The sequence below is a fragment of the Onychostoma macrolepis genome, chromosome 19, assembly GCF_012432095.1.
Source record: "Onychostoma macrolepis isolate SWU-2019 chromosome 19, ASM1243209v1, whole genome shotgun sequence".
Taxonomy (NCBI): Eukaryota; Metazoa; Chordata; class Actinopteri; order Cypriniformes; family Cyprinidae; genus Onychostoma; species Onychostoma macrolepis.
The window spans coordinates 2524575-2668753 of NC_081173.1; the positions used below are offsets into that span (position 1 = coordinate 2524575).

Genomic DNA, 144179 nt, shown 5'->3' on the forward strand with positions numbered 1-144179 from the left:
GTGTTGCGTTTATAATTTTGCTCAGTGTATATATACTGTATATATATATGTGTATGTGTCATGGTGCACACACACGAGGGAAGCGAGGAGACGAGAATGAACTCAAAATACAGTCTTTAATCCAAAACACAACATAGGCAAGACAAGGCAGGGCAGGCACACAGGAACACCGGGAGTAACGAGCAGACCAGATGAAAACTAACTGAACAGGCAGGAACTAATATACACAGGATAATTAAACACACACAGCTGATATTAACTAATCAAACTTAACAAGGACAGGAAAATAATCATATAAGGACACAAGACAGGTCTGACATAACTCCCCCCCCTCCCGGAAGGCGCATCCCATGCTGTAACAGTACCACCGGGGAGTGGGGGTGGGCGCTCTGGAGCAGATGGAACAGACAGTTCGGACCAGGGAGCTCAGGAGGCCATGGCGGTGCAGGGAGCGCAGGAGGCCATGGCGGTTCAGGGAGCGCAGGAGGCCATGGCAGGTGGTGTTCGTGGCCAAGGCCTCGCTCCCCTCCGCCCAGCCACTACAGCCGGATCTCTACTACCCCCCCCCAAAAAAATTCCTTGGGGGAACTTACGGGCTCCGGGGCTCTCCGTGGGCTCAACATAGGAACAGGAAGCCCTCTCAGGGCTAAACACACAGGAACAGGACAATCCACAGGAGCCCACTTTGGGCTAGGCTCAGAATCTGAGACCCTTTACTGGGCATGAGGGAAGCACAACAGCCCTCCTTGGCCTGGACGTGGAGTCAGGGGCCCTCACAGGGTAAACTCAGGAACCGCTTCCATCTCAGCAGCAGGAGAAGCAGGCGGCTAGGGAATGACCTCCGCGGCCATAACTAGAGGAGCCGCCTGCCATTGACGAGTCTCCATGGACATGACAAGGTAGGTTAAAACTGTTCCTGTGGACACAACAAGACTTTAAAATTACTTGACTCTGGTCAGGGGCTGGAGCCTGCACTGGACACTGGGAACGGCACTCCTGGCCGTGACTACGGAACTGGATGCTCTGGACGACCGGCGGGCTTGAGGGAGCCACAGCCGGCGGATGTGAATGAGCGGCGGCCCTGCGAACTTGACTATGGAGCGGCTGGCGGGCTTGGGATAACCACAGCCGGCAGGCTGGACAGATGATCGGCTGACAGACTTGACTGATGAACAACCGGCGAACTTGGCTGATGAGCGGCCGGCGGACTCACGGCAATCCCGCCGAACTCCCACATATTATCCACAGGGCTAAAGCGGAAGGATAAGCGGTGACTTCCATGCCGCTGGGAAACACAAACAGGAACAAAACTAAAACCTTTCAAAAACGGAAAACAAAACCGTGAAAAAGGGGCGCCGCTTACTTTCTGTTTTAGGTTTGGTCTTCTGTCACGGTGCGCACACACACGAGGGAAGCGAGGAGACGAGGATGAACTCAAAATATAGTCTTTAATCCAAAACACAACATAGGCAAAACAAGGCAGGGCAGACACACAAGAACACCGGGAGTAACGAGTAGACCAGACGAAAACTAACTGGACAGGCAGGAACTAATAATAACAGGATAATTAAACACACACAGCTGAACGAAATCATATTAACTAATCAAACTAAACAAGGACATGAAATAACTATATAAGGAGACAAGAGGGCAGGAAACACACAAGACAGGACGGACAATATATATACTGGGAACTCTCTCTCTCTCTCTCTCTATATATATATATATGTGTGTGTGTGTGTGAAATTTCATCTTAATATGATTGTAAGGCCATCCAGTGCGACTTTTTGAGTATGTGTACTTTCAGCTCTTCCCTCTTTTTTTATTTTATTTAATTTTTTTGTGAAAGCATTTTTAGGCAGATTTCATGCACAAATTATGCACACTTAGTGAATGAGACCCATTTTCTTTGCAGTGTAAAGTTGCATTGTAAAGGTAAGGAGAGCCTCATCACAATTCAGTATGCAAATGTTTCTAGGCAGAATGACCAATCAGAATTGAGTAAAGCAAGGATCACCATGACATCAATTCTACTGGTTGCATTTTTAATGTTGAACATTTGATCAGTGTATCTGGTGGTTTTAATCTTAAAAGACTGTTTACAAATACAGATTAGAAAGCTCACAAGTCGGAAATGATCTATAAAGAAGAATATGTACGTTAACAGGTTTAGGCTGAATTTATTACAGTTTGATACTTACCGCTGGGAGTTTAGAGCAAATCGAATAATTTACATTTACATTTAGTCATTTAGCAGACGCTGTTAACCAAAACGACTTACAAATGAGGACAATGGAAGCAATCAAAATCAACAAAAGAGCAAACAAGAAACAAGAATGTTAGAGGAATATCAACACAGTGCTGCCCCTCAAACACTAAAAAATACTGGAAAGATGTTGAAATATTTATCAGTATAAAAACTATTGGTTTATTTAATCCTTATTATGTTAATCATGTAAGTGTGACATCTCAAAGATGATTCACTGATTTGTGAAAGAATGAAAGTATGGAGGGTTGACTGTGTATGTATGTGTGTGTGTAAAGGTCAGCAGTCAGTGTTGTTCTCAAACTCCCTTAGAGCGTCGATTGCCCCTCCCCCACCAGCAGCGTCCACACAGAGACACACAAAAGAGAACAGAGAGAGAGAGAGTGAGTACGTGAGGTATGTGAGAGCCATTCAGAGAAAGTGTGAAACCTTTGAGAATTTATTTGAGGTCATGAAAACAAACAGAGAGCAGAGAGCTTGTTGTTTTTTTTCAGAAATCCATAGAGGAACAGATAACGTCCCAGCAGAAAATCAAGTTTACGGATATTTCCTTCAACCCTAAAACACAACACAATGCAACATGTAAATGTGTATTTCAAAACACATGTAAAACACGTGAAAAATCAAAACAGAAAATTCCTTCATATTAACACAGTACGTTGGTATGTGTTCTTACAGACCTTTCCTTGAATGAAGCCATATTTGATTAGATTCAAATTTCCCACCAAACATAAACTGCACAGATGAAATGCAGATTCACATGTGGCATTTGCTAACGTGCTGTATCTTTCCTAAACTTGAGACGTTCACCTGGTAGTTGATAATCAGACTAAAAATCCCATAGATTTACAATGAAAGAGGGACCAGAACCATTTATGAAGACCAGAATACCAGAGACCTGTGGGCAACTCATAATGCCCTATAAGAGCCACAGATCAATGCCCTGACAATCACCTCATCACACCTGCCATAATGGCAAGAATTCTTCATATTTTCTTCATAAATATTTGCTTCATGTTTTATTTTTTTATGCACAATTAACTACATTATTTATCAATTATCATATTTTAGTTATGAAACATTAGCCAAATCCAGCCAACTTTTTTTCTTTCTTTTTTTTTTTTTCCACTTTATCATCCGTCTTGTTTCAATGACATCTATGCTATTTTCAAACAAAATTCCCTCAACTCTATTATACATTACAAAATTATAAGTGGGAAAAAAAGAAGATAATTCACCCTCCAGGAATGTGGCCACACACTGCAGTTTTTAGTGCGGTGATTAAGCAGATATGAATCTGATATCATCTCATAATATGCGTGTTTATTAAGATAAACTTCCTATGTCTTTGCAATATCATATACGTTTGGATATACTCCCCCTTTTAAAAGAAAATCACAAATTATATTTCTTAACTTTAGCTGAAGTACTTCAGTGACTCCAGTAATCCAGCATGCTTATCCTCAAATAAGAGCTCAAATATTGCTTACCTCATTTTACTTGTTACAATGGTTTTAATTAAAGTTTAGTCAGGTTTACGCATATAGGAAAAAAGCAACATAATTCAAGATATATTATATGAAAATAAGTCTAATTCTAAATAAATTGGTCTTATTTACAGAAAGTGGATTTTGTGTAATAAAGATGAAATTATTTGCACAGTGTTTTCCTGATTAATTCAGTAATGCTCCATGTTCTTACACTTGTGTCAACAGCTGTCTCATTTGTGTCTCATAGTTTATAGGGAACATTTGAAGCAAATTTAGCTCCAAGAAAACTGAAAGAGCAACCTCTGAGCAAAAACAACTTAATTATATATGCTTTCTCATAGCGTAAGAACTTATGGGTCCATTCAAGCAGTTATTATTAGGCTTTAGCTCTTTTTATTTATAGTTGTATTGTGTGTAGTCACATTAGTGAACTGTTCCTTTCAGACTGTATTCTGTGCATTACATCGATTTAGATGAAGGTGTATTATATATTAGCGATGTGGTTTTATACAGTATGCATTTGTGGGGAGAATCCAGTTCATTCATGATTGGCTTCATATGTTCTATATATGATCCAACTTAATTGAAATTAAATTGAAACAATCACAAATCTGAGGTGTAACTTGGAAAACCTTTGTCCACAAGGTTGACAGGGCTTACACAATCTCGTCTTGCACTGTAACCTGCTTTTGGCATTGAGTTCACAGAATTTTGCAGTTTCACGAGACAAGATTTTTTCATCTCTCTGACTAGGTCACAATCTAATCCGTAATTTCACAAGTAGGACTGAGTAATACGCTCCTATATTCAGGTTAATGGTGTGAAACAATGACTGTAAGGAACATTTGTTTGAACAAACAGCCAATGAGTTAAAGAGTAGATAAAAACACAGAGTGTCCTAAAAACAAGCAGACAGGGCAAAGATCAGCCGCTCTCTGCTGCGTGTGTTTCCAGCAGACCTTCAAACATTCCCAGCCCAGACTGTGACCTTCCCTGCAGGGTCGCCATGGAGACACCGTTAAGAATCCACTCGTTCCTAAGCAGCAGTGGTCAGAGTGACTCAGCCAAAGAGAGAGAGAGAGAGAGAGGAGGAGGTGTGGGAAGACAGGAAAAACCACGCTTGCTTCAGCAGTTGAACATTGGACCTCATCGTGACATATTACATGGTACACGTTACGTCACTCCTTTCTTCATTTAATAGGATACTAAGTAAGGTCTCATCTTCAGTCCTCAAGCGTAAGAGCATTTTAATCCTTTGAACACTGCAAAAAATAATTTCAACATCCGGTGAAAATATCTAAACATCAAACCCCAAGACCCAGACCAGGATCAGCTTGGTCATGTTCTGTAAAGTGGTTAAAAGGACTCCGACTTGGACTGCAATTATGACTGAACTTTCACTGAACTTTTCATGACACGTCATGTTTAACATAAAATATATATAAAACAGTAACAACCTAAAATTGAGTAAAATATTAAATCACATTAATAAACATCTCCCACTAAATCTCGGACTTGAGAAGGTGGAATCGAACCCAGTACTACTAAAAAGCCGTTCAGAGCCACGATGGAGGTTGGTTACACCTAATTTTGATGGTCCCCTTTAGAAATTCAACTGGCTATAAGTAAATCTGTAACTATGTGCCAACTAACCTTGTTGAAAAATAAATAAATAAAACAGCATATGCTGGTTAGGTTTCTTTTGAGGCATAGCAGCTGGTTTGAGCTGGTTTAAGCTGGTCATGTGCTGGTCCTAAGCAACTAGCTCCTGCTGAGGATCAGCTCATAACCAACTTATAAAAAGCTCAGGACCAGCTCAAACCAGCTGCACCATGCTTCAAAACATCCAGCATATGCTGTTTTTTTTTTTTGTTTATTTTTTTTTTTTCAACAGGGAACTCTCATTATAGAATTAGTAGACTGTCAGGTTAGGTTTAAGGGTCATAGTGGGTTATTTGTGTCTACAACCCGAATTCCGGAAATGTTGGAACGTTTTTTAAATTTGAATAAAATTAAAACTAAAAGACTTTCAAATCACATGAGCCAATATTTTATTCAGAATAGAACATAGAGAACATAACAAATGTTTAAACAGACAAATTTTACACTTTTATCCACTAAATGAGCTCATTTCAAATTTGATGCCTGCTACAGGTCTCAAAAAAGTTGGCATGGGGGAAAAAAAGGGCTGAAAAAGCAAGAAATTTTGAAAATATTCGTCTGGGAGAACATCTAGCAAATAATTAAGTTAATTGACATCAGATCTGTAACATGATTAGCTATAAAAGGGATGTCTTAAAGAGGCAGAGTCTCTCAGAAGTAAAGATGGGCAGAGGCTCTCCAATCTGTGAAAGAGTTTGTAAAAAGATTGTGGAATACTTTAAAAACAATAGTCCTTCGCTCTGCTCACTTTGTCAGAAATTGTATATATCCTGTCAGTAAATTTTTAACTATTCTTTATTTAGCTCACTATGAGTACCCCAGCAGTCAAGGACAGCCGGAAAAGAGAGAGTGAACAATCGCCAATAAAGAAAAAATTAAAAGATTCCACCATCTCCAGAGAGGATCTCAACACTGCTATAGCTAACGGTATCAAGCTAGCGCTTAAAGAGAAACAAAGTACTTTCGATTCGGTAGTGGCTTCGACTGTAAGAGAAGCGAAATACTCTGTACTGACCCCAGCACTCCGTGATCTACATTTGGATATACAAACAACCAACAATTCTGTAAAAGAGGTAAAAGCAGAAGTTGAAAAGCTAGCCATCACGGTGAAACAGACATGTGACCGGGTTGATTCCGTTCAAGCAGCTGCACGTAAGGATAGGAGGACAGTCACAAACTTAAGAAATCAGCTGGAGCAACTCCCCGAAAAATTACGGACATTGAAGATAAGAGCAGGAGAAATAACGTACGACTGGTGGGGTTGCCGGAGGGGGCGGAAGGCTCCGATGCAGCTGGCTTCCTCAGAGCTAATTTTTCCAAGTGGATCCCTTGCCCGAAAGGCCGTGACATCGAGATTGACTGGGCCCATCGCATGCATGACAGAAGGAAAAACACAGATTGGTCGCGTACTCTCATCTTCCGTGCACTAAGGTGGTATGACAGATCGGCGATCCTGAAGGGTGCTCGGCAGGCATATCCGGTGAAATATATGCAGGACAATGTCACGCTACTATTTTTTCCCGACTTTAGTCCAGCCACAACTACCAAGAGAAAGAGCTTTAATCTAGTCTTGAAGAGAATGACAGCACTTGGTCTCCAGCCCTTCCTCACCTATCTGGCGGTAATTAAACAACGGCACAAAGGTGAGCAGATGATGTTCAACTCTCCTGAAAAGGCAAAGGATTTTGTTATTTCACTGTCACTGAAGACATATTCTGCAGCGCTAGCAGAGGGAAGGCGTCGGCTCCCGTCTCCATCCTCTCAGCTCAGCGAGGGAAAATTAACGAGGAGGTCTGTGGTGATCCTAACTGCCCTGAAGAGGACAATAACAAGGTGGCCGTGTACACTTGTTAATTTCTTTTTGGAATCGTGCCCCTGCCTTATACGTCCGTCCGCTGATTTTAAATAATAATGATTTATTTTCTTTATTTTTTCTTTATTATTATTCTACGGGCTGATGGAGAGCAGGTTCAATCACTACGCTTTTGGCTCAGTGGGCCTTTTGGGGACATGTCTTGCGTTGAAGTGGACTGGTCACACATCAACATTTGTTTCTGTTGTTTATGCAGACCTACACTCTCTGTAATGTGCTGTCTGCTTTGCTTTTTATACACAGTTGTTTGTCGTTCCTTGTTTTTGCTTTTTTTTCTATGCGCTTCAACAGACATCGATACTTTTATTTATTCTGCTTTTCTTTTAAATGGACTATCCCAGACAGCAACATAGTGTTGGCCCAAATCTGGCCCACATCTGGCCCGTGTGAAATCCATGCGGGCCAGATGTGGGCCGGATCTGGGCCGACACTGCATGCTGTCTGGGATGCATCTAGGTGGACTGATATCTAGGATACATACTAATGTTTACATGTCACTGTCAGTATGGCATTGCTTTTGTTCTGATAATCAGATAATTTTGTTTCTCCTATTAAGCGTACCCGGATATTAGAATATTTGCACCGTAAATCGATTTCCTGTGCCCTGATACAAGAGTCTCATTTAAAACAATTCGATGTGGCACGTTTTCAAAACAAGTATTACAAACTGGTAGCCTTCCCTCGTGCTTGTAATAAAACTAAGAGGGTGCTTATCTTAGTCGATAGGAAGTTACATTTAACTATTGAACATACCGGGTGTCACAGGGCTGACGAAACGTGAGACGTGCGGATCCATCTGCAGACTTTTATTGAGCAGAGACGTGGTCATAACAGGCAAGGTTAAACAATGGCAAACAGGTATAACATGGGCGAGACAAAGAGTAAACAAAGACAAGCGTGGGTCGACGATCGGCGAACAGTATCCAAAGGGGCGAGACAGGAAAGGTAATCCAAAACGTCAGCAATAGTCCAGGCAGGGGGAAACAATCCGAACAAAGGCAGGGCTAGGCGAGGCTAGGCGAGGCTAGGCGAGGCAAGGCAAGGCAAGGCAAGGCTAGGCGAGGCAAGGCGAGGCGAGGCAAGGCAAGACTAGGAAAACTAACGAGGCTCTGTAGGGCAGCGATAATGAATACAATACTCGGCAGTGACGGAAGGAAAGTCCAGGGTTTAAGTAGAGAGTGTGATTGTTTACAGCTTTGTGCGTGTGATCTGGTGTGAGCGTGTGATTGGTGAGATGGCTGATGGGAAACGTAGTCCATTGTGATGTGTGGTGTGAAAGTCAAGGTGGTGAGTGAGTGACCTCTGGTGGTGAATGAACGGAAGTGCAGACCAGATTCGTGACACCGGGAATGATGATGAAGGTAGATTTGTTTTTATATACTGTAAAATACATAATGACAGGTTAGCACTGGTCTCCATTTACTGCCTGAATGAGGCAGACAGTGCATTTTTCACAAATATTTCCAATATATTACTTGAGCAGATTGATTTTCCTTTAGTGATGGGTGGTGATTTTATTGCTGTTTTAAATCCTGCACTGGATAAATCTCACCCTGGTACTACAGCTAGATCTTTGGAGAATCCAGAATACTACATCTAAGGACTTCACTTTTTTTCTAAAAAGGGTGGAACGTCTGATGGGAATTTTGTAACAACACACCCTTATGGCACAAGTAAATATTTTATGTTGAAATCGGCCATTTGTCCAATGGTCTACATTGGGCAGAAATACATGCGGTGACTTATATGATAACAGGGACTCTGCTCACTTCAAGAACTAAGAACTAAGTTTTGTTTACCAGCATCATCATATTTTGTCTTTTTTCAGTTATGTTCTGCTCTCAAGGCCTATGGAGATCCCTGGGCATCCCCTATTTCCTCTCATCCTATATGGGATTGGATCGCACCACCCTCTGGTCGGCCATCTGCTTCTTTAATATATAGTAAACTTAATGATCACACTGCAAAGTCTCTTTCTGGAATCTGGAATCGTGAATTAACAGATTTTGATTTATCGGTCGACTGGAAGAGGGTGTGGTCTAATCTAATCTTCTAAAACTTCGAAACTTCTAAAAACTTGGCTCATCGTCTTGTCCATTTCAAAGTCATCCATTGAGCAATCATAACTCCTTACAAGAGGTTTAAAATGAAACTGCAATCGACCTATAACTGTCATATCTGTAACACTGTATCAGCAGGTACTTTTCTCCACATGTTTTGGGAATGTCCAATTGTTGTCAATCTATGGACTCATATGAATTCTGTTTTGTCCTTATTACTACAAATTTAAATTTAAATTGTTGATGGTGTGTCTGTTGTTCCCCCCTCCCTGTTGTTTGTTTGAGTGGATGTTGTTTTGTTGATTTGAAAAAGTAAAAAAAAGTTGATCACAAAAAAAACAAAAAAAAAACAACGTTCCTTAACGTCAAATTACTGTGATCTATCATCAACAATCATCTACTGTGCATAACATCGTCAAAAGATTCAGAGAAACTGGAGTAATCTCTGTGCGTAAGGGACAAGGCTGAAGACCTTTGTTGGATTCCCGTGGTCTTCGGGCCCTCAGACGACACTGCATCACTCATCGGCATGATTCTGTCATTGACATTACTAAATGGGCCCAGGAATACTTCCAGAAACCACTGTCGGTAAACACAATCCGCCATGCCATCTGCAGATGCCAACTAAAGCTCTATCATGCAAAAAGGAAGCCATAAGTGAACATGGTCCAGAAGTGCCGTCATGTCCTGTGGGCCAAAGCTCATTTAAAATGGACTGTTTCAAAGTGGAAAAGTGTTCTATGGTAAGCTGAGTCCAAATTTGACATTCTTGTTGGAAATCACGGACGCCGTGTCCTCCGGGCTAAAGAAGAGGGAGACCTTCCAGCGTGTTTTCAGTGTTCAGTTCAAAAGCCAGCATCTCTGATGGCATGGGGTTGCATAAGTGCATACGGTATGGGCAGCTTGCATGTTTTGGAAGGCACTATGATTGCAGAAAGGTATATAAATGTTTTAGAGCAACATATGCTCCCCTCCAGACGACGTCTATTTCAGGGAAGGCCTTGTGTATTTCAGCAGGACAATGCAAAAGCACATATTGCAGCTATAACAACAGCATGGCTTCGTAGTAGAAGAGTCTGGGTGCTGAATTGGCCTGCCTGCATCATTTGATGCATCATTAAACGAAAAATACGTCAAAGACGGCCACAAACTCTTCAGCAGCTGGAAACCTATTTCAGGCAAGAATGGGACCAAATTCCAGCACCAAAACTCCAGAAACTCATAACCTCAATGCCCAGACGTCTTCAAACTGTTTTGACAAGAAGAGGAGATGCTACACCATGGTAAACATGCCCCCGTCCCAACTATTTTGAGACCTGTAGCAGGCATCAAATTTGAAATGAGCCAATTTTGTGCATAAAATTGTAAAATTTCTTAGTTTAAACATGTGTTATGTTATCTATGTTCTATTGTGAAAAAAAATTTGGCTCATGGATTTGAAATTCTCTTAGTTTTCATTTAATTCAAATTTAAAAAACGTCCCAACATTTCCGGAATTCGGGATGTATGTCGACCCTTAAAACTCTGGAATGGATTCATGGGATGACAGCAAGATACTGACTCACTGTATTGTTCACCTCCAAGTTATGAAAAATGTCCTCGAATTGTGTACAAAGCCAACACATTATAAGCACATTATAATAAAAAGACATATCAAAACAGTAAAAACTTCTACTACTATTTGCATCCACTTGGAAAGTTTTTATATAATGGTCATGTCAGAGAAGGTGGAGCTTTCATAAACTTCAGAGCTGCCATCTTGCAGTTACAACAGGATGTGAACAGTTTTTATTGGTTGGAAAATCAAAATTTAAATGAGTCTGATAAGACGTATATGCACTACAAGGACACTTTTTATGGACTTAAGGGGTCTCAGTTGAGTGCAAGACCACAAGATAAAGACTCCAATTCTGGTACTATATTCATATTATTTGAATATGGTAATCATTGATATGAAACTCCAAGTAACCACGACTGAAAAAATCTGCTCACCTCAGCATGAATTTCTGTGCTGGTTTATGCTGATTAGTACTGGTCTAGCTGGTGGATCATAGCCATTTATTTCACCAGAAAAATAAATAAACAAATACGTTCTAATCTAATTCTAATCAACAGGCATAGTCTTTCTGGTGAAGATGGTTTACCAAAGAGACCTTGCTGGTTGAGTTGGTCAAGAAGTCCGGAGGGACATTGGCACACCAGTATCCCATCACAAAACACAACATATGCTGATCTTTTTAACAAGTACTTCAAGGATTTTCTTTCCCTCTGACTCATAGTCCATGTAACATTGGTTTATTCATTTAATAGTATCTGTGTGCCACAAACTTTACTCCAGTAAAAGTAACATAGAGCGTTAAGTAAGACAGGAGATGCATTCGAAACACAGGTGGAAACGACAATGTGTCTCCATTGACAACTCGTGATCTGATCATTGAAAATGCATCTTTCACCATTTCCTAACCAAATCCAGTGCGGTAATATTGCAGAGACGAGTCATTTGTCTGTCCACACCAAACGTGACACGTCTACAAAAAATCACAGCCAATCAGAAGAGTGCAGGGGCGGAGTCTCTCTCTGAGCATGCATTGCACTCACAATGAAATGTTAAAGTACATAATTCTAATTAATAATTGTAGACAGTCATTAATAATTTTAATTCATAAACATTAAACAATTTTACCATTATTGAAATTATTTTCACTCTTTTTGTATTTTTATATCAATATGGTACAACATTACCCTTTATTGATTTTCTTTTATTTAAATCAATGTGAAAAATTAGTTAGGTCACAAGTAATCAAAAAAAGTAATCTGATTACATTACCTAAAATGTGTAATGTAATGGATTACGTTACTTTTTGTCATGCAATTTAGAATCAGTAACAGATTACAATTCGTAAGCAATCTGCCCAACACTGGTCATTTTTTGTAAATGGAGTTTAGCCAAGCAGCAAATAGAGACATGGAATGATTCACGTAAGGTTTATTTGCTATGGTCAGGCCGCGGTATTAGTGCAAGCTGTGGTGTTTTACAGATGTGTTTGTGTTGAATGTGAGACAGCAGCAGTGCTCGGAGTCATCGAGGGCTCTTCTGAGAAAGGACATATCAGGTTGCCTGGCATGTAGCACCATACGGTGTTTGTGTGTGTGTGTGTGTGTGTTGGCTGGACGGAAGGACCTGATGCTATGGTTGAAGAGAGGGGGAGGCTGGAGGAAAAGAAGAGAAGAAAAGCAGTGGCCTAACGGCTTTCTCTCAGTACAGCTGAAGGAAACTGTGTAAAAGCGAGCTGATGGGGAGGAGCAAAAGCAAAACGCAGCAGGTGTGCAGAAACATACAAGTGTGTGCTGTTTGTTTGCGGTACAACCGGATAGAAAGTCCCAAGCCACAACTTGTTTCTTGGCCGTCTTGTGTGACTTTGGCTGGCTAACCGTGCCTGCTTTCACACTCGCTGTCAGTCGCTGTTCACCTCCACATCCCCCACTCCTCCTCACGTGTTGCTGTCTTTATCTGTCTATCTCGCCCAGCAGGAACATGGACGCTTGTTGCACGTGCTCGGTCACAGTCTGCACCCAGCGCACTTCTCTCTCTGAATATGCATGTGACCGACAGCAAAGTCATTCATTTACTTTATTGGGGGAATATATAGTGTTTCCCATGATGGATGTAGAAATAACATGAAATTAATACAAAACACAAAACCACAGCATTCACCATGTGCATCTTAGATAAGAACTTAAAGTCTTCTTATCTGTGCAACTGTTTTCTGGGAGCTAGTTTCACTTTTACACAAATGTATATTTGTGTTCAGGGTTCACTTGAGCATAAAAATGTAACATGTCGTGTAACTTCGGTTGAGCAATACAAAAGGGGACGTTTTTATAATAAGACCTGGGCCCTTAGTGCCTTCCCTCATGAGCATTTTTGTTCTTTTCCCATGATCATGATTTTCTTGTCATTTCAGCATAACACGTGTTGATCTCGACTTTCTCATGAGAAAATCTGTACTATGCTCACCATTTCTCTGGTCAGGAACAAACCATTTAATTGACATCTGTAACACTTCATTCTGTTGCAGTGCAGACGCGTCTTTGAGTTACATTGGCTGTCACTGAAACGTGCACCTTCAAGACCTTCAGAATTTTTTTTTTTTTTTTTTTTTGTCTTAACCATTAATTACCTCAACGAGCGACTGGACATGTTGTTGATTGCACAGTTTCTTTTTCCATATCATCACTCTGAGTAACCACACCCACAGTGAAATCTCATTGGTTCAAAATCCCACTCCTCATGACTGTACACAAGACATCAGCTATCTTCTGATTACTTGAATTGTGTCACGCTGTGCAGCCCTTTCACATTCAGAGATACATTATTTGGACTCTGTTTAGGACAATTTATACTGTTTGTTTAGGACATTGTATATGGCATCCTAAGTATCCACTGCGTTCTCAGCATTGTAAATGGATAGTATAGCGGTAATAATGTAAATGCATAGGCACTCTTCTTCTATTGCTATTTTTTACTTTAAGCTCATCTACTATCATGGCGACAGTTTAAAGAGAATCTTATGCAAGTTAAAGCACTTAAAATGGTAAATGTTGAATACTCCCTGTTTTAATAATATAGACAAAGATGTAAACAAAATGCATATTAACATGATTTTAGTGTGAAAAAAAACACTTTTTCTTTGTAAATTAGTTTTATAACTCTAAACCCTAAGAGTGCATTTACATGACAACGATGTACTAAAACAGACAACAATGTTGTCAAAACAATTCCCGTTCACACAGATCCACAAAAACGACTAAAAACACTAATTTGCTGCTTTACTCACAAACTACAATACCTGTTCATAAATAAGATGAGAACCAGAAACATTATGAATCTAAATGTACTCGAAATTAAATTAATTGAAAAGTGTGATATCCAAGTAGTAATAAAGATTTTTGCTGTCATAATGATAACAATAGCGCATACAAAAATATATAACCATAACAGCACAAAAAAATGATGAATGATAAAAACATTGACAGCCAATCGGAATCATTTCTGCTTTAAAGAGCTTGAGCATTTAAAGTGACAGATGACACAACTGCATTGTATACATAGAATACACTCATAGTTATCTTTATAATTATCGTTTTTGGTGTAAACAGGCCTTAATAGTGTTACTTCACTGGATGGCCAATTTCAAATGTATTTAGTGTATTTTCAATATACAAAATACTGTATTTGTATTTAAATCCATTTTCCCACACAGTATTTTGGATTTTTATTTTAAATACATTTTGATGTGTTTGTGCTCATCTCTGCCAACAGAACACATAATATGCATGCGCATGATGTCACAGTTTTTGCAAATTCATGATTTTGTTGTTTAAATGGAGACAATAACGGTACCATTATCAAAAACTTGCACTTTTGTTTTTTCAGGCCCCCAAAATTCCATTGTCATGTAAATGAATGGGCAAAACAAATAAAAAGTGTTCCTTTTTTAGTTGAAAATGGCGTTGAGTAAACAGTCCCTAAAACAGTCATGAATGACCAGCTCAACTTTTAGCACAAAAATGAATGTAAGTGTTTTTATAAAAGCACACTTCTGCTTTAAATTTACAATCATTAAAAAAGTCTCACCATAACATTTGCTTGTTTTGTTAATGAAAACAATTAAGGGACAAGTTGAAATTATTATTATTTTTTTTTATGATAATAAATATTATGCCACATCAATTTACTGTTTGCTACTAAAACCTCTAAATGAAAGTAATGTAGCGCTCTACAGCAAAATGTGTATTGTGTAATGTTTCATGAAAGGTTTTGCAACTGAACTCTCTCTGAGCAGAGTCCAGCTCTCTTTACAGAGCGCTGTGTCATAACTAGCCTCTGACCTACATGAACACTGAATGCCAGATGTAGATTCAGGACAAGAGCCGGTCTTGCCCAGCGCTTAGCACACACACACACACATGCACAAACACAGCATGAGCCAGGGTGGAGAGAAAGGAGGAAAAAAGAAAGAGCAAACAAATCATGGGGTGGGGAAACCACATTCCTTGAGTGCTATGAATAGCTAATGGGATCCTGGGGGGAGAAACGAGAACCTGCTCTGAGGCGAGGAGACACGTCTAGTGTACTTAGAAGAAATGCATGGAGGAGACCAGCATATCGGCAAAACTCAGAAAAGCAGCTTTAAAGATATGATTTCCTGTGAATCTGGGCCTTGAACTATTTCAGATTCTGTAAAGGACATTTTGATCTCTAGTTCTTTAGTAAAACATCTATGTTCTTCATGTGTTGTGTCTTCAAAGATGAGAAATAAGTTCCCTCAGTGTGTTTGTTTCTTGCACACCAATGTTTGAACTAATCCAGATATTTTGGACTGATTTCTTTTTGTCCTTAAATTCACATTTCATCTTGGTTTTAACAAGCAACCAGTAATTTTGTTTTTAAACCATTAGTTAATAAATGTTCTGCAGGTGTCAACATAGAGGTGTTGATATAATTTTACTGAAAACTGGCTCACTTACAGATTTTATCATATTTGAAATAATTTCACATTCATATAGATTATGGACCAAAGTGATGTGTGAGTTGTTTACTTCGTAATTAGTTCATCCATTTCCACTAGTTTGGTCCATTTAAGTTGAATTAAAGATGGGTTGAAAACACCATAAGTGGACATTATCACACTGACAATGCAATCAGCCCATTGTCTCCTTTCACATGACCTTTTGCCTGTATTTCACAATCAGACATCTCATGAGAACTCAGAAACCAGAACACATTTGAAGAAACTATAATAATGAACATTAACAAACCTACAACAAAAGTATAATATCAAGTATTTAATCTCAGCCAAAAACAAAAGGTCAAAAAAGTTATTTAATTTTAGTGGAAGATTGTGAAAACAAAAACTTATTTATTTTTGGAATAAAGTGCACAGATTAATTGTTTGCAAAAATAATATTAATGAAAAGTAACACAAAATAAAGAAAATAAATAGGGTCATTTTTGATCTCGTGTTAACTTTAAGGCTGCACAATTTATATTCTGAATGTATGTGCATCGCCCTATGCATGGGCAACCACAACATCTGTGAGCGTTTTCAAACCCAACTGAAATCAACCAAAGCCAACCAAACTTAGATCGCATGGGTTGCCGTTGTAGATGAGCGTTTGTTGTCATACAAATCACCCTGTAGAATGGGTGGTTATGTTATATTGAAGTGGTGTTTAGAGTGCTATTTTGTTATTGTGGTTGGAATTGCTCTCAGATGAGTATTTTGATGAGCTCAGTAAGCTCACATGGCCATGTTAAGTCTTAAGGTATTTGTTATTAAAGGGATAGTTCAAACAAAAATTAAAATTCTGTCATCATTTACTCATCACCATGTCATTCCACCCACAATATTTTTATTGGTACACAAAAGAAAAAAAAGAAATTCAACAAGTTTCCTAAAAAGCATGATGAATGATATTGTTCTCATTCACTGTAGTACTCAAATTTCAGTTGCACTTCTATGTATTAAACTTGTTGTATCGTGATTTGTTAGAAGACACAATGTTATTTTGTTTCGAGCCTGTCCTCCAACAAAAAACGACCCTATAGATCGTTTGTGCAAGCCCTTATTACGACCTATATTTACATTTTAAAATGAAGTGCCCTCTAGCACGCGTAAAAATAATGACAGTCTCGTGTTGCGTCTGTCGTCATGAAATGACGTATGACTGTCATTACCAATCAAAATGCGTGTTTATTTAAATGCAATATGTGGACTTTTTACACCGATCTCACAGTATTCGTACATATTTTACTAGGTGGCTAATTCGTACGAATGACCACACCTAACCCTACCCCTAAACCTACCCCTAAACCTACCCCTTACAGGAATCATGCAAAATCATGATTTTTAGTGCACATTTTATGAGCACGTGCGTTCTCTGGGATCGAACGCATGATCACGTAATTACATATCGTCGTATAACACAATGCTCTACCAACCGAGCTACATGAAACCCAAACTATGACGCAGATAAAAGAATACAAAACATTAATATGAAAATGTCCTGTTGCCGATAGGGGCGCAATTATAGCATACGCTCTGATGGGTCGTATTTCAGGGATTTGGACAAACGACCTATACGGGCGTATTGGTTGGAGGACAGGTTGTTTGTTTCACTGATGTCAAACCACATATTTTGTATTGCCAAATTTTAATATCTGTGGAAAGCGGAAGTATTGTAAGAATGTAACAGATTAAATTTGGGTCTGTTCCAGAAGACTTGTAATGTAATGCTCAAGCCATATGGACTACTTTTGTGGTTTTTATTATTCTTGAGATGTGTAAATAATGTTTTCGTATTAGGTTGAACTGTCCCAATTAACTGCATAAGTGTCATTATACAATAATACCACCTGAATTCCGGAAATGTTGGGACGTTTTTTTTTTTATTATTTGAATAAAATGAAAACTAAAAGAATTTTAAATCACATGAGCCAATATTTTATTCACAATAGAACATGGATAACATGACAAATGTTTAAACTGAGAAATGTTACACTTTTATCCACTAAATGAGCTCATTTCAAATTAGATGCCTGCTACAGGTTCTCAGAATATTTGGGAAGGGGGCATGTTTACGATGGTGTAGCATCTCCTCTTCTTTTCAAACCAGTTTGAAGATGTCTGGGCATCGAGATTATGAGTTTCTGGAGTTTTGGTTCCAGCTGCTGAAGAGTTTGTGGTCGTCTTTGACGTATTTTTCGTTTAATGATGCGCCAAATGTTCTCTATAGGTGAAAGATCTGGACTGCAGGCAGGCCAATTCAGCACCCGAACTCTTCTACTATGAAGCCATGCTGTTGTAATAGCTGCAGTACGTGGTTTTGCATTGTCCTGCTGAAATACACAAGGCCTTCCCTGAAATAGACATCGTCCGGAGGGGAGCATATGTTGCTCTAAAACCTTTATATACCTTTCAGCATTCATAGTGCCTTCCAAAACATGCAAGCTGTCCATACCATATGCACTTATACTATAATAATTAACTTATAATATATATATTATCACTCGTCTGACCATAGAACACTTTTCCACTTTGAAACAGTCCATTTTAAATGAGCCTTGGCCCACAGGACATGACGGTGCTTCTGGACCATGTTCACATATGGCTTCCTTTTTGCATGATAGAGCTTTAGTTGGCATCTGCAGATGGCACGGCGGATTTTGTTTACCGACAGTGGTTTCTGGAAGTATTCCTGGGCCCATTGAGTAATGTCAATGACAGAATCATGCCGATGAGTGATGCAGTGTCGTCTGAGGGCCCGAAGACCACAGGCATCCAATAAAGGTCTTCGGCCTTGTTCCTTATGCACAGATATTTCTCCAGTTTCTCTGAATCTTTTGATGATGTTATGTACTGTAGATGATGAGATTTGCAAAGCCTTTGCAATTTAATGTTGATGAATGTTGTTTTTAAAGTATTCCACAATCTTTTTACACACTCTTTCACAGATTGGAGAGCATCTGCCCATCTTTACTTCTGAAAGACTCTGCCTCTCTAAGACATCCCTTTTATAGCTAATAATGTTACAGACCTGATGTCAATTAACGTAATTAGTTGCTAGATGTTGTCCCAGCTGAATCTTTTCAACATTTCTTGCTTTTTCAGCCCTTTGTTGCCCCCGTTCCAACTTTTTTGAGACCTGTAGCAGGAATCAAATTTGAAATGAGCTCATTTAGTGGATAAAAGTGTAAATTTATCTGTTTAAACATTTATGTTCTCTGTGTTCTATTGTGAATAAAATGTTGGTTCATGTGATTTGAAAGTATTTTAGTTTTCATTTTATTCACATTTTTTTTTAAAAATGCATCCCAACATTTCCGGAATTCAGGTTGTATTATACAGTAATATAGTGCTGAAGTCATATGGACTACTTTTGTGTTTTTATTATTCTTTAGTCTGCTTATTAGTCCAAATGTAGGTGAGTAAATACCATTTTCATTATTGAGTGAAATGTCCCAAGGAACTACATAATCATCATTAAATAATGGATAGTCAGTAGTTTGGAGGCCGGTCTTGGGAAGGTACACTCATATGGGGTGGGGGGGGTGGGGTCAACGACTGCCAAATGGAACCAGTGAAGCAAAACATGACTTTAACACCACGAGACACAGGCATGCAGAAAGTCACCCCTCCCCCTTGCTTCTCATTCCCTTGTTTTGTGTCTCTTTCTTATTGTTCCCCTAATCGCAAAATAACCACATGCGCACACACATGTACTGTGGCAAGGAAACAGCAGAGTGTGAATCTACAGCCTATGCTGAGTCATACACACAACAGCTATAAACATTCACAAAAACACAAACACATGGACACACACGCTCAAGCAGTCTGGCACAAACATGGCCTGATCCTGGTTACCTGAAGCAACAGGTGAGAGGCTCCACCCCCTTAGCTGATAAACAGAGATCTTTGTACACAATGCAGCGTGCACTGGAGATAAAGTAGGCTGGTGTGTGTACATGTGTTAACTAGCCAAACAGGAGGAAGTTCAAATTGGCCAGCTCAACCTGCCATCCCATACTTTAGTCGAAACTCAATTAAATATGTAGATAAACAACTCACATGTTACCACAGAAGACTTCAGCATCAGGATGTCTTAGATTAGATACATACTTTACATTGTTGTACATGCTGGATAAATTGTTATTCAGGTAACTACTATAGCTAAAAACATGTTTACATAATCTAGCTTGCTCAGCAAGGACCTCTTCAAACTGTTAGTTTGACATTAGTTTATCTTAAAGAGAAAACTAACCATGGTAGAAGAAGGTTTGTGCTAATACCTGCTAGAGACCCAGCTTACATGAAATGTTCTTGGAACTTTGGCTAATGTTCTAGCAAGATTTTCTCAAAGTTATGAACAAACGTTCATCCAGTTACATTAATAGAATGTTTGTTCGAAATTATTTTTACAATGTTCTCAAAATGTTAGCACAAAAACTTTATTTGTACATTGTTAATGGAATGTTTGATTTCTGAAACATTTTATGTGGATGTTCATCTAACGTTTTTTAAATGTTACTACTTGTTTCTGAGAACATTCAAAAGTAGCATTCCAATTATGTTTGCAAAATTACAAAATGCAATATTCATTTAACGTTTGCATAACCAAAATGTGATTAAAAAATAATAAAATAGAAAAACTGAACATTTTTAACATTCAGAAAAAAAAAATTGTATAACTAAATGTTAACGTTTGTTAGCTGGTGAGCCCCTTAGCATTATTAATTGTGCTCTGACACATTTCATAACTCATTGATGTGTACAGTGTGGGAAAAAAAAAAATTTGATTCCCTGCTGATTTTGTTCGTTTGCCCACTGACAAAGAAATGAGCAGCCTATAATTTTAATGGTAGGTTTAATTGAACAGTGAGAGACAGAATAACAACAAAAAAATCCAGAAAAACGCATTTCAAAAAAGTTATAAATTGATTTGCATTTTAATAAGTCAAATAAGTATTTGACCCCTTCGCAAAACATGACTTAGTACTTGATGGCAAAACCCTTGTTGGCAATCACAGAAGTCAGACGTATCTTGTAGTTGGCCACCAGGTTTGCACACATCTGAGGAGGGATTTTGTCCCACTCCTCATTAAGGTTTCGAGGCTGACATTTGGCAACTCGAACCTTCAGTTCCCTCCACAGACGTTCTATAGGATCAAGGTCTGGAGACTGGCTGTAGGCCACTCCAGGACCTTTATGTGCTTCTTCTTGAGCCATTCCTTTGTTGCCATGGCCGTGTGTTTTGGGCCATTGTCATGCTGGAATACCCATCCACGACCCATTTTCAATGCCCTGGCTGGCTTCAATGCCCTGGCCCTGACAGTTCATGTCCCCGTCCATCGTCCCTTTGATGCGGTGGAGTTGTCCTGTCCCCTTAGCAGAAAAACACCCCCAAAGCATAATGTTTCCACCTTCATGTTTGACGGTGGGGATGGTGTTCTTGGGGTCATAGGCAGCATTCCTCCTCCTCCAAACACGGCAAGTTGAGTTGATGCCAAAAAACTTGATTTTGTTCTCATCTGACCACAACACTTTCACCCAGTTCTCCTCTGAATCATTGGTAAACTTCAGATGGGCCTGTACATGTGCTTTCTTGAGCATGGGGACCTTGCATGCGCTGCAGGATTTTAGTCCTTCATAGCGTACTGTGTTACCAATTGTTTTCTTGGTGACTATGGTCCCAGCTGCCTTGAGATCATTGACTAGATCCTCCCATGTAGTTCTGGGCTGATTCCTCACCGTTCTCATGATCATTGAAACTCCACGAGGTGAGATTTTGCATGGAGCCCCAGTCCGAGGGAGATTGACAGTTATTTTGTGTTTCTTCCATTTGCGAATAATCACACCAACTGTTGTCACCTTCTCACCAAGCTGCTTGGGGATGGTTTTGTAGTCCATTCCAGCCTTGTGTATGTATCCCTTTAAGAGAGTGCTCCTAATCTTAGCTCCTTACCTGTATAAAAGACACCTGGGAGTCAGAAATCTTGCTGAACGATAGGGGATGAAATACTTATTTGACTCATTAAAATGCAAATCAATTTATAACTTTTTTTAAATGTGTTTTTCTGGATTTTTTGTTGTTGTTACTCTGTCTCTCACTGTTCAAATAAATCTACCATTAAAATGATAGACTGCTCATTTCTTTGTCAGTGGGCAAACGTACAAAATCAGCAGGGGATCAAATAATTAGTTTTTACCCTCTGTACATGCTACAGTAGCATAGCTAGATATGCCTGTGTTGAAGAATATGTTTTGGGCCTTAGGGTACGTACACAAAATACATTTAATTCTATGTAAGGAAAATCTGCAAATACTTTTGTGTAACAAAGACATAGAGGAAAACACAAGATTTTGCAAAATTGGTGCTCTGTCAATCATCAAGCTGAAAAAAACATTCTGTGATCAATGAAAATTTCAAACAGGTGTGTATTGCTGTACTTTTGGAAATCCAGTTTGCCATTTTCACACTTGATTTAAAAATAATCTGGAGTCAAAGCAGACCAAACAACATTCCTGTCTATCAAATGCTAATTTTAAAACACAATCTGACATAAGCATCCTTTGATCAATGACATTTTCAGACAGCTGTGTACAGTTGTGTTTGAAAATCCAGTTTGCCGTATTCACACTTGATTACAAACTGAAGTCGTGTTAAAGCAGATTATACACATTCCTATCTACCAAGTGCTCATTTTGTTGCAACACAGTCTGACATAAGAATCTTTTGATAAATAACAATTTCATGCAGGTGTATAATTGTATTTTCACAAATCCAGTTTGCTCTATTCACACTTGATTTAAAGGCCCGTTCACACCAAGGATAATGACTACAAATATAACAATAAAGATTTAGTAAAAAAAAATAATTGTTCTATAGAATAGCCACACCACAGCTATAACAATAAAGGCACAGATAAACGATATTGTTGGAATCACATTCAGAATGACTTTTTTACAGCTGATGAATGGTAAAACAATTGACACCCAATCAGAATCGGATCCTGCTTTAACAAGCTCAAGAATTTAAAGTGGCAGATGAGCATGCGCTGAGACTAAACAAACAATATTGTTCACTGTTGAGGACGCTAATATCATTATCTTCATAGTTATTGTTCTTGGTGTGAACGGGCCTTAAGACAAACTGGTGTCAAAATGGATTTGCGCTGCAAATGCTCCACCAGCACATTCTCTAGGGTGTAATTGCCCTAATGTTTCTTCCTTTGAAATGCTACTGAAATGCTATCCTTTTTTTGCAACCCCCATTTTCAAAAACCGCAAAAGCCAAACCTCAGATCACCACATTCCATGAAAGAAAAACAAAAAAAACAACTGATTCATCTTTGTTTCCATAAGCGCTCTGCTCTCCACATCCATCTCAGTGGGTTTCAGTACTGACCTGTGAGTGTGTGTGCTAAACACCAATATAAACACACAACCAAACAGCTGTGAAAATATTCATGACAGTTTTTATGAAATGTCAGAGGGAGAGAGTGAGAGGGGGAAAATATAGGCACTGTTATGGAAATGCTCTGCACACACCACCTGCAAATTGCTATGGATAATTTGCAGTGTTGCCACACGCGTCAGAAGAGGCTGTCCGTCGCTGTGACCTTTCTACCAATGCTTTCATTCTCCCGCTCTGCCATGCTGAAGGTCAAACGGAGCACTAGTCTCAAATTGAACCTGTTGGTTGTAATTAACTTCACCAATGGCATTTTGTCAGTCTTGGCCTGTAATTGTTTAGGAATAACTTTATTAATCATGTTGAAGCTTGGTGACATGATGTGATTGAACTGAATGAAATGGCATGAGTTTGAGACTAAGAACGACAGATTATAGGTAGATTTGACCTGTACTTAAAGCTAAATAATGAGCAAGTCCATCATAAAGTCATCTTCCAAACCTCGTTTTTGTTTACCCTAAATCATTATGGTGAACCTATGATAATAAATTATATTTTAGAGCTATTAGGACAGATTTCACAGGAAACTGCATACATCATAAGGATGAATAAAGAGGATAAAAGAAGGCAAGACTATCACTATATAGTATAGTGAATGGTGTTGTAATAATGGGTAAGTGACAGTTCATGTATGAACATGAATATGAATATGAATGATAGGAATATGAATGAACATCAGCTTGGGTTTTCAGAAGTGTGTTTAGTTTGCATATTTGCATCACATTTGCTGTCGATTGACAAGGTTCACAAAACAGTGTTTATGTTGATAAATGCAATCTATAAACCATTTACTACTTTGGTCTATTTGGCTAGCCAACTAATATTAGTTTCCACTGTTTTATCTTACATAATATAAACAGCAATAATGTTATCACTGGCAAACTTTTGAAACGTGATTTTAAAACAATAGTTTTTAACAAGAAAGAAGAACAGAAGAAGAACAACACAATAAATGTTTTGGCAAGACTTTTTCTGCAAGGTTGTGAAAAAAATGAGCGCGTCAGATTTTGCAAGCGACAACGGTGTACCAGTTCTAATGCCATGTCAAAAGTTGGAGCAAAGAATGCTAACCGTTCTGTCTTTGGTTGGACAAGCACAGAACACTATTTGAGACCTGTGCTGGCAAAATGAGTCACAATGAGCAAATTTTCAAAAAATTGTATTTTTATTTTCACATTCTCCATTAAAAGACCTTCAAAATGATATATGATTTGTCGGAATTGGATGTAAAATGAACGATAATATTAGACGTTTAATTATGATTTGGAGTATTGGGATTGCTAGATAAGAGCTTAATAAACTCATTTTTGTGAAAACCTGAAATTCGAAAAAATCAAAATTTTTCACTTTTTTTGTCTGTAGCTCAAAATTAGCCTGTGTGTATTCTGACTCATTTTGCCAGCAAGGGTTACATATAGAGTCCCAGCCACAGAGGAGACAAGAGAGCAGTGAATTTATTGATTAATTTACTGTATATTATGCTGCTGCCACACAGATCTAATATAAACATGTGATTTCTTTCCCAGCTGTTTACTTTCCCAGACATAACTTTTTTAACTCATAGGTGTTTTTAACATAAATGTGCTTGTATTTGTCAGTTTAAGCTCAACAAGACGTGAAAGAGAACTTAGTTTAGTACTCACATGTCATGTGACAGCCGCTTTCTGTGCACATGCTTCAGATGTGTGCTCTCAGAAAACCCTATATCAGAAGTTTAAACTAATATGGTTTAAAGCGCATAATTTCAGCTTGATAGACATGATACAAAATCAAACAGATGTGTCTTAGCAAGCTGTAAAGGCACATCCCTATTCTGGAAAAGGGGGCGGGGAGCAGCAGCTCATTTGCATTTAAAGAGACATGCCTGTTCCTGCTTCCACTCAAAATAGGCATTTTCAAAATGATATAATACAGATATATGGGGTATATTGAACTGAAACTTTACGGACACATTCTGTGGACACCTGAGACTTAAATTACATCTAGTAAAAAGAGGCATAATAGGTCTCCTTTAAGGGTGAACTGTGTATACTTTTACCTTGTCAAATGCATGCAGAGTCAACAATAAGACAGATTCTGTAGGTATGTAATAATTCCATTAATATGGGGTGTGACTCCAACCATGTTAGAGATGAAGGGAGAGGTGTTTGGGAAACCTGTTTGTAAATAATCATTTTGCATTTCCATTTGGTGCTGCTAGTGGCACACAAATTGCTCACTTCAGCTGTGAATGCTATGCAGTTTACACATTTGCTTTTATTTCTCATAGGCTATTTTTCAGAGTATTTTGATGTGAATAAAATGGTGTGCTCTAAATGGGCCATTGTGGTCCTCTGCAATACTCTGAGGTAAAATATATCCAGATTTAGAAGAAAGACTAATTTTATCTTGTTATTGCATTAGTTAGGCCATTAGCTCTTGACACATTTTGACACCCCACAAGGAATTTCAAAAGAAATTGGTTTTAGCACTGAACACCTACATAAAGGGAGCAACTTTAGGATAAAATGTTCTCTGTTTGTCACAGGGAGACTTTATGATGAAGAAAATGTGAGTGGTGGCCCATGAAAAATTCACTGGCCCTGGGTGTTGTAGATGGTGGCCAAGACATTGCTATGCAGTTGCTAGGGTGGTTACTAGGCGATTAGTTCCTGGCGCAAATCAAAAGAGCCCATATTTGATATTCTGGTCCCTAGATATGGCTCCTTTAATGTAAGTTTAAAAGTATAAATCATATAGTTTATCAAAGGAAACGAAACGCACATATCTTCAACAAGACATGCAATTTAAGGTATCAGTCATAGTTGCACAGAATTTAATAATTTGACTCAACACAACCCCTCCCCCCCCAAAAAAACAAAAAACAACTGCAACAGTAATAGTGATGCTTGCCTTATTAAACGCAATTAATTACAAATGTTGTCCTGTAACAGGTCTTTTTGCAGGCTATGATGAAAGGTTTCTGTGCAAAGCTAAAGTCAGCTGAACACACTGTTCAAGGCTGGATCAGGCTTAATTTACACACTGACAAAGGACACAATAGAAGAACAGGAGAATGTAGAGAGAGAAAGAGAGAGATTATACACTTATGCTCGCCACATTCCTTTCTAGAAATGGAGAAATTAGTAAATAGAGGTATGTCACCCTGCTAGGAGTTTTCTGCATGACTCTACATTGTTTTTAGCTCATTTCGGTATGTGGAAGTGTTTGCGGTGAGTGAGTATTCATCACACTTACATTTTATCCAGCATTTGAGCTTCTTCAAATATGACACCTTATGTCTAGATTGTATGCTTTATAAACATTTTTCAATGAGATCTAAGTCATTCAAATTGTAATTAAAATCATGAGAAACAGTGTAATAGCATGTGTGAGGATTATGTACTGTAAGTTTGAGCAGTACAGCGGTGCTGGTGTCAGTCCATTTGCACATGCTTCACGCCAGCAGGAGGTTTCCTTTCTTCTCGCAGCCTGTCTCTCTCTTTAAAATGGTAAATATGCCATTTACATAAGAGACAAAAGGCTGTGCCCTGCTTTAGGTCCATTTTCTGTTGAGGTGCATTAGATAAGAACAGCACACAGATGAAAAATAAAAGAGGTCAAACTAAAAATACCTGTCTGAAATGAGTGCAATTTGATCCTTTCTCTCCAGTAAAGTTGAGTAGCCTTTAAAATCATAAATCTATATAATACATATGTCTTTATGACATCAAAATAAATAATGCTACAGCACAGAATGTTAGTGCTTTCGAATTCTAAAGGTAAATAGGCCACAGGTGAAAAGTGAGAGATAAATGAAAAAAAAAAAAAAAAAGTTTAATTTTAACACTAACAATATCAATCTCCTTTAAGACATCAACGACCTTTTTAAACAACAAGCAGCACTCATGAGTCGTGTTTTAGTTGGTGTGTGATTTCTGAGGTGTTTCTCTGCCAGTGCACATAAAAACCGAAGGCCATGTGAGTAATTGTTCAGTGACGTCTGTGATTAGAGGACGAGCCAATTACAGCAGAGGGGAGGCGGGGCATGCGTTGCTCCGCCCCCCTCTGTGCTCGTCTTTATGTATGAGTGTGTGTAATCCCAGCGCTGACCCAGAAAGCGCTCAGCAGTAGCAGCTCGTTCACTCTGACTACAGTCACTGGAGATACCTGCGCTGCTTTACAGAGACTGAGAACAAGCAAACAGCGTCTCTAGAACGACAAGACTCATTTGACGGTATGTGTGTTTTATATAGAGTTCACTGTGAAGACTGGGTCTTTTGTTCATTTATGTAATCTTTGAAATCAGGACGTATTGCCGATATTTAAATATCTGGACATATGGTTGGATAGGTTAAGTGTACTTCTTATTTCTGCTCTGGTTTTTAAATGTTCTTACACCTCAAAAATATGTTGCTCTAGTGTGGTATGACTTTTGTTCTTCTTAGAAAACAAAATAATGGTCAGAAAGACAATATATCACTAATAATACTACACTTGTACTTAAGCGTCAGTATTTAAGTGTTCTTTATGTTTGCATCTATATACGCTTTATATTTGCATTATTGCTATGCAGAGCTCGAACTGAACATTAACGCTTGTGAGTGTAGAAGACGCTTCAACTTTTCTCTAAATACACAGTAAATTCAGTAGTCTACGTGCTGATGTTTAACGAAAGTTTCTCTGTGGTCTGACAGAGATTGTGAAAGTCTGTAGCCTATATTTCATTTACAGAAAAATTTCATCTGTGTAGAAAGCAGAGGAGAAATTCTTTGTTTTATGTAGACAGAGACAGAGAGGTGAGGCTCCTGTAGACCCCAGACGACATTGTCCTTTCATCTCTTATTTCAATCTCAAATGATGACATGGACAAAGCCGTGCACTTCCAAAAATTCTCGAGTAATTCTTAAACATATGTTCTGGTTCACTCCTGAAGCTATTGATGTAAGAGATAAGAGACAACAACACTGGGCAGGACATTTACTGACAATGAATAGGACTGGTTCTGAAAACAAAAGAGGAAAGTAATCTGCATGTTCTAAACTGTATAGGAAGATGAATTCATTATATGTTGTATATTTGCTGCATCTAGAGATCATAACCAGTTGATATATGCCTACAGATTAATACTTGATTATAATTGCTTTGTACAATCTAGTTTAATATAATACACATTTTCAAAACTCCAAACATTGCCCTGTCATGTGAGGAGATCCAATCATTTGTGCATTTTGTCATCATCTCTGGCTCACATGTACCTGGCAGTGGGTTGGCTTTGTTTGCTGAACACTTTGTCCACCTCCCTGCCTATTATTGTTTTGATCCTCCTGGTGGCTCCTTGATGCTCCTTACTGCAGTATTTCTTCTGAAAAGGGCTTGAGTCATCATATATCTGCTTTGTTTAAGCTTGCAATCATAATGGGTTATACAGGTGTTGTTAACAATGCAAAATAAACAAATAAATATCTTATATAAAACATTCTAAAATATTGCTTGTGACTTGTAAGCTTAAAACACGAAAAAATAAAACAATTTGCCAATAGGTTAAGAAAAAATAATTTATTTTATAATATAATTTCAGAAAACAATTCTTATTATTTTGACGTAATTTTGCTTCTTAAGTAAATGTATCTCATTTTAAGGATGTGTAGAGGTTTTTACTAGAAAACAAGAAACGGATACTGATTCATTATTTTATTTATTTATTTTAATTATTGATTGATTGCAGTGAATGAACTGTAATCAGTAAAAGTCCATTTTAATTGATTAACAAGCATGTGAGACTGGTCTTTAAAGCCAGATGGATTTAGCCAGGAGTCCTATATTTGTATAATGTTCACTACTGATGGTTTTCAAAAAACTGAAAGTGTTTGTCAGCTGATACTGAGAACCTGCTTGAATATTTGTCCCTGACTGTTGCCATTCCTCTCATATCTCTGCAGTGGAGAAGGCATGGCTGAACACATGATGATGCCAATGACTCACGGCTCTGCTGGCGGAGGCCTGCATGGGTATCGCATGGGAATGAACGGCCCTTCTCCGCACGGACACCAGCCCGGACTGCGGACCCTTCCCAACGGGCAACTCATGCACTACAGCAGGGGGCCGCAGAGCTCCATGGAGGTGGCTATGAGGCAGAGGAACGTGATGAACAGCGTCATAAACGGTCAGGTCAATGGCCAGATGAGCGGCGGACACCCCCACCAAATGCAGCAACCCAATATGATGTATGGAGGTCCAAATCAGCAACCGCAGGGTCACCCTCAAACCCAGCACCATCATATGCACCCCCAGAGCCAGCACCCACAGCAGTATATGGGTGGAGGAGGCCTTACAGCATCTCAGCAGCTTATGGCGAGCATGCATCTTCAGAAACTCAATACCCAGTACCACGGGCATCCACACGGACCCATGAACGGCCATCACATGGGAAACGTCCAGCACAGAATGGGTCCTGCTCAGTTGGCAGGCATGCAGATGGGGATGGGTGGGCCAGCGTTGGGACACAACGTCATGGACATGGACTTGATTGATGAGGAGGTTCTGACGTCCTTGGTGCTGGAGTTCGGGCTTGACCGGGTTCAAGAGTTGCCTGAGCTTTTCCTCGGACAAAACGAGTTCGATTTCATCTCGGACTTTGTGTGCAAGCAGCAACCAAGCACTGTCAGCTGCTGAAGTTCTGCTTCTGGAATCAGAGAAAGACTTGGTCGCCAAGAAGAAGCTGGGGCAAGACAAGAAAAGCTAAAACAACCAGGTTCTCCGTATCTGTGAAGCTGTGCTATGCATGTTGTAGAGCACACTGTCTTTCAATGAGGGAAAAGACTTCTGGATGTTCTTCAGCACAATTGTGGCTTTGGCGAGCAGGCCTTGTCTTGTCCCATTGGTCATCCTGGATTGACGGTGACCTAGTGTCCCAGGCTTGAATGTAACTTCACATGGTGGAAAAAGAAGTCTGCTCGGAACTTTGCAGAAACTGCTTTGCCTCTTCAGGGGGCAAATAGAATCAATAGCATTTAGAAATGTATTTATGTATAACACCTACCAAAAAGCAGACTCGATTTTCTCAAACTAACCCCACGACTTGTGATAAAAGACCTCTGAATGAGTGTGTTATGTGGGAATTGAAGGCTGGTACTTCAAAACAGGTTGTCTTTCCAGTAGCTCTTAATGATGTTTGAAACGGTAAGGGGGTGGTGAGGTCGTAGCGGTTGGGTATGAAACATTCTTCATGCGCAGTGTTACACTGTACATTTGGTTATTTCCATTCTACTACTATTAAAAATTTGACTGCCTAGTGAAATTTGTCACTTTTAACACTCATTGTTTTGCTATGTCTGACTGAATATGACCCAAAATGAGTGTCTCACATTCACTATAGGATGTGTCTTGATACTTTCAGGAATATTTCTGTGTTAGAAAAACTTGCCTGGAAAATGGTGGAATGTTTTGTAGCCTCCCTTACCAAACGCTGAGCCTGTGCTCCCTGCTGACGAGTCTAAACTGCCTTATAGTTTTTTACATGGATACTTATTCACTGTAGACATTCTTGCCTTGTTCCATGGAATGAGGAAGAAACTGCTGTCTTTGTGTGATTCAAACAGGTGGTATTGAAACTCCAGCTGTTGTGTAGTGTTTGCTCATACGCTCCTTATTGTAGTGAAGAACGTGGACCACAGTCTCCATTAAGCCACGTGCTATGTAAAGGATTAAACCTTCCACTTGTTTCTAAATTAACCTGAATGTCAATAGTTGAACTACTGTTCGAAACAACCACTAACCATAACACCAATTTCCTGATGAGCCAACCTTACAAACTAACATAAAATGTTGCTTCCCTCTTCCCTCCCCAAACACTGCAGGTTTAAACCTGATTACATTTAAATTACACTTACAACCTTCTTGTTAATTGAGGTCAGCATGGTCAGTCATCTCAGATGGCCTGATAATTACAAAATGGACATGTTCATTTGCTTGCTATCGCTCAGGGTGTAATGAAGAGTTGGGAATGGCCGGCCTGCTGAGTTTGACAACTTCCTGTGTCGTTATATTGCCAGTTCTTGAGTTCTGTGTGGGGGTTGGGTTGGTATGGAAATAGCACAGCATACAGTACTAGTAGGTTAATCTGTTCCGCCAGAGCCGGGCTCAACTCCCTCGATGCTACCCTCCCCAGCTCGGGTAATTGCTGTACGTACGGCTTGGGATTGTGAACACTTGCCACCGAAAAAAAAAAAAAAGCACAAACAACTTGATGGGTCATATCCTGTGTTTTACAACTCCATCTTGGCTGATTGTTTAGGGCTTTGATTCGTAAGGAACGAGAAAATTCCAAGTTTGATTTTGTCAGTCGCATTTCTCGTATCAGTAGAGACTGGAACATCTTCCCCTATATCCTTATTGTGTAATTTGTGAAGCTTAGATGATTATAAACAAACCACATCTAGAAACAGAAAATCAAGTGATCTGTAGATTTGTAATTGATGATTGAATGATTTTTAACATTCCCAGTGATCCAATCATGTTCATTTTTGTTTCATTCTGTTAAAACTCTTAAACGAATGCTACTTGAGTTTGTCAATCTGTAAATCACCCCGCAGATGCGTCAGAATGTCCCTTGCAGGCGCGATTGTATGTTCTATTTCAAACTCTGTGCTGCCATGTACTGTCGCCATGCTCCCACAAATGCTTCTTTTTTTTTTTTTTAATGTTGTTGATTCTATCTTAAGAAAATGTATTTATTTTCATTGAAAATAAAATATTTATTTTAAGAAGTGGCTTCAGTGAGTGTAATTGATTGTCTAAGTTAATGTTGCTAGTGACAATCAAAGGACACAACAAATTCACACAATTTCTGAACTGACATTGATTTCTTTTTCTCTCAAATAAAAAAGAAATTAAAAAAAAGAAAGAAATTAAAAAAGTGATATCAAACTCATCTCTTACAATATGAAAATGTATTGCATTTAGTTTTATAAATACTGGCATAACTAAATAGCAGGTGCTGAATGCAACAGACTTGTGAGACAGTATGAGATGAGCTACATACTGGAAAAAAAAATGTAGATATTTAAGCACTCAACAGGGTTGTGCTTATTTAATTTAAGAAGTCAACTGCAACAATATTGTATAAGCAAAATTGTCTGGCAAAAATCACACTTGATAGTAAATATGATTCTTAATCCCAAACACTGTGACTGCAAATGTTGCTAATGTCAGTTGAATTAGTGTACAATTTCCATATGAAAAAAAAAAAAGTTTTAAAAAAAAATTTACTCTTGTCAGAACATAAATGTTTAGAAAACATTTATATCTGAAATCTAAAGACACCACATCTCTTTTGTTTGAAGCCTATGAGCTTTATAAAATGTTGTAGAGTGTGCATACACTAAAATCCACACCAACGTCCAGGTAAAAAACAAAACGGTTTTAGACTTTGGTCTAAGCAGACATACACTTGTGTCCGAGTACTGTAGGTATTTCGAAATTTAAGCAATTATTGCTGCTCACATTTCTTAAAGGGGTCATCGGATGCCCATTTTCCACAAGTTGATAAGATTATTTAGGGTCTTAATGAAAAGTTTATAACATACTTTGGTTTAAATTTCTCAATTGTAGTGAAAAACAACACCCTCTTTATCTTGTCAAAATCAGCTCTGTTTTCAGCAAGCCGTTTTCGTGCATGTTGCTTTAAATGCTAATGACTCGACTGCTATGTTCATTATTACATCCAACAACAGAACTCCTCAATCGTTTAGGAGACATTCTTGTCTTCTCCTAACAATGAAACAATGGCAGACTGATGACAGCTCACTCAGGGCGGGTCTAAGGCAAAATGCTAGTGTCAATCTAAAATCGTGGGAGGGGCCTGGGTCTATGTGACGTCACACAGACAGGCATCTGAGAATGGCTTGATATGAGAAAGGGGAAATGATTTAACGAGAGTAAAAAAAAAAAATCTTTATCATTATAGGGTGGTTGCGTACACACACTGCCAACACACATTTCAGTTCAAACAACATGTAAAGCGCTTGTCACATCCGATGACCCTTTTAAGTAAAGGAATTGGACATTGACTGTGCTCTATTATATGCTAATGATATTAATTAGGCGGTGTGTACATCCGTTCTCTGAATCATACATACACACATTTGAGAAATGATCGTAAGATCAAATGTAGGACAGTTACTGTGCAATTTTATAAATGAGGCCCCAGGTCTTAAGCCCTGCTCCTGGGAACCCACTGTCCTGCAAAGTTTATTTCCAGCCTGTTTCATTACAAATGTCCTGTGGATTTTTTGAGTGATCCTGAAGACCTTGATTAGCTGGTTTGTGTGTGTTTGAACAAGATAGCTAAACTCTGCAAGTTAGTGGGTCCCCAGAAGCAAGGTTGAAGACCTATGATTTAAAGGGATAATTCACAAAAACAAATGAAAATTTGTTGTTAGTTTACTCACACTCAGGCCATCCGAGATGTAGATGACTTCAGTAGAACATTAAAGATGATTTTTAACTTAACCCAAGGTTCTTGGTGATTTATAATATGCAAGTCAATGGGTGCCGTAAATTTGAGAGCCAAAGAAGAAAGTACAGGAAACACAACATTAATACCCAAGGCTCCTGATGATATATTTAGATCTTATAAAGTGATACAATCAGTCTATGCAATATGGTTTTCTGCACACTTAAGAGTCTAGAGCTCAAGCTTGCTGTCACGTAATGATATATGTGTGGTAGCAAAGTAGCGCGTTACTGACGCCGTTGTTGCTTACAATAGAGAGGAAGGACGTATGTGCAGAATGTGGCATCATCAGCCTCTGTGATGCCAGGTTATGCTTTAATTGCTGGTGGTGAACTGCTTCTGAAGGTGTTAGGTCTGCACACACATCCTTCCTCTTTGTTGTAAACAACAATGACATCAGTTCAGGCATGATTTTATCACCTCCCATAAAGGCCCGTTCACACCAAGAATGATAACTATAAATATCACGATATTAGCGTCCACACCAGTGAACGATATCGTCTGTTTATTCTGTTTATTAAGTGCATGCTCATCTGCCGCTTTAAATTCTCGAGCTTGTGACAGGAGGATTGATTATGATTGGCTGTCAATATTTTTATTGTTCATCAGCTGGAAAAAACCCCAAATCGTTCTGAAAGTGATTCCAACGATATAGTTTCTCTGTGCCTTTATCGTTACAGCTGTGGTGTGAACTCTGCTATTCTTTAATATTGAGAATGATTTTTACAACTATATCTTAATCATTATCTTTATAGTTATCGTTCCTGGCGTGAACGGGCCTTAAGTCACCATGTGACAGAAAGCTTGAGCTCCAGAGCCGTTCTCTGAGGCTCTGGATTACAGGTAATACTGTTGTAAATAACGCTCAATTTCTTGTACAATCCTGTCATTTCACTGCATAAGATCTCAGTATATCATTAGCATCCACAAGGATTGATTTTTTGTGCTTCCTGTACCTACTTGTTTGACTCTCAAAGTGACGTTAGCTGTGGACTTGGATATCATGAATAACCAAGGAAAATGGGTACTGCTACAAATTTTCCCTTTAACTTTCTACTGAAAAAAGAAAGTCACTTATATCTTGGATGGCCTGAGAGTGAGTAAATTAACAGCATTTTTTTTTTTTTTTTCACATGGTATGCTCAGTTGCAGAGTTTAGCTTTATTTACATAATTCCAGGTGTCTTATTTACAGGTGCCTCTTCAGATTTTAGAGCAGATCTGTTGTCTGAGAGTGGATGTTCCTATAGCCGACGATCTAATCCGTCTTACTCAGTGGGATCAGGTCTGAGCGTCTCATCTGACGGACAATTGCTCATAGTCTATTGCTTTGTTGTGTGTCGAACACGCCAGACTCCATTTACATAAAATCCATAAACAGAGATGGGCTGAAACCTGTTACCAGACAGTGGATTCGGACTTTCTGTACTGTACTATAATATTCACCAAGCCAATACTAGCCAATGCATTTCTACAAAACCCAGCTTTAATGTTCAAACAGTAACTATAACACCAAAATCCATATGTATAAAGTGGATATTAATCAGTGGTGTATATATATATATATATATATATATATATATATATATATATATCGCTGAATGATGGCAAATCCACACTGCATGCTAATCATATCACAGTCTCGAGTCACAGCCATGACATGTCACTGTCTAGCACCTCCTTCAAATCACACTGCAACTCATCTGAAACTCATCTAAGTTTATTAGCCTGAGGACTGTGAATTTAGATAGGACTGAGATGAATAATTCTGGATAGCTGTCTGATAACTCGTTAAAACTATTATTATTGGATTTTTATGGTATTTTGGTTAATACAGAATTTGTTTTATTTATTTGTTTATGAGTTTGAGTTCATTTCTGAGTTGTTCTCTTATTTGACCCAAAAATTTGAGTCTTTATAGCAACAAGGCATGTGTTTCTGAATAAGTTTGTTGTGTTTGGAACAATTTTAGAGACTGATAGTGTCTGATCCTCAGTTGTTTAATGCATGATGCCCAGTTTTTCCTCTGTAACTATCTACAAAGTTGGCAAGTATAACAAATTTTGGGTTTTGAAATATTCCTAAAATATTAAAATGTCCAGTCTTCTTGTCATGATTATGACATTATTTGAAGGTTTCAAAAACATTTCTTAAAATATTCTTACTTTATTTTCACCCAAAATATAATGTTATATGAATGTTTATTTGTAGTGTTATATGAGCATTAAAATGTTAACGTTCTTTTTTTTTCACCCAAAATATAACATTATTTGAATGTTTATTTGCAATAAGAATGTTAAAATGAAGGTTACAAAACGTTTCTTAAAATATTCTTACTTTCATCCAAAATACAACATTATTTGAAAGTTTATTTGTAATATTCTAAGAACGTTTGCCCTCAGCATTATGAGAGGAAAATCTCGAGGACGTTCTGAGATTGTTGTTCTAAAAAAAATTCTCTCAATGTTACAAGAATGTATTTCAAATATCAGTAATTTTATGAGAACATTACTTCAAGAATGTTTTGTTCTAACATTTATATAATGTTAGTGAAGGTTGTGACAACATCCCTGTTAGCTCGGATGAGTGTTTCAAAATCTGTCATGTTGTTTATTCCAGCCTTTAATTATACAGTACAAGCTTTTCAAAGTATGCCCTAAACCATATTACCGCTGATGCTGATACACATCGACATGCAGACATGTACAAACAGCTGTAATCTCTCAGTGTTACGATATGTTTGTCTGCAACGCACAGATCAAGTCAACATGAAGACAGTCGCTGTCCTGCTGGCACTGGCTGCTCATCTTCACATCTCCACCCTGTCTATCAGACACTGTTCCTCTTCTCCCGCTTGACTCATTCAGCCTGTGTCGCTCTGTCATATGTGTTTGCAGACAGGTGACTGTAGTGGCCTACACCAGTAACGCCTCAAGCATTATTCAGTCATCGCTCAGTTAAAACTGAAAACAGTATGACTGTGCTTCTGTATTTGGCCTGTTTCACACCACATGATTAACCAGCGAGTAAGTGGCACCACAAGAGGCTCATGTCATGCTTTCACGCTGACAGCATTTCTGCTGCGTACCAGAACTGCAGCTCTACACAGAAAGTAAAGTGGGTTATACATGAGTATCTGTTTTATTAATGGCCATATGCAGTTAAAACTGATATTGTGGAGCTGGCCATTAAGAGGTGTAACCCTTTTCTTAAAGAAAACAGTAAATGAAGAAATCAATAACCTTCTTTTGAAAGAAAAGCAGGTAAACAATTATCCCTGATGATATGCAAGTTGCTTCTTTTCTTTTAAATAAAAGATATAAACCTCTTTTTTTCCCAGAACGGTTCTTGTTCTTTCACACTTATTACACTCCTTCTTAACCCTAGCTTTGTTCCTATTTTAGAATACTATAACTCAATCGAGATATATAATGTCAATTCAGAACCCTATTCTGTCAAAACACTCAGTTGCCTCCAGAACCACGTAATACAATAATAAAAAAACAATATTCGCTTTCAAGATCAGTTATACACTTGAGAAAACTTGCAATTCACACCATACACTGTCTTTCAGTACTGTATGCACATTAATTACATATCTTACGATCAGTTCAAATATATGCAAGTCAGTCAAACAGTTAAAATGCAGGATCGATCGTTATCGTTGAGGCCCAGTTCGTTGGTGCACATTAATCAGATGATGAATTCAAAGTACTCGCTCACAGTCAAGGAGTATCCTTCCAACGATAATGAGGTAATGTTGAAATCACTCACGGCACAACCTCACTGCTTCTAGTCTCGGACAGTCCCTGGCACACGACGAGTCCAGTCCAGCGAAGTCCCTTGAAGAAACAGGATGCGTCCAGTCCCAAACGAATTCAGCACTCGTAACATGAACTTCTTCGATGCAGTCACTTTTCACGAAGGCGAATATCTATAGCTGCTAGGCCGAATGTCTCTAGCTGTCAGCACACACGGGGTGACTCCGACAATTGCGAATAAACAACAGGGAAAAGAAAAATACTTTAAACAAACAAACCAAAAATAAACAAGGGTTGTTCCCTTTCACTTTGGGCCTTATATTACTAAGAATATACACGGTCTCCAAACTAACAACGACTCAGATTTTCATGCACCCCGAATTCACATGCAGCCTCTGCTCGCCACGTGCGATGCTCCTCCTCCCTTTTTCCTCATTACGTTATTCACGTTATGACGCAACCTCAAGCTCAACAGTCACTGGCTTGTGATAGTACACCTGTATTGAACACTCTTTCTCATTGGATATAAGCAAGCATACAGTTGTTGCATCATATTTCAAAATAAATAAAAATTAAATTAAATTAATTTTAATACTTTGTATTATTTCTGACACAAAGCATATTAAACAAGGTATATTTTAGGAGTCCCTACAGAGGTATTTCTTAGTTAGAACTTGATCATTGTGAAATCTAATTCACAGAATAAAAGAGGTCACGTTTACATCCACGTGGTAATTATTCTAAAACAATGACACATAAACCGTAAATTAAAGCTTAAGGGGTTAGTTCAACCAAAAATGAAAATTAGCCTCTGTTTTACTCACCCTCGAGGCATTCTAGGTGTATATGACTTTCTTCTTTCAGATGAATCCAACCGGAGTTATATTAAAAATTGTCAAATAAAACGCGCACATCCATAATAAAACGTGCCTCACACGGCTCTGGGGGGTGAATAAAGGCCTCCTGTAGCGAATCTATTCCTTTTTATAAGAAAAATACCCATATTTCAAATGTCATAAATACTTTTCTCTTACATCCGCTATCTGTCTTAAGAGGAAGCCGTTCTGGTGGATGATGTTGGACGTATGCGCCTTTGAGCTATGCTAGTGTCGCAAGTTTGTTTACAGGAGCAAAGGAAGCAAAGCTTCCTTACTTTAGCAAAGGAAAACCAGTCTCCTCTTGGCTTATATTGAAATCCTCCGACATTTTTCTTTACAAATCTCCTTTAAAGGGCTAGTTCACCCAAAAATGAAAATTCTGTCATTAATTACTCGCCCTCATGTCGTTCCAAACCCGTAAGACCTTCGTTCATCTTCGGAACACACATTAAGATATTTCTGATGAAATCTGAGAGCTGTCAGACCCTGCATAGAAGGCAACACAACTGCAATGTTCCCAGTCCCAGAAATGTAATTAGCGCTGTTTACGTTCAGCATGCACACATTTTCTCCTGAACGTAAACAACGCTGACTACATTGATTACATTCTGGGGAAAGCACGTACATGCATCACGTTACTCTCTAAAATGACGGAAGAAGAGAACTCGTGGAGAAGGTTTGTTGACTAAATTGTGTTATTTTTGTTTTCTTTGTGCGCAAAAAGTATTCTTGTAGCTTCACAAAATTGAAGTTGAACCCCTGATGTCACATGGACTGTTTTACCGATGTCCTTTCTACGTTTCTGGGACTGGGGACATTGCGATTGCGTTGCTGTCTATGCAGGGTCAGAGAGCTCTCAGATTTCATCAAAAATATCTTAATTTGTGTTCCGAAGATTAACAAAGGTCTTACAGGTTTGGAACGACATGAGGGTGAGTAATTAATGACAGCGTTTTCATTTTGGGGTCAACTATCCCTTTAAATCATCTGCATTCTGTCAGATTTACTGAATAGAAACCGCTGAGGCAGAGTACTTGTATTGAATGGGAGAATGGGAGAAATTGAATGTGGCAGCTCTAGCCAATCAGCAATCTGCAAAGTCATCATCGCTTGGTATTTATGACAGTTCTTGCTGTTTGTTGACAACATCAATGCAGCTGCAATTGGGAGCTCCAGATACCTTAAAAATAGCCGTTAAATGGTTTGTGTCATGAAATGTGTGCTCAGTCTTGCTCTACACTGTGCATGCTCAATGGCAGGACCAACATAAAATATAGAGTTTTTAATGTAATTTGAGGGTTGATAACTAGGGATGTAGCGATGCACCCTGACCCGGCTGAAAATCGACACAAATATGTGACGATTCAAATCGGTTGAGATCAGGGAACTGGGACACAATTTCAGGCCGGGAAATCTCACACTCATCCAGGCCACACAGAAAAAAAGGGGCCAAAATTGTACCTTTTGGGGTACAACAGCTTGTCACTGGAGCAGTACTCCTAAATTATAGAAATTATTATTTTTATTTAGCAACGTTTTAAATTGATCAAAAGTGATGCTCAAGATATTTATAATGTTTCAAAAGACTTCTATTTCAGATAAATGCTGTTCTTCTGAACCTGCTATTCATCAAATAAACTTGAAAAAAATAAAATAAAATAAAACTACTGTTTTCAACATAATAATAATAATAATAATAAATGTTTTTTTGAGCAGCAAATCAACATATTTGAATGATTATGAAGGATCATGTGACACTGAAGACTGGAGTAATGATGCTGGAAATTCAGCTTTGATCACGGAAATAAATTACATTTTAAAATACATTCAAATGGAAATCAGTTATTTTAAATAATACAAATATTTCACAGTATTACTGTTTTTGCTGTATTTTGCATCAAATAAATGCAGGCTTGGTGAGCAGAAGAGACTTCTTTAAAAAACATTAAAAATCTTACTGATGAAAACCTTTTGACTGGTCGTGTATTAAAACACATTTCCTAAAGTGCCTAAATGTCAAAACTAGTACAATATATTTGTTGAAAAATTCTAATACTGAGCACACTATTCCATTATTAGGCTGTGACTATTTTTATTTTTGTGTTGCTGTCTGCTCTCCCTCCCTCCCTGTACAATAAATCAATAAATTCATGTGAATATCTGTCTCTGCTAAAAAAAATATTTTAAAAAATTATACAAATTTAACTTTACATTCGATATCGATGTAGCACAGTATTCTGACTGACGATAATAATGGGGTGCTACTGATAGCGTAACAGATAGGCTACCAGCAGTTTAATACTCAACTACATTAATAAAGACAAAACTATCTAGTCACCTTTATTTATATAGCGCTTTTAACAATACAGATTGTTTCAAAGCACTTAACAGTATCAAACTGGAGAATAGAGTGTCAGTAATGTACAAGATTAAACACTCAATTTTCAGTTAAAGGCATTTCATTATTGAATTCAGAGATGTCATTGTCTAGCTCGGTTTAGTTTAAATAGTATCTGTGCAATCAAATCGACGATAATAGCTAGAAATTAAGTCGCTAGAAATTATTTCATATTAATATGAAACAGTCGCATAGCTATGGGTGGGCCACTTTCATCTGTGGCCCACCCAATGAGAAGTTTGTAATTTTCCAAATGGATGTCATTTTTTAAACAATACCAATAAATGTCTTATTTCACTGTAACTTTATTTATGAACAATATTAAACGCTTGTTTTTATGGTCAATTACAGGTCGTTTCTTAGTTTTCCCTCTTCCTATACGTACTACCGGCACATCCGGGAACTTAATTGTCAATTTCGTCACCGCCCCTTTTTGGGGGAAAATAACTAGAACCATAGACTTCAATACAAAATAACGGCATAAAGCAACGTCCGTACACAGCCGGCAGGCGTGAATAACTTAAGAAATCACTCAGTTTAAACATGTCAAGTAATTATATGTCCACCCTGCCTGCCATAGAGCGTGAAAGATACATCCACAAACTTAATTTGGTCAATTTAAAAACTCAAATTGGTCAAATTGGTGTAACAACCCCACCCAGTGGCCAGAGGTGTGTTACCGGACATTTACTCGTCATTTACCTAATCTAATCACCAGGTAAGCCAGTGAATGTTTTACTTCATATTTGAAAGAAAACATCTTTAAATGTATATATTATGTCCTTATATTTAGAGTACTGAGTGCACTTTTCTGTCCAGCCATACAACTAGCCTGGCTTAGCTTTCGATAGCATCACCCGTAATTCATGATATTTCCATAAACAGCAAGATATGGATGATGATGATGGCAGGTAGCCTGGGCTAAATTTGGGTTTTTACAAACATTATTGGTGCACCCAACCACACAACAACTCTTTATAAGGTTAGTCCACTTCCTCGATCAGATGCTGTATGGCGGTTAGTGATGGGTCGTTCTTGAACGATTTGTTCATTTTGAACGAATCTTTAATGTGACTCGGGAAGAACGAGTCGTCTCAGGGAGTGATTCGTTCAGTCGCGCATGCGCAACATCCTATAGGTTCTGTACTGGAATTAGTTCACCTGTTTCGAGTCTTCGGGTTTGAGTCGTTCGTTCATCACGTGACAGCCTCATACACGAACCTATGCAGTCATAGCCGGAAAGAGAATTGATTAGTTCACCTCCCGAGTCCTCGGGTTGGAGTTGTTCGTTCTTTTGTCACGTGACGTGACAGCTTTGGGCAGAGAAATTAGTTAATTTACAACCTTCCTTACAAACGGGTGCATAGTCATTATTATTATTATTATTATTATTATTTACTCATACAGTTATGTGATGCATTTCTGCTCTCAAATTATTGCTTTTAATTTCTGTCACGATGGTTCTTTTCCATAATACTGAATGTAGTAATAAATATAATAAAGAGTTGGTTATGTTTGTTATGCGGATGCGTGGTTGTGGCGTAGATAAAGTAGATACAAAAGAACGATGAGAGAACAAATGGCTTCAACACACTTTTCCATTTAATAAACTTAATTACCAACAAACACAAAGGGAGAACTCAGGACTTATAAAGGGGAGAGAACCAAAGAGCAAAACAACATAATCAAACTCAGGTGGAAACAATCAAATGATAATTAACTAATGAGGGCAGGAACTAAACCAAACAAGGAAAACGGGGATCACAGACAGGCAGACATGTAACAGTATCTCCCCCTCCCGGTAGGCGCGTCCTGCGCCGTAACAGTTCCAACGGGGAGGGGGGGTGGGTGCCCTGGATGCCGGAGCAGGACGGAGATACACAGACATTTGAGGAGGCGTCCAGGGCGGTCTCCGTGGGGACTCCGGCGGCCATGGTGGGTCAGGGGACTCCGAGGGCCTCGGCGGGGTGGCCATAGTGGCCCTGGCCAAAGTCCGGAACATGGCCACTATGGCTAACAGGATGACAGGTATATGCCCCCCCCCAACATTTTTTTTGATGGAGTTAGTGGCTCTTCGTTTTAGCTCGGACATTTGGGGGCGCTCTTGAAGCACGGACTCTTGGATGCGCTCGGGAGGCGCGGAGCTAGAGGCGCCTTCTTGGCGCAGGCACAGGGGCGCTCTTGAGCGCGGACTCTTGAATGCGCTCGGGAGGCGCGGAGCTAGAGGCGCCTTCTTGGCGCAGGCACAGGGGCGCTCTTGAAGCGCGGACTCTTGAATGCGCTCGGGAGGCGCGGAGCTAGAGGCGCCTTCTTGGCGCAGGCACAGGGGGGCGCTCTTGAAGCGCGGACTCTTGAATGCGCTCGGGAGGCGCGGAGCTAGGGAGGCGCCTTCTTGGCGCAGGCACAGGGGGGGCGCTCTTGAAGCACGGACTCTTGGATGCGCTCGGGAGGCATGGAGCTGGATGGGACCAGCGGAGGCACAGGTGATCTGGACGGGACCAGCGGGTTTGCCATATTTCTAGGCGGGATAGCCGCACTCTCTGTTGGCGGGATGGCCGCACTCTCTGTCGGCGGGTTGGCCGCCTTCCGTGTTGGCGGGTTTGCTGTGGCCACGGACGGCGGCTGGAATCCGTGGATCGCGGCTGACGATTGGGTTCCGGCTCGGGCTCGACGCTTCCCAGACACCAAGAATGGCCTCTCTCCAACATAATCCCGCGGTGTCTGGGAGGTCCACGGACGGTGGTAAGTGGCCCCGAGCCGGAACATCTCTATGATGACAGAGTCCGCCAGCGTCATCTTCTCAGCGAGCTCACAGAACCGGCTCGCAAATTTAAAGAAGGGAGATCCAGGAGGGCTAGGGCGGCGACCACTTCCACAAATTCCATCTGGCTTTTTGGGTCGGTAATTTTGTTATGCGGATGCGTGGTTGTGGCGTAGATAAAGTAGATACAAAAGAACGATGAGAGAACAAATGGCTTCAACACACTTTTCCATTTAATAAACTTAATTACCAACAAACACAAAGGGAGAACTCAGGACTTATAAAGGGAGAGAACCAAAGAGCAAAACAACATAATCAAACTCAGGTGGAAACAATCAAATGATAATTAACTAATGAGGGCAGGAACTAAACCAAACAAGGAAAACGGGATCACAGACAGGCAGACATGTAACAGTATCTCCCCTCGGTAGGCGCGTCCTGCGCCGTAACAGTTCCAACGGGAGGGGTGGGTGCCCTGGATGCCGGAGCAGGACGGAGATACACAGACATTTGAGGAGGCGTCCAGGGCGGTCTCCGTGGGGACTCCGGCGGCCATGGTGGGTCAGGGGACTCCGAGGGCCTCGGCGGGGTGGCCATAGTGGCCCTGGCCAAAGTCCGGAACATGGCCACTATGGCTAACAGGATGACAGGTATATGCCCCCAACATTTTTTGATGGAGTTAGTGGCTCTTCGTTTTAGCTCGGACATTTGGGGGCGCTCTTGAGCGCGGACTCTTGAATGCGCTCGGGAGGCGCGGAGCTAGAGGCGCCTTCTTGGCGCAGGCACAGGGGGGCGCTCTTGAAGCGCGGACTCTTGAATGCGCTCGGGCGGCGCAAAGCTAGGGAGGCGCCTTCTTGGCGCAGGCACAGGGGCGCTCTTGAGCGCGGACTCTTGAATGCGCTCGGGAGGCGCGGAGCTAGGAGGCGCCTTCTTGGCGCAGGCACAGGGGCGCTCTTGAAGCGCGGACTCTTGAATGCGCTCGGGAGGCGCGGAGCTAGAGGCGCCTTCTTGGCGCAGGCACAGGGGCGCTCTTGAAGCACGGACTCTTGGATGCGCTGAGGCATGGAGCTGGATGGGACCAGCGGAGGCACAGGTGATCTGGACGGGACCAGCGGGTTTGCCATATTTCTAGGCGGGATAGCCGCACTCTCTGTTGGCGGGATGGCCGCACTCTCTGTCGGCGGGTTGGCCGCCTTCCGTGTTGGCGGGTTTGCTGTGGCCACGGACGGCGGCTGGAATCCGTGGATCGCGGCTGACGATTGGGTTCCGGCTCGGGCTCGGACGCTTCCCAGACACCGAAGAATGGCCTCTCTCCAACATAATCCCGCGGTGTCTGGGAGGTCCACGGGACGGTGGTAAGTGGCCCCGAGCCGGAACATCTCTATGATGACAGAGTCCGCCAGCGTCATCTTCTCAGCGAGCTCACAGAACCGGCTCGCAAATTTAAAGAAGGGGAGATCCAGGAGGGCTAGGGCGGCGACCACTTCCACAAATTCCATCTGGCTTTTTGGGTCGGTAATTCTGTTACGCGGATGCGTGGTTGTGGCGTAGATAAAGTAGATACAAAAGAACGATGAGAGAACAAATGGCTTCAACACACTTTTCCATTTAATAAACTTAATTACCGACAAACACAAAGGGAGAACTCAGGACTTATAAAGGGGAGAGAACCAAAGAGCAAAACAACATAATCAAACTCAGGTGGAGACAATCAAACGATAATTAACTAATGAGGGCAGGAACTAAACCAAACAAGGAAAACGGGGATCACAGACAGGCAGACATGTAATAATGTTTTCATTTAATTTTTTTTTTTTTTTTTTTTGGAGTCTAATCTTCATAAAATACAATACCTTGTTGTATTTATGTCTTTTGAGTTAACCCTTTAGATTAGACTATAGTGTTATTGACTATACTTTTGTAATATATGACACTTTAGACATTAACACTGTGTACACACTCTTGAATAGTTTTTTTTTTATTGTTTATTTTTGTGCCAGAAAAAGCTTTAGCAAAGAGGATAACTATTCCAAAATGAATTAAAACAATTTAAATAAAAAATACAAGAAAATTAAGATATACTAAAGCCACAGAGCCAGATCATAACCTTAATATTTTAAACTAACATTAATCATTCATATTCAAAATGTTATTTGCTTTCACTTTATGTCATTGTGTCCTTTTTGACCAATCTTCTTATACAAATATTAGACCAATATGTCAGGTCTGCCTAGGAAAATCAATTATACCAGCAAAGTCAAAACTGGAGTAAAAATGAACAAACTATAAGTGCTTTGTAATTTTAGGCTTGGATTTTTTTATTATATAGTTATATTATATGTTTATTGATAGACAAAGACAGTGAAAGGACAAATCAATCAATATTTTATTTATAACAGGGTTTTATTTATTTATAAAATAACACAGATCCTCAAGAAACAGTAACAAAAACATAGTGACAGAAATGAACAGACCATTTTTATTTCTAGGAAAATGCTTATTACACATATTTTGATAATTTTATGATAATTCTTAAATATGATCCAACATACAAAAAATACAGTTTTACTTTATAGTATTTTACTGATCCGGCAAGTGGTCACGTGACAAAAGAACGAACGACTCAAACCCGATGACTCGGGAGGTGAACTAATCAATTCTCTTTCCGGCTCTGACTGCATTGGTTTAGCTTATGGGGCTGTCACGTGATGAACGAACGACTCAAACCCGAAAACTTGTCAGATAAGAGGTGAGGTGAGCTAATCAAGACCCAGGTAAACGATGAATGAATCTTTTCTATTTCTTATAGCATTATAGTTTGTGTTGTTTGTAGTGTGATCAACGTTTGCATAAGTAATAGATGTGTTAGGGAAGTAGCACGTAACATTTTAATTATATTTTGCCAAAATGAACGAAATGAACGAAATGACTAGAAAAAACATTCGTTCATTTTGCTGAACGAGACTCAAAGGTCCGAGTCAGTAAAATGATCCGAACTTCCCATCACTAATGGCGGTTTGTTTTCCCGTAAAAGTGGGCGTGAACCTGTTCAGAGACATTCTATGACGTTGCGCCGGTTGTGAGTATAGGTGCATCATACTCTTGTCAAAATGATCTCAGAAGTCTCAGTTTGTTTATAGACCTTTTTCTGAACGCGGAAGTCTCCCCCGATTAGAACGGTGCTTTACATTTCCGGTTTCTAGTCACATTTACATATTTTCAGAGTCGATAATATAATGTGAAACCTATGAAAGTCATTTAAAAAAATAATGTGGCGCCATTGTTTCATCACTTTACAGTGTCGCAATGACCGTCTTTTTGCAGTAAAGGACCAGTCATTGTTCAATGAGTGGGAAGATGACATGAAGCGACGCGAGGTTAAGCTGCATTGAAAACAGATGAGTGCACATACAGCTCCCGATCGGGGTGAAGTTCATGGGATTTTGTACACAGAATGATAAGAGCAAACATTATTTTAACATATATTATTATTTCACACTCAGTATTTTAACTTAAGCGCTGCAAGCCATATATACAGTGCCTGACAAGACAGATTTTCTGATACGCAAAACAAGTACTTTAAAGGAATTCCTTAGCTTACTGCCGTCACTGTGGCAGCCAACAACAGCACAGCAACCCTCTGCACATTTTTATATGTAGTTATATTGAAAAAGTTTCAATTCAGTCTATCTTTTTTTTTACCCCGTTTTAACTGATTTCTATGGAGACTGGAACACGAGAGCACCCAAACGGAAGTTAGAATCCATCATGGCGCCGCTCATCGGTTATTCAGGAAAAAGGTCTATATGAAGAGATTTATTTTATTTGCCTTATTTATTTGATTTATTTTAGAATTTCAGTTTAGTTTTGTTATTTGGCATTTTTCAATTGCACAAAGAAATGTGCAGCATTTTGTCCAAGCAAAATTTGTCTTAACTCTAATTTTGTTAAAAAAATTTTTTTTTTTTAAATAGTGAAAAAATTGGATAGTAAAATCAGTATTGTGAATCATATTGCATTGTGAGTTGAGTGAATTGTTACATCCTTATTTATAACTATTTAAAATTCGCTACTGAAATGTGAGTTTGGCAAGTAGTTTTTAAGATAGATATGGAAATTTACTTCATGAACACTTTGGAATACAGACCTAAGGTTGAACTCGTTTTAAAGAAGGCAAAGACCAGATAATTGAAGCTAAAACATTTGTTTTAATGAAATGTATAAAAGTTTAAATTTTCTGTAAAAAAAAAAAAAAAAAAGTACTGTAATTAAAATGTTTTATATACAAATATTTTACAAAATATTGGCATCTAAAATTACTATAAAATCAAAGCCATATGTCTAACTATGTTATGTTATAAATTTGAAGATATATATATATAAATATATATATATATATATATATATTTTTTTTTTTTTTTTTTTTTTTTAGTAGATAGATTTTAGCTATTAGATTTTGTTTAGGCGCTATCCCAAAAATAGCCACTGGTTGACACCGAAATTCCATTGGACTTTTTAAAATGCATTTTCCTGTCACAAATTTATACATTTCTTATTTCTTCTTACTTCTATCGCAAAATATCATCAACTTGAACCTTGAGACCTTTCCAGTGGTATGGGTTTTGTCAAGATTAGAACAAGTTTTGATTGTAAAATATTGTAGTAAATGTTGTAATATGACATATGACACTGCCCACTAAGGGGTGGAGCCCACTAAAATGATAAAGTAGCATTTCCATGGTAATACAATGTCTGATTTCAAAAAGGTTTAAGTTTTGGTAACACTTTATTTTAGGGTCTATTAATTAGTTGCTTATTAGCATGCATATTACTAGAATATTAGCCATTTATTAGTAGTAATTAAACACATATTAATGCCTTATTCTACATCCCTAATCCTACCCAATACCTAAACTTAACAACTACCTTACTAACTATTAATAAGCAGAAAATTAGGAATTTATTGAGTGAAAAGACGTAGTTAATAGTGAATTAGTGTTCCCTATTCTAAAGTGTTACCAAGTTTTTAAATAATATCGAAGTCAGGATGTTTGCTAAAATATTTGATAGGAAAAAAAGGCAATTAATAAAGATCACCAAGAGGTTAAATGCTTAGAAGCTCAAGATATTTTCATATTTTTACAGCTCTATACAGTAGCTTTATATTTTAGTTTTACATTTGCACTCTTGATAACCTTTCTAACTCAAACTTTCTAACTTTATTTTATGATTTTAAATAATGACTGAAATAGCTGTCAGGAACATAGTGATTTAACAAAATGGTTTGTTTGTCTGGCATTGCGCATCAAGTCCAAATGATTTTTCAATCCATGGATGAATAGTTTGCTCCAGCATTTTATGTGGCTTTATAAAAATCTTACATTGCATGAGATTTACATCTTCATATTTTGTATTGACTTTGGTAAGCATAGGCTCCTCGTTGAAGCTGCAGAAGACTCCTGCTAGATAGCAAGATGCTCGAGTGGGTTCTGTGAATACTGTAACCTGTTAATATGGGCGCTAAAATAAATGCATTGTGAAACAGGCCTTAGTCAGTTACCCAAAACTGTCTTGGAAGAATCAGTACAATGGCAGCTTGACAAAATATTAATTGCCATGTTAACGGTTTCCACGGCAACATTATTCCATCCAACCGAGAAACAGGCAGCAGTTGAGCAGCTGTTGAGGTAGCAGTGTCTCATCTTCTGTCAAACTACACAAACCATCTTCTTAATGGGCATGATTAAAACCAAAATTGCAAAAGATAGTTGTCTTGTTTTCAGAAGATATGTCTTGAAATACTTTTTTTTTCTTACTTTTTTGAAAAAAAAAAAAAAAAAAAAGTAAGTTTTTTTTTTAAATTGATTTAGTAATTTAGTCAAGTTTTAAAAGAGGGATGTTTGGAAATGTCATCATATCTACATTTTATTGGTGATGCTAGTGCTGTAAAAAAGCATTATATGTTTAATCCAAGGCACTAAAGTTTGATTTAATTCTGTAGCAGTAAATGCCTCTTATTTTGTACAAATACAGTGCTGCCAATTAAAAAAGTATTTTTTTTCCCTTTATTTTATAACGAACACTATGTATGTCACGGAATATGCACGCCCTTTGAAAACCATTATCTAAGATCAAGCTAAATATATCAACTGTTTTACTTTCTTTTTAATATGGGGTTTGCTTTTTCTTATTCTTCAAAATATTGGGATTGTCTATTTGTTTTGACTTGCATTGTCAGGCAACTAAAAACAAACAAACAAACAAAACAATGAATAAAATAATAGCAGAATCAATAACATGGTTGCATATTTAAACTGGCAGTGGCTTGTTTGGAATCAAATGTTGGTTTGTAGTATTGATAAATGGGTAACACTTTACAATAAGGTGTCATTTGTTAACATTAGTTAATGTATTAACTAACATGAACAAACAATGATCAATACATTTATTACACTATTTATTCATCTTTGTTAACGTTAGTTAATAAAAATAGAGTTGTTCATTGTTAGTTCATGTTAGCTCACAGTGCATTAACTAATGTTAACAAACACAACTTGTGATTTTAATAATGCATTAGTAAATGCTGAAATTAACATTAACTGAGATTAAGAAATGCTGTAGAAGTATTGTTCATTCTTAGTTCATGTTAACTAATGAACCTTATTGTAAAGTGTTACCGATAAATGTATAGGAATCAAACATACATTTACTTTTTACTGCTTTAAAAAGCAAAAGTAATAGGACTAACACATTGTTATTGTACAGACTGTTCTAACATTTTATCTTCATGTACTTATAATTTTGAGACATGCATAATCACAGTGAGGCTGAACATGTAGCAGCTTTCAGTGTTGTAGTGTGGTGTGCTGTGTTTATTCTGTCATCTGTTTATCCGGAGTGGATATTCCTGTGCTCCAGAGCTCTGCCTGTGAAAGGCCACGCTTGACTGGGCAGTTAGGCTGGAGCCAGCCTCTTCTTCACTGCGCTCATGATTTACATGGCTGTCTGGACGTCACATACACCCCACAATGAGTCTGATTGCGTCAGCAGCCTTCCACTCTTTCTCTCTGTCTCCTTACACACGCACATAAACCATATCCCTCCCCCACCGTCGTCAGGCTTCAGCAATCTGCCTTCCCGGAGGACTCTCTCTGACGGAGACAGCCCTCCCCCATCTGTTCAGGTCTCGCTGATTCCCATGAGACTGGACTGAATCCTTGTGAACAAGGTTAAAGTGTTCACTATTAAACACAACACTTGACTTGTGCTCAAGGTCTGACTGAACACACCAGGTTTGGAGCAGCTCTTCCTGCAAGGTTCAAAATGATGAGAATTTAAGAAGATATCATGACAGTAATTGTTTACTCATTTATAAGTTGTTCCAAACCTGTATGAGTTACTTTCTTCTGTTAAACATACAGATAAAGATCATTTGAAAAGCATGGGTAACCAAACAGTGATGATCATCTCTGTGTGTTCAGGAGAAAAAATTAATAAAAATACAGGTAACAACTTGAATAATTGGTTTTAAGGAATCCCTTTAAGTAACATTTTGGCAGTAACAAGTATGGCGGTATTCAAATAAATCTTTACTTTGTATGAATGCTTTTGTCTTTGGCAAAATAAATATTTGGTTACACTTTACTTAAAGCCTTTATGTATAATGCATTATAAATGGCTAATAAAGGGTATAATGCATTATAATTATTCAAAGTGTGTGTTGTAATACATAATATCTTTTTGTAAATAATTATAACCAAATTTAAAATGCACAGTGTAACAATGAACATGATTTTGTTTAGTTTTTTTCAGGTTTATTTATAGTGTCAAACTACAGTAAAGCAATATGTGATCACTTTCTACTAAAAATAGATAAAAACGTAACCCTTTATTCACTGTGAAATGTCAATGCATATATAAATTAAAATCAAATATGAATACACAGACATTAAACATGAGCTAACATCTAACCTCCATTTGGCCTGATCATTAGCATCATATAAGATGAGGTATCTTCTGCGACACTTACCATTCATCAGGATGCCTCCATATCTTTGTATGACGTCATCAGGGACCTCCATCGTTGGTCAAGGTTCATTAAAAACCTTGCTCCTGTCCTGGCACCACAAGGATTTTCCCGGCTTTCACATTACAGGATCAAATGTCACAAAAAGGTTTGCGTTACCATATTTGGCGTGTATGAGTGTTTTTATTGATTTTTTATTTGATGTAAGAGTGCATAAAGACTCGAATTTCAATCTTTTTCAATATACAAAGTGATTGTGTCACTTTAGAAGACAGAAACACCAACCAAGTCATATGGATTAATTTTACACTACCTTTATGTCTTTTTTGGAACTTCAAATTTTGGGTCCCATTGACTTTTATAATAAAACATTCTTCAAGTGTCTTTCTTTGTATTTTGCGGAGGAATGGAAATCATATTCATATGATGGTGAGTACATAATGGCAGAATTTTAATTTTGGGTGAACAGACTCATTTGCTTTCATGTATAAACTAATACATCTGTCAAGACGCTGTGCCTAAATGACCAGTCGGATCTTTCTTTTTTTTTTTTTAATTGACTGTAATGTGGCAAACTTCAGTATACAGAACTGCAAATCGCTTTCTTTCTGTTTTCAGTTAATAACAACAAAAAACCTTACATTATTATGTGAACTGTTTAAATACCAATGGTGTGGTTTTAGTAGAAAAACTGGATTTTTTTTTTTTTTTTTTTTCATTTAAAAGTATACATGTGGCATCTGCAAGGAGATATGTGGGTATGCTGTTAATGTTTGAAGGTGTTGTTGTTGTTGGATGACTATTTTAGGCAAGGCTGTTTTTGGATCAGCTGATAGCATTTGCTGTCTTGACATGTCAAACTGGTGTAAACTGGATTGTTGTTTGCCTGGAAGATTGAACAGGTATGTGTTAGGCGACGTGTGAAGTCAATGCTTGCCCGCCCTGGTGAGTTCAGCCAATCGCCTCAAAACTGCTTGGGAAATGAATGTTACATAGTTTCCAGATAAATACAATCACACACTCACTGACTCACTGAAGGTATTTTTTGCTTTTGCACAGTGAGTACTATTAAAAACACTTCCCCTAAACTAAAATACTCAGTTAGTCAGACAGGGGGAAGTGGCTGATGTTTTGGAGAATTGAGGTGTGTATCATTGGCTGATGTGGGCACGGTCATTATTCACACCTTCATACCCTTACGGAAAGAAAATATATTTTATTATATATGAATAGTCAATATATTACAGTTTTTCTCGATTGCTTTGGCTCAGTTCTCGAATGATTTTTATTTATTTTTCCCCCGAAGCAATAAGTTCAGATCTCTGAACAATTAGCTTCTTGTTCACATCAGATTGGAATTTCTTATTGATTTGAGCAAATTGCAAATGCTTTGGCACATGTGTGCAAACAGTAAGTACAATTGTCTGCAGTTTGCACAACAACTAATTGCATATGGCTTGTTGATCAAAACTGATGAGTCAATTCTCACTTAAACTGTCAAACTCTTCACAACTTCTCAATCATTTTTCATCGTGTAAGCCATCACATTCAAAACGAGCCATTCAGTTATGAAAAACTGGTATACACGCATGTATATTCTATAAATATCTGGCATTGACATTGTTTGTAATGTCTACTAAATTGGCAAATGGCCTCTAATTGCAATACAATTTGAATCAACCATTCAACCATTTAACCAATCAAGCTTGGGAGCATATATATGTAGATTTCCCACAGCACAATCACTAACATTTTTTGAGGATGGAGGACTTCCACAACCCTGAACTGCAGCAACATGCTTGTGGAAGAGCAATTGGAAGACGTGTAAGAACACGTGGTGGTGGTGGTGTTAGAGGAAGACATAATGGTGGAAGAGGTGGAAAGAGAAGAGTCAGAGTCTCTGATGAAATCAGAGCCACACTTGTGGATCATGTCATAAATCGTGGTTTTACAATGGAAGAGGCTGGTCGAAGAGTACAGCCTAATGTAAACAGGTCCACAGTGTCATCAATTGTGCAAACCTTTCGTAGGGAAAACAGGTAAATATGTATTTATTTTTTTGTTGTTTTACAGTATGTAAAGCATTTTTATAAACAACAATATTGTAAAGGTAAATGCAAGTCTATTTGTACATTCTATAGAACCGCACAACAACCTCGCACTGGTGGCAGAGCAGCAGTATTTAACCATCAGCAAGAACAAGAAATTTGCAACATGATCATAGCCAACAATTCCATCAGGCTAAGAGAGATCCAAAGTGCAATCATAAATGACAATAATGTCTTCGCAAATATAAATTCTGTCAGCATTTCCACCATAGACAGAGTTTTGAAAAGACATCAAATGACTATGAAACAACTCTACAAGGTGCCATTTGAGAGGAATAGTGAAAGAGTGAAGGAGCTGCGGTACCAGTATGTCCAGGTAAACTATTGGTGTGCATTTAGTGAGTTTTACTGTACTTCTAAGATGCCTGTATTCTATGAAGTTTTAGAAACCCATAAGAAGAGAAAACATTTACTGAACTCTAGAATAAAAAATAACTTTATTTTGTTTCGGTGTTTCTTCGTAGAGAATCATGGATTTAGAAGGACATGAAACAACCCATATTCTTGTTTTTGTGGACGACACCGAGCCACAATTGACACACCAAGCCAACGTGGGGCCAATATTACAATGTGTGCTGCCATTTCAGAGAATGGTGTGAGCAGAAATATTCCACACATTGGGCCCTATAATACCCAAATTCCCCTGGCCTTCCTAAACACACTTTACAGAGACCTGATTCCAGAACAAGAAAGAGGTTTAATTAGACCACATTTGCCTAATTGTGTTGTTGTCTGGGATAATGTCAGCTTCCACCGAACCAACATTGTTAGGGACAGGTTTATTGCACATGAAAGGATAACAGTGGAGTTGGAGCATGGAGGTGAAAAAGTATATGATCATAGACCACAAGATTAGATGTCTCTGTTGGATGCCATGAATGCTGCATGTGAGGACGTCACAGCCGATCATTGCAGCATTCGAGGAGATTTTTTCCCCGGTGCATGGCAATGGAAAACATCAGATGTTATGTTGATGAAAATCTTTGTCCTGACCAACAAGATCGACAGGATGTCCACCAAGAATTTTTTTCCATGGATGTTATTTTGTAGTTATTTGGTATTTTTGTGTATTTGTGGTAACATAAGAAATATGAAATGTACAGTAATTGGACAAGCAAGATTTCACTTTACATGTAATACATTCGTACAAAAATAAATGTACTGTATAAATACAAATGTTAATATCCTTTTTTTCTATGTACTATTGACTCTTCTCAACAAATATCAGATTATTATTTTTTTAATATTAAAACCTTAATTTCCATGGTTGACTGTCATGGTGAAAAAACAACTAAACATTTTGACCAGTGTGGCTCGCACGATGACAAAAATACTTTATATTTTGGTGGCCTTGGCCAAATTACTGACACGATAGCTAGGTTTTGAACCATGAATGAAATTTTTTGGGTGAGTAACTACATTTTGCAGACATGCAATAAAGTTCTGAAGTTCCAGCAAACAGTTATGACATTTGCATTCACAGTTTAGAGAATGTTAAGACTGTTTCGAAAAATGTGCCAAAGCAATTGAGAATAACTGTAACATTTATATGGGAACATGCATGTTATGTAACCAAATCTGACAAATATATTTTGTAATATATATCCATATATGTATGCATATATCCCGTAATGTATGACTATACATGTGTGTGCATACAGTATATATTGTTATATACTATTATATTGTGAATATCTACTAAATGTATCTGAAAATACATTTGTACTATATATATACACATACATACATACATACATACATACTTGCTACATGTACTGCGTTAGGCTAACCGAGACTTATCATAGCACTTACATATTATTGCTCTTTTGTTGGTTTGATTGCTATTCCTCATTTAAGTCGCTTTGGATAAAAGTGTCTGCTGAATGATTAAATGTGGACGTTAATTTCCCTGAATCTGTATAGAATTGGGGACCTTTGTAGGCATATTGGGAATGTATTTTTGAGAGATTTAATTTTGTATGTAACCCATGTGTTAATAAAAAGAAATAAGTGTTTCAATAAAGCTATGTAGTAGGCTACTGTATTCTTTCTGTCTTATTGCTAAATATATATTTTAAATGTATCAATATATGGCTATACATGGTTCATCCATATATTGCAGAATATAGAGTCCCATATATCAAAATATATTATTTCACATATCACATTATATCTTCCAATATATTCGCATACATTTTTGTTTCGTAAGGGTAGACTCGTGTAGGAGACAAAAGTCACTGATGGATGAGATCATCCGAGGGTCATAATATCTCACAATGAACGTGTTTAATATTAGAATCCAGCAATGCACTGTCGGCTCCTGTGTGCACAAAGCATGCTTGCACAATTAAAGGGACACGTAACAAAAATAATTTGCACAAACTACCGGAGGTGTGCTATACACTGAATTCGGAAACGCATACTAATGTTACTACTATTGCTGTTTTTACCATATCTTTTCATGAGTAGTTTTACTCACCATCAAGGCATTAGGTGCATATGACTTTCTTCTTTCAGACGAATCCAATCGGAGTTATATTAAAAATTGTCCTGGCTCTTTCAAGCTGTGTAATGGCATGGGCCGGTGTTTTGTTCAAGTCCAAAAGCAGTCAAATAAAGTGCATCCATCCATATTAAAATGTGCCTTGCATGGCTCCAGGGGTGAATAAAAGCCCCCTGTAGCGAATCGATGCGTTTTTGTAAGAAAAATGTTTTGAGATGAAATGTAAATGCACAATTTATGCGATGAAAAGAGCATGAAAATCTGACTTTAATCTCCTATGACAACTTGCAGTGTTATCATCGAGGCTGGAAAAAAAAAACACAACCCTGCAGAAAAACTGCTACATGCCATTATCACTGTTTTCCAAGTTCGTGAAGTAAATATGTTTACATGGCCAATCTGTGTACTTCACTGGTAGTGTTAGAACTGTTTTAGACCCTACTCTGAAGTAGGAGCTAAATCAGTACCCCCAAACAGAATTCCTAGAACTAAATACGTTTCTAGTTTCTGCAGTGAGAACACACCAAAAAGCGGGAACTTCCACCAGTAGTTCTAGGAACTATGAAAAGGTTCCTCTGGTGCGAAAGCACCTAATAAAACACTCTCACTCTCCACTGTAAACAATCAGCATCCGCTCGTGTGTTCTTGGTCATCTCTTTCAGTTCTTGGTCAGAGTATTCTGATTTGAACAAGTAGAACTGTGCATAAAATACCATGTCATCCCCTTTCACATCAGCTATTGTATCTTTTACGTTTTAAGCTTTAGACATTGTTACTGCTGGTGAAGGTCTACACACGAGTCCTCATTATCTGTTGTAAAAAAACAGCTTCAGTTTATGTGTAAGCATGCACCCAGACACACGTCATTATGCGACAGTTGAGAATGCAGGACACAGGTAATAATGTCATAAACGATGTTCATTTTCTTGCACAGACTTCATAAGTTTGTCTTCATAACTTCATAAATCCTCAATATATCATCAGGAGCCACAGGGATTGGTCTTCTTTGTACAGTATATGTTTTCTTGACACTCAAAAACTGGCAGCCACAGACGTGCAGTATATGAATTCCCAAGGACAATGGTTTCATCTAAAAATCGCCTTTAATGTTCCACTGAAGAAAGAAAGTCACCTGCATCTTGGATAGCCTGAGGGTCAGTAAATTAACAGCAAATTTTAATTTTTGCTACAGTTTATGCTACTAAAACTTTAAGCGACTATCAAAAAGTAGCTACAGTTAGGTCAATATATATTTGGACACAGGCACAATTTTTATTTTTTTAGCTGAAAAAACATATTCAAGTTACAGTTATACAACAGGCTTAATTTGAGGGTATTCTCATCGAAATTGGAGGAAAGGTTAAGGAATCACAGCTCTTTAATATGTACCCCCCCACCCTTTTTCAGGGGACCATAATAATTGGACAACTGACTCAAAAGTTTCATGGACAGATGTGGGCTATTCCTTTCTTATTTCTACATCAACTAAGCAGCTGATTCTCAGTGTTCCATTTGCATTTGGAAGCGGGTTGCTGTGAAACACATCATGCAGTCAATGGAGCTCTCCATACAAGTGAAACAGATGATTGTTAGGGTTCAAAAACAAAACAAATAAATCAGAGAGATAGCAGGAACATTAGGAGCGACCAAATCAACAGTTTGTTTCATTCTGATAAAAAGAACGTACTGGTGAGCTCAGCAACATAAAAAGGCCTAAACATCAACAGTGGTGGATGATCGGAGAATCCTCTTCATGGTAAAGAAAAACGCTTTTACAACATCCAGCCAAGAGAAGAACTCTCTCCAGGAGACAGACGTGTCTCTGTCAAAGTCTACAATCAAGAGAAGACTTCACGAGAGCAAATACAGAGGCTTCACCACAAGGTGCAAAAAAGGCCAGGTTAGACTTTGCCAAAAACAAAACATCTAAAAAAGTCAGACTTCTTCTGCAAAAGCATTCCTCAGACGGCTGAAACTAAGATCAACCTATACCAGAATGAGACTTGGAACAGCTCATGATCCAAAGCATACAACATCATCCAACACGGACTCACTCCCAACTTGTCGCATATTGACGCTTGGTCAGGACCCTTTGGCGTTGCTTTTTGATGCACAGGGTACCCCTTTAGCGCCATTGTTCGGCGTGCAGGGTCCTCCATTGCTTTAAATAAGAAACCCTTAGCATCAATGTGCCTACGCAAAAGGCTTATCGAAATTATATATTGGGCAATAATATTGCCATTATTGCATATATGTTGGGGTGTGTCACAACAGATTTATTTATATTACACTATTTACACATTTATGAGCACTTAACCCAACCCCTGCCCCTAAACCTACCATTTGTCAATAAAACACAAGATATAACAGGCATAACAATAATAATATAATTATTATTATATAATGATATTCCAAGTCTTTCGAGGCAAAACGATTCATTTGTGAGAGGAATAGACGCGATCGCCGTCTCCGTCTACCGTAAAGCTCTTCCAGTGTGCTGTCTCTGTGTGCGAATTCAAAAAATGCCGCCAGAAGAAGCCTTACGTTAGCAATTGAGTGTCTTGTGACCAATTGCGTCATGCTACGGGAGTATCTTTTGAATGAGATGTGAGCGCGTTAACGGAGCGGGATCATTTTCATCTATTAAAACCTTATTTTTTACTCTCTTCTTCACATAAAGATATCGTATGGCTTTAGAAGACTTGGAATGCAACACGACTTGTTTGTAATGCTTTTATACTGCTTGTTTATGGTTGTTTTTTTTGCAATAAATACCTGTGACTGTACTTTTATTTGCCTGTTACGTGTTTTATATTGTTCAGAAGTGGGTAGGTTTAGGGTAGGGTGGAGTTATGTGCTCCAATGAAAGTATAAATTTATATAAAATTATTAATGCATGAAAGCCATTAAATTAAGACAAACAACTGAAAACAATGGAGGACCTGTGGTTCTGACCAAGCATCACTATATGACGAGTTGGGAGTGAGACTGTGTTGCATCATCTATGAAACATGGTGGAGCAGTGTGATGCATGAGCTGCATGGCTTCCAGTGGCACTGGGTTACTGATGTTTAGTGAAGATGTGACAGAAGACAGAAGCAGCCGGAAGAGTTCTGAAGTGTATAGAGATATACTCTCTGCCCAGATTCAGACAAATGCAGCAAAGTTGATTTGGCGGCGCTTCATAATACAAATAGATGATGACCCAAAACATACAACAAAAGCAACCCAGGAGTTTTTGAAGGTAAAAAAGTGGAATCTAAGTCAATCTCCTGATCTCAACCCGATTGAGCAGCATTTCACTTTCTGAAGACAAAACTAAAGGCAGAAAGACCCACAAACCAACAACAACTGAAGTCAGCTGCAGTAAATGCCTGGCAAAGCATCACAAAGGAGGAAAACCAGTCTTTGGTGAAGCCTAGGAGATCCAGACTTAAGGCAGTCATTGCCTGCAAAGGATTCTCATCAAAATATTTAAAATGAACATTTTATTTATAATTATATTTATTTGTCCAATTACATTTAAGCCCTTGGAAATGGGGAGACTGTGAATAAAAATGGTTGTAATTCCTAAGCATTTTATGTAATATGTATCAACCCTTTGAATTAAAGCTTAACATCTGCACTTCAATTTCATCTTGATTGTTTCATTTTAATCCTATCCTGGTGGCATATAGAGCCGAAATTATCAAATGATATGGACCTAACTGTACATTGAAGCTGTGTAGGAGGACAATATCTGTTTAATTATTATTATTGTTGTTGTTGTTATATACTGTAGTGATATACAGTAATTTTCTAATTTATTTATTTAGGGCACAAAAAGAGCAATAACCAGTTAGGGTGACAGTATTAGACATTAAATTCAACTGAAAACTAAAATACAACCTAATTTTATACAACATAGTAATGAGCAGCAACTTAATATATCACAAAAAAAGTGAATTATAGAAAAAACATTTTTTGTTATTTATTAGTCTGTGTGCTGTCCCTTTAAAGTACAGAAAAGGCATTTCTGTGGAAAACACGTACACATTTGTAAATCTGTGGGAACGTTAAATGTTAAATGCAATGTTAATGTCACGGACGCTGCCGGAAGGAACACGGAGCCGTGGATAAACGGAGTAGACTTTTATTTCCAACACACAGGGTATATCCACACATGGAACAAGGGATGACACACGAACGTAACTGGTAGACCCGACAAACACAAACTGAACAGACTAGGTCTTAAAAAGACAGGACAATCAAGGAACTAAGGAGACACACCTGGAATCAAATTAAACAAATCAAAGGGAGACAGAAACTGGGTCACAGGGAACACATGGGAAGCAAAGACACAACACAACAGTCCAGGGGTGTGACAGTTAAAGTTTATTTTAGTGCTGTCAAACGATTAATCGTGATCAATCGCATCCAAAATAAATATTGTCTGTTTACATAATATATGTGTGTGTGTGTGTGTGTGTGTGTATACTGTGTATATTTATTATGTATATATAAATACAGACACACGCATGTATATATTTAAGAAAAATATGGTATGTTTATATATTTAATATATTTATATAATATAAAATATAAGAATATAAATATACACATGTAAATACATGTGAACATTTTCAAAATATATAGGCTACTGTTTGTGTGTGTATTTATATATACATAATAAATATACACAGTACACATATCATGCAAACAAAAACTTTTTTTTTTGATGCGATTAATCACAATTAATCGTTTGACAGCACTAGTTTATTTATAAATTGGTCGTGCTACATAATTTCTTGTTGAAAAAAATATATTCTAGAATGCTAGAAAAGCTATATTATTTTCATCCACTCACTGTTTGAAAGTGTGAAAAGAGTCCAAATGTGAACATTCCTCAAAATTTCTCATTTCTTGTCAATGGAAGTAAGTCATGATGGTTTGGAACAACATGAGGGTGAGTTAATGATTTCATAACGAGTTCATTTTTTTTTTTTTTTTTTTTCAGGTGAATTATTTATTTAAAGGGGTCATATAATGGTACATGCACTTTTACAAGTTGATTGTACTGAAATGTGTGTTAGCAGTGCCTGTACACAACCATCATAAAATGATACAAATCCATCCAGTGTTTTTTTAATCTCCTTATTTGTTTTACCCTGTCTCAAATCAAGCCGTTCGACCGTGTGGCGCCACGGTCGGACGCCTCCACGATGGTTGATTGACAGCAGTGTTTCAACACAGACCCGCCCTTGCTCGTGAGCGAGCTGTCAATCATAGTCCGCGTCATTGTTGATATACGCTGGAGCTGTCTATGAGCAGAATGGCATCTAAGCTATTGTGGTGTTCTGTTCTCGGGTGCAATAATGAACACAGCAGTCATTTTGATGTTCCTAAGTCCGAACCGCTGAAGACACAGTGGCTGAGTTTTGCTTTTTAAGGGAATATTCCCCACGAGCAACGTCAATGTGTTCATGTTTGCGCGAATCATTTTTCACCAGACTGCTTTATAAATGAAGGTCAGTATAAAGCTGGTTTTGCTAAGAAGCTGCTCCTGAAAAAGAATCGGTACCAACTATTCGTGTTCCTGCTGAACCTCCAGAAGAAGTGAGTGTAACGTTTAATTAACCTTTATATTAATCTTTATATTAATCTTTGCAAATCGCTAGCACGCTTCACGATGTATGTGGCTAATGTTTACATTCAGGGTACATGCATGTTTTCTATTCTGACGTTCTCAATATAATTAATAATCACACGTTTATAATGAACAAAACGTTATGGTTATTGTGTTATTACAAACTGTGTACGCAGATATTAAAGTTAACATTATAACACTACACTAAGCTTACTTTTGTAGATGGTTTATAACGGTGTCTGTTAAGAAGTAATGTAAAAATTTTAATAAATAAAAACAGTTATAACTGCATGAAAATTAATGGTAACACAATACCTGCAAAATACTGTTTACATCCTGCAAATGCATATGATCCAAGACTATAAATACTCTAATTGATGTTTTTCAATATTATGCCAGAATAAGTTATGCTATCTGATCACATATTTACTTTTGTATAGGCAAGCACATCTTACCCTCAACTGTTGTCAAGGCAACACTCCACGTGTGTTGTGTCAAAAACGCCCCACAGAACAGAGGGGCGGGGCGAGCAAAGCTCATTAGCATTTAAAAACACACGCACTAAAACCGTGTGCTGAAAACAGAGCTGTTTTTGAGCAGGTAAAATGAGTGTTTTCTTACAATACTAATGAGAATTTTTAATTAAAGTATATTACAAACTTTCAGTTTAGACCCTAAAGAATCATATTAGCTTGTACAAAAATGGCATTATATGACCCCTTTAAAACAAACAAAAAAAAAACTCTTGTATTGTGTCTCTGTTGTACTCGGAGAGAAAGAACAAATTGCTGACTAAAAATACTGCGTTGTGCAAGGTCAGTGTGCTGATGTGATTGGAGCGCTGAAGTCTCATTACGTCAAACAGAGAAGGAGCAAACACAAGAGCTGTTGTACTGTCACTGTGACTACATACATTCATGATGCTTTCAATGTTCCTTCATATCTGTCAGAACACAGATAAAGCTTTGCTCATTATGTTGCCTTGAGACTTGTTACACTTCAATTCAACTGTTTATAGATCGATGCAATCCCATCATGCATTGGTTTGAATGACTTTTCTGAATGCAGAACTTTTTAATGAATACTTTTATTAAGCAAGGACACATTAATTTGTTCAAAAGTGACAGTAAAGACATGTATAATGGTACAAAATATTTATATTTAAGATAAATGCTGCTCTTTTGAATTCTCAAAGAATCCTGTAAATTCTTATATAATGGTTTCCATAAAAATATTAATCAGCAACATTGATAATAATCATACATGTTTTTAATTGAATTCAGCATATTAGAATGATTTCTGAAGGATCATGTGACACTGAAGACTGGAGTAATGATGCTAAAAATCAGCTTTACATCACAGGAATAAATTACATTTTAAAACGTGTATTGTAATAATATTTCACAGCAATACTGTTTTTACTGCATTTTTTTTTTTTTTTTAATCAAATAAATGCATGGTGAGTTTTACAGATTTCTTTAAAAAAAAATTACAAATCTTACAGACCCAAAACGTTTTTTTTTTTTTGTTTGTTTTTAAATGTTATATTAAATTATTTCTTGCTATTTAGTTTATGCATTTTATCCAACATGTAAATGTTAAAATAATTTAAATGAGAAGCAATTTAAATTTCAAATAATAATAATAATGTAATTAAATTTAAAGGTGACATAAAACACCAATTCACAATCCATTTACTTCCATAATGTGACATACAGTAATTATGAGTGAGAATCAGGAAATATATTAAGAAAAGTCAAGATTTGGTTTATCCAACAGGAATTGATTTAATCATGAGACTGGAGGTCACGTTTGCTCTAGAGAGCATATCCAGGTAATTCAGTAATATAGATTCCCGGAGAACATGGGGATAACTGAAACAACACAATTTCAATTAGAACATCATTACGTAACACAGTGTGAGAAACCCAGGATATTAACACAGTCGGTCCATGTGAGAGTCAAGTGGAGAGCAATGGACAACCGAGGAATTGTGGGGGAGTCCTGAAGTGCCAGTGTGACTCATTCACTGCACCCTTTCACTTCTGAGGTACAGTTCCAACCTTCCCCAAAGCACGTCACCCACTCACTGTCTGGAAGAGCGTATCAGCACACAACCCCCCTGAGGTAAATCCACATACACATACACACACACACACACACACACACGCATTCAAGTGTGTTGAAGTCCGCAGGTATTGTGCGCCGCCCACGCACCGAAGCTCTGAGTCATAACGCCGGCCAATGACAGAGCGGGGAATTCATGATGCAAGCAAGTGTGCTGACTCAGCCATGCAAATGTGTGCCTGTATTAAACCAGCTGCATTCCTCATGAGACACATGTATATACACGTAAACACACATATAAATACACCTCCACAGTGAGAAGCACGCTTTCCCATCACAACCTCCACCACACAATCATTACGAAGACTTTTCACTGACTTCTATTGTGTTTTATTCTAAGTTAAAGATATTTTAGTATGTATTTTAAGCCTTTTGAATTATGGGGACATAGACAGTGTCCTCATACACCACCTTCAAATTGTAATACCTCTGTCATACCCATGTCATTAAAAAAAATTGTGTCCCCATAAACCACACACACACGGAACCGAGGAGAAACTCAAAAACCTTTTAATGAAATCCAAAAAGGGTAACACACAGCAGGGAAGAGACACACAGGAACAAGACATCGATGTTAATACCGGACACGTGACTTAGGGAAACACAGGGCATATAAACTAAACGTAAACTAGATGAATAATCAAACACAGGTAGGACATAATTAACTGAATTAACTAAATGGGGACAGGAACAGACACCAAACCAAATATGGGCATACAAGAGGATAAACAAAGTCAAGGGGAGCACGAGACAGAAAACCACAAGACAAGACAGGACACAGGAATGACATGTATATGTATGTTGGAGTCTTGTTCTGTATTCCCCATAGTCTTCTGTACTATGCCCGTTCACTCCAAAGGACAACAACTATAACAATATATATAATGATATAGCAGAGTCCACACTACAGCTATAATGATAGTGATGCAGAGGAATTATATTGTTGGATTCCCTTTCAGACCTTTTTTTTTTTTGATGAAAAATAAAAACATCGACAGCTAATCAGAATCCACCCTACTTGAGTATTATTGACATTGAGTATTAAAAGCGACAAGCGACAAAACTGTAGTGTGTTCTGAGTATAATGAACAGAACATTATAGTGTGTTAGTGTGGATGCTAATATAGCTATCGTTATAGTCATCTTCATAGTTATATTTTTAGAATTTGTATAATTGTGTTAATTTTTCTATGTAGAATAATGTACATTGAATATTGTAACCTAACTTAGTACACTCTGGGATATTATTTATTTTTTTTAACCCAAATGCTGGGTTCAGCCTGTTGGGTCATTTTATTGGGTTACTATTAATATTTTTTGACCCAGATGCTGGGTAGTTTTTCTGTAACTAAGCTGGGTCATTTTTAACTGCTGGGTTGAGCCTGTCTCCGATGAAACAACCCAGAGCTGAGCTACTGTAAGATCGCAGGCTTTCTGAGTCCTCTACAGGAGAGTGGTTCTCACACTCTAAAAAATCCTGGGTTAAATATGAACAAACCCAGCGATTGGGTTGTTTTCAACCAACATTTGGGTTAAATGTTAAACCCAACCTTCTGGGCAGTAACCCAACCGCTGGGTCAAAAACAACCCAATCGCTGGGTTTGTCCATATTTTTCCCATTTTTTAGAGTGCAGTGCTACTGATTTGGTGCACTTATTAAGAGATATAAAGGCTTGTATACATTTTATTTAATTCATAAAGTCTTTACTGTGCTGCAAATTGTATTATTGTACACAACACAACAGAAGGACGAGATTTGAGCTGTGTCAGCGGTCAGTCACTTCGCATGATGGAAATGCCTTTTGCCTTGCATAACATAAATGGAATTTATTTGTTATAATACTGAGTTTAATTCAATTTGATGTTAAAATTTGTTCTCTAATCTCAGTAGTCTTTGACTCCAAAACCTGCCCATAAACAGTCACGGCATCTCTCATCTACGAGTGAAACGCGAGGCCGCGGTCTGAAGTTCGCAGTTTCCCAGGAAACAGCACCTCAGAGTTCAGCAACACACCGGCACTAGAATTAGCACTATTACGGTGAAAAGTGATTACAGAGAACAGTTGAATACATCTAAATTAAAATGCTACGTTTAAATGTTACATTTTTTATGTCTAAAATGCATGTTACTGTATGTTAGGGTTAGGGTTAGGTAAGTTATTGTATGTATGTTACTGACGAGTTTAAATGTATGTAATTTTGTAAACTGTGCTGTATCCACACAAATAAATTCAAATTGTCTTGTATGTTGTCCATGTTTTCTTGCTTAATAATACATGATTTGATTATTGCTCTAGTAATTACGTGTGTGATTTTTAATTTCCAGTCGATTTTAAGCCAGCAATATAATATTTTTTAAACAATAGTTGACTTAAATAAAACAATCCAACATGTTTGGTAAAAACATAACCCAGCATGTGTTCTGTCCAATATTTACACAGCGCTTGGTGGCCAAATAAACGAAGTTGGGTTGTTTTTAACCCAGCGTTGTTTTAGAGTGTACATTTACCTATTGTTTACAATTCCATGAGAAAATGTAACTATTTTACAATGTGGCAATTTTGTATGAATTCATATGATGTGTTTCAAATGGAAGTGTATATATATATATATATATATATATATATATATATATATATAATTTTATTTATATATATATATATATATATATATATTTTTTTGTAATACTTTTTTTTAAGGTGTCCTTGTTACACGTTGCATGTACTTACTATTATAATAACACTTAATTATGCATAATTAAAGTAATCCTAATACCTAATCCTAACCCTAACCATACAAAAACATATATAGAGAACATACGATTAGCCTCCAGTTCACTATAAAATCATCACTAATATGGTATATATTAAAATGTCATGGTGCTACCAACTGTTACCATTACTGTATGGTACCAGAACAACATGTTTTGTATAGGATGTGTAGACATGTTTTCTTGTGGACACACAAGCCCTTACCACAGTTAATTACCACAGACTGTTTTTACCATGATGCATCACAAACATCAGAAAACACAGGAAGGCGGGTTACAGAGCTGACTCTTCTCAGAACATGTGTGTGTGTGTGTGTGTGTGTGTGTGTGTGTACTGGTATTCACTATGTTATGGGGACCACAAGTATAGTGACCTTGTGGGGACATTTTCTGGTCCCCATGAGGAAACAATTAAATCATACAGAATGAAGTGTTATGAAAATCAAAAATAGAAAGTTTTGTATGATGGGTAGATACAGTAAAATACAGTTTGTACAGTAGAAAAACAATTGCGCCCATGGAAAGAACCCATGAAACATGGAAACCAGTGTGTGTGTGTGTGTGTGTGTGTGTGTGTGTGTTTCAGATGTTGGGGGAGGGGGTTGGAAGGGTTATTGCAAATGTTGTTAGAAAAATGGCGTAACTAAACAGAAGCGGATACAGCATTTGACAAGAGTGACCACAAAAGGAAGCAGATAACAGTCATGTCACTCAGACACATCTAAATACAGCCAAATGCCTTCTCGCCCATTATGAGTTACATTAAATATGTGCTGAGTTTTGTAAATTGGCTTATTTCAGCTTTGTATTAATTGTCATATTCCTAGCAGTAATTTAGAACATGACACCACAACAGACAATCTGAGATCTCTATGTAATCTATAATGTAGTTAGGGGGAAAAAATATTCACATGAATAGATACAAACAAATCAACATTTCTTTCTCTTGTTCTGAATGAACATAAAATGAGAGGAGACTAGATGCATCATACAGATGCCAAGTTCACAGAACAGACAAAAAGTCTCAGGTTATAGAAGAGACAGCTCAGTTGAAAACGCACAGGCACGCAATACAAGCAAATAGGGCCAGCAAATCAGTATCAGGCCCTTGGCAGTGTGAAGACACCTGGGGGTGATGTGTACCGCACCCACCCACCCACACACAAACACACACACACACACACACACACGCACACACACTCCTCCATACAGTGACTCATTTGCCTGCTGTTAATGACGGTTGGTTGTCTCTCTCTCTCCATCCACCTACAGACACAAACACACTTGCAGGAAGAGTCGTGACAAACAGAGCTTGGCTGCTCTCTGCTGGAGTGCATGTGAAGTGCAGCTGAAAGCATCAGCATCAGAATGAATCTGCTTCCTGTTGCTGACTGCACACAAATATTAACATGTCAAACAGTTCTGGTCAGCAAATCATTAAGTTCTCATCTCAAAGATAAATGCAGTTAACTTTGCTTTTTAATCCAAATTTGTGTGGACATGCACACTGGAAATGGACAGTCAAGTCAAGAGAGCACTGCATTGTTTGATGAAGAATGCAACACAGTGTGCTCGGGAATATGGTAGATCATCCAGGCATTACATGCAACATATGTTACTTAAGATCTGCTGATAGAAGCCATAACTACACCAGTAATGAAAGCATCTTTGCTTCGATAGCTATTCAAAAGTACCTATGTAGTCTGAAAAAGTATTATTATTATTATTATTATTTATAGTATTTTTAAAAAAAATAATTTTTACCAGTGAGCAACTGGTACATAAAGAACTGGAAGAAAAGATGAACATATACAAACTGAATTCTGCAAGCTATGAACATAATATATTGTTTTACAGCTGTACATGAACCCAGTGTAGATATATGTGCATCGACTTTTTAAATTATGTTACATTTTGCTTCCAAAATATTTGTACAAGAGAAACCTTTATTATGATACTGTATTAAATGTAAAGGAACTGAATTTTACAAGGGGAAAATAAACATTATATTAATCATGATATACAGCAGAGAAGAGTGGATGAACAAATTAATGAAATTTAATGAGTTAAAAATAATTAGCATGTATTTAAGATCCCATCTGTAAACATGCATTCAGTGTAAAAGCTAATCAGTGTAAATTCACCCGTGTGCAATTTCAGACTATTTAAACAGCCAAATTCTATATGTGTGATGAGTACACACACACATACACGTCGCGTCTCCACACTCTAAAAAAAAAAGTTGACCTAACTCAAAAAAATAAGGCAATCTATCACAATCAAATTTTTAAGTTAGCTCAACTAGCAACAAACAACTTAAAAACTTTAGTTCATCTAATGAATAAAAGTCAGTCTACTGAGTGTTAAAAGATCTGTCAGAGCAACCAAAGACGTTTTAGCAATACTAATCGTTTTTTAACAATCTACTTTCTTTTAGATTTACGTTTATTTTAAAAGCTTTCTACATAGCATGGGTAGTATTTGCCTCTTAAAAGTAAAGGCAAACATTTATTCTAATAAATAAATAGATTAAATAAGTTGCGATGAGATGCAAATGTACAGTAACTCAGTACACGATTTTCAAACATGGTGAGGATAAACAAATTTTAAATCAGTAAAAATATGAACTCTTAAAATATTATCATTGTTTTACATTTTGCTGGCTTAATTTATGTTGCTGCTGCTGTTGTTACTGTCAGTTAGCTGTCATGTGGATCAGAGTTCATATTTTGACTGATTTAAAATGTGTTTATCCTCACCATGTTTGAGAATCGTGTGCTGAGGTACTGTATATTTGCATCTCATTGTATCTTGTTTAATATATTTATTCATTAACATAAATGTTTGTTTTTAATTTTGAGGGGCAAATACAATCCATATTATGTAGAAAATAAACATAAATCTAAAAGAAAGAGAATTGTTAAAAAAAAAAAAAAGAGTAGTAGTATTGCTAAAACATATTTGGTTGCTCTGACAGATTTTTTTAATACTCAGTAGGCTGATTTTTATTCATTAGATGAGCTAAAGTTTTTAAGTTGTCGGTTGCTAGTTGAGTTGACTTAAAAAGTTGATTGAGGTAGGTTGCCTTATTTGTTTGAGTTAGGTCAACTTTTTTTTTTTTTTTTTTTTACAGTGCATGTTTTATGGGGGCGTTCCATAGGTGTGATGGTTTTTATGCTGTACAAACATGTATTTTCTATCGTCTTACATCAACCCCTTACAGGAAACTTTCTGCATTTTTACATTCTTAAAAAACTTAATTCTGTATGATTTATAAGCTTGTTTCCTCATGGGGACCTAAAAAATGTCCCCACAAGATCAAAATTTACCGGTATTACTATCTTTGTAGGGACATTTGGTCCCCATAACGTGATAAATACCAGGCACACACTCACACTGGGTTACCATGTTTAATGGGTTAATAAGTGCAATGGCTTTTATCCTGTACAAACTGTATTTTCTATCCCCTTACACTAACCCTACACCTATCCCTCACACAATTTGTTTTGCTGTTTTAGATTTTAAAAATATTTAACAAATAAATAAATCAAATTGAATGAATGAGACATTTATATAGTGCTTTACAATCATGGGGGGGGTCTCTCCTCAACCACCACCAGTGTGCAGCATCCACTTGGATGATGCGACGGCAGCCACAGCACAACGGCGCCAGTGCGCTCACCACACACCAGCTACAGGTGGAGAGGAGAGAGAGATAGAGCCAATCAAGTGGATGGGGATTATTGGGAAGCCATGATAGACAAGGGCCAGTGGAGGGAATTTGGCCAGGACACCGGGGTTACACCCCTACTCTTTACCATGAGTGTCATGGGATTTTTAATGACCACAGAGAGTCAGGACCTCGGTTTAACATCTCTTCCAAAATACGGTGCTTTTTGACAGTATAGTGTCCCCGTCACTATACTGGGGCATTAGGACCCACACAGACTGCAGGGTGAGCACCCCCTCCTGGCCTCACTAACACCTCTTCCAGCAGCAACCTAATTTTCCCAGGAGGTCTCCCATCCAGGTACTGACCAGGCTCAGCCCTGCTTAGCTTCCGTGGGCAACCAGTCTTGGGCTGCAGGGTGATATGATATGAAAAGATGGTGATCACCACCATATTTGCTTTTGTTTGATAGCAATCCTTGTTATATGATATATACTGAACAATGAATAGTAAACAATTATTATTGACAAAATATTTAAACAATTATTATTAAAAGTGAAATTTATTTATTTTAAAATTAAAAATATAATTACAATTCTATTTCCTGTCTGTCTCCTCAGTTCAAAGTCAGTTAAAATCCAGGAGCTACAGGAGTTACGCTCTTTACGCTTTCAGAGCCCTCCAAAAAGTGCTCAATGGGGAACAAACTAAACTATTGCCAAAAAAAAAAATATATATATATATATATTTATATATATTAAATATAGATTTTGTGACACTTATGGCTCGTTTCCACTGAGCGGTACGGTACAGTACAGTTCAGTACAGTACGATTCGGTACGGGTAACCCTGATCAGGCTTGCGTTTCCATTGCCAATAGCACCCTTATGGCTCGTTTCCACCTAGCGGTATGGTTCGGTACAGTACGGTACGGTACGCAATTATTTCCGTTTCCACTGTCAGAACACAACAGTACAATAAAACACATACAGATTTGGTGCAATATCAGAGAGCACCAGCAGGGGTGACTGTTGCTCTACTGGCAGAGCTGTTCTTTGTCTGTGGTCTTGTGAATGGCCAGTTGCCTCATGTGAGCAGTGGTCATATACAGCCTCAATCAACTGATACCCTGAAGAGAGAAATTAATACATGCAGCTTTATCACAAATGGAAAAATAAAAATAAATAAAATAGAGGAAAACAAGAAAAAGTAAAGAAAAAAAATCAGGGAGGTAAAGATACTAAATACAGAGAGTCACTCAACCACCAAGTGTGTGGTCAAGTATAATTAAGAACTGGATCTTTGTAAGGCAGCGTGAGGGTTTGAGACACACAGTGAGGGGCTATAGATCTCACTCCTCAGTACTATATTTCTGATTGTCATACAGCTATATGACTATTAAAAGTCTTTTTCTTTCTCTCGCTCTGCTGTCAAACAGCGATGTTGGATATGTGCCAGTCAGAGTAAGTATAACCCACAGTAATTGTCTTTCCCAGCGTGAGTGTGTGTGTCATTGTGTGAGTGTGAATGCACTCATAGTTATCACAGTAGTATCGAAACACACAACGCAGGTTGAGGATAAATTCGTTGTCGTTCAATCCAACTAATGATTTTTGTTCCAGAAAGGTGACAACCGAATATTGTGTGCATGTGTGTGTGTGTGTGTTTGCATGTGTTGGCATGCGAGTGTTGTCTTACATGAAACAACACTGCTCGCAGAAAAGAGGATTTTTTTTTTTTTTCTCAACCAATTTATTTATCCTTTTAGGCAATGTTCCCTGTTCAGAAATGCAAATTGAATCAATCTGAGTCTGACTTTTAAGACTTTCAAGTGGGATTTAATTAGAAGCCGAGGCGCAGAGTTTTAATGAGAGAGGGGGAGGAGAGAGGGGGAGCAGGGAGAGAGAGAGAGAGAGAGAGAGGAGGAATGATGATGTTCTGATAGGGATCCTTTGGGAGAGGAGAAGGACACACACAGACACACATTTCGCTTTTCTGTTGGGCTCTGTGTGCTGCTTTGACCTGTGACCTTACAGGCCGTGAGACGTGACGTCATTCAGTGGAGCTTTAAACAAAAGTTAACCTTCATCACACTCCAGGATTGTATAAAATGTTAGCTCGTGAAGTACACACTGCAATTAGTGAATGTAGCATGAATAAACAGTTAAAAACACATCCTCGCACGAATCGACTCCACCAACACGCCGTGTGACTTAATCTTTCAGTATTTCTGTTTCTCTCTCCTCTCTCTCTGTGTGTCTGTGTGTGTCCAGAATGAGTTTGCAAGACCCACATGCTTTTAGACTTTTAGAATGGGATCTAAGAAAGATGGAAGCTAACAAACATGTTCTAAGAAAGTTATGAAAACGTTACTTCTGAAGATTCTTTGAACATTCATTCATATGAGTATTTTTTGAAAACATTAGAAAAGACTAGATACTCTCAACAAATGTTCTATTAATGTTATGGGAGAGAAAGAATGTTTGTTCATAATTTAAAGAGAACCTTGTCAGAACATAGTCAAAGCTCATAAAATGATGGATGGATGGATGGATGGATAGATAGATATAGAGTCTCGACTATAATGCTGATGGATTAATCATTACTCTCTCTGTTTCATTTGAGCTTTCCATGAACATATCAAGTCAGAGAGAAGAGGTTATTACTAGTACATAGTGTGTTTTCATGCATATTAGTTTGATAATATTAACATTTCAAAGATGGTTAAAAATAGCAGACTCCTGTATCTTCAAGTTGACACTCATGCAAGCATCCAGTCAATTCCTCAATGAGGAATATTTCAATTTTAAAAGGTTAGTTGACCCCAAAAATAAAAATGTTGTCATCATTTTCTCACCCTCTTGTCATTCCAAGTGCATACGACTTTTTAAGTTCTTTCAGACAAATCAAGTTTTTTGTTTATTTTTTAATGAAATCTGAGCAATTTCTGTCCCTCCATTGAAACTTCATTCCACCAAAACTTTTGATGCTTCAGAAAATTCATAAAGAGATCTCATAAGAATTCAACTGTTTAATAAAATTCCATAACTTTATGTGATCACTTTAAATGATAACACTTTATTTTAAGGATCAATTATCTCTATATTAACTAGAGCGCATATTTCCAGCATATTGGCTGGTTATTAGTACTTATAAAGCACATATTAATGCCTTATTCTGCATGAGCATATTTTACAAATCCCTTAATCCACCCACTACCTAAACTTAACAACTACCTTACTATTAATAAGTAGCAAATTAGGAGTTTATTGTGGCAGAAGTCATAGTTAATAATTAGCTAATAATGAGAATTGGTCCTTAAAATAAAGTGTAAAATTTAACATATGCTTTTATTCAAATATAAAAATTAGGTAACACTTTATTTTAAGGTGTCCTTGTTACATGCTACATGTACTTACTATTATAATAACAATAAATTATGCATAATTATATGCAAGTAACCGTAAGCCAAACCCTAACCATATAGTAAGTACGTTAATTAATTTTACTCAGTACTTAAATGTATAGTTACACTGTAACAAGGACACCTTAAAATAAAGTGTAACCAAAAATGAATTAACTCACATACACATAGCACGTCAAACATGGTTTTTTTTGAGAATTACATATAAAATGATACAGGAATGACCCAGGAGCGTTGACAGACAGTAGGAACTGAGAGAGAGAGACGGTAAGACTCTTGAATCAGCTCTGCCTAGAGGAGATTTATCGATCAGATTGGAGGCAGGCCAACAATCACACTGACTGGCAGAACAAGAACTTGACATCTGTCCCATAGACTTACCTGAGTTTGAACTCTCATTATGCCACATGAAAAGAAATTCCACCTCGGCAAATGTATGTGTCTTGTAAATATCATGTTGTAGATCTTATTATGAATGATTCGTTAATGTATGCTTGAGTTAATATTTATTTATTTTGACCTCGTAGCCAAAATCTGATAACTCAGTTTTTCAGCAAAATCAACAGACTTCTCTCTATTTCTCTGACATATGTCTGACTTGTCCAATTATTTAAGATTTTGGCATTTTGGAGTGCCACTCCCATGTTTCAAAATCCAATCAACAACCGTCCATGTCCTGCCTTGTATTTTTATTTTACCATTAGGATGTACATCAAAATACAGAAGAAAAGATCTATTGCACTTCTGTTTTCTTGTGGCTTTAAAGCTCCAATTTATAAGATCAAAAATAAACCTAATAAAAACAACATTCCATCTTTTTTGAACATTATTACTTGTTTTCTAAAGTTCAAAATTAAAGTTCCAATAATGTGTGTAAAATTCTAAAATGTTTCCTTTTGTTGCACCTCAAATAGAATGTGTCAAAGCTAAGGTTCTAAAAACATGTGCATTGTTGTCGGAAATAGCGCAAGCACATGGAGGCTACGTCTGGAAATGCATATCATGTGACCATTCATGCACGTTGTAGCATCATGCTACATAAGACAATTTACAACACTGACACTGCACTTTTACTCAAAACCTAAATTTAATTCACCATCGAGTTCCTGTAACTTCCAATTGCAATCTGATTTGGGTTTTGGTCATATAATGCTGAAATATATTATTTGTAGCCTTTTATATCAAGCTAATCACTAGCATTTCTCATGTAAATGTCCTGTATTGTTATGAAAAGGCAGAATCTCATGAAAATCACATGCAAATCATATACTGTCGTAACTGTGTGTTTGTTAGCTTCATGTACAGAAATGTTTCTCTGGGTTTGTTATGTACAGAATAGAATGCGGAAGTGTAATGGAAGCTCATCGCTGGAAGAGACAGGGTGGGTAACGAACATGTAATATGACCGACGTATGAGCAGTGAATGAGCTTTATTCAAGTCAGAACGGAGATCGCGGAAGAGAAAAAAGACTGACACCACGCTTGAAGCAGCTAATGCTCATCAGATAGTGTAATTCAATGGAAAATTAAAATAAATGACGACTCTTGTCTAAATAAACAAAGTAAACATGCAAAGATATCAATATTTCTCCAAATGGATGCTGTTGATCCAGAAGACCCAATCAGGGAGTGAATGTTTCACATTCTTCATTTGGAGAGCAAAGTCTCCATATTGGTCTGTCTACACTGAAACTCTACCACAGAGTCTCTGTTTTTGAGGACAAAAGGTATGCTTTTTAAAATTAAGTTGCACTAGTGTAAACATGGCTGGAGTAGAGGAGCGCGGGGCACAAACTATCGCAGGGTTAGTTGTAACACACGTGGTTTAAATATTTCCACACTTGCTAGCATAACTAAATTTACGGTATTTACTAGTTGCCATATAAAAACTCTGTACAGAAAAAAGTGCGCCAAAGTTAAAAAAAAATATATATATATATATTTTGAAGATTTTACCATAGTAAAAGTACATTTCTGGCTTAAGTAGAGTTTTCATCTCAGTTTTTAGTATTAATTTAAATTATATAGAGACAAATCTGCTATTATTTTAATCTCCAAACTGTTATGTATCAGTTTAGATTAGATAGTTTTTAATGCTTTGCTAACTAGCAGAAGACATTAATCAGTTTTAAATTCCAGTTGCGCAGATGGGGAACGTTGTGCCTAGCTAGTCAATGTTTAATGTTCAGAAATTATTATTTCAAGAAATGTAAAGCATTTTGGCTTGTTTATGTGGGCCGTCCCAAGTATGGTTGCAATGTGTTCATTGTCAAACTCCAAAATTATATATATATATATATATATATATATATATTATTGAAAAAATATTTTTAGCTCGTCTTGTATATATATATTTTTTCATTAGATCAGAAGACAACAATTTAAGATGTCATATGGTCATGTTACAACCCTATGGGGCATGTCACATTTCAAAGTAAAGAAAGTAAAGAAAAACGTATACACAGTAATTATGAATCAACGTGACAAATTTGTACTTGACAAGTGTGAAATTACTGTGGATAAAATATATATATATATATATATATATATATATAATCTGAACCCCCTGTGGATTAACACAAACTGAGAAAGACTAAAAGTGTTATGTTGTGCCCCACTCTCCCCTTTGTCAGAAATCAAACCGAGAATCATTTTACTCTCTGTCTTGTGTCGCCCCACATACAGTGTAGACAGTATCACTGTTTAGAATGGCCTCTAAAGGTTTGGGATCACGTGTAGATCAACCGGATCAACTTCAGATCACCCGAGATGATCTTAATATAGCGTGTATAAACAGTGTGAGCTAAAGAGAACGACAAACAGAAAGCGGCAGTCAGGAAACGCTCAGAGAACAAGAAAAGGTGTCAACCGTATCAATGAAGGAACAGAGCACGTAAGTAAAGGAAAGCGGCAAGAGGGAAAGAGGAAATGGGTTAAGAAGGAGGGGGACAGAGAGAGGAAGAGGAAAAAGACAGGAAGGAGGGAGGGAGGGAGAGATAGACAGGCAGGGAAGGGCTTCTTTAATGAATTAATGACTGCTCTCTCTTCCCTCTCTCTCTCTCTACATCTCCGCTCAGACACAGACGGAGGGAGGTGGGGGGGCGGCGGGAGAGCAGCACCGCCGATGAAATAATAAATAAACACATGAATAAGTGAAGAGATACACATGAGGCGCAGCACTCACGCAGGAAGATGGCTGTCTCGCTCTCTCTGCCTCTCTCTATAGTTCCATCTCCTGAGTGATGGGCTCTAACTTCAAGCAGCTGGAAGTGTTGAAATATTTAGCGATCACGGGGAAAGGGTGAATGCTAATTTTGGGCAGTCCTATGCGCCCGTCTCGCTGCGCCATGCGCCGGGTCTCTGGTGACCTTGTGCTTGGCGAGGGGGGAAGAACTTTGGGCATGCTAACAAGATGGGAACGAACTAGCGTCTACACTACAAACGCACACAATGCCATGTGAAAACAGGCCGCAACGGTTCTAGCGTGTGCATCGATCGCCAATGTAAAGCTGGCTAAATAGGTCCTGTGAAGTAAACTCTTCGCTCTTCTACGATGGCTTCCCAACACTGGCACTATTGTTTTATGCATGCTTACATAACATAACATGACTGTCAGGTCAACTGACTTGACACAGTTTTGGTGCATGTAACTGGCAAGAATATGAATGAGGCAATAATCTAAACATCTGAGGCGTAATAGTGAGATTAAGCCAGATGGCATATCAGTTGTAGCAAACAATAGAATAAATGTCGATTACAATAAGGCATAATCGGTTATAACCGTCTAAACGGCCTACCGCAGGTGTATCCCTTTGATTAAATGGGTGGCTTATTCAAATGTATTCATCGTTTACTCATCCTTATGTCGATCCAAACCACTTTTTTAAGTGTGAAGATGCCGAGTCTCATGCCAGGTTTTATGATGTCAGTGTTGCCATCGGTTGCATGTCTTAAATTCAATCGCAACGCAATATGTTTTGAAGTGTGAATCAAATTTGCACTGCAAGAAATCATTTCTTTCATTAGTAATGAATGAAAATAGTCTGGTCCACCAGAAAAATATTCAAGAGTCTGTAAAACAAGATAAATTGACTTTGTGTGAGATATTAAGATTTGCTTTTTAAATAAATACAAATGATTAAGAATTAAGGTTTAAATATATTTTATTACCCCCTCGGCAAATAGTTTGTTCTTGTTTTAAACATAAACCTCAGATTTATGTTTAAAAAAAAATCAAAGTGGTATGAAAAATGTAAGTTTCTCTCTGAAGGCAAATCTTATCTATACAGTTCTGTTTCTTAAAGGAATAGTTCACCTAAAAATAAAAATTTCTGTTAATTTACTCGCCCTCAGCCCATCTGTCTAGGTGGCTTTTCTTATTCTTCAATAGAACAGTAAATATATATAAATATATATATATATATTCATTTTAGCTGAAGACGTAGTCCTTGGTGACTCATAAAATGCAAGTCAGTGGATTCCCATTTTTAAGTATTAAAAAAAAGCATATCAGAAAACACAAAATGAATACCTGTGGCTCCCTGATGATATATCGAGGTCTTATGAAGCGAAACAATCAGTCTGTGCAAGAAACTGAACATTATTTACAACATTATTACCTGAGAGCCTCAGTCAAACAAAGTGATGTCTGGTTCGTAAACGAATCATTCTTTGAACCAATTCACCAAATTGTCCTGAACCGTCTGCAGCATGAAACAGGGATAAAATATTGATTAAAGGGACCTTCCACCCAAATATGAAACTTCTGTCAACATTTATCATTCCAAACCCATATACAGTATTTTTAATTAAATATGACAGATTTCTGTCCCTCCACTGAAAGTCCTTGATGCTTTGGAAAGTTCATAAAGACATTGTAGAAGTAGTCCATATGAATAAAGTGATTTAACCCAAGTCTTCCGAAGAGACAGTGTTGCTTTAAATGGTAGGCAGATTTAATTTAGGCAATTATGCACAAATAAACACTGATCAGTGCACATACATAGAGCACATAAAATATGGTAAGCGTAAGCTTGCGTGGCACAATATCAGACCTCTTTGGTTCTCAAGCAAGCATTTGTGTTGAATCTTCAGTTTACCTTATTTGGTGTGCCCTATGTATGTACATTGATGTTTGTGAGTAAAAACCTACATTAAATGTTTCTAAATTAAACACACCACACAGACATCTAAACTTATAATGATTTTGCTGTGATATTTTGTACATCGTGTGTGCTTTCCGCCAATCGATCAGTGTGAGCATTCTTTTGTGTTCACAGAAGATAAAGACCCATACAGGCTTGGAATGACATCAAGGTGAGCAAATGATGACAATTTTCATTTTTGTGTGAAGTACTCCTTTAAGGCCAGCATAGACTGTTCTTGCTTCAACGCTGGCCTGAAGTGGCTGTGGTTGGAGGACACAGAGGGACAGGAAGCGCAGGGTGAGAAGAGAGGAGCAGAGGCTTGGCTTAAAGGAGGGATGGAGGCAGAGATGGAGAGGCTCACTACTATGTGACATGATTTACAGACGGGGCTGCTGGGAGACATCTAGCCGCGCTTTCCCCTGCCACTATAATCGCAGCGCTGTGACCGGCTCCAAAGAGTCTACTAGGGCTGCACTAGCCCTTACACACACACACACCCAACCGAGGAATCTAGTGTCTGTCCAATTACAGGCTGCCGTTGTCAGACAGACTCCTAAGGCTAGACACGAGAGTGTGGAGGAGAGAGCAAGAGAGAAAAGGAGGACCCGGGAACAATAGCAGCAGTGTGACGTGCGACGCCTTCCCATTGTTTTGGCCCTGGGTGTCCTGAGACCTACAAACACAAGTGCATTTACACACAAGACACACAGTCAGATATATTCATGGAATCTTACGCACATGGGAACGGGACATTTTTCCCTCACTTTTGGTTTCTGTATAATTAAGTACCAATTACAACAGACAGAGATCAAAACAGGAACATGGGAAGGGTCGTCATTCCAGTACTGTGGTGGTAAGATGATAGAGGGATGGTACCAGATGACACTTTGATATATTAGAAAGACTGTCACAGTCATTCCTCGTGGTATTTACTGTACATGGTTCTCCAACAATGCCATTTTGCCAGCAAGATATGTCAGAGAGACTATGGCATTCCCATGGCACCCTGTGCAACAAATGTGGTATTACAATTGCACATGTCCAAAAAACCTGATATTACCTTGCATCATGTTCAGAAAAACATGGTAGAGCTATGCTACCATTTCCAAAAAAATATGGTATTATAAAGGTTCGTGTCCAAAATAAATAAATAAATAAATCATGGAAATTCCCAAAAATGTCATGCTCATTTGAGATGAAAAAATAAAAATAAATAAAATGATGCCATTCAAAAATTTTATTTTCTGTGAAAGAGAAATATAAAAATAAAAACAAAATAGTTATTATTATGTATTTCACTTTTTTTTAAGTATTTGAAGGTGGAAACAGGTTTCCATAAGTTAGCCATGACTTGTATTGGTACTCAACAAAACAAAACAAAATATCCACCCGAACACTATTATAAGCAAACAAACAAATACATACAATTTTTTTAATTAAATTAAATAATGTAGTATTGCCATGGTATAATTTTCAAAAAATATGGCAGAACCATGTAACCATTTCCAAAAATAAATAAATAAACTTTTTTTTTTTTTTTTACTATATATATCCTGTGAAATAAAACAACAAAACATATATTTTCCATACAACAAAAATGCATGATGATCACTGGCTGTGAAATACATATTTAATGAAATAGTTATCGTCTCACTTAAATTATTATTAGTTGAAGTGGAAACATTCTTGAGGTGAGCAACAACTTGTATCAGTGCTTCCTTAAAAAAAAAATAATAATAATAAAATAACAGAAAAAATGCAAATGCATGACATCCTTGGTCCAAACAGCCATGGAAATACCCATGCTAGCATGTCCAAAAATACTTCCCACTCTATTGCAGCGTGTCAGTCTGGCCAGTGGTCTCGGCAGATGTAGGACATGTTGGCACAGAAGGTGGGTTTGATCTTGACTGGAGATTCGTAAGGTCACACTGCACTCTAAGGCCCAGATCTACTGTCACTCTACATTACCGCTGCTTCTCCTGCAGGTTCTGCGTGTAAGTTCAGAAATAAGCAACGCTTGCATGAGCTCACCACACGCAGCCCACCTCCATCTCCCTCTGCTTCCCTCTCAATGTGTTTGTGGTAATGACTTACACATGTCTCCATTAAGACTCTTGGCACTTGGCATGAGCCTTTCCCACTGGCGTTAATTGATACGGCTCTCCGTGCCGTTGTGTAGAGGAGTGGGTCCACAGACCATGAGGACTTGCTACAGTTTTGCAAATGCACAAATAAGAATAGCGATTGTGGTACAGAAACATATGTATGAAACATCTGATCTGCATCTGTATCATAAAGGGTTCATGCGGATTCAAGTTGTCAACTTGAAATGCACACAACCACTTGTGGACTAGTAAGTCTCTTCAAGGAAGAGCAGAAGACTTGCTCTTCATCTGTTTAAGTGTGCTAGAGCGCTATTTGAAGACTCTGAGGATCTAATAATTGTGCTTTTGATTGGTGATGCTGATCAAAGAAATTAGAGTCAATCCGATGCTCAATATTTGGTGAGTGGACCGTGATGTCTTGACCTCTGAGGAGACTTGTGCACGCGGGCAAACACACTCTTGGGTGAATGTGACAGAGTTTATTTTTGAACACACATACATACGCATATGCATGCGCTTTCATCTCCGCGGGCCCTTTGTGAGAGCTGCTGCAGAGCCAATGGAAATGAGGTGCCCAGCTGTGTGCCAGCCATGGCCCCCAGCTACACACAATGACCCTTGTGTGTCTGTGGAGGAACTGTTCCCGTAGCCAGCCGATGTGAATTTACATTTGTGCATATGTAGGAACTTATTACATGGCCCTTTGGAATACCAGTCACAATATTCTGCAGTCAAATACTTTCCTGCAATGACACTAAACTGTAAAACTAACCCCATTTTCCCCCAATTTACCTTTAATTTCCTGAATAGCTGTGCTATGGGGTCATGTCTCTTTTTACTCTATGGTCTCTTTGTTCTCACATAATAAAACAATTTAAATTTAAATTATTATTTCATGTGTATTTATTCATTCAATTTATAATTTGTTTAGTATGTTGTATGGATGGTAAGATTTGCATCGGTGCATCGGCATAAAAATTAACGATGTGATGCATCAATTTAAAAAAAAGTGTGCATCAGATGCAAGCTGCCATTTGTATCGCGATGCATCTTTCTATCAAATCTGCATCGGTAAAAAACTATTTATTTATATATAATTATTAGTAAATGCACTATACTTTTATTATTTAGAAAGCAACCAATAATTTGTGACCAATATTTCATATGTAGATTATTTCTCCTCTAAACTGTTTCTCAAGTGCGTTCTCTCATCACCGCTGCTGCGTGAATACGTGAATATGACATATCACAACAGAGACAGAAGCGTGTCGAGTCAAGTCAAGTCACCTTTATTTATATATCGCTTTTAACAATACAGATTGTGTCAAAGCAACTTTTCAATATGTAAAATGACAAGATTAAACACTCAATTTTTAGTTAAAGGCATTTCATTATTGAATTCAGTGATGTCATCATCCAGCTCAGTTCAGTTTGAATAGTATCTGTGCAATCATGTAGACGATATTGCTGGAAAATAAGTGTCCCCAACTGACTGCAGTGACCATCTGATCTGGATGCAGACTGGATCAGATGGCTACGGTGATCTCGGAATAAGAAAGAAACAGACCAATATTAGCATAGATGCCATTCTTCTTATGATGTAACAAGTACATCGGGTGTTATGGGAAGTGTTCTGGTTGACCTAATTAATGCAGCCTAACAATCCTTTGACGGATTTAAATATTAGAAGCGTATTACTGTATTATGTGTAAACCAGGTTAAAGAGATGGGTCTTTAATCTAGATTTAAACTGACAGAGTGTGTCTGCCTCCCGAACAGTGTTAGGTAGCTTGTTCCAGAGTTTTGGCGCTAAATAGGAAAAGGTTCTGCCATCCGCAGTTGATTTTGATATTCTAGGTATTATCAAATGGCCAGAGTTTTGAGAACGCAGCGGACGTGGAGGACTATAATGCGATAAGAGCTCGCTCAAGTACTGAGGAGCTAAACCATTCAGGGCTTTATAAGTAGTTAACAAGATTTTAAAATCTATACGATGTTTAGTAGAGAGCCAGTGCAGTGTTGACAGAACCGGGCTAATGTGGTCATACTTCCTGGTTCTAGTAAGAACTCTAGTTGCTGCATTTTGGACCATCTGTAGTTTGTTTATTAAGCGTGCAGAACAACCACCCAATAAATCATTACAATAGTCTAACCTTGAGGTCATAAATACATGAATTAACATTTCTGCAATTGACTTTGAGAGCATAGGTCTCAATTTAGATATATTTTTAAGATTAAAAAATGCAGTTTTACAAATGCTAGAAACGTGGCTGTCAAAGGAAAGATTGCTATCAAATAGCAAATAGGTTCCTAACTGATGACAAAGAATTTACAGAGCTGCCATCGAGTGTTAGACAGTGTTCTAAGTTATTACATTTGGGGGTTTTAGGTCCAATAATTAACACCTCTGTTTTTTCAGAATTTAGCAGTAAAAAATTACTCGTCATCCAGTTTTTTATATCAACTATGCATTCCATTAGTTTCTCATTTTGGTGTGTTTCACCGGGGCGCGAAGAAATATAGAGCTGAGTATCATCAGCATAACAGTAAAAGCTAACACCGTGTTTCCTGATGATATTTCCTAAGGGTAACATGTAAAGCGTGAAAAGTAACCCTAGTACTGAGCCTTGAGGTACTCCATACTGCACTTGTGATCGATATGATACCTCTTCATTCACTGCTACAAATTGATGACAGTCAGATAAGTATAATTTGAACCATGCTAATGCACTTCCACTAATGCCAACAAAGTTTTCTAGTCTATTCAAAAGAATGTTGTGGTCGATAGTGTCGAACGCAACGCTAAGATCCAGTAGTACTAATAGATAGATACAACCATGATCAGATGACAAGAGCCGGTCATTTGTAACTCTAATGAGAGCAGTCTCTGTGCTATGAATCAATGCACCAATCATTTTTTTAATAAGAGCCAATTTGAAGGTTTTGGGAACATATCCTAATGACAATGACAAATTAATAATAGCCAAAAGAGGATCTTTGACTTCTGGAAGCACCTCTCTTAGTAGTTTAGATGGAATAGGGTCTAACATACATGTTGTTGGTTTAGATGATTTAACAAGTTTATACAATTCTTCCTCTCCTACAGTAGAGAATGAGTGGAATTGTTCCTCAGGGGATCTATAGTGCACTATCTAATGCGATACTGTAGCTGACAGCTGTAGGGTTACAATTTTATCTCTGATAGTATCGATCTTGGAAGTAAAATAGTTCATAAAGTCATTACTGCTGTGCTGTTGGGAAATGTCAACACCTGCTGATACTTTATTTTTTGTTAATTTAGCCACTGTATTGAATAAATACCTGGGGTTATGTTTGTTTTCTTCTTAAAGAGATGAAAAGTAATCAGATCTAGCAGTTTTTAATGCTTTTCTGTAGGATAGGGTACTTTCCCGCCAAGCGATATGAAATACCTCTAGTTTAGTTTTCCTCCAGTTGCGTTCCATTTTCCGTGCTGCTCTCTTTAGGGTGCGAGTGTGCTCATTATACCACGGTGTTGGAGTCTTTTCCTTAATCTTCCTTAAGCGTAAAGGAGCAAATATATAAAGTGCTAGAAAAAAGAGAGTCCATAGTTTCTGTTACATCATCAAATTTTTCTGTGCTGTTGGATATGCTGAGGAATTGAGATAAATCAGGGAGATTATTTACAAAGCTGTCTTTTGTGGTAGAAGTGATGGTTCTACCATACTTGTAGCAAGGAGTAGAATTTACAGTTTTAGCTATATGGAGTTTACACAAGAGGTAATGCTCTGAGATATCATCACTTTGCTGCAGAATTTCAATATTATTAATATCAGTTCCATGTGACAATATTAAATCTAGAGTATGATTTTGACAATGAGTAGGTCCTGACACGTGCTGTCTAACCCCAATAGAGTTCAGAATGTCTATGAATGCTGATCCTAATGCATCTTTTTCATTATCAACGTGGATATTAAAATCACCAACGATTAAGCTTCATCTGCAGCCAGCACTAACTCTGATAAAAAATCAGCAAATTCTTTAATAAAGTCTGTGTGGTGCCCTGGTGGCATGTATACAGTAGCCAGTACAAACATCACAGGGGATTTATCATTAACACTTGTTTCTCTAGATAATGTTATATAAAGCACTATTACTTCAAAGGAGTTATACTTAAAGCCTGCCCTCTGAGAGATACTGAGATTATTGCTATAAATTTTAGCAACACCTCCCCCTTTACCTTTTGGACGCGGTTCATTTTTATAACAGTAATCATGGGGGGTAGACTCGTTTAAAATAATGTATTCATCTGGTTTTAGCCACGTTTCTGTCAAACAGAGCTAGGTTATGATCAGTGATCATATCATTTACAAAAAGCGCTTTCGTAGAAAGGGACCTGATATTCAGTAAGCCAAGCTTTATCATTTGTTTCTCTGCATTATATCATTTTTTTATTTGTTGAACGTCAATCAAATTGTTACTCTTGAATTGGTTTGGACGTTTTGTTGTATTTTCTAGTTCGGTGTACAGACACAGTCTCTATAATGTGATATCTAGGTGAAAGAGTCTCTATGTGCTGAGAATGAACTGACTTCTGTGACGTGAGGCGGCTAGCAGACGGTCGGTTTAGCCAGTCTGTCTGCTTCCTGACCTGGGCCCCAGTTAGTCAAGTACGAACTCTAAGACTATGTGTCATATTTCTAGAGAGAAGAGCGGCACCACCCCAGGAGGGATGAACACCAACTCGTCCGATTGTCTATAAAACCTATGTTAATCTCATCACCCCGGTAAGCAGGGAGGGGACCAGAGCATATTACAGTGTCTGACATCGTACTTGCAAGTTCACACACCTCTTTAACATTATTTTTAGTGATCTCCGACTGGCGAAGTCGAACATCATTAGCGCCGACGTGAATAACAATCTTACTGAATTTACGTTTAGCATTAGCCAACACTTTTAAATTTGCCTTGTATCGAATCTTGATGCATAACTCAGTTATGGAGATGCATATCCCAATATGTGATGAAATGTACTGTTCAATTAGCCGGTCAACAAAGAAACAAATAAAATAAATAAATAAATAAATAGCTCCTTCTGAATGACATAAAACTTGTCCACTTCATGTTGATGTTTAATCAATGCACCAGTTTCTATTTGTGATGAACATAATCTTTTGCACTGTGACAGTCGTTTCCCAAAGCATTGTTAGCATAGTTACATTATTTCCAACATAGTTCAATGATTCAATGTTTCCTGAAAACAAACATTCGCAAACAGCCTCACAAACTTGTGTGGTTGGAACTACAGCTCTCGACCTGTTTGACATTAAATAGACTTAAATAGATCATGCTCTTGGGCACAATAAGCAAGCAAAGATACAATATGTGCAGTACATGCATTGCATTCTATATTGTTTATTCTATATGATTCAATCTATATATTTTAGCATGTCAGCAATCAGCACCGTTTTTAAAGAGTGCATATGTGCATAAGGGAACTCGGTAGTATGATGTAAAAGGGAATCCATGATGAATCAAACATGAAATAAACCAAAATAACAATAATTAACAAATAATTGGGAGGTATTCATGAGGTGCTGTGTTCATTACAGCAGCATCTAAGAGATCTCGAATCAGCATAAGTTACGACTTCACACCTGTGTGTGATTATTTTAATGACAGTCCTATACTCTTGAACCAATGTGATTCAATTCATCCTTTGCCAGGAGTTTGATTAACAGGCGATCTGACCAGCCATTAAGCAGAATCTGCTATTTTCGGGAAATGGTCATGACTGTTTTGTTAGTTTCTCCAAAGATGCATTGTACTGTGATTGTACTGGAAACGCTCCCTAGAGCATCTTCTGATTATACTGTTACAGTACTTATTTGAAAATGTACTGTACATTATTATGACTGAATATACACTCCCTTTACTTGTAGTAACAGTTCTATTAAGAACCATGTTGTCCTAAAGAACACTTTTTTCTTAGCATTTAGGGTTCTTTATTTCCACCTTTTTTTTTTTTTTCAAATCTGTAACTGCCAAAGCTTACTTCATTATTGATTTTCTGGAACTCAACCATCTAAATACACAGCCTGTCAACACAGTCTCAACAGGTAAATGAGTTATGCCTTAAAATGTAAACTTTAACTTTCAAGTTGTAACTGGTTTCCTATGTCTTCTTCCCGTTTTGATTTCACAGAACTGTAATTATGACAAGATCTATTCAGGTTAGGACACTTCTCTCCTCTTCTCCACTAAGCACGTAACAGGGATATTGAATTCATGATCCACATTGTTATAATCCATGTTGTTTGGAAGAGAATGGAACAAACGAAAGAGACACACTAAACTCCTGTCGCATCCCACAACCTCGTCATCTGCAGAGAAACTGCCACTCGACTGCATCAAAGAGGACTGGGAAGATTTCACTGGAACTTGTGTTTGTGTTTCTATTTTGTTTTATTTCTCTGTGCATTTATTTGTACTCAGTGTCAGTTATCATGTATTAATGCATTCAGATAATATATTTTTGCTATTTCTAATGTAATTAAATGATAAAATACCTAATTGACACAGCTTGCTGTCTTTTTTTTTTTTTTATGCAAAGCCCTAACAGACGCTACAAGATATTATAACACCAGGCATGCAGATATAGTAAAATCAATATTAATAAATAATAAATAATCCATTGCAAAAAAGGTTATGGCAACACTTTAGATCAGGGAACATGTTTTCATTATTAACTAATAGTTTTTCATTAATAAACTCCTTATTTGCTGCTGATTGATAGTAAGGTGGTGGTTGTTGTAGTAGTTGGTAGGTTAAGTGATGTAGAATATAGCCATGCAGAATAAAGCATTAATATGTGCTTTATAAGTAAGTACAATAAGCTAGTAATATGCATGCTAATAAGAAACTAGATAATAGCGTTCCCTAAAGTGCAAAATGCAAAGGTTATTTATAACACCACTGAGTTCCTATATAGCACTTTCAAAGTATAGTTCTTTATGGAGGCTAATGAAAAGAGTTATATTTTGAACCAAGAAGAGTTCTGCTATTGTTACAAGCCCTAATCTGGTACTGTTTAGAACCATTTTTAAGAGTGCACATTATTATGACTGCAAACCTACAATTGATTTAAATTAAGGTACAACAAAGCACAATAAATAATTGGAGATATATTTAATAACCTACATGGTTTGAAGCGTAACATGATGAATCTACTGCGATATACAAACATGTACATTAAGACTCAGTCCTGCACACTGCAATAATCAGTTTTTCTTTAAAAGTCTCTTTTTCTCCAGACTCCAGCGCGTGATGTCCAGTCTCCCGCTGCTGCGGCGTGTGATGATTGCCGCGCCGGACCACCCGCGGCCCCTCGCAACGCGAGACACGCAGAATCCAGCACAAGGCTTCCACCGCTACCACTGCCTCGGCCGCTGCCTCGTTTTACGCTAAATTAACCAACATAAATTGGCCGAACAGAGCAAAAAAATGGTTTAATGGCTAGGGGTGTCTGCTGGAAAACAGAGAGTGGGTAAAGAGAGAAAGTTTCGGAGAGGAAAACAAGACCAAACCAGAACGAAAGATCGCTCATAAAGTTAAAACCAAAGCCAGACGGAACTGCATGCTCGGGGTTTCAGATATTCCCTTTGAACAGAGAAATTCTTTCATAACTAGAGACTTTTTGGACTATTTTTGGGGCCTGAGAGCAGCGCAGGGAAGAAATAAAGCCACATGCACGAGAATAGAAGGAAATTGTGAAAACACAAAAAAAGAGTTTAACTTTGTGGCAAATAGTTAGTTTGGGGGCTGGAGGAGTGGGCAGCTATAAATGAAGAATGATGTATTCTTTAGAGCATCGTCACCAACCCCATGCAAAAGAAGAGTTTGAGAAAGTCTTAGGAGAGGTTTGATGAATTATGTGTGTGTTTTTCAGATTAACACTGGAGAAGTCCAGAAGAAGGTTTAGTGATTCACACACCTGATTCCTCTTTGAGAGCAGTTTTCTTCTCAGCAGATTTTACTCTCAATTTCCCATGACTCCCAGTCATGTTTGTAAGTGTTTCTCACGTGTTTAGGCGTTAAGAAGCCAATCTAAAAAGGTAACAGCAATGCAGCCTTTCATGACACCTTCAAAAACATTTATTTTTCTGCTTAAAAGGTTAATTATTCAAAAAAAAAAAAAAAAAAACTGTCATTAATTAATCACCCCCATGTCTTTCAAAAAAAGTTTTAAAGACATTTGTTCATTAAAAATATTAAATGAAAACTTTAAAAAAATATATATATTTTTTTTTTATGAAACCTTTTTTTCTTCATTCTTTACATGAAAAGAGATTGTAAAGAATCACAGGTGAATTTAGCACTTTAAAATACATTTCCTAAAGAGATACAACCTCTTTATATGATGAACTGATTTAATTTAGACATTTATTCACATATGAACATTGATGATCAACACACACAGAGCAATCAAATGGTAAACAGAAGCTCAAACATGCTTGATGCAAAGGAATCAGTGGGGTTTGTTTTCATGCGACAAGCAATATGGTTGACCTTCTGTTTATATTGATTTTAGGCTTTTCTGCCTTTTAAGATTGTTTTATTTTTGGAAGTAAGGTCTGGATCTTATTCAGAAAATACTAAATTTGAAATTATGTTCTTTCATGTCTACCGATGCTGACCGAATACTGGGTAACACTTTAGTTTAGGGACCAATTCTCATATTAACTAGCTTATTAGCATGCATATTACTAGCATATTGTCAGTGCTTTGAACTATGCTTTGAAAGTGCTATACAAGACCTTAATTGGGTTATAAATAACATTGGTAAGACTTCAGATTAGGGAACACTATTAATTACTTGCTAATTAGCATGCATATTACATATTAGCTATTTATTAATACTTATAATGCACATATTAATATCTTATTCTGCATGATCATATTTTAGAACCCTTAATCCACCCCATACCTAAACTTAACAACTACCTTACTAATAATAAGCATAAAATTACGATTTTATTGAGGCAAAAGTCAAAGTTAATAGTGAGAATTAGTCATTTCAGTGAATCAAAAACATATACAGCCTGCAACTAACCAACACTCTCTGGCAATAATGCTTAACATTATGGACATCATGCTTATTATTATTGTTATTTATTATTATTACTTTAGAAAAATCTTTAATTTCCTTAAGAATTACATTGTGCAAATTCATAAGAAATCACCACCTTGTAAAATATTTACAGTTTTAGTTAGTTGCATACATCTGTTACTGTAGTTCCTGACTGGTTGTTCACATGGCAACGTGTAGTTAAGATACATATTATTTAATAAATATTACACGTTAGCACATATTTTGTTTATTTAATTAGCGGCATTATTTAAGGACTGTCTTTGAATTGCATTTATGCCATTTAAATTGTCTGTGTAAAAGGACACTTCAATGGAATTACATTTCTTTGTTTCAAACATTTATTCCTTTAAAGTTCTAAAAGGAACTAGAATTGTTAAGAAGAATAGCAACTTCACAATTCCCAGCCCTATTTTTGCCCTCTGGTTTTAGGGTTAGAGCTTTGGTCGGCTGATCATTATGTCTTTTTCTAGGGTTATATTTTGGGCTGTGATGGTCTGATATCAATGTTGTTCCAGAAACTACAAAGAATGTTCTGCCAAGGACACGTCCTGCTTGTGTAAATCACTCAGCTGTATATGATATGTTTGTGCATTAAGCTGAATGACCAAATGTAAGTCTGTTTAAGTTCCACGGTGCATCTGTGATTGGAGCTGGTGTGCTTGTTGTGCGTTTACCCATGTGCATGACCATCACAAACACATGCTAGCTTGTGTTCGACTCACAGCCCCCTCCGTCGACTGTCTGTATGCCAGTCATGTTCAGAGAGTGAGTGAGGGGGTGGCAACTCCTTTAAAAATGTGGGAATGAGGGCACACACACACACACAGAGAGAGCCTGGGCCTCTGCTTTCACACATTCCAGTCGAGGGCATATTGAGCTCATTAACATTACTAACTAACAATGCCTCTTTGTACTGGCAAATGGGGTTCGAGAAGGCGCCAAATTGCCTCAAGTATCTTAGTGTGTGTGAGAATGCTTGGGTGTGTGGTGTCTTCATTCGTGTGTGTTTCTGTACAGGGGGAGGGATGGTAACATGTATATCATGTTACACAGACATGCATTAGCAAGCAGGGTTATGATACCGCCACGCTTAATGTCTGAATATCCCAGAGGTCTCTGTGATTCAAGATTTGCAAGCTTCTTTATCAGAGACGTTTATGCTCACAAACAGAAATTGCGATCACAGTTACATCCAAAATATTAAAATCTGGTCAATATTTACTCTGATGTTGTTCTGTTTCATTATTCACCCACCTCACAAACTAGAATGAATGAGATTTGTGAGCTACCGCAAAGTGGATGATTTTAAGTTAATAATGACCTAAATTTCAATCGGTTTCTCAGAAAACCATTTTGAAAAATAACAGTAGCTATAGCTTGAGGGTGAGTAAATAATGACTGCAATTTAATTTAGGGTTAGAGGCATTCAGTTGTTTTCTAGTTAGCATTAACATCCCTGTTTTTACTTTTGTACTTTGGTGTTTAAGTTTCATGTAAATTACATTCTACACAATAATCTAAACAATAACTAATCTCCTTACCTGTACAACAAAAAAAGCAACATCATTACTCAGGACTTGTCCGTCATCAAATCTTTCCAGCTTATATATGCCATACCAATGTTTAGGCTACACTTTTTTTTTTTTTTAAATCTTCGTCTGTCTTTTGGACTTTAGACTTCAAATCCCACTCGATTGCTACTCAACACTAGCCCAAAACTAGCCCAATTGCGTTTTGAGTGGGGTCCCCCAGTAAAAATGCACATGTTCCAGGGGTTAAAAGACATGTTTTTTGGTGGGGTTCCTATGGTGAACTTCACATTTTAGGGGTTAAATATTACGTTTTTGGGGTCGCTTCAACCTGCTGCAACAATGTTAAAGTAACCCAATTCTTCGGGAAAACCATGGACTTGGCAACACTCTTTAGTGATGTTTAGTGAAACTCCATGGGTCTCGTCATTTCAATATCTGGCAATACAATGAAGGTGGTGGCCTGCATCATACATGGTAAAAACTTTTTTATAAAACTGTCTTCATCTCATGTGAGTGCATACCATTTAGACACCTCTTCACAAAACCACTTTCAATATTAGCACCAAACTACTGAATGCAGCTGTAATATCTACAACACACTTGCGATTGAAGCTGAAATTATTGTCAGCTACTGTCACTTGAAGGACATGTCGCCCTCTAACACACTTTCACAAGGTTTAAAGCTATAATGTGAATAAACAAAGGAATGCGCGGTCCCACTAGGTGGCCTTAACTAATATGTACTTACATTTAAATTAATCATTTGTTACAATGCACTTATTGTGTATATACATGTTTTTACATTGTACTTATATTTTTAAAAATACATATATGTAATTACATCTGTAATTAATTTCTGCAATTAAATTTATATTTATACTGTTGACCCATCCCTTACACCTTAACCCACCCTTAAACCTACCCGTACCCCACTTCATTAGCAGTAAAAGTGTTTTGCAATACAATATGACCACAATAAGTACATTGTACTTATTTTTTTGATGTAAGTACATAGTAGTTAAGGCCACCTAATATAAAGTGTGACCCAATGCGCAAAAATACAGACATTCGTAATTTACTAGTTGGTGGGTTGCCCGAATGACTAGTCATCTTAAAGGTATATAGTTAGGAAATTCTGTCATCATTTACTTACCTTCATTCCAAACCTGTACAACTTTCTTTTTTGAAACACTAAAGGAGAAAGTCAATGTTTAGTTTCAAACATTCTTCAAAATGTCTAAAAAAAATACATACAGGTTTGGCATGGGTCGTGGAAGCGGGGGGCTCGCGTTACTTTTGAGATCTGGTATGACATATGCTATAAAAATACTAAGGCTGGGGTCATATAGATGCACGATTAATCATTAAAAGACTGAAATCTCAATTCAAACACACGCAATCTTATTTCTAATGATGATTCCGCTATATGTCTATTACACCTTTGAAATCACATCAGAATATTTAAACCTGCTTTCGCACAGCCGCTGATCCAGAGAGAGCAGCGCTCATCATGTAAGCTTTATGTTTGAAACAACTTCACAAACAGTCTACACAGTAGGCTACATTTCTGTGTTGCAAACATTAAATATGGCGAGCAAGGACTGTTAAAATGTATTTGATGTCTGAGTCATTCGTTCATAAGATTTGTTCAGAAACTCTGGTCTAATGTCTTCATTCATTTATATCAAATTATTTTTTTTTTTACGGAATTAATTTATTTAAACTAATAAGTAGTTTTAAATAGACTCATTTACAAAATTAAATAAAGCATTTTGTCCCACCTTCTTTTGGTTCAATCCGCAATCCACGAGGTTTGGAATGACATAAGGATGTACTTTAAGGAAGCATGGATTTAGAGCTAATTTTATGAACATCATCCAGTTAGACTAATTTATCTAGCACAAAAATGAGTAAACAAACATCTAGATAAACTAGCCACCCTCACAAACTGACTCACTACTTGACCCATTCCTAAAATGTACCATCTTCGATCTTCAGCCATCCCGGGGTTGCTTTATATTGGCCCTCACCATCTCTTCCTCTTCTTCCCTACACGATTCCCCCCGGCTCATTCCCGTATCTCTCCCCAGCCCTGAGAGAGAGACAGACCGAGCGTGGAAGGAAAAGGTTAAAACAGGCCGTCTTTCAAACGCTCTTCATCGGCTGCTGGCCTGCATAATTTATGGGCTTGTTACTGTAATCAAAAATTCTTATTTATTTGGAAGGGTTGTTGGGGTAGGGGGTAGAGAGAGGAGAAAGAAAGAGGGAGACAGTACACCCCACACACACACACACGATTCCCTGCGAGCTTCCAGCTTTTCATGTGAAACGAGGTGCTGCTTTGTTGTCCCCTGGGTGGGTCCTACAGCGCACTCCGACACACACACAAACACAAAGACGCATTCCCAATAAACTCTCTCACACACACATGCATATTAAAATTTGCGTTTTTAAAAATCTTGAAAAAAACTTTATGATGGATGCAGTGCAGCACGATGTCTGTCCCTCAGGGCGGGGTCCGACCGCTCGCTCGTAAACATACATGCACACGCATAAACACAAACTTAGTGATTAGTCTTACTTCAACCACATGTATAGACGCAAAAGCAATGCCACAGAGAGCTCGCACTATCAGAAGCGCCGTCCGTAAGTATACTGGGTGTGCTTTCTCAATCCTTATCATTAAGGAAGACAGGATACACTCAGTATTTCGCATTCACAAACGGGGGTAAGATCTTACGCACAGTTCTAAAGGAAAAGTTTCCCTGTAAGCCTGGGAAACTCCGGCAGAGAGGTTTGGTTGGCTGGATCTCTGGCCACCACGGGTTTCGAAAAGTGTCTGCCATCCAGTGTGGTTTTGTGAGTGCCGACTGTCAGGAGAGGCTCAGAGAGAAAGGGGAAATAAGAAAGTGAGACTGATGTGTTTTGAGACTCTGAGCAATAAATATCTCTAAATGAGTGTGTTAAAGGACTCATATTGTGAGATCTCATTTTTCTTGATCTTTTGGAATAAAGAGTTTGAAGTGCTATGAAACTTACTGTAACTTTTTTTTAGAACTCAACACTTCCTTCACACTCCAAAAAGTCCAATAAACCAAATGCCACAAATGACTTCTGAAACCCTTGGAATTCTGTCATCAAAACCCTGAAAGATTTGTGCATCGATGATGCTTAGGCAGTGGTCAGAAATTTAGCCTCACAGGAGGAGACAAATGTCAGACCTGTATTTGCCATGCCAGAAGATGCAGATTTAGCTGTTTAGCTAATGAAAACATCCATTATGATGTGGATGAGAACCTGTGGCCAAATCCACAAGACAGGATTGATAAAAACATAGAATGTCCAGTTGACATTTTACTGTATTTCTACTGTGGTTTTGTCCTTACCTTTTTTTTTTTTTTTTTTTTTTTCTTATAAATTTTTTTCTAATTTAAAGTTTTTTTTAAAAAACATGTTGTGAGTTGATTATTTCGTTAATAATTTTCTGATTTTGTTTAATGAGTCAAGTGTCTGTACTTGTCTATTACAATGATGCATGAATGTGTAGAACCATAATGAAAGCTGCATCGTTTGTTTGAACAACTATATTTAATGATTGTACTAAAAACTACACAGTGAAGCTATGGTGTGAAATCTTGTGTGTGGGTGATCTAAAGTAATGTTCCTATGATATTTCATAATAAATGAGTTTTTTTTAACCAGTGCTTCTGCAAATGCAAGGCTTCTTTAAAGATATGAATGCAATATGTAAAGTTTTGAACATTGAACAGCCTGTGTTACAAATAATGACTGTTTAGAGTTTTGAAAAATGACATGAAGGTTATGTTATTAGTGCAACTGTAAAACAATATTTAAAGGTTACAGGAAAGTTTCTTACACATTCTACTAACTTTATTTTCACCCAAAATATAGCGTAATTTAAATTTTTTTTATTTTTCAACATTTTAAGAATGAGCATTATGAGAACTTTCATCCAGTACAAATAACAACCTGAGGACATTCCGAGAATGTTGTTCTATGAATTTTTTTTTTTTTTCTCTCAATGTTATAAGAATGTATGTCAAATATTGATAAAGTCATAAAAATGGGGTGTTGGGGAGTAACTAGTTACATATAATTAAGTTACATCATTTAATTACAAAATAAATGTAATTCTAATCAGTTACAGTTACTGATAAAAAAAATGAGTAATTAAATTAGTTACTTATAAAATATTTTAACGATTACAAAGGGGGTTACATCTTATTTTTTTCCCACACACACCCACGTACATATTTAATTGACTTCTTTCATAAATTGCATTGACTGCTCTAAAATATGAGACACCGCTGTTTCAGCAGTTTAGGACACAGAATAGGACACATGCTTATTACTGTTTTATTTTCCAATTTGGGTTTATATATGTTGTTTTTTTGTTTTTTTTTCAAGACATTGTTAGATGCCAGTATTCCCTGGCATAAAGATGTGATTTCAGAAACATCATAGCTACTAAACTATGTCTTGTTATGATTTTAAATCTGTATTCAACCTCAGAATGATCTCAAAGTAAGTCTTATTGTGGTGGCTGAGATTTAAAATTAAATGATTATAATCTTAATTCAAGTGATGAAGTATTTCGAAAATGACAGTAATCCATGTTGAATACTACTGTAAGGTTAACCTTGCCTGCTTTACATGTTTCAAAATGATTAACAGTTGAAAATATTAGAAATTTAGAAAAGTAATTAAAAAGTAATCAAATGTAATCAGTTACATTACTTTAATAAAGTAATAGAAATAGTTACACTACTTATTACATTTTAGATAGGGTAACTTGTAATCTGTAACCTATTACCTTTCCAACGAAACCTTCCCAACACTGTAAGAATGTTCCATAAACATTACTTTAAGAATGGTTTGTTTTAACATTTATACAACATCCAAAAAAATAAATAAATAAAAAACATGAAATTTGTGAAAAGGGTTCCCTGTTAGCTGAGAACTTAGCCTAGATGACATAAAGAGGCTACTTACACTTACACACTACTAAACAATTTTGCATTGCACCATTAAACTTAGTTGAAATTTAACTCTATGCATAAACAAAATACTTGTATGGAAGCCTCCGACCAGGAATAACTATTGAAATAAAACAGCAGATTGATTGAAATGCATTAATAAGTTACCTGGCAGACTTATTTAATTTTTTATTTAATGTTTGCCTTTTATTATGATAGGACAGTGTATAGCTGACAGAAAGTCCTCGAGTCAAGATTCAAACTCAGGACGCCTGAAGCACAACAGCGCTGTACCCACACGCTGCCCACAAGGCTATCGGCACCCTACCTGACAAACTTTAATCACTCTGAAATACAAAAATAAAATGTTATATTATTTATATACTAGTACTTACGCTGATGAGGACATTACATTCCAATTAAAGCAAGAAGTCATGAACAGTTTAACAGTTTCTGACAGATGGAAAATGAACGTAAAAACCTATTTTGGTTTTGGCACAAAAAAACATAACTGACATCATAAGTGTAGAAAAACTAAATGATAAAACTTTTACAATATGACTTTAAATATGGGTGTATCAGCACCAAGCTATATGTAACCCACATTAAAATAGGGTTTAAATAAACATAAAGGAATACATAGCCATATTGATTGATAATATAAAATAACATGATGATAATATGTATACAAATGCATTTGAAGGGCGTTGTGTGTGTGTGTGTGTGTGTGTGTGTGTAAAGTGTCCCACCCGGACTGTGGTGGCTTCCCCAGAGATGAGTACATGGAGCATCTCACATAGTTGGAACCTTGTAAAGCGCTGTGGTTCAAACCAGCGTCTCAAACGCTGACCTCAGAGCCATGACACTCAGAACACACTTATCACTTCCCAAAAGCCTGGCCAACCCCAGATGCTGCAACATTATGACCAAATACATCTGTATCCCAAGCCCAGCTTCAGACACAGGTTCTTCTCGTAATTCATGTGTGTGTATGGATGAATCTTGTTTCAACTATTTTCAGTGAACCCAATTTGTAGGTGTTTATTATTGTGTGTTCATTTGGAATGTTCTGGACTAAATACAACTTTAAGCAATATTTTACCCAAACATTTTGTTGTCATTTTCTCACCCTTGTGTTATTCCAAAGTAACGTTTTGGTCTAATCAGACACACAATTATTCATTAGATTTAACAAATAATCACAGACCCCCTCACCCATCCACCAGACTGGATGCCGAGATGTCTGTGATAGACCCCTAGGCCCCTGGTTACCATGGCAACCAGGGTACCTCAGCCAGACCAAATAAACTTTACGGCCTTATGCCATGTCGAAAGTTCTCCCTCTCACTACCTTTCCCAATAGGAAAGACCCATCATGCCCATAAAAAAAGACTCTTCTCTAATTAATTCATAGGATAAACCCTTCTTTGAATGAACACACATATCCTCAAGTCATTGTGTATATTAGCCTATTACTGTTCTTGTATATTGTCTTTTGTATCGTATACTGTTTTATGCATGCATTATGATAGATCCCCACCTATACCATGATTGGTCTCTATGAATTCGTCTTTGGATGATCTAACTGAGAGTGTACGTTATATGTTAATACCTATGCAACATATTAGCGTTCTAAGAATCTTTAGTAGTTTTGCATCAACACCCAATCCAGTTACATATGCAAAATGCCATGCTCGAAGACAAAGAGTCATAAACCTTCTCTCCAAAAGTGCAAGACACCATTGGCTTCTCCTCCGAACATAAAAGGGCTCACATCAGTGATCATCCAGTCTACGGTTCTTTTAGATTCTAAGAGGATGAGGAGGATGAGCTAGAACTCTTCGGAACCCTTAAGTTTGTGCCAGGCTGCAGGCTTGTCTTTCCATTCACCAAAGATCCTCCGATTTCAGCTGATGTCTCTTGAGCTCTGCGCTCTTCACTTCCCACCTGGGAAGAAACTCCCATTCACCATCGATTCAGAACATCTTTGGAGTTCATCACTCTTCAAACATGGAAGAATGTGATCGCAAGTCCAAACCTTGAAACCATCAAGACTCTCTTCCGAGACTGCATCCAGACACTCATTAGCGACCAAGACAATGCAAGAATCGTACATTTAACTAAAAGAAACAGAAGTGTAGTATAAGCTGTAGACCCCGTTGTAAAACTGCACTGATGGTTTTACTCAGGTGGTTAACTGACTCTTTTCATAGCTTCATCCCCAGTTTCTCTAATGCTTTCATGCATTCAGTTTCGTTTGCCCTTCCCCCCATGTATGAGTGATTGCATGTTTGTTTGTTTAGATCAGTTATGTGTGTTAGTGCTTAGTTAATAAAACTTTTGTGCACGAATTACACGAGTTTCTGATTCTGTCACTGCTTGTAAATTAATGTCCCTTTTACGATTCCAATCTAGCTACATGCTCTAATGCGTTAGTACTGTAAGATAGATATTTGCTGTGGCCAAATAAATATCTTTTCTTAGAGTTGATATAAAATTACAATGAATGTTCATTGGAACGAACAGATTAGTTGATGGCAATTTAATTCTGCTAAAGTTCCTACTGGCAGCTGATATAAATAATTGTAATTAATCATAAGTAATTGTAATTATTTATATACATTTCCCCTTTGAGCTAATTTGCTACGCTGATTTTATTTTATTTTTTCTGTGCACCACAAAAAAGTAGTTTTTTTGAAGCAAAAGCAGACAAAATCTGACAAAATTACTTTTTTATATTACATTTTGACATAACATACTGAGAGTGACCATTTCTAAACACAACTTTAGGTCACAGCTTAAACTTGCACTTGTTAACTGTTGTTAATATTCGGTTCACAGTACCGGAAAGTATTATTTGCACCACTTGAATACAGCTCTCTTAACTTGGATCTGTATTTTATTTATATTAAACTGATATTTGTGATTTTTAGAGAGCACAAATTAAAAAAAATATATATATTATCGCTGCAGTATATGATGTTCAATCAGTCTGCATATAATTAATTCCCTTACCAGTCTTTAAAAACGAGCTTAACTATTAACTGTAACAGATTTTTAAGGTTTTTCTTTTTCTTTTTTCTTTGTTGTTCTTTCTGTCTTCAGGTTTTTCTGCTTCTTTGGTCATGCAGGATTCTCCCATTTACAGAACAACAGATAAATGGGCGTACTGTGGTTTCTACGCAAAACAGGGAATTTATAAATATGAACGCGAGTGTTGGCTACAATCAAATCTCACATCAGGGCTCAGCTCGAGTACGCAAGTTTTACTATAGTTGCTTATTAGCATGCATATTATTAAATTTGGCTGTGTATTAGTGCTTATAAAGCACATATTCTGCATGAATATATTCTACATCCTTAACAACTACTAACTATTAATAAGCAGCAAATTAAGAGTTCATTAATGCAAAATTCATAGTTAACGGTTTGTTAATGGCAAGAATTGGACCTTAAAATAAAGTGTGACTTCTTTTCTTTATTCCTTATATTCCACATTTAAGACCATTGATCCTAATTATTGCATTCCTTATTTGTTTGTTTTAATTTGGACTTATCTAACATGTTCTTGATTTCATGACTTATCAAGAACATGTTCAACTGTTCTTCTTCTTCCACCTGACACACATCACTATCCTTAAAAAAAAAATTATGTTTAAGATTCAAGTGTCACATTCTCAGATATGTTAAAATGGTAACACTTTATAATAAGGAACACTTATTCACTATTAACTACGACTGTTCCCGAGTAAATTCGAATAAATCCGAATAAATTCCTAATTTGCTGCTTATTAATAGCTAGTAAGGTAGTTGTTAAGTTTAGGTATTGGGTAGGATTAGGGATGTAGAATACGGTCATGTAGAATAAGGCATTAATATGAGCTTAATTACTACTAATAAATGGCTAATATTCTAGTAATATGCATGCTAATAAGCAACTAGTTAATAGACCCTAAAATAAAGTGTTACCGTTAAAATTTGTTTTTTCTTCTTCTTTTCTTAATGCTCCTTTGTATCTAATGATAATATTGCTCAGTCTGACGTGTCCCAACAGTACTTCCATTTTCCATTGCATGCTCCTAATATTAAATGCTTTGCTTCTGTTCTGCTGAGTTTAATATTGCTTTTTGGATCTTCCAGCCTTAATGGTTTTTGGTCATTTTGTCTGCTTCTTCATTTCCCTGAATTCCAGCATGTGCTTTTACCCGCATAAAATGAGTTAATATTCCAAGCTGCCTTAAACTCTAACATAATCATAATTTCTGTTAAGACTTCACTTAGATTTGTCTGAAATTATTTTAAACTCCACCACTGAATCAGAACAAATTATAACTTCATTTGGCCTCACTTTATGAACCCAACCTAGCGGCATTTGAAACTCGATCATCTCTGCTGTATATGATGTTCCTTCTGTAATTCTCCCAGATTTTCTTTATAGACATTTTGGAACAATCACCAAAATACACAATGTCAGGATTCTCTCTCACATTTAGTGAAACACAGTGGGTTATGCCATTTCCACATGGTGAAACACATTAAGGGGAGTCACCCTTTATCTGAAGATAAAACCCATTCTCTGTTCTTTTGCAGAAAATACTTGATTAGTCAGTAACTGTAGTAGCTATGATGGTTGGACGTCATTGTCCATCAATGAGCATACTTTAAAGGGAATGAAGTTTGCTCCGGTTACAGCAGGTTAATTCGAACATCCATTACAGTCCAAAATGTGCTGTAATAACTAAATCTAATTTAGCATTGTGACAGAGAATGATTGTTTCTTGTGGTAAAAAAGGAAATATAATTGGAAACTACAAATGAGCCCAAGTGAAGGAAACTGTCCACTTTAACTCTTGTCCATTTGATTTGTTTCTCAGACTTTGCTCTCATCAGGTGTTTTTGAAGTGGTGGGTGTGAGAACAACTCTGATCTGTTTGATGGATATTTTGAACGTTGTGTTTAAGATCAGGTGAGAGACACCTTGTGCAGCCTCTTAGACCTAATTTCTGTGTTGCTGAAATCATGAGAGGATGTGTGTGTGTGTCTGTGTGGCAAAGACATCTGAAACCCAAAGGCTTTATGCTTCACATCAAAAGCCAAAGCATTTGAAGTTCTCAAACAGGAATCTTTCAGCTGAGATTTTTTCCAGTCTCTTTCTCTTTCTTTCTCTCGTGCACACACACACACACACACACACACGCCCACAGACACAAACACACACAATGTTAAATCAGTTCTAAGCATGCAGGTCCAATAACTACTGTATACAGCTTGCACAATTATATTGTTAATACGTTTGCCTTCTAAATAGGCTGTGATCATGTTTTTATCCTACATACTTAATGTGGTTGTTTTTAACATAATAAATATGTTAGGTGTTTTTGAAAACATATTTTGGTATTGACAAACATACATGTTATGGCATTGTTAGCACGTCACTTTGCGATGTTATACACATCTCATTTTCACATTCATCCTGCTACTACATATGTTGCTGTCTAAATGTTTTTTCCACATACATCTTTAAAAATGTAACAATAACTCAATATAAGCACAGTGAGAGAAAAAGAGAGATTGAAATCAAATATCAAACTTTGAATTTTATCGTTGTTGTCTATATTGTTGTCCTTTTGAATTCAAGGGATGTCATACATTATTCATGTGAAAACCTTACATAAAACCAATGCTCTGGTCATATTTATTTATTTAAATTCTGCCTTTCCTATTGTTACCCGACACTAATGTTATGTTATTGTTATTACACTCAAAAAGTTTTCTGTACTATGTATTTCTACTTCAGAATGACATGTTTAATTTAATGATACATTCATTTGCAATTAGTTGAGCTCAAATACATGTATAAATTTAGATGGAAATGTCAAAGTTATATTTACTTTATGTTTGTGTTAAATCAATTAAAATAAGCTTTACTTGATACATGTGTAAACAAACGCAACAAGAATTGTGTTTAGTCTGTACTTGAAAGCATTATTTACTTGCAATTTCTGAGTGAAAATTGTTTCCTTTTTTATTTTATTTTTTTCAAGTAAATCCCACTCCATTTGTTTTATTGCACATACTCATATAAGTTTGTTTCCAGTAAATTTTATTTTGGTTGTATAAAATTAATTTTCTCTGCAGTTTGGTGCTCATCATTTTCAGTAATTCAAAAACATAAATTGCTTTGCATTGACATTTCGGTCTCAGTCTCATGGCAGTCAGTGCACATCCTGTTATCTGTTGGCTGTGCATAAGAATCAGCTTTCAAGTGTCTGATAGCTGCCAATGTTCCTGTGTAAATACATTAATGCAGAATTAACAAGTCTGTGTAAACGCACCTTTGTATGATAATAAACCACTTCTTGCACATTGAAACATTGCATCATAAAATGGTCCACCCATTCTTCTGCTAAGGCCAATTTCATAGCCAGGATTTCACAAGTTTGCATGTTCATATAATCTTGAGATAACGATAATTGTTTAAACTGGTTTGTCCGCAATAGTGAGTCTCAAGTGTGAGACTTAACTCACACTCACCCACGTGCACATATTTTGTCACAGCATGAAGATGGGATTTGCAAATGGCATTTTATGTTTTTTTTCCCCTGTTTTTTTATTTTTATTTTATTTTTTTTTACTTACACATCTTGGCCAATTTCATTGTCATTGTTACCTTTGGGTTTGCATAGCTTTAGAACACATATGCATGAACAATTCAGTCAAATAATTGGTGTTTTCTTGGTTTTTATTGTAAAATAAAGAAGACTTTGCTCATCCAAGATTCTCTTGTTAGATGCAAGGGTGTGTCTTCAGGGTGTACCTCTGGTTTGTCTGGAATGCCCTTTGAGGCGAATGGTGTCCCACAAGGCTCGATGACAGAACCGCTTCAGAATGAGGAGGGACGAGTTTGCATTTCAGGTGCGTAAGTGTATTTGGAAGTGTGCAGTCTCTCTTCCTCTCAAGGGCAAACGTTCCAGAAATACCCCATCAAATACACCTGGGTGGAACTGCCAGACGTTTCTTTGGCTCTTAATTGCCAAACTTCGACTGAGGTGCGACTTCTAGGCCAGAATGTCTGAAATGAAACTAGCATCGGTGTGTGTGCAGGCAGTGAGGACAGTGTGTAGTATGTTATACCCGTCACAGACCCCCGCCTCCCCTCAATCCCCCCAACTGCCATCGCACCAGCGTGGGGTGGTAATTGATTCTCCTCATGCCATTAGTCTTTGAGACAGAGATGCACCAACAAGGGAGGGTGCTGTCACTTAGAGCTGAGAACGGTGGCCAGTTTACACACACACATTCTCACACAATACAAAACTAACACACACATACACACCTATTACTTTTGTCCACCAAGGTCTAGGAAATCAAGGACAAAGTATAGACACACATGCAAAATGAATGCAAACGCAAATGCAATTTCATAAAAGAGAAAACTGTAATATTCATATTTTGGTAACCCTTTATACTTAACTAGTGGGTTATTAGCATGCAAATTACTACAATATTAGCCATGTATTAGTAGTAATTAAGCACATATTAATGCCTTACGCTACATGACCTTATTCAACATACCTAATACTACCCAATACCTAAACTTAACAACTAACTTACTAACTATTAATAAGCAGAAAATTAGGAATTTATTGAGGGAAAAGTCGTAGTTAATAGTGAATAAGTATTCCCTATTCTAAAGTGTTTCCCATATTTTTAATGCAAGAAGATGTTTAAGCATATCATGTCTGCTGAGTTGACATTACCGGTAGCCACTGTGACCCAATTTTCCAACATGTATGTATGTGCTGTATATATATATATATATATACGTGCAATATATATCTGCCTAACATCCATGTTAACTGTGGGTATGTAAGTATCTCAGACAGCACACCTGAGGTTCACTGACAGTCTGATGCATATTGCAGAAAAATTGGAAAGCACTTGTAAAAAATCACAAGTTCCAATCAGATCGCCAGACTGCAACGCAACTTCCTGGAGTTACACAGGTTTTCTTACTTTGATGGGAAGAAAATGATAACTCTTTACAATAAGGTTCTAGTTGTTAACTACATTAGATTACATGAACTAACACTAACAAAAAATACTGTAACAAATGTATTGCCCATTGTTATTTAATGTTAGTTAGTACATTGACTACATTTAATGGGAACATATTGTAATGTTACTGTAAAATAGTTGAACTAACAATGAATTAAGGCATGCATTGAGAACTAACCTTAACTATGACATGAGTCATAAATTAAAGGGGTCATCGGATGCAAAATTAACTTTTACGTGTTGTTTGAACATAAATGTGTGTTGGCAGTGTGTGTACACATCCACCCTATAATGATAAAAATCCACCCAGTGGTTTTTATTTATTCCCTAAAAATAGTATCCCCTTTTTCAAATCAAGCCATTCTCAGCTTCTTGTCTGTGTGACACAGACCAAGGCCCCTCCCACGATAGCTGATTGACACTAGCGTTTCACCTTAGACCCGCCCTGAGTGAGCTGTAACAGTGTGTCCGCCATTGTTTTGACGTCGGAGCAGGGACATAGACAAGAATATTTCCATAGCGATTGAGGTGTTCTGTTGTTGGATGTAGTTATGAATATAGCAGTCATCATTTACTCCCGGCTTCTGAGCAACTGAAGACGCAGTGAATTACTTTCGCTTTTGAAGGGAATGTGCCTCCCGATCTGCCTAAATGTGTATATGTTCGTGCGAATCATTCATGATCCAGCCTCACCTACAGAAGAAGTGAGTATAAGGCTTTTTTATGAATCTTTGCCAATTGCCTTTCCTAATAATGTGCTACTTAGCAAGTTTCTCGGCTAAATGCGGCTAAAGTAAACAGTACTGCTCCTTACCCCACAGAAGAGAGGGGCGGGGTGAGCACAGCTCATTAGCATTTAAAGGAACATGCAACAAAACAGGTTGTTCTGAAAAAGAGCTGATTTTGACAAGGTAAAAAGACTGTAAAAAGCATGTTATAGACATTTCATTAAGACCCTAAAGAATCATATCAACTTCTGGAAAATGGGCAACTGATTACCCCTTTAATTTGTGAAACTTACCCCAAAGTGTTAATTAATACATTAACTAACAAACATGTATAACGTAGTCAGTGTGGTGGTTATTCACACATGAATTTATATGATTCACGTCGTAGTTAAAGGTGCCATAGAATGCATTGATACAATATTTTAAATTGTTCTCCGATATCTACATAGAAGGTATCTGGCTTAGGTAAGGGCAAAAAATCTCCAGAAACAGTTTTACATGTCCATTTACAACCCTAGGATTTGTCCCTAGAATGATATGGTCTGTTATTACCTTATTTGGAAAGGTCATGAATAATAATGTTGAACTCTGCTCTGATTGGCTGTTTCACAGTGCAGCTCATTTCAGTAGCTCACACAGCAGGAAGGAAACACAGGGAGGACAATCTATATTTCAGTACTTTCTCTCGCAGTTATATCATTGGGTAATTATACTGTATATAAAATGCGGGTAATGGGAGCTGCTATTAATATGCGGGGCATTGAAAGTACTTTCGAATGCACAATGACTTTTTTACTTTCACTTTCGAGATTTGCAATCGCACAAACTCTGTTTATACTATAGAGCGGCAGTACTTACCACACATTTTACAAGATCAGATGCTTGTCAGTGGTGCTCAGGATCTGTAAATCATTTGCCATCATCCTCAGTCATCTCTGCTTACTCTGTGTATGTGGTAAGTGAAATCTTATGTATTGTAATGTAACAGGCTACCGCTAGCAAGAAGCTAATCATGTCCTTTTAGTGGTTCGCATTATTTTATTAGAACGCGTTATTTACTTTCCGTGACTTTCTGAATACAGACACCAACCCATCCCTGTACTTCACATCCCCTGCACAGCCTGGAACATAACATTTATTTCCATGATCTGCCATTTACGCTGTTGTCTTCGCTTGTTTCTTCACAATACCTGCAGAACTTCTGATGATTCGCCTGTGTAGATTCAGCTGGCCTAGAACATGGGCGGGTATGTGCAAATGTTGGGGTCGTACATATTAGCGATCCAGACTGTACCATCACAGTCAGTGTTATGTTCTGATTCGCCTATTTTTCAGCAGTCTTTTACATGCACAAGATTTACATAAGAAGGAGGAAACAGTGGAGTTTGAGGCTCACGGTATGTCATTTCCATGTACAGAACTGTTAATTCAACTATGCCAAGGTAAATGCAGTTTCCCATTCTATGGCACCTTTAAGGTTCGTTTTTGATTAGTACATGCCTTAGTTCATTTTAAAGTAATCTTTAATTTAGGTATTGTTCATGTACTCTTATAAAGTGTTAACAAATTGGAAATTACTCTGTGGTAGAACTTCAGTAACAATACATTTTGCCAATTTTTCAGTTTGTGGATTCAAATCTTCAACATTCAGAATTGAAGAATTGGCAGTAGCACTTTATTTTACAGTCCTGTCCTTCATGTACATACTATGTACTTTTAATAGTAATTGCAATAACTGGGTGGTAGCTAGGTACTAACCCTGCATCTACCCCTAAACTTAACCCTAACCCATGTCACTGCTATATATTATCCAGCACTCTCTTAGGTAAGTACAGTGTAAATGCAGGTAAGTGCATGCACCGTAAAATAAAGTGCAATCAAATTAGCTCAATGGATGGACAAATGGATGGATGAACAGAAGGATGAATGATGGAAGGACAGAGAGCAGATGGATGGATGGATAGACAGACAGTGGAAAAAAATGAATGGATGGATGAATGGACGGACAATGGATGAATGAATAGATGGATAGCAGATTGATAGACTGATAGATGGACAGACAGCAGATAGGTGGATGGATGGATGGATGGACGGACAGCAGATGGGTGGATAGATGGATGGATAGATAAATGGACAGACAGCAGATGGATGGATAGATGGACAGACAGTGGATGAATTAATGAATAAATTAATCGATGGACAGAAGTAAAAAGCTAAATTTAATCTATAAACAAACCATACAACTGTCAGCCCTCTGTCGTGTGTCTTGTGTTTCTCGGCTCTTGTGTCCTTATTTGGTCATGTTCCTGTCCTTGTTAAGTGTGATTATCAGTTAATTCTTGTCCAGCTATGTTTGTCTTATTATCTTTGATTATCCTGTGTATTTATAGTCCTGTCTGTTCAGTTAGTGTTGGTCTGGTCTACTCGTTACTCCCCGGTGTTCCTGTGTGTCAGCCTTGCCTTGTCTTGCCCTGCCTTGTCTACATTAAAGACTATTATTTTGAAGTTACTCCTCGTCTCTGTGTTCCTCGTTCCTGAAAAACACAATCTCAAGATTTTATTGTCACCACTAATAAGTTTCCAACAAACCTTTTTGGTAACACTTTATTTTAAGGTGCCCTTGTTACACGTTACATGTACTTACTATTATAATAACAATTAATTATGCATAATTACATGCAAGTATCCTTAACCAAACCCTAATACTAACCCTAACCACATGGCAAGTACATGTAGTTAATAAATATTACTCAATACTTGTAAATGTATAATTACACCATAACAAGGACACCTTAAAATAAAATATAACCATCTTTGATTAATAATATACAGAAAGTTATGGTAGAAAGTTTAACTTGGATAGTTTCCAAGAGTGCAGTTATAAATTAGAAACACAACAAGGTTTTAAATGTGAACTAGTGAGTAGATGAGTTTACCAGTTCATCATGGTGACGTTTAATGAGCCTGACAACCTCTGTAGTTCCATCTAGCCACTTCTAATCAATCACCTTTTTCAAGACACGTAATAGCTTTAAAAAAACATGAATGGGGTATTTTCACAAAACATGAAAATTAACAAAACATTTTGTCCATGGACACTTAAATCGACTACTTGAATGAAAACTTATGTTATTGAATAAAAACTTGAATAGACTAGAAAATGTTGGTGGCATTAGTGGAAGTGCATTAGCATGGTTCAAATCATACTTATTTGACCACCATCAATTTGTAGCAGTGAATGAAGAGGTATCATATCGATCACTACAAGTGCAGTATGGAGTACCTCAAGGCTCAGTACCAGGGCTGTTACTTTTCACGCTTTACATGTTACCCTTAGGAAATATCATCAGGAAACACAGTGTTAGCTTTCACTGTTATGCTGATGATACTCAGATCTATATTTCTTCGTGGCCCGGCGAAACACACCAAATTGAGAAACTAACGGAATGCATAGTCGATATAAAAAACTGGATGACGAGTAATTTCTTACTGCTAAATACTGAAAAAAAAACAAGTGTTAATTATCGGACCTAAAAACCCCACATGTAATAACTTAGAACACTGTCTAACACATGATGGCAGCTCTGTAAATTCTTCGTCATCAGTTAGGAACCTAGGTGTGCTATTTGATAGCAATCTCTCCTTTGACAGCCACGTTTCTAGCATTTGTAAAACTGCATTTTTTAATCTTAAAAATATATCTAAATTGAGACCTATGCTCTCAACGTCAAATGCAGAAATGTTAATTCATGCATTTATGACCTCAAGGTTAGATTATTGTAATGCTTTATTGGGTGGTTGTTCTGCACGCTTAATAAACAAACTCCAGATGTTCCAAAATGTAGCAGCTAGAGTTCTTACAAGAACCAGGAAGTATGACCACATTAGCCCGGTTCTGTCAACATTGCACTGGCTACCTATTAAACATCGTATAGATTTTAAAATCTTGGTAATTACTTATAAAGCCCTGAATGGTTTAGCTCCTCAGTACTTGAGAGAGCTCTTATCGCATTACAGTCTTCCACGTCCACTATGTTCTCAAAACTCTGGCCATTTGATAATACCTAGAATATCAAAATCAACTGCGGTCGGCGGATCCTTTTCCTATTTAGCGCCAAAACTCTGGAACAATCTACATAACACTATTTGGGAGGCAGATACACTCTGTCAGTTTAAATCTAGATTAAAGACCCATCTCTTTAACCTGCCTTACACATAATACACTAATCCGTTAATGGATTGTTAGGCTGCATTAATTAGGTCAACCAGAACCGGGAATACTTCTTTCTTATTCCGAGATCACCGTAGCCACCCGGATCCAGTTCGTATCCAGATCAGATGGTGGATCAGCACGCAGTTGGAATTGAACTGCTGGTTCGTCTGGCCAGAGGAGAACACAGATAGTATTTAAACTGAACTGAGCTGGACGATGACATCATTGAATTCAATAATGAAATGCCTTTAACTGAAAATTGAATGTTTAATCTTGTCATTTTACAATATTGACACTATTTTCCTAATTTGATATTGGAAAGTTGCTTTGACACAATCTGTACAGTATTGTTAAAAGCGCTATGTATAAATAAAGGTGACTTGACTTGACCTGATTAAAAAAAGAAAATAAATAAAAAATGCAAATTCATTTTTTGGTTTTAGGACTCATTGCTGCAGCACTGCAGATTATTATGGAGTCACAGGAAAATTACATCATGGCAACACTGATTGGTTGATGACACAATCACAAACCCTTCTCTATTGGTTATCCTGAGCTGTGACATCAAAGACAGCAGCTGGAAAATCCATATTTGTATATTTCATCATGACATATTTCCATATTTCATCAATGAGGTGTAGTTACAGCATCTAGCAGGGGCTAACCGGAACAGGCTAAGCAGCTAAACAATAAAGGTTCAAGAGCCGCTGCTCTACACAACAAAGACAATACTGAACAGGTTATGCGTATCCTCATCACCAGAAATCTCACAATCAGTCATTAACATTACTGTTTCCATGACGACACATTGTCATTAGCGCAACCGTCTGTACAGCGATTGTCATCACCATAACAATCAGCGGCACAATCTCTGTAGCTACAGCAGCATAGTGACTGGATTTGCTGTCTGTCGAGTTGTTGCTGCTCTAATATCGCCCATCAGGTTCACGCGTCAAGTCCTTCACACATTCTCACATAGATCATTTGAAGTTGCCCATTAATTGGAGGCACTACTCTTTTCTTTATCTATTTTTGTTTGGCTGTTGACCAACGTGAGCATGGTCCTCGATTGCCCGCATCTCTGGGTCGACTAATTAAGACTCCAGAGAGCCGCTAATTGCTGTTGCGTGCCTCTCTGTGAAACGAGGGAAACTTCTCTCCTGTTGCTGCCCGGAAAAATGAGTGCGAGAGTGCGGCGAAATTAAAAGGCTTATGTAAGCTTGTGGTGGAACTATTAAATACTAAGCAACTCTCTTTTTTTGTCTTGTGGGGAACTGCCACTTGATTTAATAGGGCTCATTAAAAGTGCATATCACATTTAGAGCCTCTCCCAACTTGACACACACATATGCATGCACAACTTCAGAGCACCAGAACATAAGGGAACATGCAATAAGGAGTCTGGAAGGTGGTGTGGAGAAGATGTGGCCCTGTGAAAACTGTCAATGGATATTTGAGCAAATATTACATATGAAGATCAAGTTTATTTGTAGTAACAGATAAGTCCATTTTTACAAATTTTCAAAGATCATGTTTTTTTTTTTTTATTATGTTGTCATGTTTTATTGTGTTAGTTAGCTGTTTTTAAAGTATTTTTTTAACCTAGTCAAAATAACCCAACTGCAGTTTTATTGAGATTAATTGGAAAGCACAATGAAAAAAACATGATCTTATAACAGTTTTATTGCGATTAATTGGAAAGCACAATGAAAAAACATAATCATCTGTTTTTGCAAATGAGCTCTTCATATGTTAATAGCAAATACCAACGGTAAAGTGCATCACAAGCTGCACCACAGAGTGAAAAAATAACTAAGTACATACATTTTATTGAGGAAACCAGAAGGATGACTCCTTCACCAGCACAACATTAGAGCATTGCCAGGTTGTTCTGTTGTTGTTTTTTTGTTTTTGTTTTTTTAGTTTTTTTAGTTTTTTTAAACCAGTGTTATGGTTACATCCACAGTTTTGGCTAAAACCTTTTTGGTCCCAGCCAACATGTCTGGGAATGCCGAATTTGACAAACTGGAAAATATTTGGGCATCTAATTTCTGTCTTTATTTTGTACTGACATTCTGAGCAATGCATATAATATTAACAACACAATCAGGTCAAATTAAATATATTCATTATTCAATATAGTAGCTTTTCAATACTATTCAAAATGGCAGTTGTGGAACTCGTTCTTGGAAACTGTTGTTTTGTTCCAAACTTGCACAGTTTGAGGGGGGGAAAAAATCTGTAAATAAAACAAACATTACAAGAAAATACTCCAGCCCATCGATTAACGTCTTGTGCAGCCAAAATATGTGTGTTTGTAAGAAATAAATCCATCATTAAGGCTTTTTTACTGTAACTTCAAACCGTCGGCTCTGGCCAAAATAACCTATCCATTACCTTACATTCTACCTTTTCATAATAACGCATTATCTGAGTTTACACCATGCTGTCACGCAGAAATGGAAAAGGGTTTTATGAGAATCCAGGAGTTAATTGATGGGCGCCTGAACAAGATCGCAGAATCCATAGAGAAACAAGCAGCAATCAATGAAACTGACAATGGTAGAGATGAAATCCAAACAGAAAGAACTCAAAGTGGCAGTTACGGATAGATGTTGTGGATGTCGAAATAGCTAATGAACACAAAGTAAAACAACTGAAAGACAAAATTGATAAACTGGAAAATCAAATACGCCGTCAAAATTAACATCTCGTGTGATTTACAACGGGAGTAGAGGGTAGAAGCCTAGTGGGCTTTCTAAGGGAATGGCTGCCCAAAATTTTGGGAAAGGAAGATGAGTCTACGAAATTGAAAGAACCCTGCAGTGGCGACCGGTGGAGAATGGCAAACCATGGGCTATCTTGATGCGTCTACTTCAGTACAGGGACACTGTCAAGATCCTTCATGCGGCCAGAGAAAAGGGCCAACTCACATACGGCAACTAGGGAAGTGCATCTCCATAACTGAGGGCGATGTGAGAAGCCTCTCGTTGCATAGCCAACAATACGATACATTATGAAGCAGCTACTGATGTGATGTGATGCGATAAGATTCAACTCTGCAATAACGATGTCAAGTATGTTATGTTTTACCATGTGACACTGAAGATTCAGCTTCTGGAGGGACAAAGGTCTTTTAGCTCAAAATCTCAGCTGAAGTTTACCTGATTCACACGAGATGACTTTTTCACTGGAGAAAACAATATTATGGATAGAGATCTCGTATTTTAGCCAGATGTTAGCCAGCTGTTTATCAGCTGTTCGAACTCTCATTCTGATGGCACCCATTCACTGCAGAGGATCCATTGTTGAGCAAGTGATGTAATGCCAAAATTTATTCAAATTTGCATCAAATTTTCATTATTGTTTGAACTGTTAAATGCTTTAACATGGAACATGTTTTATGGCTGGATGATATCAAAATACATAATAATTTATAAAGGGAGCTCGACTTGACTTTACTCACATAGACATTATTTAAGTTGTTCCTATTGTAAGAACACAACAATTTGAGAATCTCACATATAAGATATGGTTGAATATATCTGACTGTGAATGTAGTCCATGATATTCTGATCTCTAGATATATCTTGGGCCCTTTTAATTTAAAATCTGTGGCTTCTACTATGCTTTACTTACCACTGATGAGTGTTTTCAAACAGATTTCTTGAATGAACATCTTGGACAAACAGACAGTCCCACAGCAAATTCAGAGCCATTGATTAAATCAATGTTGAGCGGATCCAGGGCTGGTCAAACAAACACAGCAATGTTTAAAAAGTGCCACAGAGGCACAAGGCACCAATGTTTTAGTTATAGTTGTCTCTGCAAATTAAGCTGGAATGGGAGAACATATTTTAATATTGGAAAAAATAGACACACCAGCTTTAAAGACTGTAAACATATTAATTTATAAACCACTGGACCAGGAAAAAAGCAAGAAAAAGAGAACTATAAAACACTGGATGTGTGAAAAAAAAAAAAAAAAGAAGAAGAAGAAAAAATAAAAATAGTTGTGAAACACAATTAAGTTATGAACAGGAATCAGACCATTACCAGAACAGGCACATAGGCAGATATCCTTGAAAAACGGCTACACTTCAAACGCTGTACTTGTGATGCTTAGTAAAAGGACCCCGAAAGAAATCGAAGGAACGAGAAACAAAACAAAAAAGGGGGAAAAAAATCAGGAAGGGCTGGAAATGAGTCCAACTCATGCATAACTTCAAACGCGCAGTCTTCAAAGTTGCATAACATTAAAAGGCAAGCGTTTCTCTCACTCTTTCTCTGTGCATGCTCAACATCAACATCAAAACACACACAGAGGGCGAAGCCTCGCGTCTCATCACACCAACTCACTCACACACTCTTAGTCCTTCTCAAACTTAGTCCTTCTGACACACACACACATACACACACAGCCTCTGGTTTTAGCTTCCTCTGGCCCTACAGTCTTGTAGTTTCCTCCTGGGGAGGGTGTCTTGTCTTCTCTTGTCCCTTTAGTTGGCCAGTTTCGTCCCACTCCATTGTTTTGACTGTGGAAAAGTGACTTTAGAAGCTGTGATGCTCAATTTGCTTAATCGTTGGACCAGATTCATCAAAGACTCAAATTTAAATTGTTAACACATGCCTGTTCAGTGGCATGATTGATGATGAAGCCATGACAGATGTCTCAACCAATAACGGCTGATCTTTATTATTTTGCACCCAAAAATTCTCTAAATATTCAATTGAATCTGACTGAGTGTGAGTGAATGTAGCAGACAATGAGTTCAAACGGAGTTTTGGACAAGGTCAATGTGCAACTCCAAGTCAGGCAACAGAAGAACATTTTCACATCAAGCTGAACAAATGCTGTTATCATTTACTCAAACTCATATGATTTCTTTTCTACCGTGGAAGACAAAATAAACTCCAAACTGCTCTTTTCCGTTCAACAAAAGCATACAGTGACCGAGTACTTCTAGGCTCCAAAACTGACAACTTGGCATGAGTGGATGTGTAGCTCTGGGTTTGACATCATTGATGCCAAATACCATCGCCGTGTTTGTGTCTCATAATGCAGGGGAGAAAAATAAAATAAAATAAATTATTTCAAAAATATTTATAATAAAAAATAAATGAGTGAGTGAATGAATGAATGAATGAATGAATACATGTAAACAATTAAACAATTATTTCAAGAAAAATATTTCAAGAACATTCATAATTAATTAATTTGTCATTTCAAGAATATTTCAAGAATATTTGAAAGAAAGAAATAAATAAAAGTGAGTGAGTGAGTGAGTGTGTGTGTAATAAATTAATAAGGTTGACTTTGGACCCTGCTCATAATTGATGACGCACAGAGGGCAGATTGTCAGTGAATAATGACTCAAATGTTTGTCTGTTTCCTCCCATAAAGCTTTAGAAGACCTGGAATACAATGCATATGAATCTCGTGGACTACTGTATGGTATTTGTAAAATAAATAAATAAATGTGTGTGTGTGTGTGTGTGTGTGTGTGTGTGTGTGTGTGTGTGTGGAAGTCGAAAAATTTGTACAAAGAGGTCCAAAATTTAAAGTCACAATAGGGAAGAAACGATGATTGCAATTTCCGTTTCATGCCAACTCTAAGACAAACAATAGAACACACTGATAAAATACAGACATGAATTAGTAAGCCATTTGAGTTGATATTTATCTTGTGGCAGCAATATCTATTTTTTTGCAGGGAAAAAGTGCTCCACAGAAGAAGCATGACACTTTTTTTTTCTTTCCTAATAAGAATGCTGTCGGTTCTATTTTTAATGTAATAAATGCAGTAATGACTAAATGTAGTAATGATGTAGACATGAAACATAATGAAGAAAGACACGTTTAAGCGAGGCACTTAAGGACAGGCCGCCTGATTGGTCGGCATATTGTCTTAGCGTGACCTCATGATGGATATACGGGGGTCATGCTAACTCACACTAACTGTTTCTCCCACAAAACTGCATCTCTACATACATCTGTACACGTAAGCTCACACACACACTGTCACATGCACATCAATGCTGCATTTAGTGCCTGCTCAATTAAACATAAAAACACTTCAGAAAAGCACCCCTCCACCCACACAGGTTGTCTTACAATCACACACAAACCCACATACAAACACACTCATGCTGAAATGAAAGCGAGGTGTTTAAAGACAGCCACACTTTGATGTGTGTGCGCTCATATCACACTGTCAGCGCTCCCATTAAACATGCTAACGGTCAGGACCAATTCAGTGACACACTTCGTATATGTCTGTTCATGCATGACACCTGTTATGTGTGTTTATGTATGTTTGTTATACGCTTCCTACTTTTTTTGGAAAAAGAGAATGTGGAGAAATATTGTAATGAGAATGTATCTAGTTGCAATTATACACTAGCAGTCAACGGTTTGTACGAACCTTTATTCTTTATTATTAACCAAATTGAACAGTATTGAAGGAGTTTTGACACATACTCTCATTATTCACTCCAAAACAGTTATTTCCATGCCACTGATATACTACACCTTACCCAAATGTAATATGTACATATTAAATTGGAATATATGGAATACATGTAGAAAAACCTGTATGGAACCTATTAGGAAGTGGAATGGTTTCATATTTTAAAATATATATCCAGCCCATAAAACAAAAAAAACAAAAAAAAAGTATTTTTATGTATGTGTAATACGTTTTTGGATGTATATTTCATGTATATCCAATCCATCTTAAAACCTGTCAATACATGTTGATATTAAATATAAAAAATAGGCATGTTTTTGAAAAACATGTACATATGCAGATTTTATAGGGATTTTATATACAGTATGTTATGAATGTATATTTTCATCTACCCAGAGAATGTACATATGTGAAAATTATATGTCACTTTATAGGTAACATATGGCAATATCACTCTTGCGATTTATGTCATATATTACATTTCCATGTGGGACTATAGTTTTAGTTTATGTTTTAGATGAGATTTTATTTTTATATTGTTTCATGTTTTAGTAATTTTGTTTATTTTTTATATTAGATTTTTAGTGTGTTTATATAATATTTATTCATTTTTTATAAGTAGTTTTAGTTTATTTACTTTTACTTATTTCAGTTCTTCAACTTAAATTGAAGCAAAATCTCACCATGATTCAATATATGCAACTCGAATTCCGTTGTTGTGATGTTTTTTAAATTTGAATAAAATTTCAAGATTTCAAAATGAAAAGAATTTCAAATCACATGAGCTAATATTTTATTCACAATAGAACAAAAATAACATAATAAATGTTTAAACTGAGAAATTTGTAAATTTTATGCACAAAATGAGCTCATTTCAAATTTGATGCCTGCTACAGGTCTCAAAATATTTGGGATGGGGGCATTTTACCATGGTGTAGCATCTCCTCTTCTTTTCAAAACAGTTCGAAGATGTCTGGGCATCGAGGTTATGGTTTCTGGAGTTTTGGTGTCGGAATTTGGTCTCATTCTTGCCTGATATAGGTTTCCAACTGCTGAAGAGTTTGTGGTCGTCTTTGACGTATTTTTCATTTAATGATGCGCCAAATGTTCTCTATAGGTGAAAGATCTGGACTGCAGGCAGACCAATTCAGCACCCGGACTCTTCTTATACGAAGCCATGCTGTTGTAATAGCTGCAGTATGTGGTTTTGCATTGTCCTGCTAAAATACACAAGGCCTTCCCTGAAATAGACGTTGTGTGGAGGGGAGCATATGTTGCTCTAAAACATTTATATACCTTTCAGCATTCATTGTGCCTTCCAAAACATGCAAGCTGCCCATACCGTATGCACTTATGCACCCCCATACCATCAGAGATGCTGCCTTTTGAACTGAACACTGATGACACGCTGGAAGGTCTCCCTCCTCTTTAGCCCGGAGGACACGGCGTGTCTCAAATTTGGACTTAGCTGACCATAGAACACTTTTCCACTTTGACATGAGCCTTGGCCCACAAGACACGATGGGGCTTCTGGGCCATGTTCACATATGACTTCCTTTTCGCATGATAGAGCTTTAGTTGGCATCTGCAGATGGCACGGCGGATTGTGTTTAACAACAGTGGTTTCTGGAAGTATTCCTGGGCCCATTTAGTAATGTCAATGACAGAATCATGCCGATGAGTGATGCAGTGTCGTCTGAGGGCCCGAAGACCACGGGCATTCAACAAAGGTCTTTGGCCTTGTTCCTTACGCACAGAAATTTATCCAGTTTCTCTGAATCTTTTGATGATGTTATGCACAGTAGATGATAAGATTTGCAAAGCCTTTGCAGTTTGATGTTGAGGAACATTGTTTTTAAAGTATTCCACAATCTCTTTCACAGATTGGAGAGCCTCTGCCCATCTTTACTTCTGAGAGTCTTTGCCTCTCTAAGACATCCCTATTATAGCTAATCATGTTACAGACCTGATGTCAATTAACTTAATTAGTTGCTAGATGTTCTCCCAGCTGAATCTTTTCAAAATGTATTGCTTTTTCAGCCCTTTGTTGCCTCCGTGCCAACTGTTTTGAGACCTGTAGCAGGCATCAAATTTGAAATGAGCTTATGTAGTTGATAAAAGTGTACAATTTCTCAGTTTAAACATTTGTTATGTTCTCTGTGTTCTATTGTGAATAAAATATTGGCTCATGTGATTTGAAAGTATTCATTTTATTCAAATTTTAAAAAGTCGCAACATTTCCGGAATTCGGGTTGTGTTGTGTGTGTGTGTGTATATATATATAATTTCAGAAATATTTTTCTGTGCATTTTTTAGATTGTTTTAAATTTCTCATTGTAATTTCCAATACGAACACTGAAATCAGCCTGATGCCAGTATATGCAAACACACACACACACAGCCCAGAGGATACTCTGGAATGCAGACTCTTCTCATGGTGAATAATATTAAGTGTCATATCATGAATAAATCAGCAGACGTACATCAGCAAAGTGACAAATACGCAGAATGAGAGAGAGACTTTTCAAAACCCCTTGGCAAATGTTACAGTGAGGGCAGTTAAAGCAGCATAAAGGTCGATGGGCAGAATGAGGTCAGGATGGGGGACGAGAGGAAAGGACAAAAGCAAGAAGAAAGAAAAAAAAAAAAAAAAAAGAGAGAGAGAGAGAAACAGGAAGTGTTGCAGTGAGAAAATAGTACTATGAGATGGACATTTTTCAAGGACAGTTACCAATGACTGTGAATGCATGTGAAAAGAAATGTGTTCACATTAGTGAGTGCTGGGGACGAGACTTTGAAACTGTAGCTTCTCAAGCTACTCATAATTTAAAATGAGTTCAGTCAAGCTACACTTCTGATAAAGTAGCCTAGCTATGCACACTATAAACTACTAACCTTGATGCTGCTTAAAGTGTAATCTTGTGACGTGTGTATTTTTTTTAAACACTTTTTTTTCCATCCCAGCTTTGCTAGAATAAGTTATTCCCTAAGGTATGAACAATGTGATGCTTTTTCTTGTCAGGTTGATTTGAGCATCTGACCAGACCAACACTGCAGCAATGATTGAGGCGGGAGTATCTGTTTGTCCAACCAATGGTAGATGGGGAGAGTGTTTGAGAATCCTGGTAGATTAGTCATTATTTTTGCAATTAGCTGCACAGAAATCAATTAGGCTATAAAGAGGCAATACTTTTTTTGAATGTACACATAAAATAGTGGCCAATGTGTTAATATGAAGGACTGATATTGATTTATCAGAGGTGTTTTCATTTCATTGTGTTGTATTTTAGAGTTAAAGGGAATGTGGTAAGACTTTTGTTTATGAACCAGTTCTCACTATTAACTAGTTGCTTATTAAAATGCATATTACTAGCAAATTGGCTGTTTATTAATACTTATAAAGCACATATTAATGCCTTATTCTGTATGATCATATTTTAGATCCCTTAATCTTACTCCATGTCTAAACTTAACAATTACCTTACTAACTATTAATAAGCAGCAAATTAGGAGTTTATTGACGTTTATTGTGAATTGATTTCCTTAAACTTAACTAAATAAAAAAAGAAATAAAAAAGAAAGAAAAAAGGCCTGGCAGAAAATTACCAACCTTGAGGGTTTTGAAAGAAAGAAAGAGAGAAAGAAAGAAAGAAAGAAAGAAAACACGCCTCAAAATGTTGTTAATTAGATAATAAAATATGAAAACAAATGGAACACTTCATAAAAGAAAAAGTGAGAATTTGTGAGAGTTTGAAAAAAAACTTCATACTGTACTTCCACTAAAAATCTCTGACACACTGTTGATTAAAATTCATTGGAAAACCGGCTGAGAAAAGTGAAGTTAGCTGTGAGAAAAGCTCTAGCAGCATTTGTATAAATCTGAAAGCCAACCAAAACGAACCGAGCTGAAATGAATTTGACTGAACTAAAGCATCAAAAATGATATTCAGTCGAGGGCCTGGATCAAAATGTGTAAATAAATGATAAAAACATGGGTTTGTGAACAGCAGGTGCATTCTCAATGAGGGCCACAGGGTGTAGATAGAGCTTCTGTGGATGAGCACCAAGATGGTGGTGATACGACCGGGTCGGCGTCTGTGTGTGTGTGTGTGTGTGTGTGTGTGTGTGTGTGTGTGTGTGACAGACAGACTGCAGGTTAATCCCGCCTGCAGGCAAAAGCATCAAACTTTCAGAGCCGCCAATCAATTATTCAGCCCAGAGCTCATCAGAGGCGATCAGAGCTCCAGAAGAGAGTACACACCACAGAGACAACACACACACTGTCCCACACACAGACAGATCACACACACACGACAGGATAATTAAAAGTCAGCTTCCATTCAGGTTCGGCATTCATAGACTGCCTTTAATTGAAAGTATTTGTATGCGGTGTGTGTGTGAATTCAGAGGAGGACTGAAACCTCAGCTCTCTTCACACACTCTCACACACCTCCTCGCCCACCCACTAACATACACAAACATACAAATCTCACCACACACAACTCCACATATCCTCATTCACACACCAGCAAATCACAAATTATATTTCTCCATATTCATGATGACAAGCTTGAAAGCTACTGAATGCTGACTTTTACCTAGAACTGCTACTGACACTGACTTTTATCTAGAACACACACACAAACACAACCATCCACCTAGCTAATTATCTATAGGATGAAGAATTTTATTGTTTTGCTTTTATTATTATTATTATGTTTTAACAGTAATAACTGTAACAATAAAATAGCTATAATTATACCCTTAAAAGGAAAGTGAAAGAAGAAGTGAGCCATTTTTGCATCACTAGATAGTAATGACTATTTTCAAGCAAGTTTCCTGAACACTCCCCCTGTTTGCCATTGGTCAGGCCAAAGATAGCCCTGCCCCTAACTGACAACACTGTAGGATTGTTGAGAACACTGAGATGCTTAAACATAAACTAATATATAATATATATTAAAATGTACCATTATATATATATATATATATATATATATATATATAAGCAATATCACACTCTTAGACATGAGATATGGCTGTATAGTAATCGCTATACAGTAATCACATAGCATGCCAATATACAGCCATATCTCACATCTACGAGTGTGATATTACATTTATACAGTAGTTTGATGCACGAGTGTGTAAATATGTACATTAAAAAATAACAACGGAGTGCCTTTAAAAGCCCTCTTTTGTGCAGAACTACTTCCTTTCACCACTGAGTGATTGTGATTACCTGAATTTGATCCAACATTCATTCTTCAGATCAATCTCATATTCACAATAAAACATTAGTTTGAATGTCCAATACGTTTGTACTATCCTTTCATCTGTTTAGTGCGATTTCTGATGACAGCGCTGCTCAGTGCATTTGCTGGCTGCGTACAAGCTTTTTGAGAAAAAATACTTCCTTGTTCAAAACTGTGCTTTAGTATTTTTCAATTTAAAAGTCTTTACTGCTGACTTGTAAAACAGTCTTTAGTTGTCATCTAATGACAGAACAAAGTAACTAAAATCACCATCACATACATACACACACACACACACACACACACACAACACACACTGTTCCCTAATATTAAGGACTACTATTATTTATACAAAATATAATTTATTGTATAATAATATTTAATAAACAGTCAAAAGTACAAGGCAGAGCTCCAACCTGGTCTCATAAAAATACGTACCTCTGCGCACTTTTTGTGCGACACCGTTTTATGTACCTTGCTGCACGTTTCGCCGCAGTTTCAAATAGAAATGTCTACTGAGTGGTGCTAAAACGCAGGTTCAATATGTGAACCCTGGCACGTTTTTATTAAGTAGATATTGGTACTATTGTTGTTTTTTTATTACGTTGCTTCAGATACGTATTGCGGCGGTTCAGAATTCAAATATCCGGGGACTGTCGCTAAAGGTTAATGCTCTATCGTGTTGGAAATATGCCCTACATCAAATCCAGCCCTAAACCTACCCGATAGTGTTAACAAATGCAAAACTGATATAAAAATGTATTAGCTGATGCAACTGTGCCATTTGAACTTCCTTTTCCGCAGATTTGAACTGCTTTGTTGAACCGTAGTTACACGGGATTCAAACTGGTGCTTCTCGTCTCCTAAGTCCGTCTATATTAATATATTAATATTGTTTTGAAGTCATAGCATGATATTCTTCAAGTAATTGTGCGAAAATTACGCTTTATTAACCGCAACTCTGTAAATTTGTGTGAAAGTGTTCATTTATTTTGGAAACTGCAGTGATATGTACTTATTGGTACGTATTTCATGTCACGCTAAAAAGTGCACCCAGGTACGTAATTGCCATGAGACCAGGTAGCAGAGTTCTGATATACAGCATTGAAGTTGCATAAACATGGTGAGATTTTGCCAAAACTATTTGATCTCATGTGTAACCACTACAGAGACATAAGAGCCAGCGGTAAATTCCAGAAGATCTGGCCGAGGTGACACGCTCTCGGGCGGCTTCATGAGCGCAGAGCGACCGCTGACGCCCTGGAGCTCACAGCTCCGAAAACTTTGAAGCAAATTTTTAAATAGATGTTATCTTCATTAACAAACCGCACATTTGAAGTCCAAACATGCACATTCTCACCTAAAAATCTCTTAAAACTACATTCCGTGACTCAAAACAGTATTATTCTGAAATTATAGTGGATTTGGCGTCTGCCATAACACTTGCTATAAGAAATACGGCAAGGTGGTACATGATACAAATAGTGAAATGGTTGGAGGAGCTCTGTTATAACTCTAATATCACACTCTTATCAGCCAATCAAATTTGAGGACCAGAAAGAACTGTTGTATAAATATCTACTTTTTAATGTCTTTATTATTATTATTATTATTATTATTACTATCATTGTTGTTGTTAATCTTTAGGGGGTTCCCTCAAATAAAGATTTCGATAAGTAAATCCCCATCTACATGACCTTAAGAATGTCATCATGTGTGTAGGGGCCATCGTTAAGCTGAATTTGCTGATGTTGTGGAGAAGTGGTCTTGGGACGCTGTAGACTCACAGCCTGAGTAACTGATGTAGTATGACAGATGAGTGGAGGTGTGGATACACCACCCCCCCACCGCCCCCTTTCTCTCTCTCTCTCTCTCTCTCTCTCTCAACCCTCCAGCAAGTGGGGGGACAGATTCTAGCGTCTCCTCAAACCTCCCGCAGGGCACCGCATGTGCGTGTCTGTTCACGTCTCCGTGATATCTTCCACAAGAAAGGCAGCTTTTACTTTCCAATGCATTGTGAATGGTAAGCACCTCCCCATAGGAGAGAGAAATTATAAATGATCTCTCTAATAGCTCAAACATTTCTCATAAAAATCTTTGAGATTAAAGAGAGAGCAGATTGAGACTTTTGAGTCAACATGAAATGATGGCATTTACTTCCATTCTGTGAAATATCTACAAACAAAATAGTTAATGAGAAAAATGTAGGCGGTGATTTGATTGTATCTAGTCAGAATGGATTGGATTGTGAAAGTGGGAGTTAAGAAGCCAAACAGGAATGTTGCTTCAGAGCTAGAACAAGTTATTACATTTTGATGAAAGAACACCAAGACAATTTTATTTATTTTTTTCCCCCTGTGGAATGTACAACAATGAATTGTTCACAATAAGGCCATAAATGTGTTTCAAGAAAGTAAAAAAGTAAAAAATAAATAAATAAAAATAAAAATAATAATAATAATAATAAAATTTAAAAAAAGGTATTTTTTTTATTTCATGTTTACTCCTGTTTTTATGCTTATGTGTCTCCTAAGAAAAAAAGACCTCCGTAATGTCATATATGTCTTAGAGGTTTGGATCAAATGTCAGCAATGTTCAGCAAACTTGCCTCAGAATATACCTGTCTGCAATCAAAAGTGAAAATGTTTCTTAACACACAATTATCTGTATTTTCCAATGTCACTTTACAGCTCATTTGCATGTTGCTTTGAATACAAAGTGCTTTCTAAATAAATAAATTTAAATAGCTCATCTTACTGGATGTTGACCATTGTGTGTATGTCTATTAATTTCAAGAATTTTCCAAGATCCCAAAAATTAAGCACTTGTAATTAGACTATATTACATTTTAAAATATTAATTATCAGATTAAAATTACTTGTTATGGATTATTCATATTCCTTTCTAAAAAAAAAAAATTAAAAATAATAATAATAAAATAAAATAAATTAAAAAAAGTAAATAAATAATACATCAGCTGTGTGATGGTAAGCTTTGACTATACATTGTGACTCTACAACTTAATATAGAATGGCCATGTAAATCTAATTAAATTTCCTGATCCATGCTTCTAATTTTGGGAACAAAAGCACTCTCAGTCAATTAGACCATGTATGAGATAAATAACTATACAAGTTATTAAAACACCACTGTCATACAGCTGCGAAACACTATGTCTTCATCATATCCAATGACCTTCACTAATTATTGATCTGGTCAAAAGTATTTAAAACCTTGTGGATGTGTATCTTTGGATGTGTAATTTTTTTGTCAACCAAACCACTAATCATTAACACAGATTTTAAGTTAATATTACAATATTTTAACATCACATTTGCATTTCGGTTAATGGTCACATTGACATGCAGGTAAACAAATAGAATATTTATAGTCTATGTTCAGTTGTTTTTACTTTCAAATGATTTATGCATTTTAATTTTACAATTTTGTGATTTGACAAACACCCTGCAGTTCTTTCATTAATGCAACTTTGGGAAAACTTGGCACAATGTAATATTTCATGCATTCCATGTTGTTGATAACAAAGACTGGAATATATTTCTTTTTTTTTTTTTTTTTTCCCATAGCAACATGTTGCAAAAACAAACAAAAAAAAACTCTTCATTGTGTAATTTGTAATCAATAATGGACTACAATTTGCAAATAATCTACTCAGCACTGAATGTATGTATATTCAAATATTTTGCAGAAATATGAGATGTGTCAGTGGTAACAAAGAACATTGGTTCTCATTTATCATGTGACCAATCAGGACAGCATGTTTGAAGGAAGTGAAGTTTTATACTCAACCCAGGCTCATTGGAAAACCGCACCTATTGATTGGTGGACGTTTTGTGACAAAGTTGAATGTACAGTGAGTGAATTCAATTTTATCTGAAACAGATGAACATCCAGTGATGTTTTATTACACTGGTTGTTGTATGTATTGCAGTAGTTTGAAAACAAAATATTTTATTGCGTTAGTTTGAAAATGATGTACCACATACACTAAATCTGATAGTGTTGACAAAAGCAAACAAGAGTTAAAAAACAGATTTGCTGAAACAACCAAGCCATGTTAGTTTGGTATTACAAGTCTTCAAACTGTTTTATCATGATTTCTGGGACTCCTATCCGAGCACACCACATAACATGCTGTATAACAGAATGCTACCGGGTGAGCTACCAAGCAAGTTTACTTCAGAAAAAGCCATACGTATAGAGCTGCTTATGTGATGCAAATATCAAAGTGTATTAGTTTACAAATCATATACTGTATATTGAGGTCATAACATAGTTTTGTGTAAGGAGCCATGTAAAATGAAGTCTTTATTAATTGATAACCTGTTACTTTAGTGTATATTTCAGCTGGAACCTGCAGTGAATTGTGTGTTTTTGGAGTTTTGTGAATTATTATTTTTTTTTTTTAAAGTAGGAAAACGCACGTTTTTTTTTCCCATTGTTTATGCTGCAGCTATTATCCATAAATTTGGATCTGTTCTCCAGCTGTCATCTGACTTATTGTTGTTGGTTTATTTATTGTTGGTTTTTGTCATTTTTGGAGCTTCACAGGATCAGTCTTCATATTGTGAAAAAGAGCAGCTTTGACATTCCTTTATGTTGTATGAAAGAAATAAAGTCTTGAAGTAAGTAAGTGTTCATTTTGGCTCAACTATTCATTTAGAGGAAACATAACAGTCACATTTTCGTCTGGATTATTGTGTAACATGAAAAACTCCACATGCAGTTTTTCGAAAAAAAAAAAAAAAAAACAGTAGTCATTCTATATCTAAGTATGAGCCTGTGTCTTGTTGCTCCATCAAACATATGGACTGGCCAGGGATTACTCTCTCATCTTCAGACGAGCTTCCTGAAGCCCTAACAAGGCAATTAAGAGCCTCCAGACTTTTGTTGGATCTGACTTGTCAATATAAAAGCACCCTGAAATAATCCCAGCACACAAGATGCTACCTGGAACAGAGCAGAGGAAGATGGCTGCAGGGAGGGAAGTGTGAAGTGACGAGCGGGAAATTAATTAACGTTCAGGAGCATGAGCACGGGCGTCTGCCTCTGGCAGAGCAGTTCCCTAAATCATGGATGATACTGCGCCTCTTGCCACGTGACCAGCCGCTGGATATGGGGCAGTTAGTGGCACATGAAAATGTAATGAGATGTCTATGACACCTTTTTAGACGTCTCTCTCAATCTCTCTCTCTCTCAGTCTCTCAGTGAGTTGAACCATGAATGAAATCTGGCAGTGATATGATAATGCTGAACTTGGGAATAGCAAAATACCTATAAAAAAAATAAATAAATAAAATAAGTCTTCGTGAACAGCTGATTATGGCATGATTGATTCCTTTTTATGAAAATGTCTTTCCCTCCACCACAAAACATTAGAAAGCTGCAAATTTGATGTGATAAAAACACGATGAAAGTGCTACCAGAGTCTTCTAAACTGTTAATTGTCCAAGTGAATTCAGCACATGAAAACCTCAGCTCTGTTTTGTTCATTAAGTAACACATTAGGTATGCGTCTGAATGAACAACAGTTTCTTTCAACATTTACACTGGTCAACAAAACTGCTGACAGGTGAAGTGAACAGCATTGATTATATTGTTAAACTGGCACCTGTTAAGGGATGTGATATATTAGGCAGCAAGTGAACAATCAGTTCTTGAATTAAGGGTGTTGGAATCAGGAAAAACGGGCAAACACAAAGATCTGAGTGACTTTGACAAGGGCCAAATAGCGATGGCTGGATGACTGAGTCATCTCCAAAATGCCAAATCTTTTGGTCTTTTCCCGGTATGCAGTGGTTAGTATCTACCTAAAGTCCTACAAGGAAGGACAACCAGTGAACGGACATCGGGGTCGTGGGAGCCCAAGGCTTATTAATGTGTCAGACCACACAGTTCATCATATTTTGTATTTTATTGGCACACTTTGGGCCCGTTAGTACCAACTGAGTATCATACAAATGCCACAACCCACCTGAGTACTGTAGCTGACCATGTCCATCACTTTATGATAGTGTACCCATCTAGTGATGGCTACTTCCAGGAGGATAATGTCACAAACTATATGACAATAATGCACTATTCTCAAATGGCCTCCAGATATCAATCTAATAGAGCAACTTCAGGATGTGGAGGAATGGGAGATTTACATCTTGGATGTGCAGCTGACAAATCTGCAGGAACTGTGTGATGCTATCATGTCAATATGGACCAAAATCTATGATGAATGTTTCCAGCACCTGGTTGAATCTATGCTACGAAGAACTGATGCAGTTCTCAAGGCAAAAGAGGGTCCAACCAGGTACCTATAATGTGGCTGGATATATATATATATATATATATATATATATATATATCTGATTGGCTGAGAGGTCTTTCCAGCCATACAATATTCTACATTAGAGTGACCATACGTGCCATTTTTCCCAGACGCGTCCTGGCCAGGATTTCTATATTGCCTAAAATATCTAGGTTTTGGCTTTGTTTGCGTGTGCAGACCAATCAGTGTACAACATCAGTTCCTTATGTTTTCGAAACGCTCTCGAGGTACTTTGAATCAAAGCAATTTAGAAATCCTGGCCAGGACGTGTCCAGGAAAAATGGCACGTATGGTCACCCTATTCTACATACCATATTTTTGTATCACAGAATGCAGTTTTAAGAGGTTTTTAGGTGAGAATAGGTTTAGGTTAGGTTTAGACTTCAAATGTGCAGTTTGTTAATAAAGATAATGTCTATTTCAAAATTTGCTTGCAATGTTTTTGGAGATGTGAGCTCCAGATGGTCAGCGGCTGTTCAGCGCTCATAAACCCATCGAGAGCAGCCTCACCTCACTCAGAACTTCCAGAATTTACAGCTGGCTCTGATGTCTCAATAGTGGTTAAACATGAGATATATTTTGTTTTGGGTAAACCTAATGTTTGGTTATATCAGAACGTTAAATATAGCGCTGCCTTTGTACTTTTGACTGAATTGCCTAGCAGTTTTTATGATGGTTGCTGTTGTTTGGATATATATATATATATATATATATATATATTTAACACTCTGTGGTTGTTTCTTATTTATTTACACACTTGTGCCATCAAACAGTTGTATAAATGCAATATCACACTCATAGATGTTCGGTATTGCGGTATATCAGCAAGAGCCATGTCGCATGGCTACAGGTGTGATATTGCTCATATATACATTATATGGCTTGGGAGTAATAATTTAAAAAGACATTGAAATAAAAATGTCTTTTGACCATTAATCTTAATATTAGGGGGTACATCTTCTTATGGTGGTTACAGTGCTGATTTTAAATATTAATAAAAGTGCTAATACTGTTTTATTAATCCTAAAATTGCCAGGCACAAATGTTTCCTAAGAATTACCCAAATGTAAATATTAGCAAGGTAATAAACAATGACAACGAAATGAGGCCTGCATCTACAGGGAAATTCTCTCAAGTACACCGACAGACATGCATGAAAAAACAGAGGGTGTGACTTGCAGTTTCACACATGGCTTCACACGCTGTGATTGATGGGAGTGTTAAAATGTAAATCATTAATAACACTATAAATTCAAGCAAGCTCTCACATTCACACATATAGTCAGTGTAAGACACACAATTACTGATGTGATGTGCACATGCAGACACAGTGATGGACACTAATGGGCAGTCAGTCAGTAGTCACATGATCAGTGATTGACAGATCATCTGACTCATTCCTGAGCTCGGCCTATGGCTGCTGTGTCATCTCAGTAAATGAGTCTTGAACGGCACCAGTGATCCAGTGAGCTGCAGTGGTTCCGGCATTCATTACAGCTCATTATTAGCCTCCGAGAATGGACGTGTGTCTGTTGGAGGCTGTGTTATATATCTGGAGGCACCGGCTATGTATGAGAATCAGACGGTTTTTAAAGGAATATTCTGGGTTATTTTCCCCTTAATGTTTATGGGCTGCACTACTGGCATTCTGTCCATTACCACAGACAATAATTTTGACTTGTTGCTCAATTTGTTAAAAAAAAAGAGGCATTTGTACCGCAGGGTTTAAAGGAAGAAGCTCATATTTTGTTGAAGCACTTGATACATTATGAACTATTCAGTTGCAATGTTTGTTATTTAGGCTTTAAAAAAATAACCTCTAACATTGAAGATAAACCTCTCTAATGCTATTTGTAACTCTAAGAATGAAGATACATTTTTCTCATGTTATTTGTATATTAAGTTTTTTTTTTTTTTTTTTTTCTACATGTTTGCTATGTCACACCATAGGACACAGTCCAATTTTTATTTGTCAACTACCCATGTATTCTCAGGCTGCCACAAAGAATTATGCAAAAAGTTTTGTTTTAGTAACATAGCAACAATTTCAAACCAAAAAAGAAGTTGTGACATATTTTTAAATATTTCTTTGTTATATTGTGATAAAATAATTACTGTATTATTACTGTACTAAAATAATATTTTAATGCCCCCAAAAATCTCAATGGTAATTCAGACATGTGGTGTTGTTTACACACTTATAAATTACACATACAAAGACTCTGATAAGATTTCAAACCTCTTCCTCACACGTAAAGCAGCCATGCTTACTTTATGAGCTTGAGTTAATAGACTGGATTTAAGGCACAATCAGGGTTGGTTAGTTAGTGATTCTATGACAATAAGTTCAATACTATAAGCCGAGGCCGTAATACTCTTTTAAAGTGAAGTGTGGGCCAAAAAATTGCCCTTTGTGAGAGAGTGAGTGAGTGTGTGTTGGGAGGGGCAATGTTAAGCATTAGCATTTTAACAGACTTATAATTGCAGCACGTTCTCTCCTCAGTAGGAGGCACGTGTAAATGACACTCCCCTGGGAGCTCCTGATCCACTTTCTGATCTTGCAGATCCAGCGCTGATCAAAACCAGCGCTGCGGCCGACGTGCTTCAAACAGCCGGGACCCCAGCCAGCGGGGGACCACACACCCCTCACACACAGCTATTCTGAATCGTCAAACTGATACAAAAATGCATTCGTTATAGACTAGTTAAGTCAACCGCATGATTTTTTTGATCCTGCATAGCAATATCAGTGCAGCAGGGATGACCTCCACCCACGTCCGGCATGTTACGAAACACCTCCGATGTTATCCATCATAGCACGACCCTGGAGAATTCATGCAGACAGCAGCTATTATCACCTTCAACCCATCATCATCATTATCATAGCAGACAGTCCAGCGGCCTACAGGAAGAGCAGGAGTTCAGCATTACTGTCCTCTGCAGGCCTGGGGATAGGTGTATTTGCTATGTCAGAGAAGAGTTGAGCTTTCACTGCTCTCAACTACTCATCTGGTCTATTTTATTTAAACGCTAATAGAGGCATTAGTCAGGACTTTGAAATGTTATGTTGTTTGTAAATCAGTGATCAAGAAAACAAAAGTATTGCGCAAATGCGTTTGCATTTCTGCAAAGAGCCAATGAAGTTTGTTCTTGTGTGTCACTCATGCACAGTTGTTTACCATATTTGATGTGCTCTATTTTAAGTATGTGTGTTGATCAGTGTTTATATGCAGCTGTTAGCGGGTATGAAGTGCGCAAAATGTCATGATTAAAATGCAAATATCATGATTACAGTTACATAAGATAAAAAAACACATCTAATATAACCCCATTATTGAACATCGCATCAAGCGTTTATCACTTATTTTAGAGCTTTTAAATATGAGTTTATATTATTTCAATTAATAATAAATTTATTTTTCATAAAAAAAAAATATTATGTAAACATGCATTTTACACAAACATATAGTAATTTGCACAAGTAGCCTATATTATGTCATTAGACCTTAAACTCCTCTGATATGCAGCCCTGGAGTTTCTTGTTCGACATTGCAGGTTGTTCTGAATTAACATATTTTGCCAACTGAATTCAAAATAAATAAATAAATAAAATAGTTTGAAACAATTTGAGGTCGAGTAGCCTAAACATTGATGACAAATTTTCATTTTTGGATGAACTATCCCTTTAAGCCATGATAAACTCTTGGACACTACAACCAATGGGATGTGATGTCTTCAACTAATTATATGATGTATTAAAGTAAATCTATTGCGAATATTATGAAAATTTAATTAAATGTGTCAATGTATGGCATGATATTTAGATTTGCTCCTGTTGCATCAGTTTTCTTTTCACACGTTTTTACAACATTGCACATTACAACCAATCACACAGATTCTATTGAGTTTATGAAATTCCAGAGTTAAGTTCAGTGCACGTGCTTGTTGACTGAATTCTGTACCTACTCTCGCGAATGGGGTATATGTCACCGCACGACCTGACCAAACCAGGAGACAGCAGTGTGAACTGATAGTGACATTTATGGTCTTTTAAGGTAATTATAACCTAGCTTGTTGTTTTTATTGTTTGAGTTTTATTCAATTTTATGGTGCCCAGGAGGGGCCGTCTTCGGTTCACTTAAGCCCCGTTCAGACTACACAATTTTTTTGTCGGTTACAACGGTTACTGTGTCAGATTATGTGATTTTGACTCATAAAATCTTGTCGTATCGTGAACAAGAAACATGTCAGACTATACGATGCTACCGAGCATTCATTGCATGCCATCATTAAAGACGTGTATGCTGTCATCGATACAGTGCTGGACAAGACAGAAGGTGCTATGAGCATAATCAAACAATGGCTAGCAAACAGCGTGTTTTGCCTTGTCTTGTCATCAGAAAAGCCCAAAAAAGAAAGAAAACCTGACAATGGACATAAATCTGGATGGCATGAAGAGAATGGTATGGCCTGTCAAAGAGAAATAGTTTTTATTTTACCTTTTTTTCACTGTGTCGCTGTAGTCCCTCATCATTAATGCAGGAGTATTGTTGCTGTAGCTCCACGAACATTTCCTCCATTGTAAAATTACACCTAGCAAGACCAATAGCATTGTCTCTCTTTAATTTCGGCTTGTTTGAAAGCTTGTACAAAGGCGCTTCTGTGCTCCTATTGGCCAGTGTCACAGATGTGATAGAACTTGTCGTGAACGATGGAAAATAAAATTAAACATGCTAGTCTTTCTGTGTTGACGTCGTGAAGCATCGCAGAGGTGTCATGCACTATGACACACTACACGAGATGAAACGATTGAATCGTGCATCCCGACGCCCATTGTCGTTTACGAATCCCCACGACATCATACGTCAAGCAGATAGTGGCAAAATCGTAGTCTGAACGGGCTTTAGTTTTGTCGTGGCCACAACATATTAACTCATGGGAACGTCATATTAACTCGTGGGAACATGATATTATGTCGTGGTCACAAGATCGTTTTGTCGCGGTAATGACATCCTTATGTCGTGGCCTCGGGATGCTATGTTGTATACGGTGTTTGTACATGTAGTTCTGCAGGTATAAATAGGGAAAAACTAGGAAGTCGTGGCCTAATGGTTAGAGAGTTGGACTCATAACCCAAAGGTTGTGGGTTTGAGTCTCAGATTGTAGGTGGGGGCAGTGAATATACAGTGCTCTACCACGACTGAGGTGCCATTGAACAAGGCACTGAACCCTCAACTGCTCCCTGGGTGCCACAGCATAAATGGCTGCCCGCTGCTCCGGTTGTGTGTTCACTGCTGTGTGTGCACTTTGGATGGATTAAATGCAGAGCACAAATTCCGAGTATGGGTAACTACACTGTAAAAAATGGCTGTAAAAAAACAGCCAATTTCCAACAGTTAAATACTGTTATTTCAATAGACAGTTTAATTCTGTAAATTAACAGCCAAAGTCTCATAGATTAATCACTTGCTATAAATTTGCAGCATTTAACTGTAAACCCGTTGGCGCCTTTAAAAAAACTGTTTTGCGCTGTAAAAAGCAGCATGTGAGGGGTGTGGATTTTTTTTTTTTTAACAGTCGCCTTTTTCAGCGCGGTAAACAAGATAACATCACAGCTCGCCTCTTCCCTTCACCTCCGTTGTTTTGAAGGACACGGTTCAAGGTAAGTTTGTCTTTTTGTTGTTAAATCACGTCTTTCGAAAGGTATTTGTGATTGTGCTACTTGACGCGAATCACGTTTTGCAGGCAGTTCTTAAGGTCAGCCATTCTGCTAAAGTAAGTTAGTTTTCTCCGACCTTCGATTTTTAACGAATATACTTTGCTTGGTTAAAAAGGTACTACTTCGACATAAGCTCTATTTAATTTTGTAGAAAACCTTAAATCCACATCTATTTCTGATTCATGACGCTAATTTTAGATGCCAGATGCTTAATTTACATGTAAATGTTACTCAATAAATTACACCAAGCCAATATAATCCACGCAAAAAAAAAAAAAATGTTTAATCTAATGGTGGAAGTACCTACTCGTATTTTATCGAGATTTACACAAAGGCAAGTTATATTCAAGAGGCATATACAGAAAGTCGAAGAGGGCGTGACTGAAACGCGATATTTTTCAAATCATGTGGATTACTTTAATGCTGCATTTATATGTTGTTTGGACTCTGGGTCTCAATTACTTACATTGTCCATATACATAGCTCCAATTTACTCCTGAAAATGTATTTGTGTTCTGATGGCAAAAAAGTCAGACATCTTGGATGGCGTGAATTGTCAGCAAATTTTCATTCATGCGTAAACTATTACTTTGAGCATAATTGGGAAAGAAGACATCATGAGAACTATTTTAAGATTCATTCTAATTGAGAATTTTTTTTAATATCATTTCAGGGAGGACAGAGACCTGCATTGAACGATGGATGATTACCCTTGAGGGTCGCGTCATTTGTGAAGGTGTACACCCAAGATTTCTGACTGCAGTAGCAACAATGTTCGCAATGTACTACGTCTTTAACCTTCAGTATACAGAGGAGGCATGTGGCACATTGGAATTCATTTAGAGGTATTTTATTTACCTTATACTGTAACCTGTAGATTGATTTTTTTTTTCTTTTATTACTCCCTAATTTCAGCAAGTATATATTTAATCAATTAATTAAACTAAAAAAGGTAGACTGAGTAAGTTTTTTCTTTTAAGTTTTTTCTATTAATATACATATATATTTTTTAATACCCTTAGACGATTCATTGGGATAAACCCTGAAAAAGGCACGAAGACCAGCAGAGGCAAGGTTGTTTCAAAGAAAACTGGAAAGATCGTGAACAAGACGACAGCTACTGTCAACCCCAAAGTCGCATCCCTTCTAAAGAACCTCATCGATTTCGAATGGGATTTTGTCTAGGTAACTAAACTTAATTGACCCCTACCACTTACATGTTCTAGCTTCCTGAGAGAGTTACCATCTCTAATCTACATTCATATTCAGTGGTAAGAGTGTACATTAACCCTTTGGAAATGTTTTTTTTTTTTCTTTATTATTATTACCTAAAATTGCATCCGATCACATGCATAGACAAAACACAAGGAGCTTCAACTAAACATTCACAGTGCTGTAGGAAAGTTATGTAAACTTTGGGATTACCTTGTTATCTTGATGACCCACAACTTTTTGGGATAATTTTTTAGTTCTGTTTAAAGGGATAGTTCCCCCAAAAATTTAAATTCTCTCATTAATTACACACCCTCATGTCATTACAAACCCATAAGTCCTTTGTTCATTTCAGAACACAAATTAAGATGTTTTTGATGAAATCTGAGAGCTCTCTGACCCTACATAGACAGCAAGGTTACTACCAACACTGTCAAGGTCCAGAAAGCTGCCAAGAACTTCAACAAATTAGTCCATGTGACAGCAAGTGTTTTTTTGCGCAACAAAAAGTATTCTCGTAGCTTCATAAAATTACGGTTGAACCACTGATGTCACATGGACTTGCTGTCTATGGAGGGTCTGAGAGCTCTCAGATTTCATAAAAAATATCTTAATTTGTGTTCTCAAGATATACAGATGCTAGATCAATTAATTATTCACTCCTTTCTGGCTAACTAGAAAACCCAATAACTTTTACACACAGCTGAACTGTTTGGTCATGTCTTGACCTTCAGTTGTGTTAAGATTGTGTTTTGTCAGTTTTTCCTCCTCTACTGTAACAAAAGATAAAAAAAAACAGTTCATTAACCAGAATTTTAATTTTCTGAGGAATTAAAAAGCGTTTCCAGAGTGTACGAGCACTAGCTTTTTCCATGTGCTATATTTTGTCACTAACATTTTGAAAATGTTTTCTCTCTCCAGACCCGGATGTCCTGTCAGGTCAGAGCCATCAGAAGCTGGAGTGAGACATTTTTTTCGACTACTGGTTTGGTTAAATGTTTGGTTGGCTATGTGTTCCTATCAGACTTGCACTTAGTCTCATGCCAGATTAAAACAATAACAACAACAAAAACTTGTGGCATTTTGGCAGGGTTTTTTTTTCTACTGTATTTGTAGTTTTTTTTTTTTTTTTACACAGGGGTTCCTTTAATTGCACTTTTTCTCTGTGATGCTGCTTTTATTGTTAAACATACTTTTAAATGTTTACACTTAAAATACTGTTAAAAGATTGTAATAAGAGCCAATTTAACAATGCTTTTAGTTGTTTTAATAAATGGCAAATGAAGCACTATATCAGTCTATTTCTCCTTTTATTTTCTTTACACGAGAGATGTTACGATATCAGACAGAGTAAATAGGAAGTAACTTGTATTGTATTTCACAATTATAGCTGCCATTACTGTGAAATTACAGCACAGTCATAAAATGTAAAACAGAAATTAAAGTGTAGAATTATGAGAAATCTCTGGAACCATTGCTGCCAGTACTTTACTGTAAAATTACAGCACAGCCGTAAAACAGAAAACAGTTCATAAACTGTAAAATTACGGTAAATCGCTGGAACCATTGCTGCCAGTACTTTACTGTAAAATTACAGCACAGCCGTAAAACAGAAAACAGTACTTGAACTGTAAATTAACAGTAAATGGCTGGAACCACTGCTGCCAGTATTTTACTGTAAATTTACGGGGAAATTTTTTACAGTGTATACTTGGCCACATGTCACTTCACTTTTATGTTGAGGGAACAACATATTTTTCTCGTGGCCACTAGTTTAATGCATAAGCAAACCTACGTGACAATAGCAACCTGTGATTATCAGAGATGGATAAAACATTTTTATTAACATTAAACATTTCATTTAATATTTGTATATTATTATTATTATTAGGTTAGATTAACTTGTTAGGGCTATATTTTTATTTATTTCATAAAAATATAATATTTTATTATTTCCCCTTTCAATTCACTTTACCTAATTAATATAGTATATTCTGTTAATATTCTGTATAATTATGCTATTTGCTACCTTATTTGCAAATACTGTAAACGCCTGACAATTATGCCAATACTTTATGATTGTAGGCTATTTATGCCAGTGTGTGATGATAAATGAGCGTGTTGTGTTTTCATTTACAAATGATTCGTGAATGATTCATTCCTCAACGAAACACTAGGCAGCAGGCTATAATATTAATAATTATTAATTCGCAGAAAAAAAAGAAATATATGTTAAATTCAACCTTTAAACTGCATTTCCAATAGGCTATAAATTCCAGTCAGCATAATCAAAGCTGTATTGGCATGTCGAGCATTTACAGTAGGCTTATTTACAAAACTAGTCAGTACATTATGTAAAGAGATCGAAATGAAGGGAAAAAACTAATATAAAAATATAATAATAGGTGAATAATAATAATCATAATAATGATGATGATAGCTGATAATAATATACAAATATTATGGAAAAAGACGATCAGTTAATGCACTAATTAATATCTTGTGGCCACGACATATTATCACATTCCCACGAGTTAATATGTCGTGGCCACAACAAAACTAAGTGAATCGAAGACGTCCCCTCCTGGGCACCGTACAATTTTAACATCCAAATGTTAGTGAAAAGAGGAAAAGTAAAACACTTTTAGATATCAGTCTGCATATGTGATGGACATCGGTTATGATCATCTTTGGTATCTCTTTTAAAGGCATCTAGGGCCAGTTTTACTAACAGCTTGAGCCAGCACAAACCGACATTATTGAATATGCAGTTTTAGGAGTTTCCCTTTCACGGTCAAAAGTTATGGGAGGAGAGCATTCAAATGAATCATGCACTGCATTTTACTAACGTTTGCGCTCATCAAATTACTGGCATTTGCGCCATTATTTAACGCCAAAAAAAAGCATGTCTTAAAGGGGTCATATGACGTTGCTAAAAAGAACATTATTTTGTGTATTTGGTGTAATGCAATGTGTTTATGCTGTTTAAGGTTAAAAAATTATTTTCCACATACTCTACATTATTGTTGCTCCTCTATGCCCCGCCTTTCTGAAACATGTTGATTTTTACAAAGGGCATCGTTCTGAAAAGCGAGGTGTAGGCTGATTGGCCAGCTATCCAGTGCGTTGTGATTGGCCGAATACCTCAAGCGTGAAACTGAAATGTTATGCCCCTTACCGTATTGTGATGCCGTGTCCTGGCACGACGACACAAAAACAATAAAACCCATTATAAGCTAGGCATTTGTTGCATCCGGTGGGGACATAATTACTGATTATAATGACTTATACTGTCTTTTTACGTGTCGCGTTGCATCGTGCCGCATAAACATTACCATGTCTGCATTTGTGATCGGAGAAACGACAAACAACAAGCAATCTACACAGCTCAAAACTCGCGTTTGAATTTGCATCAGTGGAAAATTATCTAAATATGAAAACATACTTACAGGCTGTGAGTCAGAAGCGTCAGACTGTCCTTGCAAAGTTGGAATTGCTCCACTTTATAGAAACAGTCTTTGTGCACAGCTGGCAGGCTACTCCCAGGTTTAGGAAATAGTCCTCCGTAAAATCCGCTGCACACACTCTAATATTTGGGTTGTAAACACAATGTAACCACTGATTTCTAGTTGTGTCCTCTTTTGGAAGCCCAAACAAAGTAGTTTTGCTTTCACAACGAAAAACAGCGTCTTCTTTGCTCATACTTTGGGAGGTGTTTTGCAAATCTTCCCACACAGTGACGTAAACATGTGGGGGTGTGTTTAAACAAGGTGTTTTAGGAGGGCGTGGTCGAGTCTTAACTTTTATAAAGAATATCTCTTTGGTTTTGAGGCTTTAGTCTTTGCAACTTCAGAGATCTTATCTATGCACAAACAGTTTGTAACACTCCAAAGAGAAAGGAAATCTTGAAATCGCATCATATGACCCCTTTAAATTATTTTGTGCTTGAAATGGCTGCAATTATTGTTGCTAGGAGGAGGCACTGCAGAGATCAGAGAGCGTGTGGTAGAAGGAAGAGGATTTTTCCACACGTATTAATTTATTTTGAATGCCAGAAGAACACATTATCTGAACATATCGTTTGCCAAGCCGTGTTATTTTTAATTTGCTTCAGGAAATAAAAGACGACTTGGAACCCTCAACAAGGAGTCACGCAATACCAGGTCTATCAAAACTTCTAGCAATCCTTCATTTTTTGGCCTCCGGTTCTTTTCAACATACTGTGGCTTCTTTATTTCTTTATTCTTTATTTGTGACTATGCTAATTTGCGCTGTGCTTGGTATATTGTATTGGTCGATATGTAAATGAGATGTTGCATCTGTGTTCTTTAATTTGTGCTTTGTTAGTAAATCACCTGCAGAAATTCCCCTCCCATCAGCGCTGTTTTGGAATTGCGCTCTTTCGCTAATTTGTCCTGCTTAATAAAACTGTCCACTAGAGTAAAACAGCATTTAACGAAGCACAGAAGCCCTGAACTGAGTGATCACATTCGTTGATAATGTAAATGTTCTTTGCTCACTTTCTATATATAGTTTATTTGCTGTTTGAATAACCGTGGAAATGAAAGAATTATAATTAGTAACTTACAATGTTTTCATTAAATTGCGATCATATTAAATACAAATTCAGTTGTATTAAAACATTTTATGACTATAACATTGTTATGTACCAGGATATCTTTCAGCTGTCAAAATACAGAGAATACATCATTTCACAAATTTAAACAGGACAAATAACTTCGGAAAACATGGGCTGTTAAAATTAGATGCAACATAGGACCATATTTTCAGCTAAGAATATTGCATTGTCTGTATAAAATCAGTTCTGGATATTAGCCTGTTGGCTAGTCACTAGTTTCTAAGCATGTTTACCTTTCTTTAAGACACTAGTACAGTACTATGAAATTTTATGACAACAACTAAGTATAAATATCTCCAGTTTGTATAGATTACAAAGAACATAAGAGTGTGTTTCACAAGTTCTTCAAGAACATTGACTGGGATCAGAAAGTTTCAAAAAGGTTCAGTAACATCAGTGTTTACTTAGACAATCTTGTGAAAGGTAAACTATGTGATCTTAAGTGGAAAATATATCTTGGTTTAATTAAGGTTGTATTGCTATTTTATGATTTATAATTAACATGATAGCTTGTATATAGACAATGCAATATCCTTACCTGAAAATGAGGTCCTATTTTAACGATTCATGTTTTGCAAAGTTGAATCTGTGACATGATGTAATTTTCTGTGTTTTGACAGCTGATTGACTGACATTGACACAACAATACGCCATAGAAGACGGAAGTGGACTTCTTCTGTCCCTTACAGCCTCGCTTTGGACTGATCATGGCAGTAGGCTCAATACCCAGCCAGCATATGACAGACCTTCAACGTTGAAATAATGTCAATTCTTGAAACAACATTGAAATAATATGTAATGTTAAATGGCTGAAAAAGGTTAACAAAGACACTTATAAATCAATGTCTTCAACAACATACAAAATAAATTTCTACCTTTTAAATTATATCGCTCATTATATCCCATTATGATCATTATTATTATTTTATTAGCATTTTACAATATTTTGATCATGAAACCTATTCTAAAATCTAAATGTATATGTTAAAATATAATCATTATCATAATTAACAACAACAAAATTAAATACATTTCGCTACGTTACCACGCTGAAACTGTCAGGGTCCTGCTGGAGCCAGGGAAATGCGGGGACCAGGAATCTCTTCAAACACAGACTTTATTGGGACAAAGGAAAGCAGGACACAAATTACACACGAATAACAATTACACATGGCTGGGGACTAATAACCTAATGATGACAAACAAGTACGGGAACAGGAAGACCAAATAAGGGCACGAGAGGAAGGGAAACATAAGACACGGGAAGACAGGACTCGGGGACTCGGGATGCCATGGTGGATCAGGGGAGACCGGCGGCCATGGTGGATCAGGGGACTCGGGATGCCATAACGGATCAGGGGAGTCCGGCGGCCATGGCGGATCTGCCTCCGAGACCTCGGCCCCAGCCCCAGCCCCCACCTCAGCCTCTCTGGCAGGAGCCCTACTACCCCCCCCAAAATTTTCCTGAGGAAATTAGAGGTGGTCTTGGGCTGGGGTTCAGGGGAAGCGGACTCTTGGGAGTGCCTTTGTGATGCAGGAAATGGGGGGCGCTCTGGCAGCGCAGAGCTGGACGGGACCAGCGGAGACTCTTGGGGGCGCCTTCGTGGCGCAGGCACTGGGGGGCGCTCTGGCAGCGCAGAGCTGGACGGGACCAGCGGAGACTGTTGGGGGCGCCTTCGTGGCGCAGGCACTGGGGGACGCTCTGGAAACAGTGCTGGACTGGACCAGCGGAGACGTAGGAGGGCTGGATGGGACCAGCGGGAACGACGGAGAGCTGGACGGGACCAGTGGAGGCACTGGAGGCCACTTGCGAGGAGCAGGCACTGGCGGGCACCTGTGAGGGGCAGGCACTGGCGGGCACTTGCGAGGGGCAGGCACTGGCGTCCACAACATCCCCTCGTACTCCACCAATAACCCTAGGGGTACCTGTGGGATATCCGTACTCTCTGCTGGCGGGCTTGCCTGGGCCGCGAACGGCGGCGTGAATTTCCCCGCTGATGGCGGGCTAGGGAGAGCCGCGGAAAGCGGCTGGCTTGTGTGAGCCACAAACGACGGCTGGTGAAAGGGAGCCGCAAACGACGGCTGGTGAAAGGGAGCCGCGGACGGCGGCGGGCGTTCGTGGGCTGCGAACAGCGGCCGGCTTGCGTGGGCCACGAATAGCGGCTGGTGAGAGGGAGCCGAGGACGGCGGCAGGCTTGCGTGGGCCGCGAACAGCGGTTGGTGACAGGGAGCCGCGGACGGCGGCGGGCTTGCGTGGGCCGCGAACGGCGTGCCTTGGTGAGCCGCAAACGGCATGCTTGGGAGAGCCGCCCATGGCTGTCATGTCTTCGCCGCGAACGGCGGCGGCCTTGGCAGCCGAACCAGCCTGAAGTCTGCCCAGCGGGCTGGGACCAGCCGCAGACGGTGGTGGCCTGGAGCTAGCGGCAGTTGGCTGGTGCGGGTGACGACTTCCATCCTTTGTTAAGGGTCGGTTGTTCTGTCAGGGTCCTGCTGGAGCCAGGGAAATGCGGGGACCAGGAATCTCTTCAAATACAGACTTTATTGGGACAAAGGAAAGCAGGACACAAATTACACACGGCTGGGGACTAATAATCTAATGATGACAAACAAGTACGGGAACAGGAAGACCAAATAAGGGCACGAGAGAAAGAGAAACACAAGACACGGGAAGACAGGACTGACAGAAACAATTTATTTTGGTTGTTTTACCTTATTGCTTCGATCATGATTGGTTAATCTGGCTGTCATCTAGGAAACGGGCCAAGGTCTACTGTGTTTAGATCTTCTTCTGGTCACGTCATATGTCATACAAGTTTGCAACTTTTGTAAGCAGGGGAATGCAAAATGTTTTGTATGCGATTGTGTTTCCAGTCTCCTCCATTCACATGCATATTTATGGGACACAAAGTTGCATTGACAGTGATCTCTGTCGTTTGTAATGTCACATAACCAACTCCCTTTGGAAAAGAATGACTTCCAGTCACTTGTTGAGGGTCTCTCAGCATAAATACATTGTTGTTCTTAATGCTTATCTACATTACTGCTCATTTACATAAAGTTTAACTGCTGGACTTCATCGGCTACGCCAGTCGTCCCAAATCACCAACTCTCATTAAAAATGAATGACTTCTGGTTGCTTTGCCACTGCAAATCGCTGCCGGTGTGAATGACGCTTCAGTATTAAAACAACCCTCCTCTCGGTCAAATGTAATTCAAGGCTTATGTGCCACGTCAAATTAAACACTATTTCAACAAGTCCATATAACTTCATGGTGTGTACATCATGAACGACAAATGAAGTCATTCAAAAGACATATCAGCCTATTCCTCGCCAAATTTACAAAGTCTCTGCAGTTATCAGAGAGTACGGGGATGGAGTTGAATGCAAATCAGAGGTGGTATATGAAATGACAATGAATATATGATCATGAATAATGCAGCCCTTTCTACACCACAATGCTAAGAAAAAGCCCTGAGAGCTGAGAAAGAATTTCAGAATAGAATGCATTATAGAATAAGAATTGAAATAGAAAAGATTGGGGGGGCTTGGCTGTCACAGCGCTGTCACTTCCTCTGTCAGAATAAATCCATCAAACACTGGGAATAAATCAGGCTGCTCTCATTTGCATTGAGCACGGTGAGAAACCCGGGTTCAATAACACATGCTGTTTTGACAAATCCTGCTCTCAGGGATGAAAAGGGCCCGTGAATCCGGAAGCTTCTATTGTCTGACGTTAATGGCTGCGCTTGATACTTAGAGAGCACGTGGAGACAGAGGTCTGTAATAGCGCCTCACATGTGAGATTGAACACAATGCTGATTTTTTTGTTTCTTACTTAATATTCAGACGTTAAATTTACCTGATATTTGGAATGGTAAAGATCATCCATCCATCCATTTTCCAGACATCTTATCCTATAGGGATACAAGTTTAAAGGATTAGTTTGTCTAAAATGACAAATTCTGTCATTTTTTACTTACCCCATATCTTGTTCCAAAACTATTTTCCCCCTTTGAACTCAAATAGAGAATTTTTAAAGAATCTTCACATTGTTTTTTTCATACTAATACTGGAACTTTGTAGGCCCTACTACAAAGATTGTTGGCTCTTTGATTACTTGCTTTATTCCTCTTTTACAACAGTAAATCTCCGTATACAACAGTTCATATTGACCAGCATCTCCAAAAAAGGTTTGTGTTGTTGTTGTTTGTTAATCATGAAGCACTGTTAAAATAGTCTATATGGATCTTATATGTAATATAATATATAATATAATAATAATAAAAATATAATAATGTAATAAACTAAAACTGAAGCAGTAAAAAAAAAAAAACTATATACACATATTTTAAAAAACAACAAAAACAAATACATATAGAATGATTTAAGAACACTTAGGATATAGTGCACAAGCCACCTTGTTTTGTTTTGTTTTTAATGGTGGTTTTATATATTTGGAGATTGATTTGGAGCTTTTGCGTGAAAAAAGTCAAACAGGTCTGGAACAACAAGAGGTTAATGATGTCAATGATGACAGAATTTTCGTTCTTGAATGAACTATTCCTTTAAAACTAAATTAAAATAATCAGTTTTTATGTTATCGTTTTCCCAAGGGAAGAGGGGCGGAGTCCTGTTCAGAGTGAGCATGTGTTTCCAGTACCGTTTCCCTCTCTTTTTTCTCTCTTTTTCTCTCACGACT

General features: G+C 37.5%; 2 protein-coding genes and 1 long non-coding RNA gene across 3 annotated transcripts; all 3 read left to right on the forward strand.

The window, feature by feature from the left end:
* The first annotated feature begins 27447 nt into the window (after positions 1–27447).
* cited4a (Cbp/p300-interacting transactivator, with Glu/Asp-rich carboxy-terminal domain, 4a) lies at positions 27448–32079 on the forward strand. The gene is made up of 2 exons (XM_058754536.1): positions 27448–27601; positions 29307–32079. The coding sequence occupies exon 2, from the start codon at positions 29317–29319 to the stop codon at positions 30037–30039; it is 723 nt and encodes a 240-aa protein (XP_058610519.1). The 5' UTR covers positions 27448–27601; positions 29307–29316; the 3' UTR covers positions 30040–32079.
* A 21341-nt stretch (positions 32080–53420) lies between these two features.
* LOC131525677 (uncharacterized) lies at positions 53421–79449 on the forward strand. The gene is made up of 3 exons (XM_058753574.1): positions 53421–53742; positions 53845–54127; positions 79285–79449. Exons 1-3 carry the CDS (start codon positions 53465–53467, stop codon positions 79447–79449), a joined length of 726 nt encoding a protein of 241 aa, XP_058609557.1. The 5' UTR covers positions 53421–53464.
* Positions 79450–133383: 53934 nt separating this feature from the next.
* Positions 133384–135990, forward strand: LOC131526321 (uncharacterized). Its single transcript, XR_009267424.1, has 4 exons — positions 133384–133571; positions 134302–134473; positions 134651–134813; positions 135762–135990. It is a non-coding gene; the product is annotated as an uncharacterized LOC131526321 (long non-coding RNA).
* The last annotated feature ends 8189 nt before the right edge of the window (positions 135991–144179 follow it).

Excerpts from the sequence above, each read along its gene's own strand:
- cited4a (XM_058754536.1), top strand. The coding sequence starts at position 29,317 with ATGGCTGAACACATGATGATGCCAATGACTCACGGCTCTGCTGGCGGA.
- LOC131525677 (XM_058753574.1), top strand. The coding sequence starts at position 53,465 with ATGGAGGACTTCCACAACCCTGAACTGCAGCAACATGCTTGTGGAAGA. Across the intron at positions 53,743-53,844 it reads ACCTTTCGTAGGGAAAACAG|AACCGCACAACAACCTCGCA; the intron begins GTAAATATGTAT and ends TACATTCTATAG. Across the intron at positions 54,128-79,284 it reads TGCGGTACCAGTATGTCCAG|TACTCCTTTAAGGCCAGCAT; the intron begins GTAAACTATTGG and ends TTTTGTGTGAAG.